The following is a 123,043-nucleotide window of genomic DNA, read 5'->3' as shown; positions in this document are numbered from 1 at the left end:
CTAATTTTTTAAGTGTGAAACAAATACAAATAAAGAAATTGAAATAAATACCAGGAATTTGTTGTTCTATATTACTGGGGTCGACCTCAACATCATAGTTAGCCAACTAAACTTGTTCTTGTATATTACTGGGACCTACTTGTTGCATAGTTAAAAGAAAAATTACAAATTAGATTTTTTTTATTTGTTTGCATTAGTATGGGTTAAAGAAAAAGGAATATGAAATAAATACCAGGAATTTCTTGTTGTATGTTACTGGGGGATGTCAGAGTATGATCATCATATAGAGTTGGAATTTGTTGTCTTTTTTCTTGTGCTATTAGACGTCGTCGAGCTAGATATCCTTGATGTTCTTCAGGACTCAATGATTGACGCCATTGTCTTGCACGACTTTGACCACGCTCCATGGAAAAATTTATCTATAAAATTTAAAAAAATAAATGAATCTAAATTGAATACAAATTCTGTGACATTCCATAAATACGAAAAAGTCTACATATATGTCTATGAGCAGAAGAAGAAAAAACATTTATCTACACATCACTATAATACAAAAGAACAAAATAAAATGATCACAAAATACTTTTGAAGCGTAATAATTATCAGTGCAAGGAAATGACGGGCCTATATACCCTTCTCGGTTGGTGTTAGGACTTGGATATGATTTAGCTTTCATGTTTTTTTTTTTTTTTTATAAATTAGCATCGTTTATAGAGTTTTAAATTTTATGTCAGCTGGATGAGTAGAATTTTCAACTTTTTTAATACCCCTAAACCCTATCATAAATGACGGATGTGGGCTGGACATAATATAAAAAGTTTTTAGAAATGTGTAACCCGTAATAAGAGGCTAAAAAGACTACCACATGACAAAGAAGAATTTGTATTCAATGTAGGTTCATTATATTTATTAGTTTGCTATAATAACTCAACAATGCACATATAAGCTCTAAAATGTTATGATATCCTTAAAATTTTAGTAATTTTGGTCTCTTAGTTATTATGTTTATTAGTAATTTTGGTTCATTAGTTTAAGGATATGATCTTCAATAATTTGTGATCAACACATGTTAAGAAAGTTTGGGGTCCTTTGTTGGTCGTTGGGGTGCAGGATGGGGATGGGATGATTCGGTTCAAATGGATAAAAAAAAAAAACAATGTATGTACACAAGGTTCCTTAACAAAATCATAATTATGAATAACTGTTATGATATTCAAAATTCTTCTCGAACCCCGCTGGTGTTTAGAGATGATTTTGGACTACATGGATATTTGAGATTATGAAGAAGATTATGAATAAATAAACATGGGTCAAAATTTTATTTGTTAGAGGACAGCAATTGTTCATAATTGGTTTGATCTTGGACATAATAACAGTTACGAATTTTTGTTTTCTTCATAACTGAAATGTTGATCACATTATCTTCTCGAATTAGGGTTGAACATTAGAAGTTCTTTTGTCAAGTCTCAACATTCAGCAAAATGAAGAAAACAAAAGGCCAAAAGCAAAAAGCCACTTCTTCCACTGTTATCACCTTGCCTTTTCTTCAATGCTCATTGCCAACAAAAAATCTATGGCAAGAATACACTTTCCCCCCCTTTCTTTTTCTTCGAGCCTCAACAAATGGGTCTGCAACCAAAACAAAGTAAAGGGAGAGAGCTCCGATTCCAAAACAGAATTTTTCAGGGCTTCCACATTGTAGTCCCAATCTTGTTCATGAATCTGCAAGGAACAAAGAAAATGAAAAAGTGAACAATCAGAACTGCAATTGGGGATTTTCCCTACCTAAATATCATAAACCATATTCTACAACCAAAGGAATGGAGTCCAAAATTTTATACTTTGGGTCACAAATGAGTGTCATAAAGAAATCCAGTAAAAGACCACGAAAATCAAAGGGCAGCATTCTTTTTTCTTCACTAAAGCACAAAACTACCATACACTTTAATACATTAGATAAACCGAAATCCGGCAAAACTTTCCTATGTACATATAGAGTGAGATTAAGAAGGAATAAAATGCTATCCTTAAATAATTTATTTTCCAAAAGAATTACCACTGTGTTTTGGTTTGCTTCTAAATTCCAAGCATGTAGCACCCAATTAGAGCAGTAAACAATCTCCAATTTTCTTAGCACCAAAATGTAATTGACTTACACGTTCAACCTATCGAAACTAATTTCCGAAATCATAACCAAGTACAATATCGCTTTCCGTCATTTTTACTACGAGATTACCAAAACTTAAACAAATTTGAGCTTCATATAATCAGTGTAAATGCGCACAAATACAAAATTTGATTACCTGAGTGAGTGTTGTCAGTTTGCAACCAGTGCCGAAAGCCTCAATATTTGATAATTCAATGAGCATCGAGATTTTAGATGATGAACAACAGTACCACACCAAGTATGGACATGTAGAAACACCAAAAAAGAAAATCATTGTTAATGCAATACAAACAATGTTGACATAGTTTTAAGTATTTAACACAACAAAAAGATATCAACTTCCAAAAATTTCAGTAGACACAATGTAATTAAATTTACTTCCTGCATCTACTCCAAAACCACAGATGAAAGGCACATTTCTGTCAATGTGGGTGGGACCCAATAAGTACAAAACAATCAAATTTATTTGCCACCCAGTAACCCAATTTTCCCAGCAACCAAACAATAATTATAAAATATCAACAAATTGCTTTTTGGGAAAAGAGAATAATAAAAAATAATTCACGTTTTTTACCTTTTACTTTTGCTTGCCTTTCCGATCTCCTCCTCTACTTCTTAGTCTTTGATTTTCCGATCTCCTCCTCTAAAATAAACTCAAAACCCATTAAAAATTGGAACAAACCAAAAAAACCAAGGAAAGCACATAAAATATGAGAGTGAGTATTAGAGAAAATGCTTACCAGATCATCCTTGAAAGTTAGAATTTATGGGTTTTTAGTCTAAAAGAATGTGTGTATTCTTCATCAGTGCAATGTTTGTGAGAGAGAGAGAGAGAGAGAGAGAAAGAGAGAGTGATGGAAGGTACCTAAGGCCGCAGAACGAAAAATTGAAAAAATAGTGTGCAAATGATTGGACAACAACAAAACGGAAATTGAATAAAGAGGGGGAAATACTCACCAATTTGTGTGAATCCTAGCGTTTATTTTCTAGATTGCCAGTTTCAGATGAAGAAATCATACAGAAAAGACGTGGAGAAGGGGGTTTTGTAGGGAAGGCAAAAGTGAGTTTGAGAAAATCATCCAATTTTCCCTTTTGTATGCTCTGTGGGGATCGAGAACGTGCGATAAATGGCAATTCCATGTCCGGTCTGTCAACCGTTGCAACTACTGCTCTGAACGTGCGATAGATGGTTTCCCTCTTTCTATTTGGAGTGTTTCTTCAGATAGGATGTGATGTAGCAGTTGCGGAATAATTGATCTAAAGGGTGGAAATGAATTTTAAGTGTGAGTATGATGTGAAATATTTTAACACTCAAATTAAAACCCTATGATTGTAGTATATGAAAGTAGGGATCGTTTTAGGCCGGGGATTAGAAGGGATGCTAATCAACACAATTAAGACTCAAAAACACTAAACTAGACTCTATAGACTCTAAACTAACTTAAAACACTCAAAACAACGACAAACACTCAAAAAGACTCAATTTTAGACCTAACAAGTGTTTTGGACGAAAATAGGACTTGACTTGACTCAAAAGACTCAAGGAAAACAAGTTTTAACTCAAATATGAAGACTAAATAACATGGGGATTGTTTTTTACGAATTTTAGACTCAAAACCAAAACTTTGTAGAAAACACTTTTGAAAAACGAATTTAAGTAAAATAAATGGGTGGAAGGCTAGTTAGAGGGTCCTTCTCCACACATGATATATGCATACGAACCAATTTCCAGTTATTATTCCTTTAGACTATGAATGACAACGCCCCAAGTTAGTTGCATCGCACAACTAACCACCAGATTTGCGTCCCTAAACTCTTCTCTTTGTTAAGTTACATTCTGCCATGTTTAGTATGTTTAGTTGCTTTTTGTGTGTTTACTTATGTTTTGTGTGAATCTATGCTTGAAACATTGGGGACAATGTTTGATTTAAGTGTGGGGGGGTAACTAAGTATATTTAATGCAAATTCGTGGGATTTTATCACCCATTACTTAAAATGTTGTTCCTTGCTGTTTTAAGGTGTTTTTAAGTTGTTTTAGAGTGTTTTAGTATGTTTTGTTTTTATAACTCCGAAAATCACATAAAAATTTGAAAAACATGTTTTGAAAAGCCTAAAAAGAGTGTTTTGAGTCGTTTTTGTGTGTTTGTGTCTTAGGGTACCTTCCAACACAATGATAAGGATTTGGTTTGTAATTGCATGACGGTTAAAAAGAGTTATAAACATAGAGAAAAAATTTGATTTACTCTTGGTATATGCTTGGATATGGTTATAATGTATGACTTCACATGCAATCATAAAAGAAAAATTCATTTTTGTAACATACTTGAAGGAAGGAACTCAAACAAACACTACACCCTGTGAGACTCGAGCCATTACCTTCTTTGGAGAGTTATAATCTGTGATTCTTTGTTTTCTAAAGTTGTTGCATGATCTCATTATTCCTTGCTTGGTTGCTACTTAGAATGCAAATGTATCATGATAGAACTAAATGCTAGAACTTATATCCGTTTCATTCAAAGCATGACATTGAATTGCATAACATATATCAAGATGAAGTTGTGTAGTTACCACCATAGCCAAATAGCCTTACTTCCCATATTTCGTATATGTTGTAAGTTTTAACCCCGTTGAGCCTTGTTTAGCCCATGTTCTTTGTTAACCCATATCATCCTCACCTAGCCTAGATTAGGACCATCCGTACCCTTGTTCTTGAAGCATAGTAAGCATGACGGATAATGAATTCCTTTTGATTAATATGTTGCAGAAAATAAGTGTGGGGGAAGGGATTTTTGTGTGTATGTATGTGCCTAAGTCTTAAAGGAGGCACGGGAAAAAGAAAAAAAAAATGTGAGAAAAAGAAGAAGAAAAGAAAGAAAAAGAGTGAAAATAAGTGAGAATGGACTCACAAGTATGATTGTTGAAGAAAGGGCCCAAAAAGTTTGAATATGGCCCTAAGTTTTGTGTGACTTTCCCTTGGGTGTTCAAAGTTGACTTCTGCGTTCTTAAGGGAATTCTAAGTGCCTAATTCAATACTTTGCTCACTATTGCTTTAAGAATGTTTGTTTATCCCTTCTTTGTTAGCCAAACACCTTTAGCCCCGTTTCAACCCTTATGCTTCTATCTTGATCGTTATGTGTTCAATAATGTGGAGTTTGGAATTGATATGAGCTTATGGAATCACTGGTTCTCATTCTAAGTAGTAGCATTCCATTCATGAGATCATATTCATGTCATTATCGTAAATCCAGAAAATGCTTTCCTTGTTATAACATATGTGAGTGTTCGTCTACATGTTTACATCAATCTCTCACATATAACTAGTGTAGGGTGTGTAGTCAGAAAATCTGTGTGAAAATAGAGTGCATTCTAATAAGGAATTGAGGAAATTCTCTAAGGCATGTTACAACATTCAAATCATGGTTTTAAAATGCTTAATTGTGAACTAGTATGTGGTGACTATGAGTAAGAATGTACTTAAGTGTAAAGATGGCTAAAATCTGTGGGAATAATGATTTTTAACTTGTCATGTGCATTGGAAATCCCTGAGACGATTGTTGGAAGGTTTAGGTTGTGTTTTACTTGTTTAGTGTCGTTTTGTTTGTTTTGTTTTTCTGTTTTGCTCGAGGACGAGCAAAAGATAAGTGTGGGGGAATTTGATAGGAGCATATTTAGGCGACTTACTTAGCTTGTTTTCGTGCATTCATATTGTTAATTCATAGTTGTTTTAGTAGTTTAAGCCATTTTCGTGTGTTTTTAGGTTCATATGGCTAAGGAAGCAAAAAGATGCATTTTGGAGCATTTTGGAGCAAAATTGGACTTGGAATGGATAGCTTATGTTTGGAGCAAAAGGAATGGACGAAATTGAAGGATTCCTAATCCATTGCAGCCATATGCACCCATAATCATTCACACCTTGCAGCCACATGCATTCACTCTTCATAAATCAGCCACATGCACATTCAATCATTCACACCAAAACCTTGCACATGCAATCCCTTTAATTAATTCAACCTAGCTGTCATTGCACATGCATTCACTCTTTAACCCACATGCATTTCCACCCACATGCACTCTCATTCTTGAATCCATTCAGCCACAAGACATTATCATTGCACCACATTCAGCCATTCCATCTCCCATTTCAGATTGCATTCCAATCATTCCAACCAAATCACATGCACTCCCACCCTTTAAATCACATGCATTCCCTTCATAAATCAGCCACAAGCACTCATAATCATTCAACCAACCTAGCTGTCATGTTTCCCCTTTCATCATTCCCTCACATTCTTTAATTCAGCCAACACATGCTTACACATGCATTTCCAACCCACATGCATCCTTTAATCATTCAAACATGCAGCCACATTCCCTCCTAGCTGTCATGTTCCCCCCATTTCACCTATAAATAAGCATGCATTACACCTCAATTCATTCAATTCGTCCATATTCAGAAAATCATCCAAAACACCACCAGAAATCATCCCCTTGTGCCGTGAGTATCCCTACTAATCCAAACACCACTCCAACCACTCCCCATCCCTCCAAAACACTTCACACTATCCCAAAACACACCTTAGACCTTGTGATACAACAACGAGGAAGAGAAGAGTGCCTAAACGTTCATACAATTCAAGTTTGAGTTGTTGGAATGTTTAGGTGTTTCTTTGATCTCAATGTTTAAATTCAATTATCTTTGTTTTGTACGTATGAGGAATGGAAGAGAAGAGTGCCTAAACGTTCATACAATTCAAGTTTGAGTTGTTGGAATGTTTAGGTGTTTCTTTGATTTCAAAGTTATGAGGAACTAAACCCCCCCCTGGCTAGGGGGGGATTCGAAATATATGTTTATGCTTGCATTTTGATTTGATTACTTCTAATTGCGTTTCATAAGTTGTGGATTCAATTTGTTTAACCGTTTGATTGATAACTTATTTATGTATGTTTATTGAGAATGCGCGCTTAATTTTCATGCATGAATATGACGCTAGAATATAAGTGAGTTTCACCTAATAGTTACGAACTTATATTCACAAGTAGTGGAGGTTGCTTATAAATGATAGGAGCATATTCATGCGACTTAAATGGCTTGTTCTCGTGCATTTACGTTATGTTTCTTTAGTTATTTTAGTACTTTAAGCTATTTTCGTGTGTTTGTAGGCCGAAAGGGCTAAAGGAGCAAAAAGATGCATTTTGGAGACTTTTGGAGCACTTTTGGGCTAAGGATGGATAGCTTATGCTTGGAGCCAAAGTGTTGGACGAAATTGAAAACCTAATTGAAGACCAAAGTGTTGGAACCTTGTTCCCTTTAGTTTTAGGATATTTAAACCTTTCCTATATCCTTAGTCGTGCATAACATTCCAACATTCCACTCCTTCATTCACCACTTATCATATCATACACTTATCTTATCATCACCACATATCATTCATTTATTACTTATCATATCATTCATTCATCTACATATCAATAACCACTTATCATTCATTTATTACTTATCATATCATTCATTCATCTACATATCAATAACCACTTATCTTATCACTCAACATATCATTCATTTGTCACTCAACATATCATTCACTTATCACTTATCTTATTATTCACTTACCACTCAACATATCATACACTTATCATTTATCATACTCATAATTATCTACACATTACAACCTAAAACACATGCACATTCACCCACATGCACAAACACACATTATTGCCGTGCACATTCCATTGCACTCCTCCTTTCATTTTCAGCCACATTCCACATGCATTTGCACATGCATTCCCTCACCAAGAAATCATTCAACACATGCATTCACTCTTTAATCCACATGCATTCACACACACTTCACACAAACAACATTCACATGCAAACACAAGCTTTAACCAACAAACAAAACAGCCAACACATGCACCATTACACTATTGCCGTGAGTTTCATTCCATTTCCAACATCTTCACATGCATTTCCAGCTTTCACATGCCTTCACATTCATTTCCAAACAATAATCACTTCAAATCACATGCACAAACATGCATTTTCAGCACCATTACACTATTGCCGTGAGTTTCATTCCATTTCCAACATCTTCACATGCATTTCCAGCTTTGCACATGCATTTCCCTTTCATTTCAACCCACATGCATCCTTTAATCATTCAAACATGCAGCCACATTCCCTCCTAGCTGCCATGTTCCCCCATTTCACCTATAAATAAGCATCCATTCTTCCACAATTCATACACAACACACCACAAACACATCCCTTTCTCTCTTAGCCGTGAGTCTCCCTTAGAATCCAAAAACCATCTTTCCATTTCCATCACTCCTCACTCCATTCCACACTTCCATTCCCCCAAACCAACTATCCTTAGACCTTATGCTACAATAAAGAGGAAGAGAAGAGGGCCTAAACGTTCATACAATTCAAGTTTGAGTTGTTGGAATGTTTAGGTGTTTCTTTGATTTCAATGTTTAAATTCAATTCTCTTTGTTTGTACGTATGAGGAATGGAAGAGAAGAGTGCCTAAACGTTCATACAATTCAAGTTTGAGTTGTTGGAATGTTTAGGTGTTTCTTTGATTTCAATGTTATAATAAACTAAACCCCCTTTAGCTAGGGGGTGATTCAAAATATATGTTTATGCTTGCATTTTGATTTGATTACTTCTAATTGCGTTTCATAAGTTGTGGTTCAATTTGTTTAACCGTTTGATTGATAACTTATTTATGAATGTTTATTAAGAATGCGCGCTTAATTTTCATGCATGAATATGACGCTAGAATATAAGTGAATTTCACCTAATCGTTATGAACTTATATTCACAAGTAGTGGAGGTTGCTTATAAACAATCGCGTTAAATGAATTCTTGGCACGAGTTTCATGCGTATTCCATAGTAACGAATGCCTCGTCAACACTTATAGTTTTCATGATGCTTAATGATCTTTGATTGTATCTTTATTGTGCTTTTCACGTAAAGGACTTTTGGAGAATGTTGTGAATTGCGTTGCGCTAACCCATCCAATTCATTAACTTAAGGAAAACTTGACGGTTAATTTAAGCGGACCTAATTGACCCGGGGCGTTGAGAATTAATGATTTGTTGAAATGCAATTGGAAATCGTTTTATTATGCAAGTATAACATATGTGGAGATGAACCCCGTAGCTAACTTTCCATCCATTCAATTCCATCCATTTGTGCTTTCTTTTCTTGTTTCTGTTTTCATGTTTAATTTAACTTGTTATTCAATTATGTTAAACATGTGAAACTAATTTCTTTTTAGTTAGAGGCGAATTTGAAGCCATGGACATATGTTGGTTATGATTTGATTTACTCCGGTTATGAATTCATGAACTTTAGATGTGGTTTACTTTTCTGTTTTGATTAAGAACTTGTTTATGTATGTGGGTTGAGGGTCGACACTTAATTTGCATGCCTAAACTTGATGCTAGGATACAAGGGAAAACTTATATTCATGAGTAGTAAAGATCGCTAGTCACGATTGTGTTTAGTAAACCCTAGGCTGGATTAACATGCGTATTCCATAGTTATGAATGCCTAGTCGATGTTTATGATTTCCGTTGAACTTAATGATCTTTGTTGAATGTCTCTATCATGCGTATTCCATGGTTAGGGACTTTGATTAGGAATAATTTGGTTGTAATGCGTATCCCATTCAATCCAATGAATCTAGGGAAATCTGAAAGTTAGTTTAAGCGAACCTAATTAACTTGGAGCATTGTCATTCATCGTTTGTTGAAGTCATAACTGGGAGTCAATTTATATGCTTATGTTCATGTGTGGATAAGGAACCCTCTAACTAGTTTTTCATCATTCTATTTTATCAATTTCGTTTTTATAATTTGTTTTAATTAGAATCTGTGCATTTAGTTTAAATTCATCCAAAACCAATCCCCCTTTTGCTTTAATGTTCATTTTAGTTAGAATTCAATTTAGTTTGTGTTTTTAAAGCATTTTGAGTTTTTGGTTTGTCTTAGTGTTTTAAACTTTAATTTTGCATTCTTTGAGTCTAGTTTAGTGTTTTAAACTTTATTTTACGTTTTTGAGTCAGTTTCCAAGAGATTTGCAATCCCTCCTAATCCCCGGTCCAGAACGATCCCTACTTATACTTATACTACAAATTTGACGAAAAGAGGGTTTAATTTGTGTGCGTATAAATATCGCATCAATAAACAATCGCGTTAAATGAATTCTTGGCATAAGTTTCATGCGTATTCCATAGTAACGAATGCCTCGTCGATGTTTATGATTTCCGTTGAACTTAATGATCTTTGTTGAATGTCTCTATCATGCGTATTCCATAGTTAGGGACTTTGATTAGGAATAATTTGGTTGTAATGCGTATTCCATTCAATCCAATGAATCTAGGGAAATCTGAAAATTAATTTAAGCGGACCTAACTAACTTGGAGCGTTGAGAAGTCATGGTTTATTGAAATGCAATTGGAAATCATTTTATTATGCAAGTGTAACATATATGGAGATGAACCCCTTAGATATTCTATCATCCATTCATTCCATTTCATCAATTTCATATTTACAATCTGTTTTAATTAGAATCTGTGCATTTAGTTTAAATTCGTCCAAAACTCAATCCCCCTTTACTTTATTGTCCAATTTAGTTAGAAAGTGTCTTAGTTTATGTTTCTAAGTGTTTTCATTCAATTTATTACACAAATTCGTCCAAATTCACCAAAGTGCTCAAAACTGCCCAGAAAGTGTTTTTAAGGCAGTTTTGAGTGTTTTGGGTGATGTTTGATTTGTGTGCGTATAAATCACGCATCAAAGGCATCGGGGCGGAAGGCATCGGAGCGGGAGGCATCGAAGATAGAGCATTCGAGGCCTCAATACTTGGCCAAACGCTGGAAGACCCAGGAAAAAGGTGCATCTGGAGGAAAGACGAAAGCCTTTGACGGTCACTTTGAATCCGACCTTCAGACTCTTGCAGCTCATCAAGCTTCCTCTTTATGCCTGTCGAATAGTTGTTTGCAAGCACGTGCAAACTTCTATTCTCATACTTCAGCTGCTTGATCTCTTGCTTGAGACTTTCCACCTCTGCCATCAACGATTCAACCTAACGGGAGCGAGCAAGTAGGCCTTGGCCCATGTTGGACACAGAGTCTGCACACTGAACGCTGAGAGCGAGGGACTCTTGAACGGCCAACTCATCGGACCGTCCTGAAAGCAGCCTATTATCCTTAGGAGTGAGGAGGTTTCTAGCTACTATCGTAGCTGTTGTTGCATCCGTCATCATGGAGTCTTCACCTATAAGAGGACCGTTAGAAGATAAAAAAGAAGGGCGCCATACATTACCTTGACGGGGCGCAACCGGATTGCTGCTGAGACTCAAATCTAAGGTAAGGTTCGATGAGTTAGTCATTTTTCAAAGGTGTTCAGATAAAAGGGGTGGATGGAGTTAATTCTCAAAGGGCCGGAGTCGATTTTCAAGAATGGGAAATCTTTAAAGTGTGTATGTTGGAGGTGATCGATACCTCTATAAAAAGCCAAGGCGCCGCGACCACCGATTCAAAAATCCAGATTTTCCTGCGTGAAGTTCAGCCACGCGTTCGCGGCTTTTCAGAAAACGCATTCAACTTTGTCAAAAGATATCTGACAAAGTCGAAAACACGTGGAGGCCATCATCGCAACTACACATCTTTAGCCGACAAGCGCAAAGTTCGGCGACGCTTTCTCTGCTTTTCAGAAAACGCGTGCAACTTTGTCAAAAGTGGCGCTCGTTCAGAAATCGAAGAGGCGTCGTTCAGAAATCGAAGAGGCGTCGTTCAGATATCGAAGAGACGTTTGTCGACAAGGGTAAAAGAACAGTACCACCACTTGCTATTGAGAAATCCCTATATATGTCGACCTTCATCTCTTATGGCAAGGCAGACCTGAAGAAAATGCCCAACTTTTCCTCACCTCTGAGGGCGCACTCCCAGCAAAGCCTTTCGAAATACCCAATTTTTTCTTCTTCCCCAAAGATGATACCAGATGCCTGGAGTATAGATGACCCAGGAGGAAACGGTAGATTGAAGCATGTGCTGATTCATTCACCGCTTCTTCAAAGCAAAGGTATCTCATATCATCAAGGTCAAAAGCAAAAGTATCTCATATCATGCTCTTTCCCTGTCCTTTTCTTTGTCCTTGTTCTTACTCGCATGGCAAAGTGAAAGAAGCAATCAGCCGGCACTTGGAGTCAGTCTTCCGATCTGGTTCCGACTGCCTGGAATCTATTCCTGGTTGCTTACCTAGCGTTGCTCTCGAGTAGTCATCTTCAACGGTTGATACACTTCCAGAGAAGGGACCACTTCTGCAAAGATTGAACAAAGAAACAGATAAAAGGGGTAAGCTCAGACCTTCGGGGGAGACCAAAAGAATCCTGCTGCCCAGTTCAAGAGTAGCACAAAGGAAAATCAACGATGGGAGGAAACCAGTTCAAGATTAAGCCTGTGGAATCACCAAGATCAACCCATGCAATCACCAAGGAGAAGATGGAATTTACACTCCATAACCAGATTTGTGTCCCTAAACTCTTCTCTTTGTTATTTACATTCTGCCATGTTTAGTTTGTTTAGTTGCTGTTTATGTGTTTACTTATGTTTTGTGTGAATCTATGCTTAAAACATTGAGGACAATGTTTGATTTAAGTGTGGGGGGTAACTAAGTATATTTGATGCAAATTCGTTGGATTTTATCACCCATAACTTCAAATGTTGTTCCTTGCTGTTTTAAGTTGTTTTTAAGTTGTTTTAGAGTGTTTTAGTATGTTTTGTTTTTATAACTCCGAAAATCACATAAAAATTTGAAAAACATGTTTTGAAAAGCCTAAAAAGAGTGTTTTGAGTCGTTTTTGTGTGTTTGTGTCTTAGGGTACCTTCCAACACAATGATAAGGATTTGGTTTGTAATTGCATGACTGTTAAAAAAAGTTATAAACATAGAGAAAAGTTTGATTTACTCTTGGTATATGCTTGGTTATGGTTATAATGTATGACTTCACATGCAATCATAAAAGAAAAATTCGTTTTTGTAACATGCTTGAAGGAAGGAACTCAAACAAACGCTACAACCCTGTGAGACTCGAGCCATTACCTTCTTTGGAGAGTTATAATCTGTGATTCTTTGTTTTCTAAAGTTGTTGCATGATCTCATTATTCCTTGCTTGGTTGCTACTTAGAATGCAATTGTATCATGATAGAACTAAATGTTAGAACTTATATCCGTTTCATTCAAAGCATGACATTGAATTGCATAACATATATCAAGATGAAGTTGTGTAGTTGCCACCATAGCCAAATAGCCTTACTTCCCATATTTCGTATTTGTTGTAAGTTTTAACCCCGTTGAGCCTTGTTTAGCCTTTATTCATTGTTAACCCACATTATCCTAACCTAGCCTAGTTTAGGACTGTCCACACCCTTGTTCTTAAAAGATAGTGAGCATGACTTAAATGAATTCCTTTTGAGTACATTATGAAAGAAAATGAGTGTGGGGGAGAGAATGTTTTGTTCTTAAGTGTTTATGTATGTTTTGAGAGTCAAAAGAAAAGAAAAAAATTGTGAAAAACATATGAAAAAAAAAAAGAAAAACAGAAAAGAAAAGAAAAGAAAGAAAGAAAAAAAAAAAAAAAAAAAAAAGAGCTTGTTCTCCCTTTTTGTTCAAAAGTTGAGTTTTCATTCAAAAGGGAATTCTAAGTGCCTAATTCAATACTTTGCTCACTATTGCTTTAAGAATGTTTGTTTATCCTTCACCTTTCATTGTTAGCCAATACCCTAGCCCCGTTACACCCCTTTGACTTCTATCTTGATCGTTATGTGTTCAATAATGTGGAGTTTGGAATTGATATGAGCTTATGGAATCACTGGTTCTCATTCTAAGTAGTAGCATTCCATTCATGAGATCATATTCATGTCATTATCGTAAATCCAGAAAATGCTTTCTTTGTTATAACATATGTGAGATACTAATCTTTCATGTTTACATCAATCTCTCACATATAACTAGTGTAGGGTGTGTAGTCAGAAAATCTGTGTGAAAATAGAGTGCATTCTAGTAAGGAATTGAGGAAATTCTCTAAAGCATGTTACTACATTCAAATCATGGTTTTAAATGCTTAATTGTGAACTAGTATGTGGTGACTATGATTAAGAATGTACTTAAGTGTAAAGATGGCTAAAATCTGTGGGAATAATGATTTTTAACTTGTTATGTGCATTGGAAATCCGTGAGACGATTGTTGGAAGGTGTAGGTGGTGTTTTGTTCGTTTTGTCTAGTTTCGTGTTCTTTTGTTGTTTTGTTTTGCTCGAGGACTAGCAAAAGATAAGTGTGGGGGTATTTGATAGGAGCATATTCATGCGACTTAAATGGCTTGTTCTCATGCATTTACGTTATGTTTCTTTAGTTATTTTAGTACTTTAAGCTATTTTCGTGTGTTTGTAGGTCCAAAGGGCTAAAGGAGCAAAAAGATGCATTTTGGAGACTTTTGGAGCACTTTTGGGCTAAGGATGGATAGCTTATGCTTGGAGCCAAAGTGTTGGACGAAATTGAAGACCTAATTGAAGACCAAAGTGTTGGAACCTTGTTCCCTTTAGTTTTAGGACATTTAAACCTTTCCTATATCCTTAGCCGTGCATAACATTCCAACATTCCACTCCTTCATTTCAGCCACACTCCCACATATCATTACTTATCATCACCACTTATCACTTATCATAATCACATATCATACACTTATCATCACCACTTATCACTTATCACTTAACATGCACCCATCACCTAACACAAAACCTTGCAGCCACATTGATAGGAGCATATTCATGCGACTTAAATGGCTTGTTCTCGTACATTTACGTTATGTTTCTTTAGTTATTTTAGTTCTTTATGCTTCTTTTGTGTGTTTTCAGGTTCTAAGGGCTTAGGGAGCAAGAAAGTGCATTTTGAGGCCATTTGGAGCATTTTTGGGCATGGATTGGATAGCTTATCCATGGAGCCAAAGTTTGGACGAATTTGAAGGCCTTATTTTCACTTTGGACATAAAACAAAGGGCCTAGCCCATTCTCTCTTATTCTATCCCTTATAGCCATGCAAAGAACCATCCATTCCATCAAAAACAATCCATCAATTCACATGCAAAACCACCATTAACATACATGCACCCAAACAAAGCCAACCTAGCTAACCCTACATGCATTATTTATTAGCATCTTTACAAGACATTATCATTGCATAACATTCCACTTCCACCTCTTTCCAACCTAATTCACATGCATATCAACCCTACATACATTAATTAGTCATTCTTTTCATATTACACTCAAATGCATTCACATGCATTTCAAGAAGCAAAACAACATTGTGCCGTGAGCTTCCCTTGCATTTTCAGCTTTCCTCCTTGCATTCACATGCATAACCAACCTAGTGTCACTCCCATTCATTCCCTTTAATTATTTAGCCATTATCATACATTTATTCTCCCATAAACAACCCAACAATGCCGTGAGTTCCCACTCCCATTTCCAACTTTCCATAACTTTTCCTAGTTGTTTTATTACATACATTCCCCCTTCATTATTCCAAACACATGCACCCATAATCATTCATCCCCTCCTAGCTGCAATATTCCCTCTTTTGTTCCCCCATTTCACCTATAAATAAGCATCCAACACTCCTCAAAATTCATTCACTCTTCCATACACATTTTCAGTTACAAACACTTCCATTTTCTGTGCAGTTTTTCTCCTTCATTGCAGCCACTATCCAACCACTTCCCATCCCTCCAAAACACTTCACATAATCCCCAAAGCTCACCTTAGACCTTGTGCTACAACAACGAGGAAGAAAAGAGTGCTTAAACGTTCATACAATTCAAGTTTGAGTTGTTGGAATGTTTAGGTGTTTCTTTGATTTCAAAGTTTAAATTTAATTCTCTTTGTTTTGTACGTATGAGAAGGGAAGAGAAGAGTGCCTAAACGTTCATACAATTCACGTTTGAGTTGTTGGAATGTTTAGGTGTTTCTTTGATTTCAAAGTTATGAGGAACTAAACCCCCTTTAGCTAGGGGGTGATTCGAAACTATGTTTATATTTGCAATATGAATTGATTACTTTTGGTTGGTATTTCATAAGTTGTGGATTCAATTCGTTTAACTGTTTGATTGATAAATTATTTATGTATGTTCATTAAGATTGCAAGCTTAATTTTCATGCATGAATATGACGCTAGAATATAAGTGAGTTTCACCTAATCGTTATGAACTTATATTCACAAGTAGTGGAGGTTGCTTATAAACAATCGCGTTAAACGAATTCTTGGCATAAGTTTCATGCGTATTCCATAGTAACGAGTGCCTCGTCAACACTTATAATTTTCATTGAACTTAATGATCTTTGTTGAATGTCTCTATCATGCGTATTCCATAGTTAGGGACTTTGATTAAGAATAATTTGGTTGTAATGCGTATTCCATTCAATCCAATGAATTTAGGGAAATTTGAAAGTTAATTTAAGCGGACCTAATTAACTTGGAGCATTGAGTTTCATAATTTATCGAAAGACCAACCGAAAATCAATCTTGTATTGCAAGTGTAACATGTGTGGAGAAGAACCCCTTAGCTATTCCATCATCCATATTTTTATCACATTCATATTTACATTTTGCCTTCAATTATATTCTGTCTTTTTAATTTAATATCGTCCAACCACAATTCCCCCCCCTATTTTGTTAAAGTCTTAATCATTCGTATTTGTTTTATTTGTGTATCTTTAAAGCTTTTGGAGTGATAAACAATTGCAAATTCGTCTAAATCAAGTTCTAGCTTCTATTTGAGTCAATTTGATTGTTTTAGACAATTTGAGTTTTTCAAAGCCATTCTGAGTCATAGTAGTCTTGTTAAGAGTATTTTAATTTAGTTTTTATGTTTTTAAGTCAATTTAGAAGGTTTTAGCAAGCCCTCCTAATCCCCGGTCTAGAACGATCCCTCACTTATCCATTCTACTACAATTGTCAAACGAGGGTTTAATTTGAGTGTCAAGTAATTCTTGCATCAAATTTTGGCGCCGTTGCCGGGGATTAGCAACTTTGCTAATCCTTTGTCTTTATTTTTATATTTTGTTTTTCGTGCATTCTTATTTCAAATTCTTAGTTTGTTTGTTTCCTTGTTTTTTTTTAGGTACTGTGTATGACTCGTAGCTCTCGGCCTATTATAGAGAACATCTCCGACTTTGACGGTGATTTTGAACGCACTTTGAGGAGAACGAGGAGTCAACAAGAGCCACCACAACCTCCACCACAACCTGGGCTTGAAGAAGACGAAGTAGGTGTAGAAGAAAAGCCCACGGATCAGATTTTTGAAGAAGAACAAGCCATGGCAGCAGATAATAGAACCATCAAGGAGCTTTCGGCCTCGGGTCTGGATAATGCATTGCCTCTTTGTATCCAATACCCCACGGCTGCCCAAGGCAAGACCGATGAATTTGAACTCAAATCCAGTTTGTTACACCATATTCCGAAGTTCCATGGCTTGTCTATGGAAGACCCCAACAAACACTTGAAGGAGTTCGAGGTGGTTTGTTCGAGCATGACCCCCGTCAATGTGGATGGGAGTATATTGAAGATGAAGGCCTTTCCATTTTCACTTATGGACAAGGCCAAAGATTGGCTCTACGAACTAGCCCCGGGAACTGTGACTTCGTGGGAGAGTATGAAGCGTGCTTTCTTGGAGAAATTCTTCCCTACTTCGAGAGTGATTCTCCTACGGAAGAAAATTAGTGGTATTCAACAGAATCATGGTGAGACATTTCCGGCTTATTATGAGCGCTTCAAGGGCCTTGTAGCTTCATGTCCTCAACATCAAATGAAGGAGGAACTTCTCCTTCAATATTTCTATGAGGGCCTCCTTCCTATCGAACGTCAAATGCTTGATGCATCAGCGGGAGGAGCATTGGTGGACAAAACACCAAGGGATGCCAAGGTTCTCATAGCCAACCGAGCGCTCAACGCTCAACAATATGAAGGAGTGGGCCAAAGGGAAGCCCCACGGCAACAAAGTGTAAATGAGGTGAGTGCTATTTCTGAAATTCAATCACAACTTGCTAATCTTACTTCTCTTGTTTCTCAGGTTGTGATTGGTCCAAAAGCACAAGAACACCAAGTCTGTGGCGTGTGCTCAATTCAAGGGCATCCATCCGACAAGTGCCCTCAACTAATCGAGAATGGTGGGTGGGAATCTGCCAATGCAATTGGTTTCCAAGGACAAAATCAAAACAACCCATACTCGAACACTTACAATGCCGGATGGAGGGACCATCCAAACTTCAAATGGAGGGAGCCACAACAAGCTGCCCAACAAGGAGGATTTAGGCCAAACCCCCCTGGTTTTTATTCCAAGCCGTATGCACCCCAACAATCCCAACAACCTTCGGCATCATCTCATTCAGGTACGTCTTTGGAAAGTAATCAAGCTATGCAATTACTAACCTCTATTTCGCAGGGGTTGCAAAATCAAAACAACCGGATAGAAAATAACGAGAAGGAGATGATGGATATGAAGAAACAAATAGGGCAGATTTCTGAGTTCCTTGGACAGATTAGAGAGCAAGGAAAACTTCCTAGCTCAACCACAGTCAATCCAAAGGGAGGATTCGAATCCGCCAAGGCCATCACCCTAAGGGGTGGAAAAGAAGTTGGGACCGAGCCAAACAATCCCACATCTGCCCAGAAAGTAGATGAAGAGAAGACACAACCTGAGGCAGATCACCCTAACTCGGCCAAATCAGGTAATTTAAGTTCAAATTCATGTACTTCACGTCCTAATCTGCCCAATGTACCTTTTCCTCGTAGGTTCATGCAAGAAAAAAAGGAAGAAAGCGAGAAGGACATTCTTGAAACGTTCCGGAAGGTGCAAGTGAACATACCACTTCTCGATGCAATCAAACAGGTTCCAAAGTATGCTAAATTCCTCAAGGACCTATGCAATACAAAGAGAAGAAGGGCAAACAAAGAGGTAGTGAAGGTAAGCGAGAATGTGTCCGCTGTTTTGCAACGTAAACTGCCTACCAAGTGCAAAGACCCCGGTAGTTTCACGATTCCTTGTGTGATTGGACATAATCGTTTTGAACATGCCATGCTTGATTTAGGTGCATCCATAAATGTCATGCCTTATTCGATTTATGCATCTATGAATTTGGGTGAATTAAAACAAGATGGTGTAATTATACAATTGGCCGATCGTTCTAACGCGTATCCAAAAGGAGTTTTGGAAGATGTGCTTGTGCAGGTGAACCATTTAATTTTTCCGGCTGATTTCTACGTCCTAGACATGGAGGATTCAGCCCATTCTACATCTTTGCCGATTCTCCTTGGTAGGCCATTCATGAAGACGGCCCGAACGAAGATTGATGTATACAAAGGCACCTTGACAATGGAATTCGATGGGGAAGTGATTGATTTTAATATTTCTGAAACTATGAGATATCCCGTTGATGACCATTCTTGTTTTTCCATTGATGTTATCGATTCTTTGGCGCAGGTATACCTTGAAGAATTGAATGAGGACGCCCTGGAAACAACCATCACTAAGGCCATAGAGCGCAAAAATGAAGGATTTGGGCCAATGCAAGGCCACGGCAAGGAGGAGGAATTCTTTGCAATGGGTTCTAGTGAAGAAATAATTGAGGTTGTGGCAGCCCTTGAGTCATTACCACAACAATATGGTAAGGTTCCACTCTCACTTTCAAATTCAGTTTCCACTAAGATGCTACCTTCTGTTGTTCAGGCACCATCGCTTGAACTTAAGCCGTTGCCGGACCATTTGAAGTATGTGTTTTTGGGAAAAGGCGAAACATTGCCCGTCATCATTTCATCAAGTCTCACGGCAATGGAGGAGGAGAAGCTTGAGAGGGTGCTGCGAGAGCACAAAACGGCCATAGGGTGGACTTTGGCCGACATTAAAGGAATAAGCCCTACCACATGCATGCACCGTATACTTCTTGAGGAGGGGACTAAGCCATCCCGAGAGGCTCAACGCCGTCTCAACCCTCCGATGATGGAAGTGGTGAAGAAGGAAATAATCAAGCTTTTGGATTGCGGAGTGATCTACCCTATCTCCGATAGCCGTTGGGTCTCTCCAGTTCAAGTCGTTCCCAAGAAGTCCGGAGTAACTGTTATCAAGAATGATGAGAATGAGCTCGTGCCTACACGCATTCAGACTGGATGGCGAGTATGTATCGATTACCGGAAGCTAAATGCCATGACTAGGAAAGATCACTTTCCTTTGCCATTCATCGACCAGATGCTCGAAAGGTTAGCCGGTCATGCCTTTTACTGTTTTCTTGATGGATACTCTGGATATAACCAAATTGTGATAGCCCCGGATGATCAAGAGAAGACCACATTCACATGTCCCTTTGGAACATTTGCTTATCGTCGCATGCCATTTGGCTTATGCAACGCACCGGCCACTTTCCAAAGGTGTATGGTAAGTATATTTTCCGATTTTGTTGAAAAGATCATTGAGGTTTTCATGGATGATTTCAGTGTATTTGGGAGTTCATTTGATAATTGCTTGGATAATCTGACCTTAATTTTGAAACGATGTGTTGAAACTAACCTTGTCTTGAATTGGGAGAAATGTCACTTTATGGTGAAACAAGGTATAGTTTTAGGACATATTGTTTCAGAAAAAGGAATTGAAGTAGATAAATCAAAAATAGACCTTGTACGTCACTTACCCTCTCCTACTTCGGTTAGAGAGGTACGTTCGTTTCTTGGCCATGCAGGGTTCTATAGGCGTTTTATCAAGGACTTCTCCAAGATGTCCAACCCTCTTTGCCGATTGCTTCAAAAAGATGTGCCATTCAAGTTTGATGGAGAGTGTAATTCGGCATTTAACCAACTCAAGGAGAAGCTAGTCTCGGCCCCCATTATTGTACCTCCAGATTGGAGCCTTCCGTTCGAGCTCATGTGCGATGCATCCGACTATGCATTAGGAGCTGTTCTAGGACAAAGAAGAGACAAGCGGCCGCATGTCATATACTATGCCTCTCGGACTCTCAATGATGCCCAATTGAACTACTCCACGACGGAAAAAGAACTTCTAGCTGTGGTTTTTGCTTTAGATAAATTTCGTTCATATTTAATTGGTACTAAAGTAATCGTTTATTCTGATCATGCAGCTTTGAGGTACTTGCTCACGAAAAAGGAAGCAAAGCCGAGGCTTATCCGTTGGATTCTTCTTCTTCAAGAATTTGATATTGAAATCCGGGATAAGAAAGGAAGCGAGAATGTAGTGGCTGACCATTTAAGCCGAATGATCCACGAGGAGCATGAACATGCCGTACCTATCCCTGAAACTTTTCCCGATGAGCAGCTGCTTTCCATTGAGGTAAGTGAACCATGGTATGCAGATTTAGTGAATTACTTGGTGGCTAAACAAATTCCAAATGAACTAAACAAGCACCAACGTGATAAGCTTAAAAATGATGCACGTTTCTATGTTTGGGATAACCCTTATTTGTGGAAGTATTGCTCAGATCAAATTGTACGTAGATGTGTGCATGATTCTGAATTTCACTCAATTCTAAGCTTTTGTCACACATATGCATGTGGTGGTCATTTTGGCACACAACGCACTGCCCTCAAGGTTTTAGAGTGTGGTTTTTATTGGCCGACTATATTTAGGGATGCTAGAACCTTTTGTATGTCTTGTGATCGTTGCCAACGAATGGGTAACATAGGTACCAAGGACCAAATGCCGCAAACCCCTGTCTTTAATGTTGAAATTTTTGATGTTTGGGGCATTGATTTCATGGGCCCTTTCCCTCCATCTTATGGTTTCACTTATATCTTGCTAGCCGTTGATTATGTTTCTAAATGGGTGGAAGCAAAAGCCACCCGTACTAACGATTCTAAGGTGGTTGCAGATTTCGTGAAAACTAACATTTTTGCTAGGTTTGGAATGCCGAGAGTAATCATAAGTGATGGAGGGTCTCACTTTTGCAATCGGACCATTGAGGCGTTGCTAAGAAAGTACCATGTCAACCATAAGGTCTCCACACCTTACCATCCTCAAACAAATGGCCAAGCCGAGGTGTCTAACCGAGAAATCAAACAAATTTTGGAGAAGACCGTTGGACCAACAAGGAGGGATTGGAGCTTACGTTTAGATGATGCACTGTGGGCATATCGTACGGCATACAAAACACCCATTGGGATGTCACCTTTTCGGCTCGTCTATGGTAAGCCATGTCATTTGCCCGTAGAGTTAGAGCACAAGGCACATTGGGCCGTGAAGATTTTCAACATGGACATAGATGCAGCGGGAGTTCATAGGAAGCTCCAATTGAATGAACTTGAGGAGATTCGGAATGAAGCCTATGAGAATGCCCGGATGTACAAAACCAAGACCAAAGCATTCCATGATAAAATGATTCGAACCAAGACCTTCACAGTTGGGCAGAAAGTGTTACTTTTCAACTCTCGCCTACGGTTGTTTCCTGGTAAGTTGCGTTCTAAATGGATTGGCCCGTTTGTTGTTACTAATGTTTTCCCTCATGGTGCAGTGCAAATCAAAAGTTCAAGGACGCAGCAAGAATTCAAAGTGAATGGGCATCGATTGAAGCCCTATTACGAGATGTTTGAGGAGCATGTCGTGGAGGAGGTACCCCTCCATGCCGTGGAACCTAGTCAAGCTTAAACGGAGGTACCGTCCGGCTGCAAGACGTAAAAGAAAGCGCTACTTGGGAGGCAACCCATGCATCCGAATAGAGAAGAACTTGGAAAACCCCTTTAAGAGACTTATTTTTATTCCTTTCTTTTTCTTTACTGCCTTACTTTGCTTTCTTTCTCGTATTTGTTTATTTGCTTGCTCTGTTGTGACTTTCTGCTTAAAACATTGAGGACAAGGTTTGATTTAAGTGTGGGGGGGTAAACAATTTGTATTTGCATGAATTTCGTGGGATTTATTCACCTATCACTTAGAATGTTGTTTCTTGCTGTTTTAAGCGTTTTTAGAGTGTTTTATAGTGTCTTGGTATAAAACTTCGAAAATTTGATAAAAAAAAAATAAAAAAATAAAAAAAAAAAAAAAAAAAGATCTTTTGAAAAACCCAAAAATATGTGTTTTTAGAGTCATTTGAGTCATTTTGGTGTTTGTTTGTGTCTTAGCGCTACTTAGGTTGTTTAGTTGTTATTGTTTGTTTGTTTATTAATTATGTGAGTCTATGATTGTAACATTGAGAAAATGTTTGATTTATTGATAGGCACTGCTAAACAAAGAAAGATGGTGCTTCACAAAGGGTGTTTGCTTGAGGCCCCACTACGTGGCTTTACTCTTGAAGCGGAAGGCGTAGGAGCAGAAGGCATCGGAGCGGAAGGCGTAGGAACAGAAGGCGTTGGAACAGAAGGCATAGAAGCAGAAGGCATCGAAGATAGAGCATTCCAGGCCTCAATACTTGGCCAAGCGCTGGATGAGCCAGGAAAAAGTTGCCTCTGGAGGAAAGACGAGAACCTTTGACGGTCACTGTGAATCCGACCTTCAGACTCTTGCAGCTCATCAAGCTTCCTCTTCATGCCCGTCGAATAGTTGTTTGCAAGCACATGCAAACTTCTATTCTCATACTTCAGCTGCTGGATCTCCTGCTTGGGACTTTCCACTTCTGCCATCAATGATTCCACCTGACGGGAGCGGGCAAGCAGGCGTTGGCCCATGTTGGACACAGAACTCGCACACTGAACACTAAGTGCGAGGGACTCTTGAACGGCCAGCTCATCGGACCGTCCTGACAGCAGCCTACTATCTTTCGGAGTGAGGAGGTTCCTAGCTACTATTGTAGCTGTTGTGGCGTCCTGCATCACGGAGTCTTCACCTGTGAGAGGACCGTTAGAAGAAAAGAAAGAAGGGCGCCATACGTTACCTTGACGCGGCGCGCCCGTATCACTGCTAAGGCTCAATTCCAAGCTAAGGTTCGATGAGTTTGCCATTTTTCAAAAGTGTTCAGAAAGAAGGGGTGGTTGGAGTTAATTCTCAAAGGGCCGGAGTCGATTTTTCAAGAATGGGATTTCTTCAGAGTGTATTTGTTGGGGTGATCGATAGCTCCATAAAAAGCCATGGCGACGCGTCCACCGATTCAGAGATCCGGATTTTCCTCCGCAAATTTCGACGACGCTTTCGCGGTTTTTCAGAAAACGCGTTCAGCTTTGTCAAAAGATATCTGACAAAGCTGATAACACGTGGAGGCCATCATCTCAATTACACGTCTTTAGCCGACAAGCGCAAAGTTCGGCGACACTTTCTCAGCTTTTCAGAAGACGCGTGCAGCTTTGTCAAAAGGAGCCGCATCTGCACTACCACGTGTCGTTCAGCACTCGAAGGGGCGCCTGCTCAGAAATCGAAGAGGCGTGTTCAGAGATCGAAGAGGCGCCATTATTTCAAAAAGCCGGATTTGCGGGATCAAAACGTTTGTCGACGAAGGTAAAAAGTACCACCACTTGATATTATCTCTATATATGTCGACCTTCGTCTTTTATGGCAGGGTAAACCTGAAGAAAAATGCCCAACTCTCTCTCACCTCTGAGGGCGCACTCCCAGCAAAGCCTTTTGAATTACTCAAAATTTTCTTCTTCCCCAAAGATGATACCAGATACCTGGAGTACATATGACCCAGGAGGAAATACATGCGCTGATTCCTTCACCGCTTCTTCAAAAGCAAAGGTATCTCATATCATCAAGGTCAAAAGCAAAAGTATCTCATATCATGCTCTCTCCCTGTCTTTTTCTTTGTCCTTGTTCTTACTCGCATGGCAAAGTGAAAGAAGCAATCAGCCGGCACTTGGAGTCAGTCTTCCGATCTGGAGCCAACTGCCTGGAACCTATTCCTGATTGCTTACCTAGCGTTGCTCTCGAGTAGTCATCTTCAACGGTTGATACACTTCCAGAGAAGGGACCACTCCTGCACAGATTGAACAAAGAAACAGACAAAAGGGATAAGCTCAGACCTTCGGGGAAGACCAAAAGAATCCTCCAGCCCAGTAGCACAAAGGAAAATCAATGATGGGCGGAAACCAGTTCGAGAGTAAGCCTGTGGATCATCAAGATCAAGCCTCATTGCAATCAACAAAGAGAAGATGGAATTTACACTCCATAACCAGATTTGCGTCCCTAAACTCTTCTCTTTGTTAATTACATTTTGCCATGTTTAGTATGTTTAAGTGCTTTTTGTGTATTTACTTATGCTTTGTGTGAATCTATGCTTAAAACATTGAGGACAATGTTTGATTTAAGTGTGGGGGGGTAACTAAGTATATTTGATGCAAATTCGTTGGATTTTATCACCTATCACTTCACATGTTGTTTCTCACTGTTTTAAAACTATTTTAGTGTGTGTTGTTTTATAACTCCGAAAAGCACATAAAAATTTGAAAAATTGTTTTGAAAAGCCTAAAAAGAGTGTTTTGAGTCGTTTTTGTGAGTTTGTGTCTTAGGATACCTTCCAACACAATGTTAAGGATTTGGTTTATAATTGCATGACGGTTAGAAAGAGTTATAAACATAGAGAAAAGTTTGATTTACTCTTGGTTTATGCTTAGTTATGGTTATAATATATGACTTCACATGCAATCATAAAAGAAAAATTCGTTTTTGTAACATGCTTGAAGGAAGGAACTCAAACAAACGCTACAACCCTGTGAGACTCGAGCCATTACCTTCTTTGGAGAGTTATTTTCTGTGATTCTTTGTTTTCTAAAGTTGTTGCATGATCTCATTATTCCTTGCTTGGTTACTACTTAGAATGCAATTGTATCATGATAGAACTAAATGCTAGAACTTATATCCGTTTCATTCAAAGCATGACATTGAATTGCATAACATATATCAAGATGAAGTTGTGTAGTTGCCACCATAACCAAATAGCCTTACTTCCCATATTTCGTATTTATTGTAAGTTTTAACCCCGTTGAGCCTCGTTTAGCCTTTATTCTTTGTTAACCCACATCACCCCTTACCTAGCCTAGAGTAGGACTTTCCTATACCCTTGTTCTTAAAGGATAGTGAGCATGACTTAATTGAATTCCTTTTTATTAATATGTTGCAGAAAATAAGTGTGGGGGAAGGGATTTTTGTGTGTATGTATGTGCCTAAGTCTTAAAGGAGGCACGGGAAAAAGAAAAAAAAAAAAAAAAAAAAAAAAAAAAAGAAAAGAAAAGAAAAGAAAAAGAGTGAAAATAAGTGAGAATGGACTCACAAGTGTGATTGTTGATGAAAGGGCCCAAAAAGTTTGAATATGGCCCTAAGTGTTGTGACTTCCCCTTGGGTGTTCAAAGTTAACTTCTGCGTTCTAAAGGGAATTCTAAGTGCCTAATTCAATACTTTGCTCACTATTGCTTTAAGAACGTTTGTGTACTCTACCTTTCTTTGTTAAACCATTACCCTTAGCCCCGTTACCTCCCTCAACTTCTATCTTGAGTGTTATGTGTTTCAATTTGCGGAGTTTGAAATTGATATGAGCTTATGGAATCACTGGTTCTCATTCTAAGTAGTAGCATTCCATTCATGAGATCATACCTAAACATGCTTATTAACTCCAAAAATTGCTCTCTTTATGATACATATATGTGAGTGTTCGTTTTCATGTTTACATCAATCTTCTCACATATGACTAGATTAGGGTGTGTAGTTAGAAATTCTGAGTGAAAATCGAGTACATATCTTGTAAGGAATTGAGCAAATTCTCTAAGGCATGTTACTACATTCAAAACATGGTTTTAAATGCTTAATTGTGAACTAGTATATGGTGACTATGATTAAGAATGTACTTAAGTGTGAAGATGACTAAAAATCTGTGAGAATGATGATTTTTAACATGTCATGTGCATTGGAAATCCCTAAGACGGTTGTTGGAAGGTTTAGGATGTGTTTTACGTGTTTAGTGTCGTTTTGTTTATTTGTTTTTATTCTGTTTTGCTCGAGGACTAGCAAAAGCTAAGTGTGGGGGTATTTGATAGGAGCATATTCATGCGACTTAAATGGCTTGTTCTCGTACATTTACGTTATGTTTCTTTAGTTATTTTAGTTCTTTATGCTTCTTTTGTGTGTTTTCAGGTTCTAAGGGCTTAGGGAGCAAGAAAGTGCATTTTGAGGCCATTTGGAGCATTTTTGGGCATGGATTGGATAGCTTATCCATGGAGCCAAAGTTTGGACGAATTTGAAGGCCTTATTTTCACTTTGGACATAAAACAAAGGGCCTAGCCCATTCTCTCTTATTCTATCCCTTATAGCCATGCAAAGAACCATCCATTCCATCAAAAACAATCCATCAATTCACATGCAAAACCACCATTAACATACATGCACCCAAACAAAGCCAACCTAGCTAACCCTACATGCATTATTTATTAGCATCTTTACAAGACATTATCATTGCATAACATTCCACTTCCACCTCTTTCCAACCTAATTCACATGCATATCAACCCTACATACATTAATTAGTCATTCTTTTCATATTACACTCAAATGCATTCACATGCATTTCAAGAAGCAAAACAACATTGTGCCGTGAGCTTCCCTTGCATTTTCAGCTTTCCTCCTTGCATTCACATGCATAACCAACCTAGTGTCACTCCCATTCATTCCCTTTAATTATTTAGCCATTATCATACATTTATTCTCCCATAAACAACCCAACAATGTCGTGAGTTCCCACTCCCATTTCCAACTTTCCATAACTTTTCCTAGTTGTTTTATTACATACATTCCCCCTTCATTATTCCAAACACATGCACCCATAATCATTCATCCCCTCCTAGCTGCAATATTCCCTCTTTTGTTCCCCCATTTCACCTATAAATAAGCATCCAACACTCCTCAAAATTCATTCACTCTTCCATACACATTTTCAGTTACAAACACTTCCATTTTCTGTGCAGTTTTTCTCCTTCATTGCAGCCACTATCCAACCACTTCCCATCCCTCCAAAACACTTCACATAATCCCCAAAGCTCACCTTAGACCTTGTGCTACAACAACGAGGAAGAAAAGAGTGCTTAAACGTTCATACAATTCAAGTTTGAGTTGTTGGAATGTTTAGGTGTTTCTTTGATTTCAAAGTTTAAATTTAATTCTCTTTGTTTTGTACGTATGAGAAGGGAAGAGAAGAGTGCCTAAACGTTCATACAATTCACGTTTGAGTTGTTGGAATGTTTAGGTGTTTCTTTGATTTCAAAGTTATGAGGAACTAAACCCCCTTTAGCTAGGGGGTGATTCGAAACTATGTTTATATTTGCAATATGAATTGATTACTTTTGGTTGGTATTTCATAAGTTGTGGATTCAATTCGTTTAACTGTTTGATTGATAAATTATTTATGTATGTTCATTAAGATTGCAAGCTTAATTTTCATGCATGAATATGACGCTAGAATATAAGTGAGTTTCACCTAATCGTTATGAACTTATATTCACAAGTAGTGGAGGTTGCTTATAAACAATCGCGTTAAACGAATTCTTGGCATAAGTTTCATGCGTATTCCATAGTAACGAGTGCCTCGTCAACACTTATAATTTTCATTGAACTTAATGATCTTTGTTGAATGTCTCTATCATGCGTATTCCATAGTTAGGGACTTTGATTAAGAATAATTTGGTTGTAATGCGTATTCCATTCAATCCAATGAATTTAGGGAAATTTGAAAGTTAATTTAAGCGGACCTAATTAACTTGGAGCATTGAGTTTCATAATTTATCGAAAGACCAACCGAAAATCAATCTTGTATTGCAAGTGTAACATGTGTGGAGAAGAACCCCTTAGCTATTCCATCATCCATATTTTTATCACATTCATATTTACATTTTGCCTTCAATTATATTCTGTCTTTTTAATTTAATATCGTCCAACCACAATTCCCCCCCCTATTTTGTTAAAGTCTTAATCATTCGTATTTGTTTTATTTGTGTATCTTTAAAGCTTTTGGAGTGATAAACAATTGCAAATTCGTCTAAATCAAGTTCTAGCTTCTATTTGAGTCAATTTGATTGTTTTAGACAATTTGAGTTTTTCAAAGCCATTCTGAGTCATAGTAGTCTTGTTAAGAGTATTTTAATTTAGTTTTTATGTTTTTAAGTCAATTTAGAAGGTTTTAGCAAGCCCTCCTAATCCCCGGTCTAGAACGATCCCTCACTTATCCATTCTACTACAATTGTCAAACGAGGGTTTAATTTGAGTGTCAAGTAATTCTTGCATCACACATCCATTCCACTTCATTGCACATGCATCTTCATAAATCAGCCACATGCATTCACTCTTCATAATTCAACCATTATGTCGTGCATACCCTCACTCTTTAATCATTTCCAACCCACATGCACCCATAATCATTCACATAAATCAGCCACATGCATTCACCCTTTAATCTATTGCAGCCACCATCAACAAAGAACCATTCATTAACCATTTACTCTTTAATCATTCAAACACATGCACCCATCACCCAACACTCTCCTTTGCCGTGCACATCACTTCATTCCAGCAATCAAAACAATCTTTGTCGTGCTTCCCCATTCATTCCAGCCAAATACACACCTTTCCAACCTAGCATTCATCATCATTCCACACCTCCATGGCAGCCACCAACCAACCTAGCTGTCATGTTTCCCCTTTCATCATTCCCTCACATTTTTTAATTCAGCCAACACATGCTTACACATGCATTTTCAGCACCAAAGAATCCTTGTCGTGCACATTCACATTCATTTCCAGGTTGTCCCCTTACATTGCAGCCACATATTCATTGCACATGCATTTCCAACCCACATGCATCGTTTAATCATTCAAACATGCAGCCACATTCCCTCCTAGTTGTCATGTTCCCCCCATTTCACCTATAAATAAGCATCCATTACACCTCAATTCATATACACTCTTCCATACACATTTCAGTCACAAACACCAACCATTTCCTTATTGCCGTGCCTTCCCTATTAATCCAAACACCACCATCCTTCCATTTTCACCACTCACCAAAACATTCACACCATCAAACTATCCTTAGACCTTGTGCTACAACGAAGAGGAAGAGAAGAGTGTCTAAACGTTCATACAATTCAAGTTTGAGTTGTTGGAATGTTTAGGTGTTTCTTTGATTTCAATGTTTAATTTCAATACTCTTTGTTTTGTACGAATGAGGAATGGAAGAGAAGAGGGCCTAAACGTTCATACAATTCAAGTTTGAGTTGTTGGAATGTTTAGGTGTTTCTTTGATTCTCTTTGTTTTGTACGCATGAGGAACTAAACCCCCTTTAGCTAGGGGGTGATTCGAAATATATGTTTATGCTTGCATTTTGATTTGATTACTTCTAATTGCGTTTCATAAGTTGTGGATTCAATTTGTTTAACTGTTTGATTGATAACTTATTTATGTATGTTTATTGAGAGTGCACACTTAATTTTCATGCATGAATATGACGCTAGAATATAAGTAAGTTTCACCTAATAGTTACGAACTTATATTCACAAGTAGTGGAGGTTGCTTATAAACAATCGCGTTAAACGAATTCTTGGCATAAGTTTCATGCGTATTCCATAGTAACGAATGCCTCGTCAATACTTATAATTTTCATGATGCTTAATGATCTTTGATTGTATCTTTATTGTGCTGTTCACGTAAAGGACTTTTGGAGAATGTTGTGGATTGCGTTGCGCTAACCCGTCCAATTCATTAACTTAAGGAGAACTTGACGGTTAATTTAAGCGGACCTAATTAACCCGGGGTGTTGAGTTTCATCGTTTATTGAAATGCAATTGGAAATCATTTTATTATGTAAGTATAACATGTGTGGAGATGAACCCCTTAGCTAGCATTCATTCCATTTCATCAATTTCATATTTACATTCTGTTTTAATATTAATTTGTTTCGTTATTTCAATTTTCGTCAAATCTAAACCCCCCTTTTCTTTCTTGTCAAATTAGTTAGAAATCAATTTAGTTTGTGTTTCTAAGTGTTTTGAATCAATTTATTTCCCAAAATTCGTCCAAAGTACTCAAAGTGCTCAAAACTGCCCAGAAAGTGTTTTTAAGGCAGTTTTGAGTGTTTTGGGTCTTGTTTAAGTCTTTCGGTTTGTTTTAGTGTTTTAAAGTTTAGTTTTGCATTCTTTGAGTCTAGTATAGTGTTTTATATTGTGTTTTTACGTTTTTGAGTCAATTCCAAGTGATTAACAATCCCTCCTAATCCCCAGTCCAGAACGATCCCTACTTACATACTTACTACAATTGACAAAAAGAGGGTTTAATTTGTGTGCGTATAAATCTCGCATTAAAACACTCCAGGTGGCTCCTCCTTCCTTCCTTGCTACCAACAATGGGGATTTGTGTGAATTTAGGCTCTTGAGGTGTGGTGGATGGTGTGGTGTGAATTTGTGGTAGAGGGTGGTGGTTTTTGAGTGTTGTGGCATCAAGTATTTATAGGGTGAAGGGGAGGCACGAATTTGGGCTGAAAATGAGAGGAATTAGGACTCCAAATCACCAAAGAACAAGGATACTTTCAATTAGATTCCAAGGAGGACAAGGAATGGTCCTTGTGGCAGATTCTAGAACTTCTAGAAGGGTTACATGTGGCATAAACTTAATGCACGAAAATAGGGCTTCTAGAACTTGATATTTAGGTGATTTAATGTGAAAAGGAGTCCTCTTTGAAGTTGGAATTAAGGTAGGAAAAGATTAGGATAGGATAAGATAAGATAAGGTTGGATAAGGTTTGGATAAGATAAGGAAATTTGGATAAGGTTCCTCATTTCTTGCTATTTCCTTATCTTCTTTGCATTTGGACTTCTTTCTTCATATTTGTAGCCTTTCCTAGCCCTCCTTGACTTCAATTTCGTCCATCCACATTGCTCCATAGTTAAGCTATCCAATCCATGCCCAAAACTGCTCCAAATAGCCTCAAAATGCATTTTCTTGCTCCTTTTGCCATTAGGACCTAAAAACATACGAAAATAGCTTAAAAGACTAAAATAGATAGTAATTAAGTAACTAAATGCAAGGAAACAACATAACTAAGTAGCAGAAATATGCTCCTATCAGAGTATCTTATCCAACGGTTGTGAATTAATGTCATTGAGAATTCGGGATTATTACGTTTTTAACCCTATTTTTTTGACAGTTTTTTTTTTTGTTTTTTGTGTACGAAGTGAGGGCTTTGTTGGCATTTCTGAATGCTTCACCAAACTGGGACTCTCACTTTATATATATATATATATATATATTACTATTTCTTTGTTATTTAAAGTAGAGACATGACAAAAAATGAAAAAAACAAAAAAACAAAAATTACCATCTTTGTGGTGAGAGAAGGAATTGAACCTGGGTGGGAAAGGAAACAAAAATCAAACAAAACCATGCTGGCAACTCATATACACTATTATGAATTATGAACATTTATTATGTATCTAAGCAAAACAAAACCATATGTATGTATGTATGTATGTATGTATGAACCAACGCAATTTTTTTGGGTACCCCTCATTTTTTTGGGCCCCGAGCAGTTGCAGCGGGTTAGGGCCGGCCCTGGTTGAAGTCACATTAAGCATGCACCAAACCCTCTTGATAGGTGCGTAGCAAACCACAATTGCTTCTCATATAAAAAACAATATCGTGAATAAATATACAACATAGAGACAATATACTCACATTATAGTACATATCGTATCAACAATACCTACATCATCTCAATACAATATATGCAGTATTTCAACATTATTGATATTGTAACAAATTTATCTCAATACAATATGGTTAAAGAATCCTATCAATACGTTATAATTGGCATCTATATTTCTAATTTTGCTAAACACCTTTGAAATCAGTGTATGATGACTAATTTCCCTATATTATATACATAGGTGCAGTTGAATGAATGAAGGGTAGGTGCAAGCGCAAAAGTAATGTTGGTTTTGGGCGCGAAAAAAGCGGTAGGGTTGGGAAGCCAGCAAGTTTGTTGGAGAGGGGTTGTAAGACAGGTGCGGGTGAGAAAATTGTGAATACGGGGGAGCACCGGCACAGGCAGCTGTGCTTTGACCCAAAACAGGTAATAAAATCATAAACTTTCAAATTAAAACAAATAAATAAATAAATAAAAAAGAAACAGAGAGAGAGAGAGAGAGAGAGAGGGAGGAAGCCACAAGCCTAACCCAGATGATAATGTAAAGAGAGCATCCTCCTCCTGCAACCCCAGCTGTGTTTTTAATCTCATTTCATTCGCTTATTACCCAGCAGATCAAAAAATGGTTCTATCGATATCATTTTGATGCGGGTATATATGCGAATAAAGGGAGATTATTTGTTGAAGAAACCATAAAAAATCAAAACTAAAATTAAAAGAAAAAAACAAGAAATGAGCAGGAGAAAGAACCAAGTCTGGGATGCTCCCTCCGACGACACAGCCGCGGCGGCCCCTCCTCCCCCTGAAAGAGAAAGGCTATACCTTGTGTGGCAGGGTAACAATGTACGTATGGTTTATTTTTAATTTACCTCTCACATGATTATGATTATTATCTCTTATCTTGTGCTTGTTTTAATTAATCTGTTGCTCTCATAGGATAGAACCTTGTAGTTAGCTAGAGAGAGATCTTGTTTATGCAGACCGAATCATTCGTTTGGTTTTTGTAACAAACTGATCCCCTTTTGATGCCTCTTCTTATGATTAATTTCATCAACTATTTACCCATTTGGATGTATGATTTTACGAATTTATATATGATCGAGGTCATAAACTGGAATTAATTAATAATTTTGTCTTCCTAATGACCTGCAAAAAGCAGTACTAATCAAGGATGAACATAAATATGTTATTCTGAGGCACGTACAATGATTATCAATCATTTCTTTTTCATGCAATATTGTTCTTTCAAACTACTCTAAAGGCAACTAAAGCTAACTTCAAAATTAAATTTACAATTTAGTTCATGGATATCGATGTCAAAAGTTTGTACATACCTAGCTGCGTACAAGTACGTACGTAGAATAAACAAATGAAGTCATTAATAAATTTCACACTTGATTGTCATATATCTACATATATAATTATATATATATATATGGACTAACACTAGTGGAAAACTTGAACGTGTTGTCAGAAATTTTTGTGCGGTGGAAGAATTGTGTTTGGTCATGACGCTGCATCGCTGTTTCTAACAAGCTTTTTGATTGGATGTCCTGCACTAGCATTCTGCATAAGAATGCTTGTAATGATGAGACGACAAGATGGACATTATGACTATCCCGTACTAATTGGGGGAATAATCCTCACTGTTTTGGTTGGTAAATTGTAATTTAATTTATTTAGTTAATTCCTCCTAGATTATTTTATAAATAAAGGAAATTAATCTAGCAAATTAACCCAATCTGAATTGGTTCAAGGAAGGTTTTATATTATATATTCTTATGCATGCAGGATTTCATTTTTCTATACTTGACATCCGGTAGAGATCCTGGTATTATTCCGCGGAACGCACGAACACCAGAATCAAGCGAGGCATATGACGGTCCTACCCCTTCAATGGAGTGGGTGAGTAGCAAATCCTCCAGTTTGAGAATACCTCGAATAAGGGATGTAACGGTCAATGGCCATACAGTGAAGGTCAAATTTTGTGACACTTGTTTGCTGTATCGTCCACCACGTGCCTCTCATTGTTCCATCTGCAACAACTGTGTTCAGAAATTTGATCACCATTGTCCATGGGTGGGCCAGTGTATTGGATTAGTAAGTCTACTACTTGTGTCTAGCACCACTACTAGTTACTATACTCTCGTCTGCATGCATGCATATGTGCGTGTACATACTAATCAAATGTTAATTTTTTTAGAAAAAACATTATTTTTACTCTAAACTATACTAAGTGATATCACCTAATTTTGTTGTAACTCGACTTGTTTGGGTTGTTTGCAGCGTAACTATCCGTTTTTCATTTGTTTTATTTCGTCCTCAACGTTGCTGTGCATATATGTGTTTGTGTTTTCGTGGATCAACCTTGTTCGACAAGGAGGCAATCTATGGAGGGCCATGGCGCGTGACATCGTATCAGTTATTCTAATAGTGTACTGCTTTGTAGCAGTCTGGTTTGTTGGTGGCCTTACAGTTTTCCATATCTATCTGATTTGCACAAACCAGGTATTTCTTGTTCTTTGTGTTCTTGGATCCCAAGTTCTTAATCTGTGTGTATATATTCTAACCACTAGCTAGCTGCTTGGTTTAATTTCCTATTTATACAGACAACATATGAGAATTTCCGATACCGCTACGATAAGAACGAAAACCCCTACACAAAGGGACTACCGGGAAACCTGAAAGAAGTGTTCTGCTCAAGGATTCCTCCCTCGATGGTTAACTTCAGAGAATGGGTTTCGGTTAAGGACATCAACGACGTCGACATAGGAATGGCATCCATCGCTTCAGAGAGCAATAGAGGCTTCATCGCCTCCAAAGAGAAATTTGACATAGAAAAGGGAAATAAGTTTGGAAAGGATCCTGGCGGCAATATCATTGTTCCAAATATTCTGCAGAAATTGGACTACAGTGGCATTGATGATGGTAACATGAAGAAGAAAAGGAACAATAATAATTTGAGTGGCGGTGGCTTTAACGATAATAATCTAAAGAAAGAGACGGCAGCAGAAGACGGTGATGTTGGACCTGCTGCTGCTGGATTCAAACCTTTTTTGTTTCCTAATAACAATACCGGTCAAGAAGAAAAAACAAATTTAGATGATCATCGGGGGATGAAGAGTAGTTCCGACCTAGGATCAGTTAATTCATCTACTAATGGTAATGAAAAGAGGACTACTCATCAGTAGTAGTTCCAATGCAATTGGACTCCATCCATCCATCAATCACTAGCATGCTTGTTTTCCAGACAAATTAAGGTAGTGTTTCTCGATCTTTTTCTCTGTATAATTTTCCATCAAGAATTCAAGGTTGATCAAGATATATGTTTAACTGATATCAAAATTCCTCATCGGACTACTATATATATATATATATATATATATATATGTATGTATGTATGTATATGTATATACATACATATACACACGCATTTAGTGTTATCTTGTGGCTAGCTAGGATACTTAATTTATTCATAGTAATTAAAAGTTGGATCAGTGACCTTTAGTTTAATCTAATGTGAGTTTGTTTGTTTCATAGGAAACTTAATGTAATTTACCACAATGATTCAATGCTAGCAACTTCTCGTTCTATCTTCTCAACTCTCCTTCTTATCCTGCTATGTGGCTTGATGACCAGAACCAACTACTTTCTAAACCAACTCACAAAAAATCAACCAAATAAAAAACTGTTTAATTATCTGATTAACGTTGTCAAACTTTTAGTGTTTAAAAGAGAAACTTGGTTCATCTAGTTATTGGATACCTATTAGATGACTAAACAATTCTGAAATTGGTTAATCTTTTGCATAGTTGATTTTAAAGAGATCTAGAAAATAAACGATTCCAGTCATTAAGCAACAATATGGAAGAAGGAGAGCTGAGAAGGTTCAAATGAAAAAGTTGCTAATATTCATTGTAGTTACGAATTGGGAATTGCTGTTTCGCCCTTTGCACGTCCAGATAAATCCACCTTATTGAATGTCTGAAATTAATGTTATACATGCATGCATACTAATACATAAATGAGTTTACCATGTCTTACTGCTTTTATTCAGGTTTTGCTGGAGAAAATTTTTCTCGGTGCATGTGTGCCAAAAAACATATTGACTCAACTTGATGGGGGGCTTAAAATGCTAAATTACTTAGACTCGAAGTCAAATTTGAAGATCAATGATGTAATTATATGATTGATGGAATGTAGAAAATGAAATTGATTCATTCTTAAGCACATTCTTGTGTGTTTAAACTGGCCCAAACACCTACTTTATCCTACTTAATTCAGTACATACTCCTACTGCAAAACTACTGTGATCTGGCACAAACAAGTCCAGTAAATGATTAAAATAATGAAGCTGCTACATAAATATTAAAATTAAAAAGAAATTTGTTTCACAGAGTTAAGTTATTTTATTTTTAGCTTTTAGGAACCATGTAATTTATCGTTTTTTTTTTTTCCTTTTGGGATTAAAAATGGTGCACGCAATAAACACGCTTTACATGTTTACTGGATTAGTGGACTTCACTAATGAAAATGATCATGTTACCTTACAAAGAATCCAATCTCGATTGTTACAAGGCTACATGCTAAGTTACAAAGAACATTGGCATATGGTTTCACAACTTTAATGGTCCTTAAAATTGAGACCCTTTGTCATTTTGATGATTGAAATTGAAGACGATTAATATATGTCATCTTTAAAGTTAATTACCACACATCAATGTCGCCTTTACATTTGGTTTATGTTCAAACCTCCGTTAGTTACAAAATGTGTGCTCTAAAAGTCAATTACTAATTTTAGAAATTAATAACTCTTAGAAAAAATACAAATGATTAATCTATAATCTAATAATGGGGCAAGACCACTAGCCAAGGATAACAACTAACAAACATAAGAAGAACTGAAGAAGTAATCTGAAGATGTTAGGTTAGAGCTTTTCTTCTTATATCCTAAACTTTTTCCTGGTTGAGGGATTATTAGGTGGATATCAATAATTCAGTAAGATTGGTACATACTATTTTTAATCAATTGGCAAAATGGTAATTAAGTAAGATTGGTACATACTATTTTTAATCAATTGGCAAAATGGTTTGCCTCAGGCCATTTATGTAGAGGACACTAAGAGAAGTATGTAGATGCTCAATAGAGGGCGAGTAAAATAAATACGATAAGAAAAATAATTCTTACATGAAATTCTTATTGGAAATGTGCCCTAAATCCAATCATATGATGATACTTTACGGACATTTCACATGTTAAACTAAAATAGTTTAATATAAGGGCAAAAATTATTGTTTAAAGCCGTCTCATATAAATGTTATATGCTTACACGATACGTCCAAGGAATATTTAATTAGGAGAATGTGATCTAAAGAAGTTAGATTCATGAGACCATTCTCTTCTGTATACATATCCTATATGTTCTTGATCATAGGATTGCCAATTGGGCATTGACGATCAATTAAGATCAATACATACTATGTCTTCTCTTTGGGTGAGTGACTGTTCTTGAGTCATTGATGCGATTGACATCAAGACAAGAATGTAGGTGCTCAATAGAGAATGAATCCACTGAACGCGATCAACAAGGAGTTCTCATACTCATGTCACATGAGAACTCATGGTTGGGATAATGCAAAGTAGTCCTTTGACTTGAGGCATCATAGTTGTCTTATGGTTAGGTCATTGATCTTTGACTATGTCAAAGGCACTCCGTCGGTGTCCACGACATAGTTGGGTTAAGCCACTTAGCCATGGAGGCAAGTGCAGACGTAACAAGGGATCTCTAACCTTCAAAGTATTGAGGGAGAATACTTTATGATATGATTAAGAATCTCTGGTTAGAGTATGAATGAAATTTAGGAAGTCGTTCCAAATCACATTCAAGGTAATCATATAAGTAAGAGATCACGTTGGATGGTAGACATGAATAAACTATCTAACCAAATAATGTGGTCAAAAGTATTGTATTAGAGAAAAACCGTATTGCATTTGTAATCCCAAATTGAATACGTTCTCCAACCTCTTATGATTAGCTTGGGTAGTCATGACATACTGCTAGGTGTCACTCATGGTTTATGGAAGCCCTGAAGATGTATAATCACTAAAGGGAGAATTGAAAGTAAGTCTCAATTCACACTTGATTAGAAAGAGTTTTTAATTGCCCACTGCCTCGCTAAAAGAAACCTAATGGACCACACACCGTGTAAGGTAATAATTGAAGAAAATAACGAAGATTAGTAAGGACAATTAAATAGTTTAATTGTACATGACAATGATTAATTAAAATTTAATTAATCATAGGAAAGGTGCATATCAGGCCTTAAGTAAGTTTCGAGTTTCGGGACCTAAAATGAGTTTTGGTCCACAAGACCCATTGAGTTTAAGCTGTAAGATAACTAAAACAAAATGGGAATTAACTCAAATCCAACTAGACAAAACTGGCCAAATGGAGAGGGAGTGGTGGTTCACTTATTACAAGTTTGCCACACACTTATGTGGAGTAAAAAGGCAACTTAATAAGGTTTCTTTGAGGAAGGATGAGAGAACACAAGCTCTCTCTATCTCTCTAGGAGGCTAGCCTTGTGGGAGGAAGATACTAGCATCTTCTTCCTCCCACATCACTCATCATCTTCCTTCCACTCATCCTTGGTGTTGAACTTAGGGATCTCAAACTTTGGAGACTTTTTGAGAATCCATTCCTCCATCCAAATCCAAGAAGATACGGAGCCAAGAAGCAAAGTTCTTCTATCCACATCCATGGACCCAAGGAGTAAGGAGACAAAGGAAAGAAGGCCCTCACATGGGTAAATACCATTTGCTAAGCAAAGAGATGCTTCAAACGTATAAAAGTTTCTCAACTCACTTTGTTTTTTAGTTGCGTCTTGGTTCACCACAACTACTAGGCTTAGAATTTCATGGTTTAAGTTTTGTTTTAAAGTGCATAGAAACATGCTTCTGCCATTTATTTGTTAAATGCATGTATTATGTTGCTTAATGAACTTAGTTTTTCAAATATTTTCCTTCAACTGGTATTAGAGCCTAGGTCTTGTAGTTTGTGAACCTTTTTGGGTTTTGTTGTTCAATCTTTTGATTTGAATGTTGTAATGGTTACAAGCATGTTCTTACTTCTTTGAATGTAAATTTGGTTTGAAAATTTTTCATCTCAAATATTGTAGATGTAGTTTATATGAGCATGAAATTTTGGATCTAAAATTTGGTGCCCTTAGTTTGGGGAACTTCAGCCAAATCCATGGGTGGGTTTTTTTTTTTGTTCTTGCTTGTCTTGTTAAAAGTTTTTTAAAGTGACATTAGGAATCCCTAAGTACCCTAGTATGTTAATATGTTATATATTTCCTTTAAGTTTGAGAGATTTAGGGGTGCCTTTGGGTGAAAAATGTTGATGGAGCTCTTATGGGTTTCATGGATGTTCTTCAATGTTCTTCTTATGTTCTTCATGTTTATAACAAGAACATAAAGATTTGGATTTTTGATTCAAAATTGTTTTTTAATTTTATTTAAAATTTGTTTGTAATAGTTGATGTAAATTGATTGACATTATTCACTTCACTATTCACATCATCACCTTACCTATCACCTTACCAATCACTTTTGTTTATTTTATGAAACTTACAAAAAAAATTTTAGACACCATCCCTCTCACCAAAACCAGCCATCCTACAAGTAGGATACTTTTGGGGTTTTTATGCAATTACATAAAGTTTTGATACTTTTGTGTATTTGTACTTTGACCTAAAAGTTTACGTTTTTTCGTAAAGGCCCAAAATCACTAAAGGACAAATGGTTTTGCTCCTTTAATGAAGTTTTTGTAATTGTTGAAATTTTCTTATTCTAGTTTTAATTACATGAAATAGTGGACTTTTGTAATTTTACTAAGTGACCCCAAAAGGTAGTATTTTGTAATTATAACCCAAAAGTTGAGGTTATTGCATTTTGGCCCAAATTGGGTTGGGAACAAAATAATTTTGCCTCTTTAAATGAGAATTGAATTTTCATTTCATTTAACTCTATTTAAATCAATTTTATGGATACAAAAACCAAATGACATTGTTGCATTCTAGTTTAATTTGTTAAAATGTTAATTCATTAAAGAAATGGTGATTATGAACCTAAGTCTACGATAATTAAGCTATGTGATAGGCCGTCTTTTAAACTTGTTTGAACCATGGGAATGTGTAGATTAGATTTTGGTTGTAATTTGATTTGATCAAATGTTGTAAAAGAGTATAAGCTCTTCTTTACTTTATAAGTACTCTTCTAATGTTTTATTTGATATGCATGAAGTTGGAGTAGTTAGGTCCAACGCCCACTAGGAAAACACACCTTAATATGATTAAACACGTAAGTAAAATCAATCACCATCCCTAGACCAAGATCCAACACTATACTTATGTTGGATCAAATTAAAGGTTCATAGTCATCCTAAGACCCTAAGGTAACTATATAGTCCATTGATGAATGCAAAGCTTATGTTAGTAGTATCATATACTCTTACTTTAAAAACGTTTTATAAGCATAGTGGGAGTATCATATGCTACTAAATCAATCACATGGACAAAAGTTCAATAGGACCAAATTGTTTTAATGTGATTAAAATGCATGCTTATTTGTGATGAGACCTAAAACCCTCAACCAAAGCGATATTAAGTTGACAAGTGTGAGAGTGCTTTGAACACTTTTTCATGGTCTTCCACCGTGGTAGGCTCTGATCATCTGTGATTGATACATCGACTTCACCTTATCATGGGGGACTACAAAGTATGTGCTAATACTCAGGAGAAGTTCTATATGCATACATGATGTTGTGAAAGTAGGCAACAAGAATGACTAATATCATATCATTGTGAGGTTGTTCTTACACAAATTTTCATGGTGCGAATGACTTAACTAAGTGTAATGGAGACAATATCATATCATTGTGAGGCAACATTCTCTAGATGCTAAATAAGATAGGTACTTACATGAGGTGTATGCTGGAAGTATGCCGATAAAGCCACTCATTTGATGTAATAGCTTTTGGAATACTCATTATGTTAAACTTTTATTTGTTAAATAAAGGGCAAAGCTTATTGTTAATCACTGTTTATTGTATCATGTGTTTAAGCAATAGGGAAATCCAAGGAATGTATTCGATCTAAGAGAGAAGTAATCAAAGTAAGTTAGATTAACAAGACCTCTCTCTTATGTTCATTTATAAAACGCTCCTCATCATAGGATTGACAATTGGGCATTGACAATCTATTAAGGTTAGTATATGTTATGTTGACTCAAGTGTGAGTATGACTAGTCTCAAATCATTTAGTGTTGGACACTAAGATAAACACATAGGTGCTCAAAAGGGTAATCGAGTACACTGAACAATAATCAAATGCGAGTTCGAACATACATGTCATGTAAGAACTCATCAGTTGCAATTGCCAAGTAGTCATTTGACCTGAGGCATCATAGTTGTCTGATGGTTACGTTGTTGATCTTTGACTATGTCAAAGGCATTCCATTGAGAGTGTCCACTGCATTGTTAGGGTTAAGCTATCTAGTCATCTAGGCATGTGAATGCATAACAAGGGATCTCTAAGATATGATTCAGGAGTCTTGGTCAAAGCATATGAATATGACTTAATGTTCCAAACCATATTCAATTGAATCATATAGAGAAGTATCAAATTGGATAGTAGACATGGAAACCAACGATCACTTGAACAATGTGATCAAGAGTATTGTATTAGAGAAGGATTGTATTGCATTGTCGTTGTAACTGGATAAGTTCTCCAACCACTTCTGCTTAGTTTGGGTAGCCATGACATACTGTTAGGTGTCACTCATGTTTGTGGAAGCCTTGAAGATTAGTAAACATTAATTTTCATCAAAGGGAAAATTGAAATGTGGTTTCAATTCACAATTGATAGTTAAGAGTAACAATCGCCCACTGCCTCGCTAAATGGAACCATGGATCGTACACCGAGTAATGATGAACATGAAGAAATATAAATGAGATGGATAATCAATTAAATAGTTTAATTGAGAATGATTAAGATTAATTAATTAGTTAACTAATTATGCAAAAGGTTTGTATTGGGCCTTTAAGTTAGTTTCAAGTTTCGAGGTCCATAGTACCAGGATTGACTTTTTAGTGTAAAAATATGATTTTTCATTAAAGTGAACAATACTGGAAGCTTTTCATTAAAGTTCCCTATTATAATCAATATGCACTAGCACTGGATGTTATAAGCATCATCACTGGAATAAATAAGCACCAGCATTGGAAAGTGAGTGTTGTGATTTAGCTTAGGTTTTTATTTTTTGTTTTTTTTTTAATTTTATATATATTAAAATAAATAGGTAAATGGGTACCAGTTTATAACCGCACTGTTCATTTAAATTTCATGTGTAAATAGTTACACCCATAACTATTTAATTATCTAAACGGTTACCCATAACTGTAATCGTGAAATTTAAATGGGTGGGTAACCGCGGTTACCCATAACTAATGGGTATTTGCCCATCCCTGCTTCCTCCTTATCTTCATTTTGTTTCAATTGTCTAGCTTGAAATCCAGACATCACTTTTGAAAAGAAAAGAATAAGAAAAGTTAATTGCTTATTGTAAATAGGCAAACAACCCAATAATAGATTTGCTCAAAACTTGTATTAAAGCCGACATCTTTCCACCAAATTGAAAACCAAATAACATACTTACAATAACTACAATATACGCTAGTTACAATAATTTTCAACATACTTACAATAGCCAATTACAATATTATCATTCAAAATGAGATCCCTATGATTCACAAAAAGCTAGTCAACAAACCAAAATATTCACAGTGTAAGGCTAAGAAGCCACAACCTAAGGTTATACGATTAGCAAAATAGAATCCACACCAAAAGGTACCCCATAATATTATCATGCACTTACTTTGTCACTTAGAAGCTTTTGGACGAACATTTTTTTGTGTTCGGAATCAATTGACCTAAACACTCCCACATTTTGTGCTTTTTCCAAAATAAAAGTCAGTCCATCAATTTGATCGATAGGAGAAAAACCCATTTCTTTAAGTTCGTTAGCTATATAACTATGATCTGCAATACCTCAAACTATAACTTTAGTTACCATTTATGTCATTTTCTTACATTCAACATAATATTCTTTTAGTCCATTGATAATTACCTTGGTTCCATCATTTGAACTTCCCGTGCCTCTTTTCCTCTTTCTTTGACTATTGCAGATTGGTTGCTTTGTTGGTTTAGCTGGTTCACTGGAGAAACATCATTTTCAGCTCCAATATCACATGTATCAACCCTAATATGGCTTTGCTCCTCCATCACTTTAGTAGGGGTTCTGCCAACATTACTTGTAGCACGATCATTTCCAAATATATACGCAAATGTATCATATAATGGAAAAAGTTTGCTTCTCCATCCTTCGACATCTTTATTTTTCTAAGATTATATTAACATAGCAATATTAAAAAATATAGCTACAGGAATATAACTAATCAATTAATAATATAGGATATGAACATGCACATAAGTTTGCCATGCTTCATCACTATCAACTTCAATGCACTTTTTGACATCATTCCATGCAAATACACTTGTGTTTATCATGTCAAGGACTAAACTATATGTTTTTTTTTATACATCTCTTCAACTTTGACTTAATATATGGACTTGCCTTTATATTCACATTAAGACATAAAACATTGACAGCTTTTGCAACTTTAATCAAAGGACTTTGTTTGGAAGCATCTGTGTCACCTTGGAACTTCCTAGTAATAAAATCCTCAAGAACGGATAGAATGATTCTTCTTCAAATGCTTCCCATTTATGCCTCTTTCCTTTTGGCTTTTGAACAATATTCAGATTATTGTAACTATCCATACATAAACAATAAACATTTGAAAGTACTAAAGCATACAAATCAATTTGCATACAATCCGATCAATAAAACGAATTACATTCAATGGTTTGCAATCCACTTATTTTGCATAATATTCAATCAAACGAATTACATTCAATGGTTTGCAATCCACTTATTTTGCATAATACTCAATCACTAAAACGAATTACATTCAATAATTTGCAATCCAATCATTTTGCATAATATCAAGCATATGCATAAAAAAATAAAAAATAAAAAATAAAAAGGATAACTAAAACAAATTTTTATCATTAATACATATATTTGGTTCAGTTGTTGGTTCCTAATTACTCTCCACCCAATATACATTTCCTAAGCCATGACATTCTTCTTTGCAGTCTACTGGTCAGATGCTCCAATAGTACTGATATATTCACCTTCTTTCGTATTTTGTCCATCTTCTATTACTGGCAAATTCTCCATTGGATCTATAAACATCTCTTGCCTAATAAGATTGTGTAGTAGACAACAAGCAGTAATTACTCGACTCTGTGTCCTTATCGAATAGAAAGATAGACTCTTTAGTATCGCCCACCTTCTCTTTAGCAAGCCAAAATAGTGCTCAATTACATTCCTCGCCTTGAGATGCTTCATGTTAAAATACTCTTTCTTATTTGAAGGTGTTTGTTCCTCCCATTTGGATAAATGATAAAGTATTCCTTTATATGGTGCAAGGAATCCTTCACTATTTGTGTAACCAACAACTACAATGTAATAATAACCTAAGAACCAAAACAAATAGACCCTATTAGTGTTTTACAGTTCAACTAGACCTAACTTTACAAATTTGAGACTAACTAATGGTCTTACCCGTTGGTACCAATAATCCATTGGGCCTAGTAATTTCATCATGTAGCATTTTAGAGTTTGATGCGGAGCCTTCCTATCCTGAAAACACATATATGAACTGCATATTACCTGAACATAATGAGTTGCAACTCAACCCTTTTCTTGTCTGGTATCTTGATTGTCAATTTCAAGTACATGCATATCAATGTGCGTTCCATCTAATGCTCCCAAGCAATTCTAAACAAAAAAAATAAGCTTTTGTCAGTTTATACAAAGGGAATATCTAGTTAGAGTTTAGGGAAAACGAAAATAGTACTAATATGCCTTAGAACATCGCCACCAATGATCCATAGAATCACTAGGCACAGGCTGATAGGCTTTTATTAGGATACCTTGTAATTGCAAAATTCCTTGCAACACACTATTGATCTACTTATATAGTCTCTTCCAACCTATAAAATCTACACCAATAGTACGATTCTTAGTATGATGTAATAATATGTGTAAGGTCATACACACCTACTCCTCTAGAGACACCAAACCATCCTTTTTAACTCTCTTATCTTGACGAAGTAAGTCACATAATATACCAAAAGTCCTTCTATCCATTCTCAATCCGTTGACGCATTCAGTGTCACTATTCCCTATTATACCATCCAGATAACACAAACTAATCTCTTGTCTACCAAGTGAACGATTAGTCAATGCGTGTCTTTCAGCATGTCTCTGTTTGGCCTTTAGCATCATCAACACAAGAATCGTACAAACGCAAATTGCCTCTAAATGAGACTTCTCTAACAATAAAATCAATAAAAGCTTCTTTCGATCCATATCTATTCAAACTAAATATATATATATATATATATATATATATAATCACTGTTATTAAGGGCATTGACAAAAGAAGTAATTATGTTATAAAATGAACTTGATCAAACGAATTCATGATATAAAGAGAACCAAAACAACAAATAGCAACAACAAAAATAAAACATCAAACAACAGAAAAGAAAATAAAACAGAGTAGAGTTGAGTATCTTTATTTGTCTCTTTGTCAAGAACTCAGAGTCATGGCCCTAAATGCTAACTTACATACGGCATGCAACACTATTTTTATAAATCTCGTATGAAACTTTTTATAGGAATTTTGTGATTGGATTCTCAATACTTGGTTAAGAATCTGGTGATCAGACTTGACATAATTTGTATGTAACTTTTCATTTATCAGGTTTTTTTTTTTTTTTCAATAATTGGTATGTAACTTTTCATTTATCAGATTTTTTTTGCCAAGTTCTACAACTAACTTGTAGGTTCTTCATTGACTTTGATGGAGACTAAACATACAAAACTGACTAATAAAATGAAGAAAGTTAGATCTAACTAATAAAGGAAAAAAAACTAAAAATACGAAACTGAAACCATCATTTGCCTACACCAAGACAATTGCAAAATACATCCATGAGAACACCAAAACAATTAACAAACAATAGCAATTCCAATTTCAAAAAAAAACAAAAAAACAAAAAACAAAAAACAACCACTATAGACTTAAGCTTTTAGAAAATAAAATGAGCTAGATGCATAGGCAGCAACAACAGAGAACCAATTAGAACATGCTCCATCAGAGCCAAGGGAAGGAAGAGAACAAAGCACAACTATAAGCGAAGCTAAAGTCGAATCTGAAACTCAACCCCACCTTAGCCGATCAGGGAAAGTTAAGAGGGCAGGGGATCCTATCTTTTGAAATTTATATCAAATCCAATTCATGACAAATATTAGAGATCAGGAGGTGTTAGTCATGACAAAAAAAAAAAAAAACTTGATAAAAGTTAGATGGAGTCCTCAAATAGAGATAGGTGTCGATCATTTGTCAAGTATCTCCTTGAAAAAATTCAGAAATGTTGGAATTTGAAAACTTCAAATTCTAATCTCAATTTTAACCTAAAAATCAAAACCCTACCTTTTTTTTTTTTTGTCAGTGCACAGGTCTATTATTGAAAATTTCTCAAACCCAAAACAACAAAATCAAACAAAGCCAGTAAATTCACGATATGCAAAACAAAATCATAGAAAAAAAATCTCAGATTCGAAATTTACCAGACAAGGAGCAGATGAGGGCGAGCAGGATATAGATGAGGGTGAGGAAGACGAGGATGAGGGAGCTAGGCAAGGAGCAAGTAGGGCGAGAAGCAAACAAGACATGCGACGGCTCTGTCTCACAAGATGAGCGACGATTCTCTCTTTCTCACACGAGGGTCTTACGAGTCCGGTGAAATTTAAGGATTTTGGCTAAGAACTCCCAGCTAAGGAGATAATCCAAGCAAGACGTATGTAATCTCATTATGCCTAATCCTTGTGCATACCAAATATGGAACTACACTAGTAATTAGTTTAATCTAATCCAGTCCCATCTAAGAAAGTGAAACAAACACACCCTAACTTTTTTTCACGTAACCGTTCCTAAGGTAACTCTTTGATAAATTTGGAAATAAGATCCGAATCATGTGTGTAGGTTTTCAATTTACAATTTTAATTTAATATATTTAATCTAAATGCCGTGTCACCACATAATTTAAAGGACCATAACTGTATTTAGATTAAAGTGAAGGGCATTACAACAATTTTCTCAAATAGGAACTACGTGAGAAAGTTACAGCTCAATCCAAAAGAGTTGTGCGACTTCTGACAGCAAAACAAGATCTCGAAGTAGTTCTCGGAAAAAAAGAAAAAAAGAAAGAAGGAAAAAAAACCAGGTATGTCGATGTCGATGCCAGGATTTTCATTGAAGCAGTTTCTTGTTTTAGATCTTTTAGACAGATAGCATCTTCTGCATTTCGTTCCAATAAATAATCAATTTTCCCTTGCTGGTTCTCTCCGATTTCATTCCAGGACTTTTCATTTTTGAATTAGAGGTAACTTTTCTCACTTAGTTTCACGTTATACCCCATATCCTGTGTTTGGTTGCTGAGAAAATTTTTGAAAAGTAAGAGTCTTAAACTTGAATTTCTTGTTGCATGAGGTCTTAGCTTTGATTTCATTTTCTCATTTTACAACTTAATTGAAGGTAATTTTTCACTTCTGGGAAATTAAAGTGAAAACTGGGAAATGACAAGAAGTTTAGTTGAGTGATGTGTTGCATGTGGTTTCTGGGTTCGGATGAGCAAAATCCTTGTGTCAACATAGCTTAAACTTCAAGCGAGTTACTATTTCGATTTACTATATTTTCCACCAACAAAATAGTGTAGTAGTTGGATTTACCTCTTTCATTTTGCCCTATGAAAATATAATAATTTTGGGTAGATTTTAGCTTTCATTGTCTCTCTAATTTGTTTAAAACCTTGCATGTTGCAGGAGATTGGTCAACGTTGTACTTTCAAGAACTCTGCAAAGATTACTACTTATTTTGCAATGAGCTCTGGTTGAAATGGTTGCAATTTGATTCTGTGACCGGATTATGTTGCAGCTGCTTTCGTAGCGGAGGCAGTCTCTCTTTCTGACCAGATTTATCGTAGCTGAAAAGTGTGCTTCTTGCCTGAAACAATTTAATGGAACAAAGTTTAGGTCAAGAGTCCGTTCCTGGTTTTGGATCATTTGACAAGTCTAAGGTTTTAGATGTAAGGCCTTTGAGGCGTCTTGTTCCGTTGTTCCCGTCAGCTTCTAATAATTCTTCATTTTCAACTCCACAAGGTGCTGCTCCTTTTGTTTGTGTTTCTCCTGCTGGCCCTTTCCCACCCGAGGTTGCCCCGTTTTTTCCGTTCTTCATTTCTCCAGAGTCGCAAAGGCCACTAGAACAAAATCTGCAAACACCAATATCAAATGCAGTCCCAATTAATTCATATAGGACGCCTCCATCCGCAGAAGCTAATGGAGATACTAGGGCAGCAAGAAGGCTTAATCGAAGTCGTGGTCAGCCACAAAGTGGGAATGCAGAGGAAGATGGTTTGGATGGAGACAATACAAGGAAGGTGGGGAGGCCAAGGAGTAAGTTCCGGTCTCAGAAGAGGACAAGGGCTGGCCAGGACATTAATGTTGCTTTGCCTGATGTTGACATTGATGCAATAATTGATAATGTTCTTACAACATTTACCAATACATTCCAACAAACTGATAGTGACAGGGAATCGGTTGGATATGCACTCACGTCTTATGACTTGGTGCGAAGAAGGATTACACAAGTTGAAGAGATGAAGGAAAGAATACCAGGAGCCCCAAGAACAGGACGCCCCGATCTAAGGACAGGAACACTCTTCATGAATAAGGGAATTAGGACAAATGCCAAGAGGAGGATTGGTGCAGTGCCCGGTGTTGAAGTCGGGGATATCTACTTTTTCCGAATGGAATTGTGCTTGATTGGGTTACATGCTCCAACGATGGGTGGAATTGATTACCTGGGAGTCAAGAACAGTACAGAGGAAGAGCCCTTAGCATTGAGCATCGTTTCTTCTGGAGGATATGAGGATTCTGTGGAGGATTCGAATGTGTTGATATACAGTGGCCAAGGTGGTAATGCTAGCAATGATTTCAGGAGAGGTAAGGAACTGAAGGATCAGAAGCTTGAAAGGGGTAATCTCGCTTTGGAGAAAAGCTTGCACCGGGGTAATGATGTCAGAGTAATTCGAGGTTTAAAGGATGTATCTAATCCAACTGGGAAGGTATATGTCTATGATGGTCTATATAAAATTCACGAATCATGGGTGGACAAAGGGAACAGTGGTTGCAATGTATTTAAGTATAAATTGGTAAGGTTACCAGGCCAGCCTGAAGCATTTACCATTTGGAAATCAATTGAACAGTGGAAAGAAGAAACTACTACTACGAGAGTTGGACTTATATTGCCTGACCTTACTTCAGGAGCTGAAAATTTACCTGTTTCTCTGGTAAATGATGTTGATGGCGAGAAAGGCCCTGCACACTTCACATATATTTCTAGCCTGCAGTATTCTAAACTGGTGAATCTTACAGAACCTGCTGATGGATGTCTCTGTATTGGTGGGTGTCTCCCTGGTAACTCCAATTGCTCATGCATTAAGATAAATGGAGATTTTCTCCCGTATACTGCAAGTGGGCTTCTTGTGAACCAAAAATCCTTACTTCATGAATGTGGTCCATCCTGTCAGTGCCCTCCTAATTGTCGGAATCGAGTGTCTCAAAGTGGCCTGAAAGTTCGTCTGGAGGTGTTTAAAACTAAGGATAAAGGTTGGGGTCTGCGGTCACTGGATCCCATCCGCGCTGGTTCTTTCTTATGTGAATATGCAGGACAAGTTCTTAATATTTCTGGGGTAGAAGAAATGGGGAGTGATTATGAAGACGATTACATTTTTGATGCTACTCGTACCTGTCAGCCACTCGGAGTTTTGCCTGGTGATTCTAAGGAGACTTCAAAGGCCCCATTTCCTCTAATTATAAGTGGAAATACTGCTGGAAATGTTGCTCGTTTTATGAATCATAGCTGTTCTCCAAATATACTTTGGCAGCCAGTTTTACGAGAAACTAAAAATGAGGCTGACCTCCATATTGCGTTTTATGCGGTTGGACACATTCCTCCTATGACGGAGTTGACATATGATTATGGGGTGGTCCCTCAAGAGAAAGAATACCATAGGAAGAAAGTGTGCCTTTGCGGGTCAATAAAGTGCAGAAGCTTCTTTTACTAATGGGTGTATCAGATGAGAATGAACTTTGATGAATTATGCATCTAGAAGAAGGTTAGAGGCTTTCAGTTTCCTGACTGAGTTTATTTCTTACTATGATACGTTTTCTGTTTGTCTTGTTTTTTGTTTCATCATATAAATGCTTCTTAAATTAACTGGACTTTAAAAAATGATTAAATCTTGAACAAAGCATGTATGATAATGAAAAAGTTTATGTTTGGTAATTAGTAGCTTTATTACGGTTCATGTGTTATCAATATGAAACATGTGATATGTTATCATGAAATATGTTGATTTTGCGTGAATATCTCACCCGTTTGAAGTCAAATATGTGGAAGGGACATTCTTTTCATAAAATGTTGGTTCAGAAAATGTGTAAAGAATTCTATTGTGCATGTTGTGTGTTTGTTGAATCAATTTTTGTCTCAAATTCCAAAGGAAGAGTTTGTCATAAACGCCAGTCAAGCTTTTGGCATTCCTTTGGGTCCTGTTTATCCCATGATCCGTCTCTATTGTATATCTACATACATGCCACTTTCAGGGCAGCAATCCTTATTGTTATTGTTAAATCCTGTATTTTAATAGTTCAATGCCATAGTCACCCATGCATCAAATTTTCATTGAGCTGTTTTCACTTAGTTCGCATCGCATGGTGAGAAGTGAGAATATCAAAAACCAGACGCAGAAAAATAACACTAGGTACAGCCCATGTGGGATTGATTTATTTGCGATAACAAGTTTTAGAGACAAAGGGTTTGAGTGGAACTAACTAATGAGTGCAGGTATCCATCCTTATGATTAGTGAAATGCCATTTGGATCATTAATCATGTCCATAAATATGAACGGTGTATCATAATTTAATGTTAGCATGATTACTGAATTTTTCCTTAAACTTAAGCTAAGTCATGAATGCCTTCTCGATTAACTCTCGACTACTTTTTGTGAGGATCTTGTATCAAATTATGTGGGCCTTGTGAACTTATATAATGTAACTCTGTTGCTCTATTTCTGTACTGATCCTTTTCAGTGTCCAAATATTTATACGTGACTTCATATTTTTTCTATTTAAGTGAAGTTCTTACCCTTTCATATTGCCCTGTCCCTTGTGCAGGTTTGTATTACTTGGCGGAAAGAAGAGGGTGATGCAGTATGTGTGTCCCGTTTTCTGTTTTCTTTATCTTGGAAGGCATCTGGTTTCACAGGTATTGAGGAACATCATACTTCACCCTTGTGACTTTAGTTAATGGGCACATGCAAGATCCGTTCTCAGCATTGTCAATGTACTATTAATGTATGAAGTTGTAACATTAAAATCCTAGGAGATTTCCTGTGAATTAGTTTATTTTCTTCTGTGTGGTATCGGTTTTAGTGGAAAAGTAGGTTTCTTTGTTGTTTATTAACGACTTGCTTTGTAGGGTTATAAGTGCATTTTCTCTAGGGCATGCACTGGCATCCATCTGTGCATTTTCCTTGAGGCCCCAGGCTTGTTGGAAAAAATGGTTTTTGAGTGTTGTAGACCGGAGACTGGGGACTGTTTTGAAGTTATTTTATTGTACAAAATCATATTGTCCATTAGTCCATCTTTGAGAGTGCATAATTTAGGTTCGTAGTTGTGGTTTGTAGAGCTTCTTGTGGAGGAGGTAGTGACTTGTACCCTAGGAGGAGGAGGACTAGTTAGGCATTTGTCCAACTTGGTCTGCCTTAGGCGGCTGGTTTCGTACACTCCGGTACGTTTTAATGTTAGTGGACTGATAGAATGATTTTTGTGTTTTGCTTGGCCTTAAATCTCTCTCTAGTTATACGGTATGCCCCCAGTTTCAGTAAGTTTCGCTGATTGGGGGAAACTAGAGTAGCAGAAATTTTGTATGAGTTATTTTCCTTGGAAATGATGCATCTACATGTTGCATTCTCATTTATCGAACGAAGGTTATGCCTCGCCAAATTCCAATGGGAGAGCAACGTATTGAAATCCCAAAACCCACGTCTTCTTTCGGGTGCTTCTCTCATAGGAACCGTTAGTTTATTTGCACTACGAATGGAGAATGATTGACACGACACGAGTATACTTGCGTGTCAATAAGGTGAAGAAAAAATATTAGGACTCTCTCCTAATTTCTCTTCCCTTCCCTCTTATATTTGAATGGTTATATTTAAATCATGTTAATATTTTATATTGATTTTTTAATAGAGACAAAATGATAAAAAGTAAAGTGGGAGAGGAGGGGAGAGAAGGAGAAGGGAAAATAAGGGGAGAGAATTCGAGTGCTTGTTTCATTGGTTTGGGACAACACCATACTGTGGTGGTCGTCCAACTAATGGCTATGAAAATTGTCTTTGCATTGAATCGAATGGGTCCCTTAAATTCGACAAAAAGGAGAAAAGAATGGGTCCCGTAAAACCAAATTTCAAAAGAACGTGACACCTCTTATCATATAGTGAACGAACAACCCCTGAAAAAGGGTGCTTCACGAGATAAACTCTCCGATCCGATCCGATCCGATCAGGTTATTTTGTTACGTAAAAAAGCAAACCAAAGAGGAAAAGGACAAAAAAGACAGCGTCTTCTTTTTTATGTTTTTGAACAACCGATAATATACATGTTAAGGGATGAGCTTAACCTTATAATAGGTAGCAATAATGTGGTTCAAATTCGAACAAACAATACTACCTACACCAATGGAGTGAGTTCAAATTCACTTTTGATAAAAAATAAACTTAAAATTCTTCACTTACAAGTAAAAAAGAATAATACTAAATGGTAGTACTAAGCGGCAAACAAACACTGATTTTATTTACTTTGGTTGGAAAGGACTAGAGACAAATTAATTGTATCCCAAATCCATAAACGATGAGGATGAGGGGGAATGTTCCATCTACGGCAGGTGCCTGCGCGCCTACCTTCATACGTCAGGCGGATGAATGTTTGTTGGGGAAGTTAGGTGGGGCAGCAGATTTTTCTATGTATGTGTTGGAAACACGAGTCGATACATTATCAATATTTATTTGACTTGCACTTCTACATGCCTTTCACACTATGACAGAAAAAATGAATTATGTCCAACATATTAACTTCATAAGTATAATATCAATATATGAATCACATTACTATAGCAATAGTGTTATAAGTATTAAAAATAAATTGTCTTTTGAAAGAATACATTTTTCAATGGCTATTTTCAGAGTAACATTGGATATATTATTTGGGAGCATTTTTGCGCACCGACATTATTATGATGTATGTTCATCATACATCTAATCATTTGTCATGTGTCATTCACCTAACTCTAGTTAATTTTTACATTAAATGTTATTTTTTTAATTTTGAAAAAATTAACAAAAATTAATTAAAAAGACACTTGATAGATGATTAGATGCATAGTGAATACACACCAAAATTTAGAATGATAAGCAAAAATGCATCCATATTATTTTCTCTCGGGTGGGACCGTGCTAGTGAGACACACAAGATTTCGAACAAGACTTGGCTGCTGAATTTTCAGCAGCCACTCCTCCTTACACTCAACATGTGTTCAAGTTTTGATTTTTTTAAAGGAAAAATTAATAAAAAAAAGTTTGAAAACTTTGAGTTTTAATGATAAGGATAAAATAAGGGGTAAAGTGAATAGTACCAAGATTGACTTTTTAGTGTAAAAATATGGTTTTTCATTAACGTGAACAGTACCGTGGACTTTTCGTTAAAATTCCTGTCTTTTAATCAAACCTTGGACAGTCTGGATTGGATGTAAGCAGAGTGGCTGCTCTTTGGTTTTGGTTTTGCTTGTAATCCACTTCCACTGCCACTTCCGCTTCCGCACATGGGCAGGGCAGCCACTGAGCCTGGCTAGCTTCATTGCTTGCTTGCTTTTGCTTGATGGCCTCTGCTTACGTGAAAGCAAGGCAAACCCCCTGATACTCCTCTCTCTCTCTCTCTCTCTCTCTCTATATATATATAGATATATATATATGTATAGCACCAGATAAGAAAACACAGACCAAGTCACCGAGTGAACACACTCTTCTTGGCACTTTTCTGCATGCCTCTTGGAAATATCGATTTTATAAACCAATCTTTCTTACTTTGATTGGAGCTTGGAGTCTTGGAGACCAACAGCAAGAAAAAAAGCGACAAGAGATTATTCAGGTAATTTGTTTGCAGAGTTTTTGAAATGAAATCCACCATCCTTGTGGGTATTCTGTTGGGTTTTTTTATTTTAATTTAAACAAAAATATATTTATATATAGACTAGTTTGAGTTGAATAAATCAATGGTTGTTGGAAGAAATTGTCCTTGATCAGTTCAGTTGGTCAACACTGCATTGCTGTTGCTTAATTCCTGTTAATTGTATTAGTTTGATTGGGCTTCTGTGTATAGTATAGCTGCATTGCCTTAATTATATCTAATTACCTGAATGCGAGCGCAGTGGCGTTCTAGGATTCATGTATCCGACCTCACTTAGTGGGATAAGGCTTTATTGTTGTTGTAAACGTGAAACACCATTTTGCACTTTCTGATTCTTGTTTCTTTCTGTTTAATTAATTGATCAGATGTAACTGAATTCTCTCGGTTATCGATACTTTATTAGGCTCTAGTCAGTATTGGGTGTGGAAAGTGAGCAATGGACTCTTGCAAATCCCCTCACATTGTTCTTCTGCTATATCTCTTGCTTTGCTTCTTCTATCATTGTTTTGCCATTGGAGTTGATACGGACCAGACAGCAAACCTGCTTGTCGATGCTTCCCAAGCATCCGCACGCCCAATATCTGACACGCTGTTTGGAATTTTCTTTGAGGTTCCATTGCTCATCTTTGGTTTCAGTTCCAACAATTTTAATTTAAAAATTGTGCAGAATTATCAGATTTCTAAAAATTGTTCACTGCAGGAGATTAATCACGCTGGTGCTGGCGGGGTGTGGGCTGAGCTTGTAAGCAACAGAGGTTACTTCCAAATTCTCTGAATTCCAGCTTAATATAAAAGTGAAATTATAGCAAATATAGGAAACTGTTCGCTCGTCAAACTGTCTAGCAACATAAGATGCTTATTATTCTGTTGCTAGGTTGTAAATGTAGACCATGATTAGGTTATTGCGGCATGAATGTGTGGTTCAAAATCAGTCTGGTGACATGAGCATCTTTTTGACTAGCAAGAGAGCATTGCCAAATTATATAGTCAGCTTCTTAGAAAGGATCCCCTCCTTGCAAGATGTCTCACAGCATTTGAACAGTCAAGCTCTGAGATATCTAGCGAGGACGAGATCCAGTCTGAAAATACAAGATTTTATGTGTCTGTCAGCTCACACTTCAATGTGCAATTAGAGATGGACTAGACTGTACTTCACGGAAGTCAATTTTCTTGTGTGAGTGTGGTTGGGGCACAATCGAGAATTTTTCTCCTTTTTTGTACGACACTGATTTCCACCTTTATCTATTTCACTGTCTGCATTGAATACGTACTACCAGATCCCTCTTTTTTTCAACCCTTCAATTTTTCACCATGTTGTCAGTTTTAAGTTTGTCGAAGTTTATGAATGGCTTTGAATTATTCAGTATGAGGTTACAAGTTTTTCGTTAGAATTATATCAAATGCAGAGTGTACTGTAGCTAAATATCAAATACTACATGAGCTATACCAGTTCGTTATGTTAACAGGCTGTTTTAAAGCTGGGTTTCTCAATAACTTTTTTCCCACAGGTTTTGAAGCTGGGGGACCTAACACTCCTTCTAACATTGATCCTTGGGCTATAATTGGGAATGAGTCCTCTTTGATTGTGTCAACAGACCGTTCATCATGCTTTGACCGCAATAAGGTTGCACTCCGAATGGAGGTGCTATGTGACAGCGAAGGCGCCAATAGCTGCCCTGCTGGGGGTGTTGGAATTTATAACCCTGGGTTCTGGGGCATGGTATGAACTTTTACACCTTGTCTGAATGGGTTCAGTTTTCCATATTTCTTTTTCCTTCCTTCCTATGCGTTGCAGTTCTCCCATTTAAAAGTTGTGAAAGTTTTCCCCTCTGTCCATTTGAGTGGGATTTTTTTGTTTTGCACACTAAAGTTATTCGCTGTAATGCCGAACTTTTGCAACCTACACACACACGTATGGAAATGTTGTCATGGCAGACTGGCTGGCAACATAAGCTGTGAATATGACCATACATAAAGCCGATTTTTGCCAGAATTTGTGGTCCATGTTCATCGTTTAGCAACATGGCCATTTTTATGGCAAGATAACTTTACTCCACACACAAGAATAATCACAGCCCCACAGACCCATATTTATATATTTTCTGTATTTGTTCCTTCTGGCTCTTTGGTACGGTCCTTTTATTTATGATTTTTTGTTCAGAATATAGAAAAGGGGAAGACCTACAGTGTTGCGCTTTATGTTCGTTCATCTGGATCAATCAATGTATCCCTATCACTGACGGGCTTAGATGGGTTGCAGAAACTTGCTGCTGCTAACATTATGTGCGCATCCTCTGTTCTGTTGATATTTTGCAATCAAATGTTCCTTACTAAAACAATTTTATTCTGAATTCAAGATTTAACTTTTGTATTTTCATTCCATATGCAGCGCTTCTGGTTCAGAAGTTTCAAACTGGACAAAATTCCAGATTCAAATGGAAGCCCAAGGAACAAATCCTAATTCAAGACTGCAATTGACAACAAATAGTAAAGGGGTGATATGGTTTGATCAAGTGTCGGCCATTCCCTTGGATACACATAAGGTACCTTTTTTCTCCCCGAATTCATGCATGCTTGTGGCTTGAGATTGTGTCATCTCACTTTTTAGATGTGTTTAATCACCTGATCCTTGTTTTTCGAGGTTAGTACAATTATGTGTACACACACACACACACACACACACACACACATATATTCTTGGGAATTGATTTTTGCACACCGCTTATTTTTAAGCCATTGGATTGAACAAGGGGAGAATATAGGACCCAAATTAAGAGGTGGATTCTGGTCAGGATTATGGGAAAATACATGAAGTTGTAGCCAAGACAAATGAAAATGAAATTTCTTGAGGCAATTAGCGAAAAAAATCCACATCAAATAAGTCATGAAAAGCTAATCTTGTCCACAATTCACCTCTTTATTCGTTGTCTGGTGGCTTGGGAGTCATGGAAAAAGTTGTGTGAGGAAGGAAATGTTAGTTAGGTGCGCCAGGTATCTGTGGTACTTTACTTGGAGAGAAAGAAATCCATTCTCTCTTGAGGTACTTTTAGTAATAAAATTATGTTCTTATAACTAAAGTAAGAAGCAGAATATTCTGGATTCTGGAATGTTATAAAAACATTTTATTGAAAAACAATCGAACTTAGATTTTACATTTTTCCTTTTTTCGGAAATTTGGTCATGTAATCTGGTGTTGCTCAAAGTTTATGCCCATGTATATTGATTTGCCAACTTTCGACATGCTTACTTGTAAAGAACTTATTGATATTCTGGTACATGCATTACTTATGTGTTGTTACTCATTAAGAATCAATTGATTTGGCTCAGGGACATGGATTTCGGAAGGACCTTGTCCAAATGTTGGCTGATTTAAAACCTCGGTTTTTCAGATTTCCAGGTAAATCAGGAATTACAACTTAATACTTGACTGCTGCTAAACTTGAGCTTTTCATATATAATTCTCCCTTGAAATATATGGAAGCTGAAATATGCAAGCTGTGGTGAGGCCATCTTGCCCTCACAGTTTTTAAAAAGAAACTTTTGTATATGTACTTATTTTGTGTTTCTATGTGGTTAATATTCCTAATTTTAGTTGATAAACAATTCATAATTTATACTATTGATATATGATTTAGTAGTGAATTTTCAAGGTTGGAAAGGATTAACAATCTGACAGAAATATATCGTTGATGAAGAAATAAACATGATGTATTTATTAGCTTATTACCTTGGAAATTAGTTACAATCATACTAAAAGGATGTATTTTCCATGAATAGCATGAAGTGAATGTCTATGCTATGGCAGGCGAATAGATGAACTTAGCTATGTACATTGAACATGTACATATGTATCTTTGTGTGTGTGTGTGTGTGTGTGTGTGTGTGATCGAAAAGTTACTATGCAACACTTCTCAAATTTAAAAACTTGTACTTATCAAATAGATTATTTTAAATGCTGATGTTTCTGTATGTATTTGGACATGAAATTTGTTTTCCTTATTCCGGAACCTTTGTGCTTGCTGTCCTGACCTCTTGGACAAAAAAAAAAATCTAGGGACACTTTTAAATTCCAATCAGTGCTAAAATCCTTGATTTTTAGGTTAATAGATAATTATGTAAGCCTTATATGTCCACTGTTTCCTCAGAATTCAACCTAATACACTTAGGTTTCATTTTTGTGTTCGGTTAGGTGGCTGTTTCGTCGAAGGTGAATGGTTACGAAATGCATTTCGTTGGAAAGAAACAATTGGACCCTGGGAAGAGAGACCTGGACACTTTGGTGATGTTTGGATGTACTGGACTGACGATGGACTTGGTTATTTTGAGTTTCTCCAAGTAGGTATCTTGTTGTTGTTGAGGAGTGATTGGGGATCCCAGTATAATGCTGGTACTGTATGTAAACCATTATTAAAAAAACTTTTGTTTCTGCAGCTATCAGAGGACCTTGGCGCATTGCCAATATGGGTGTTCAATAATGGTACACTTTTTCTCAACGCTTTGCCTGTACTTTCTATAATCATGTTTTTATGTTAATTTATATATGTCATTGTTAACTTTCTCAATTTGTAGGAATCAGTCACAATGATCAAGTTGATACTTCCAATGTCTTACCATTTGTACAGGTATGCCTGATAGCTGACCATTTCTCCGTAGATAATGGGTAACTGGCTTACTGTTACTAAAATTGATGTATCATTGAAGCAAATACATGTCGATGACACTTAAGTTTTTCAAAAAAATATGCTTAACCCGTGAAATCTATGACTTAGCTTTGTGTGCTTTGGTGTACAACACAAAAGATTTACCAAATATGGGTGTCAAGTGACTTCAGTGTTCTCAAAGCAAAACTTCATTATTCTCATTAGAGGATATGCACCGCTTAAAATGTAGTGTCTCTTCTGTAGCCAAGTTGGGTTGCTTTGGTGAGGGTAGGGTAGAGCTTCCAGCGGCAAATTGCCACTCGAGGAATACATCAAACATTGTGACAAACTGCAGTACGGTGCATTGGTCACTACTAGGAATCTCTGCATTAGGCTCTAACTTCTCAAACATAAAATAAATGGTTTTGGTGTCGATATCAAATTTATTGGATAACTTTTTTATAGAATTCTTAATCTTGTTATTATGCACGGTAGCTGATAAATCTCAAATTGATTGATTACCTTTCACATTTCTTGTTTATAGGAAGCTCTTGATGGTATTGAATTTGCTAGAGGCAGTCCTAATTCTACATGGGGTTCTCTTCGTGCTAAAATGGGACACCCAGAACCTTTTGACTTGAGATATGTTGCTATTGGGAATGAGGATTGCCAAAAAACGAACTACCTAGGTTTGTATATTTTGTAGTTCATGTTTCTTATTTAGAATATATACCTGATGTGGAATTTTGCTCTCGCAACACACGTTAACACCTGCTTGCATGTGACTGAGCCAATCATTTTTAACCCGTTGGACACGGGAAGAGGGACCTTGGATTTTCAATATTGTGATTCGATGTATCTAACATTCTTCTTTTTAAAATTTATTTTAACTCTCACCAAGACTTATGCTTTCCCTCTTTCTCTTGACCAGGAAATTACCTTAAGTTCTATAGTGCTATAAGAAAAGCCTATCCTGACATCAAGATGATTTCAAACTGTGACGGTTCTTCTCAAAAGTTGAATCATCCAGCTGATATGTATGATTTTCATGTAAGTATCATAACACCGCTACTTGTATTCCACTTGACAATAATCATCTTTACCATACAACGTATGGGGCCATTGAAGATTTGGCGACATGGATGACATTTGCGATAATACTCTTACCCTCTGTTTTTTGTTTAGATCTATACATCTTCCAGCGACTTGTTTTCTATGGCTAATCATTTTGATCACACATCACGTGATGGTCCCAAGGTAGTTCACAAGCCCTTGTATGATTTAACCTGCTCGAGTTCCTACCTATTTTTCTTTCTTATATTTCAATATGATCCAGGCTTTTGTGAGCGAGTATGCCGTGACTGGAAAAGATGCCGGAACAGGAAGTCTTCTAGCAGCATTAGCTGAAGCCGGATTTCTTATTGGACTGGAGAAAAACAGGTGTGTTGTACATCTACGCATAATTTTATATTCTACTACTTTATAATATGATATATTTGCAAATACAGTATTTCTTCTCAAAGAAGTTAATTTCGTTCCTGCATTTCTGCATGTCACAACCATGTAGTGTGTTACAACATCTGTGTGTGTAAGACCAGCTGCACATCTGTTTATTGTCAATCGAAGAGTTCTGTTATTCCCAATCCCATAGAAATATTACTAGACTAAAGATGGCCTGTGCTTGAAGGTGGTCCAGGAATCTGATAAAGAAAGATGGTATTCATTAAATAGTTCCTCTCAGCGGCATGGATTATTGAGTAAAGTTAAAGTTGGAGGTCTCCCGATATACTTGTAGCATAGGAATGCTTTGGCAATTAGAAATTCTAATGTTTTTTCGTTGTTCAGATTAGAAATTCGAGTGTGTAAACAAGAGTTCATCAGGATATTGGGGAGCTTTTATTATTTTAATGGATTGTAGCGATGAAGGCATCCAGATAATATCCATTTGTTACAGGTTGTCTTGATATTAACTCTAGCAGTAAATTGCATAATGAACTACTAAAATATGTAGAAATCGCAGTTTGTCATCATAATTTCACCTAATGCTATAGGCAAAGAGATAGGGGTGAGGATTGGAGTTTAGGAAGTACCAAAAAGTGAATGCTTTTGTTACCTTGGATCTATCTTGCAAAAGAACGGAGAATTGGATGGAGATCTCAACCATAGAATACAAGCTGGATGGATGAAGTGCAACGGGTGTGCTGTGCAACCATCGTATGCCAATAAAGCTTAAGGGAAAATTTTATAGGACGGCAATAAGGCCAACAATGCTTTATGGCATAGAATGTTGGGCAGTCAAGCATCAACATGGGCAAAAAATGAGTGTAGTGGAGATGAGAATGCTTCGTTGGATGTGTGGGCAGACAAGAAAGGACAAGATTAAGAATAAGGATATACAAGGTAAAGTAGGGGTGGCCGCAATTGAAGATAAGATGAGAGAAAATCAGTTAAGGTGGTTTGGACAAGTGAACTGAAAACCTACAGGTGCTCTAGTTAGAAAATGCAAATACGAGCTAGGGCCTCGGGGCAAAAGGGGTATTGGAAGACCTAGGAAAAGTTGGAAAGAGACTTTAAGAAAAGAAATGGAGTACTTGGAGCTAACAGGAAATTTGGCTCTCTGGGATTCATACAGCCAACCCCATTTAGCGGGATAGGCTTTGTTGTTGTTGTTGTTGTTGTGGTTTTTCAATACAGTGCCCTACCCTAAGTGTTTTCTTATGTACATGGGGATTCCGGGGTTGTCACCTTTACATCTAATTTTAGCAAAAATATTTCTATAATTGTTAAAATGGGCAGCTACTGAGTATTTTTTTTGTCTACGAATGCAGTGATGTTGTTGAGATGGCAAGTTATGCACCGCTCTTTGTCAATACCCATGACAGACGGTATACTTCTCTGCTCGTTCCTTTTGTCTAATTTCAATTTTATATATTAAGGTGGTTTTCAATGCTGTTTTCAAAAGAGGATCGATGCTGTTTAGTTATTACTAAATTGAAACTTGTCCGTCATCAAGGTGGAATCCGGATGCAATTGTCTTTGACTCCGCACAGCTTTACGGGACTCCTAGCTACTGGGTGCAAAGTCTTTTCAACGAATCTAGCGGAGCAACTATTTACAACACAACACTCCAAACAAATTCTTCTACTTCACTTCTTGCATCTGCAATTTCGTGGAAAAACTCAGAAAACGAGAATACTTACCTAAGAATAAAGGTATTATTTTCTTTTATGCTTAGTTGAGATCGGTCATCCAACCTTTTCTTTTTTCTATGAACAACTTATAACAGGTATTACTTATAACATGTCAATACCCTTAAAGTGTTTATAGCCATCTAATACGTAGTTGGATGGCCTAGAATGGAAACAAGCTCATTGATCACATTGTTCTTAAACTAGTATGTCGTTTGTTGCTTCAGAATAACGTATATTATACTTTATCTGGAGCAGTATACTCTTTATTTTCGTTATAAATACTGTCCATTCTCTTTGAATTTGATCCTTAATAATTTAGCCCGTAAGTGTTGTTCATTCCTAAACCCTAAACCCTCAATATTCTTCATTTTCTGCTCAATTTTGGAATTCCATACGTATCTTGTCTGAAGCAACTACATGTTTAAACTGTAGCTATAATAGGAATCTTTAAAAAATTATGAGTACGTCGAACATCCTCCAAGGAAAAGAAAATAAATTATGAAAAACCATATTGCTCAGGGCACGTCACTAATCCATCAACTTTTTCTTAGAGATGTTATATTTCTATAGCACAGTAGTGTCCTCATGCAAATGCATTAACATTTCTTGGAGAAGTGTCAATAGAGTGAATGGTCGTTTACGCAGTCATCCATTGTTTCTGTTTCGGCTTCTTTTTATCACCGAGTTGAAAAACGGTTTCTACCAATATGGTGCACGTCGTATTCTGTGACGTTTCATTAATTTGTGATGATTATTGCCTTGTGCAGGTTGTGAACTTGGGAACCAACACAGTGAATCTGAAGGTTTCTGTGAACGGTTTGGAGCCAAATTCTATTAGTCCATCTGGATCAACAAAAACAGTGCTTACATCAAACAACTTGATGGATGAGAATTCCTTCAATGAACCAAAGAAGGTAACTGAATCAACTTCGTATCGTTAATATTTTTCTTTCGTGTCCTAAACGGTTAAATTCGTGGGAACCAGTGTTGCCTGCATATTAGGATCAGAAATCAAGAAAGATGACAGTTCTGTGGGCAATGTAACTGAATGCAGGTGATACCGAAACGGAGCTTGCTGGAGTCGGCTGGTGAGGAAATGGAAGTTGTAATCTCTCCGCAGTCTTTCACCTCAATTGATTTGTTACTGGAATCAAGCCTTAACGTCGGGACGGATGGAGCGGATTCTCTCTTTGTTTCTTCTATGTAAAAGTTAGGGATGAACATTGTATCGTGTCAATTAAGTCAAGTAAAATAACCAGTTGCCAGTCCCAGTGTAATCGTAGGCAATAATCCAGTGTAATTATATGAAATAACCTCCCTAAAACAGCGTTTCTCAGTTGCGGCGGGCACGTATATTAATTTGTAAATGTTCTGCGCAGTTTGAATTGACAAAACCGGTTTCTGTAATTCATTGTTGGAACCCTTAAATAACCTAATCATACCTTACAATAAACTTCCCTTTCAACATTGAAAAAAAAAAGTGAACTGAAATGCTTCGTCGAACGGTATTCAACTTCACAATATAAGCTACAAAGTCTCGTCACTGGAAACTCGGGCGGTAACAAACTAGGGAAGAACATGGGAACGAAATATGAGAGGGTAGGTACAGCATAATCCACTACTCCAACACTGCAAAAGTAAAAGCACTCGTTAGTCTAAAATTTCTTCATTTATTTTCGAGAAATCGATACAGAGATACTTAAATGGATTATAGGCAAGGGTTCCAAGTACATGGGGGTAAAGCATACAACATTTGAGTACTAGGACTCAGACTTACCACAAAAAGCAATGGTCCCTGTTTAAACTTGTCATGAAATGAAAACGCCACTGGTTTTGGATTGTCTCCGGGACCTCTAATAAACCCACTGAATTCACATCATGGTAAATCGTTAGTAACACAAGGATTGATATCCCGTTTTTCAGCAAAATTAATTCAATGAACGTGTATGGACAGAAAAAATTCATCATTCAGCCAATGTTTTAGAGAAAGAAAAAAAGTATGGTAACTACAATACAAACAATAAGAATAATCAACTCACATCAATGATGCAGATATTAGAGGGGTCCTCCTAACATCGTAAATGGCAATAAGACCCCAGTATAAGTCACCGCCATCTTTAAAAGATATAGCCAGTCGCTCTCCTGAAGCATCCCAAGCTATCTTCTCAATGCCTTGACTGAAGGAGATAACAACAAATCAGAACTGTTTTGGACAAACATTACAATGTGCAAGGGTTAATAAATTGAGAATATCTACCCCGATGTTTATTGCAATGCAACTATAATGTGAAATAATAAACCGTAAAGCTTTTCTGAAATTATTAGTTTGAGGACTGTTTAGTCCAATCAAATATTCAATCCTCATAAAGAATGTTTAATCTCTTGTCCAAACTGAAACAGAAAGTCCAGGCAGGAACATAATACGAAGGAAAGAAGAGCGGAAGGATGACCTTAAATCTATTCATTTACATATCAGGCAATATGAATAGCATAACCATGTCTACTTTAGTAACTACTTCTTTTCTTTCCTTTTCATTTTTTTGACCTTTTCATTTGTTTTCAGACGGCAATAGTAGCAAATGCATTGTCTTTGCGTACAGGAGTACATGGCAGCACAAAGCACCGTGACCACATGGTGAGGGACGGTAAACATGATGGGTGAATGACAAAGTAAGATTTAATGCAGTAAGCATTATAAGCACTCCGAAACAGAAATGTTGAAAACCTGACTTCACCTCTGACTACCTAATTAAGGCAGCTGGCCCTCTTACTAGACATTTCAGGAATTAAGAAAATTAATGGGTACCATAAAATATTAAAAAAAAGAAAAAAAAAAAAAAAAAAAAAGTCTCAAATTAACTCGATTACAACATCCAGCTTATCAAGAAATAATGCGAATAAAATTGTCTTTTCCAATCAACTCATGAAGACAGCCCATTAAATGATATGTCGTTGATCAAACACTCATAAAGCAATCCAAATAGTGAAAAATAAACAATAAAAATGAATTAATGTATACCTATTTGTTAAGGACATCATCTCTGGTAGTTCAACAGGTAATAAGTGCGCATCTGCAAAATTCAAACATCACTTTACCAGTGAGATTCAGAAATAAAATTCAAGCATCACTTCAACAGGTAATAAGTGCGCATGTCAAAAACTGTTATTTGTCATGACACTGTTGACATTTGTTTCAAAATCGAATTTCACAAGTTCTTTTTCCTCATGACAACCATCACATTACCAATCTGTCAAAAGGAACACAGTCTACATGAAAATGCTTCTTTAACAAAATAAGTCAATATTAGCTCCCAAGGTTACACTGCTCCCACTAAGCAAGGAAATGTATTCAGAGAATTTTTATTCTTTTGAAATAAAGAAATCCTCATATTGAGGGATATCACGGTGCAGATTGGGCAGGTTCTCCAACAAAGAGAAAATCACGAGCCTACACACTAAAGTGGCATCAGAAAAGGTTTTGACTCATTTATCCCACTGAAAAGTATTTTGTTGACATCTTCACTAGGCATATCACAAGATTCATTCTACTTGCACCAAGCTGAGAGTCAGGTTCTATGCTCAAACTTCAGGAGTGTTGTTAACGTAGGAAATTATAACTAAATTGCTTGATTTACGCTCCTGATTTCTTAAGTTAAAAGTCATTGTAATTGCTTGTTAGCTTAATTTACGGGTTGAAATTCTACAGCAGATTTTCAGAGAGATTTGATCCTATATTTTTTTTAATAGCTCGTGAATTCCATTCATTGCAATACAATAAATAGATTGTTCTCCCTTTCTGAAGTTTTCTTTTTCAAGAGAGAATCTGAGATCATAAAGACAAATGCAATTTTCAATCTTTGGATGTCTTAATAACACTAGACAATACCCAAGTACTACCTCAAGTACTATAGATATCAGTTTAAGATTAAAAACTTCCTCCAAAGCACTAAACTATTGTTGCTAAGCTTTTTTCTCAAATTTCATATTCTATATCCACAGTTTTGCCTGCTTTCCGAGATTTCTCGAACTGTTTTCCACTAGAAAGAGGACAACCTTAATTATGATTCAAAACATCTTATATGTTAACTTATTATTCAAAATATCTTATATGCCTGTTGTTAGGTTTCCAACAATGTTTTCATGTCGATAAGTTGAAGAATAAAAAAAAAAAAAAAAAAAGACAATAAATAGGGATAAAAAGGCAATAGATGTTCAATGCACTCAAACATAACTTTCATCTAAGCTCACATACCAAGTGATGGAGGCTTTGAAGCAAAGTGAATTGAACCCATGGTTGAAGATTTAGAGAAAGCGAGAAGTATCATACGCCCATCAGGATCCCATGATGCTCCCTAGTATAACAAGACACAATGAGTATAAGTATAAATAAAAAAGCAAAAACTTCAACCAATAAAGTACTTTCGGTTATGGAAATGTGCCATTAAATGCGATTCAAGAGTAAGTAATTAGTTATACGGAAGAGAGAGAGAGAGAGGTGCAAAAGGTGGGGGTAGCCTAAACTTAAAAAATCTTGCAAGGAATTTGAACTGAACACTACAGAATTTCTATGCAGCACAAAATGGACGAAAAATAAAATAAAATAAAACAGGAGAAAAGAAAAGAAAATACAGAATAATGGCCCATAGGCTGAGACCTCAATCATCAAAATGTTTTTATAGCAGTATGTAAGGGTCATCAATTTAGAAAAAAGAAAATCAAGACAAAAAATTGTGTGCAACAACAAATTAGTTAGATGTCAATTTTGTTTACCTTGACGAAGCCACTAGTTGAAGACCATGGTTCAGATGTCCATGTGTTTGTCTCCCAAAGATAAAATGTTCCATCACTGAAAAAGAATAGAATGATCATCTTGTTCATCCAAAACTGCCCATTTTCAACTAAGATTAAGAAATATAAAAGTGCAACTGGTCAAATGATGAAAGTACAATTTTGCCGAAAAAAAGTAATCCCCAGTTGGCGACCACTTCAGCATTGAAATGCCACCTAGTCCTCGTCTAATAGGTGTCCCAAGCCCTGAGAAACCAGGTAAGGAAATGAAATCATAAGTTTCAAAATAAGAGTGTACTTTTTCTGCTTCAAGAAATAAAACCATCTTATCACTAATCAGAAAAAATTTAAAATTTAAAATAATAGATCCTGGCTAGAGTGGTTGGGGGCAGAGAAAGATCCATAAATATTCACTAAGTAATGCCAGTCCGCTCGACCATAAGCCGCTTTTAGAAGGCACTTCCTATAATGTTTTGTAAAAGCACCAAAAACACAGCATAAGCACAAGAAAAAGAACCTAGGCAATATACCAAATAATTCATTCCTTTTTTAAAAGAAAAGCAAATGCCAGCTTTTAAAAGCAGTATCAAATGAAGTCTTTGCCTTTTGTTGTTTTTGCCCAATCTTCTGAGTATCTACCAAATCATTCATTGAAAAGGATTCATTAGTAGTTTACTAACCAGTCTTCCTTTTGTCAGTTCTCCATCAGTATATGCAACTTTTTTACGATTAAGTCGCAAATACTTGAGGTTTAAGTTGAGTAAAAGTAAACCAGATCAAGTTATTTTGACAGAAAAACAAAATCAATAAATTAGCTACAATCTGTCCCTTTACAGCATGGATGTTTTAACTTGAGTGTGTGTGTGTGTGTGTGTTGTTAAGAAAGAGACAATTTAAAGCTAACAAACAAGAAAAAACTACAAAGAGTGTGTTGTCAAGAAGACGACAACAACAACAAAGCCTAATCCCAACATTCAATGAAGCATTCTCATCTTCACTACACTCATTTTTTGCATGTGTTGATGCTTGACCGCCCAACATTCCTGCCATAAAGCACTGATGGCCTTATTTCCATCCTATAAAATTTTCCCTTGAGCTTTAGTGGCATAAAATGGTCGCACAACACACTAGATGCACTCTTCCACTCATCCATCCAGCTTGAATTCTGTTGTCAAGAAGACCACTACAGAAAAACAAAAAGAAAAGCCAGCAAAGAAACAACAGAACAAAAAGACTCTCCCAGGGCAGAACAAAAACAGATAGCTGAGATAGATCAACCACCGAACTCATTGGATAGACAGCCCATAGCATGGACCAAAACTGAATTTTTTCTTAAGGCTCCTTACCCAACTTATTTTCATATCACTGAACAGCTTATGCCAACATAACGTCAAAGGGAAATGATGGAAAGTATAAACAACCAATTCCATATTCTTCTTACATATTAGCACACCAATTGGGGACAAAATAGAATTTGGCCTTCTTCTTTGGACCATGTCACAAGTATTCACCTTATTGTGAGCCACAAGCCAAGACAGAATATTAACCCTAGAAAGAGCTCTAGACTTCCTGATCAAACCATAGGAATGAAACGAGGCGCTGAGCCTGAATTACAAAATTCGGAGAAATAAGACGTGCTGGGAATCTAGTGAATCAATCCTTGAGAGTGAATGGCAACATTTTCGGGAACATCCAATACAGAAGATGACTCTTCCACCCAAGCCTCATTCAAGTTTCTCCTCAAACCAAAAGTCCAGTTCCTCAAACTACTAGAATAGTCGACGATGCTAAAAATGTCTTTATTAGGAAACCTGGGCATATTTTCAAGCCTGAGAAACAGAACATTCAGAACATTTCCCCAACCACACGTCTTCCCAAAACTTATTTCTTCCTCCGTTTCCTGAAACAAACTGGGAGCAGCGTGAGAAAGGAGCATGCCTGTGGGAAATATCTTTCCATGGGTTATGACTCGAGCCATGTACCATAATCGCACCACTTTAACATGAATCCTTTATTGAAGTTTCAATACAATGAAAGAATAAAGATGGTGGAAGGGTCAAAGGAGTATCTATCACTTATCACTAATAATTCTAGAATGGTTGTTGTAATGTAGTAACTAACGTGCTAAAGATGATTAATGAAACAATAAATAACACAGAAAACACACAACAATTTCATGTAATAGCCAACAAAGTCATTCAGAAAACTTGAGAACACTTTTGACGGTGAGCATCCAAAAGAGAACACATAGAATGTTAGTAGCAATCAAAGCGGGTGATATATGATGAATACCTTGAGAAACATCCCATATGGTAAATGATGAGCTCTCATAAGAACCAGATGCCAAATATGTAGGTACACATCAAGGAAATCTCATATAGCACAACTGAACGAAGTAAGTGTGAAATTAATCTGAAAATAAAGGCTCTTTTCCTGCTTGAGAATATCCCTATGTATAAAATGAAAATTGATGCCACAACATAATACCGTAGAAAAAGTAATTTTTTTTTTTTGTGGAAAATGGCAATACAATGCAAAAGGAAAACAAAAATATAAAGTTTTGTCAAAACATTTGATAAAGTTTGCAGATATGGATGACAGTGATAAATTGCATGAAAGCCTCCATATTCATGTAATGTAGTGTAGAGTCTCCAAAGTTTAACCACAATTGAAAATCAGAACAGAGATTGTTTGGATATCTTCCATCAGGACTCCATGACAACGCACTAATCTGTTCCTCATTATGAGTTCGAAGAAAATCCACCAAAGTATATCGAATTCCAGAACCTCTGGAGAGAGTGCCCAGGAAGGAAGAAGACCCAGATCTGATAGATGCTGCACTTCCCGGGAAAGAAGCAGCCCAAATGCAAATTCCACCTCTGAAATCAAACACATGCAACGAGAGAAATTCAGTCTTACAACTTACAGCCTGTCTAAATATATAAAATGTAGATATAGATCTTGAGCAGCAAAATTGAGGTACTTGCTTGCATGCTACAGCAAGTTGTCTCCCACTGTTTGGCCTCCACTCAAGTACTTTGACCTCTCTCTGGGATTCATTGGCCAAAATGCATGGCTCCTTCCCTTCTGTTAAAGTATAAATTGCATTGGCAAGCCAACAAAATTACCAGACAAAAAACTTAAATAATTGAAAGCAGTAAATAGTTAAGCATCTAACCTAAATCCTCGAAATCACGAATTATAACTTGATTGGGGCCAGATATAAGTGCTACGACATGTTTATGTTGGTGCCAGCTCACACCTTGAAGATCAACTTCTGGTAATAAATTTACCTGCAAGTTAAGTAAGGATGTTTAAGAAGCCTTTATCACTTCCTCAATAACAAGTCTTTTTTAAATTGCTTCACAAATGTTGTCTCTCATATTATGCTTATTGCTATCCAAGGGTTAAAGTCATGTCTTTGGCCCATCCTACAAGCCTTCTAATGTACCGATAACACAATGTATTCGTAGTTGTAGCACCAACTCTATGAATTTATGATACGGTTAAGGCAAGGAATTTCAACATTTACTTATCAGGTGTCTGGATAATTAGGGTCAACTTGTAATTCAATGGTCACATCAACATTCAATGAATTTTTACGAGGACATGTCTTAACACCAACGGAAACCTGGACAGTGGCACTAAATGAAATCCCAATTTAAAATATACTGGATACCACACTTGGATTATTTGCAAGTCTTGCCCAATAATTCTCATGCTCAAGATGATACATGCAGTGTTATTGAGATAACCCCTAACTCGATTCCCACAGTAATCACTCAGCCCAAAGGAACATACACTAATTCAACAACCATTCATGCAATGTAGCTGCAATTCTGTTATATCATTGAAAAAACAGTTTAAAATTAATTGGGTAATTAGTAAATGTAGAAAAGAAAATGTATCATACATGATTAGGGCGGAAGAGAGGAGTGAGGTTAATAATCCCCTGCAAATTTTTTAGAAATCCCCTTGTTGGAGATGCGGTTACAACCTGCTCGGCATCATAGTCGGGACTAGGGGGCTGCACCAGCTGATCCGATTGAAACGGAAGTGGGCTGAATACCATTCCCTGCACACCGAGAAACTCCAATGTCACATCAACGGCCAATGTATACGACCCACCCAACATAAATTAAATAGATACATATGTGTATATAGAGAGAGAGAGAGAGAGAGAGAGAATTTGTAGGTTTACTAACAAGAATCTTTCCATAAGTGTCCTTGGCTACATCGTCCGAGAGGCTCTCAGCAGTGACTGCAGATAGTTATGCAGCAATATCAGTATGTGTGTGTGTGTGTGTGTGTGTGTGTGTGTGTGTGTGTGTAGAGAGGTGTAGAGAGAGAGATGGTACTGACTGAGGTCGCGATTGATTTCGCAAATGGTGACAGAACCGGGATGAGGAAAGGAAGGCATTCGTGGTCCTCTTGGAGGAGATGAGCAGTAGAGTAGGGTTTTGCCCTCTTTCGATTCCTCTGAAATGCTTAACCCCTAAATTGCAATGGCCACTATCTTTTTCTGCCCTCCCGCTCAATCCACCTCGTCATGGTTTGGTTTTGATTCCATTTTACCCTAAGGTCAAATTCAACCGAAAACTGGCCAAATAGCTCGTTTAAACCTTCTGTCTCTTTGGTTGCGTTTGATACGCGGGACGGAACGGAACAGAGTGGGACGAGGCGTTCCGTCCCACGTTTGGTGCGCCTAAAATGAGTGGAACGCGCTGTTCCACGGAACAAGTTTTGGATGATTTTTTGTTCCACACCCCCACCCTGGAACGGGTTGTTCCATGTATGTGGTACAGAAATTTCCAAAATTTTAAGACAAAAATGCCCCTTGTCATTTTCAAAATTTACATCAAAAATCATATAACAAACCCTAAAAACTATCCCTCTTCTTCTCAGCCGTTGTGTTCCTCCCTCTGCATCTTCCCTTTCCTCCTCATCTTCTTCCCTGTAGCCTCTTCACCTCTGCATCTTCCGTGTAGCAGCTCTGCGAACCTTCCTCCTCATCCTCTTCCATAGCATCTTCAGCTCTGCATCTCCGTTCTAGGTTCGATCTGTTTTCGTGTAGCTCTCGGTCTCTCTTTCTTCGATTGTTCAAATGTTTTTTATTTGTTCTCTGTTTATGTATTTGTTCTCTGTTTATTTGTTCTCTTTTTATTTGTTCTCTGTTTGTGTTTGTATTTTGTATCAACTAGAGTGCAGCTAAATACTAACTGATCTTTCGAAAAAATAAAATAAAAAATAGCGATTTCTCATCTGGGGCCAGCGAATACTAACTGATCTTTCGGGCACTTGGCCACAAGGAACCAGGCCTAGTTTTTTTTGGCGATTTCACATCTGGGTCTGGTACATTTTTTTCTTTGGTTTCTGTTTCCGCTTTCAATCTGTCTTTCTGGACAGTCAGTTTGGTCAATTTGGTGTTTCTTGGATGCCTTCGTGTTCTTGATTGTTGAGTTGTATGGTTCTGATTTTGTTTCTTGAGTAAATACATATCAATCTGTAATTTGTATTTTGTGAAATGGGAAAAAAAAGGGGATTTCTGGGCATCAGGGTTTTGGTACTTTGATCTGATTTAGGTTTTCTCCTTTGAGGTGCTTTTCTTGCTTTCTGGGCAACAGGGTTGTTGTTCCTGTGGGTGTTTGCTTGAAAGATAAAGCTTTCTCCTTTCTATCTCATAGGAAAGGTAAGCAATTTGGGTTTTGTTGACTTTATCATATTTGTATGGATATTGATTTGAAGTGAGTGAGCTGGTTTTGTTAATGGCTTTAGGTCTTAGTGGATTTCAGGATTTAGTTGTTCATCGCTCGTGTTTTAGAGGTTTCAAAAGTTATAATAGGCTAGCTTTTGCACTTCTCTTGACTTTTTGTCGTCTTCGTTCGTTGAACGCGCTGTCGTGTTTGTCTTAAGTTTTAGCTTGAAGTAATCATGCCTGTAATTGGATTGTAATGACTAATGATTTTTATCTTTGTGAACATTTCTTTCAAACATATCTTGTTTCCAGACCTGTATTGATTTATATTTTTGTAAATATAGCAATTGGAGAAAAACAGGCCCAATCTCGTTTGCAGCTTTCCAAACCATTGATCCCCTAACTGACACTCAGACAACCCTTAGAAAGCCAAAACAGTTTCGTGATGTCATGCTCAAATCATCTGAACTATGCCTTTATCAGGAAACTAAGTGGTCTGCTTTAGTTTTGCAAAGGAAAGTTAGGAAATGAGAATGTAGAAAAAATAGGGTACACGAAAAAATGAGGGGAGAGGACTTAATTGTTGCAGGCTATAAGTAACGGCATTCCCCGTTAAGATAACAGGATTCAAGCCTGCTTGTGTGTACGTGCTTGTTATAGGTAGATGTAGATGTGAAGGTGCCTAAGGAACCGCCCTAATGTTTGAAATCAAGTCAAACTTGATCTGTGAAGTTAGGGGAGAAGACTTTAGTTGTAATTGTAAGGGACATATACAGGATTGGATTGATAGTTATGAGGAATTTATGCTGCACAATGCTTTATGGAGGTAATGTCATATCCAATATAATCATATTACTTTGGAACCTTCATAATCAATCAAACTATATTGTTTGATTGATTGGCTCTTGGTATCCAGACTCTTGCACGGGCCAAACAGTTTTTGCAAAATATGTTCATATGTTAGTCACGTATGTGGTCTCAGTTATTCTTAATCTCTACCAACCTACTTGCCCGCTGTCTGCATTACAGTTTCTATGTTATTGTTGGCAATCAAATGCTAATAATACTCTGTTTAACTTTTGAGAGGCAAGGGTTTGTGCCTCGTGGTTGTTTATTAGTCTTCTATTTTTCATTATGAGACATGACTGATCTTACTTCTACTTTCCTAATTTTTCATATTAAATGTTAGTTTGTTATTGCAGGTATATCCGCTTACAACTTGCCATATTCTAGCACTCTAATCAGTGCAGTTGGGAATTTTGTGGCACATAAACATTATATATTATTACTTCCTTTTAATTTCAATGACTTACTTCATTAGTCTAAACCAAACCCTCCAAGTGAACTATTTTGCGTTGTATAGTTTGTTGGGCCTTGCTTTTTATTATACATTATATTATCATTATTACCAAGTCCAAGTATCTAAAATGAATTTAGCGTATGTTGATACTCCACTCATTAATGTGTTGTTTTTTTGCATGTGAAGGTATGGATGAATATGAGACTCAATTCTTTGTTCTTTTGAACGTTTGGATTATAATGGCACAAGTCTTTACTATGAATGCACAATTGTTGAGGTATAGACAACAACAAAGGAGACAACAGGAAATAGCTAGTTTAGAGCAGAGGACATTTGTTAGACTTCATGTTAGGAGAGAGGAAATAAATCGTATCACGCGATTGAGTGATACTAACTATTTGTGGGAGCTACGAATGGATAGGAATGCATTTGCAGTTTTATGTGATTTACTACAAACTCGTGGTGGATTGGTAGATGATGGTCATGTTACAATAGAGGAGCAAGTAGCTACTTTTGTTAACATATTAGCCCACCACAATAAAAATATGTCAATGCAAGTTAGATTTTTTAGGTCTGGTGAAACTATTAGTCGATATGTCCGTAGAGTATTGCGTGCATTACTCAGTTTGCAAGATGTGTTGTTTGCAAAACCAACCCCTATCCCAGAGGATTGCACGGAATCGAGATGGAAATGCTTTAAGGTAATAATCATAGTAAAATCATTAATAACATAATTATTTGTAATTGCTAATTAATATAAGTTTTTCTTTTGTCTAGGGTTGCTTAGGAGCGCTAGATGGAACATACATAGGGGTCACTGTGCCTGATGTTGATAGACCAAGATATAGAACAAGGAATGGTCATATAGCAACTAATGTGTTAGGCGTATGCACACACGACCTCAAATTCTTATATGTGTTATCCGGTTGGGAGGGATCAGCTACTGATTCGAGAGTTCTTGGTGACGCTGTTACTAGAGCTAATGGCCTCAAGGTCCCAACTGGTAAGATAAACAAGCACCTAGTATTTTTCCTTACCTTTGTTGGCCAACAACTAAAATTTATTATCAACTAATATAGGTACATATTATTTGGTTGATTCCGGATATACGAATGGTGAGGGTTTTCTGGCACCGTATAGAGGCACTAGATACCATTTGCAAGAGTGGGAAAACAATTCACGTGCACCTAGGAATCATGAAGAATATTTTAATATGAAACACTCACGTGCTAGGAATGTCATTGAGAGATGTTTTGGCCTCCTCAAACGACGTTGGGCTATCTTACGAAGTCCTTCCCACTATCCAATCAAGATTCAGGGACGAATGATCACCGCATATAGTTTACTTCATAATTTTATCAGAATGTATATGGCAGTTGATCCTTAAGAAAATGCAAGGCTTGCATTTGATGAATTACCTATAGGGGAAGATTTACCAGAAGTATTAGCCTACATTGAAACCGTTGAGTCAAGCCAAATATGGACTCAATGGAGGGATGATCTTGCAAGAGAAATATATGATGAGTGGATAGGAATGAGGGCTTGAAAATTGGTTAACATGGTAGTTGTTGTAATTGTCTTTTAGATGTGGACTCAATTTAGTTGTTGTAATTGGCTTGAAAATTCGTAACTTCAAGACTATTGAGATGTTTGTTATTGTAATATGGTAATTGGGAGTTATCTAGATGTTATGGCTTATTTGATATGTTTATTTGTGGTACTAAATTTTAATAAATTTTAAAATTAGGGTGTAGTCATTGTCATTTGATTTGGCTTATTTGATTTGGTAATTGATTAGTACAACTAATATAAATTTAGTCATTGTCATTTGATTTGGCTTATTTGATTTGGTAATTGATTAGTACAACTAATATAAATTTATTTGTGTTACTTGTGTAATATATGGCTTATTTGATAGATTATATGGCCACCTCACGTAATTTGATTGATCATGAGGAGGATGTACTACTTACCATCCTCAAGGAGATGGTTGTTGATGGTGTTAGGTGTGAGACCGGCAATTTTAAGGCTGGTACTTTTGTAACAGTTGCCTCCAAGATGAGGGAACAGATTCCTGGCATTAATATAGAGCCGAAGCATATACAAAACAAATTGAAGCGTCTGAAAAAAAAGTATTCGTCTGCATATGACATGATGAATACATCTGGATTTGGTTGGGATGATGAGAAAAAATGTGTTGCTGTGGATAGTGACGAAATACTACAGGAGTGGGTGAAGGTAAATTTTTTTTTTTCTTATTCTTTATCAATTAGTTGCTTTGAAAGTCTTAACCTTGATTTCTTTGGGTTCTTATTGTAGAAACATCCCAATGCATCTTGCAAACCAAATAAGCCATTCCCGTTGTTTCCACGGCTATGTACGGTGTTTGGGAGAGACCGAGTCACGAGTAGCATTGCTGAATCAGCAGCAGATGCAATTGAAAATATGGGTTTGGAAAGTGAGTGAGACTTCTGAGATACCTCCGCTTTCACCTACCCCATCTCCTTCTGTTGCTACATCTAGTGCTTCTCAACCTGTTAGGAAGAGGAAGAGGAGCAGGAATGATGGTGATGCAAATATTGTATCTGTTATCAGTGAAGGTTGGAATAAAGCTGTTACTGAAATGAAGAAATTAGGTGAAAGTTTTACTTTTAGAGAAGCAAAAGCTAGACTACCTTCTAAGCTTCAGGCCATGGGTCTCCCATACGATCAGGTGTTAAGAATTTCAATGAAGTTAGTGAAAGATACCGATCTGATGGGTATTTGGACCACCTTGGATGACTCACAGAAGCCAGATTTCATTAAAGTGTTTATGGAGAGCCTTTGAGGTTTTAGTATTTGTGGTTTTAGCATGGGGAACTTTATCAACTTCTAAGTGTTTTCATTATTACTTTAGCAAGACATTATTTGTTTTTTAAGTCAGGACGAATGTTTGATTTCGGATATTTCATGTTTAAGTTATGCATATTTCATTTTCTTTGTTTAAGTTCTAAATGTTTAAACCCTAAAATGTTTACGATATGCATGATCATTAAACTTATATATTTTTCAACATTTGTCATGTGCTCTTATGTGGTTTGCCTTGTTCCTGCAATGGGGAATATTTAGAGGGGTGTCCTTCTAAACAAGGCCAATTCTAATGTTTGTAGAACCTAAACTCCCTGAACAACAACCCACAATTGAAAGGACCAAAATTAGGGACTAAAAATTGAATTGGGGTGTGGGTTTTGCAATTTGCACAATAAAATTTGATGGGTTTGTGGTGAAAATTCGAATGGAGGTGTAGAAAACGGGAAAAATTACAAATTTTAAAGGGGTTTGCATGTGAAACACAACATATACCTATTAAAATTTGGACCAAGAAAAACAAATAATGGATAATAGTGTTCAAATTTGAACAACTTATTAAAAAAAAATAATAATAAAAAAAAAGAGTCATGTCCCGTTCCGCCCATAAATGGGTATTTTAGTCATTTTAATCTTTTGGTTCCGTTCCGTCCATGTGCTACCAAACGCAGGACGGAACAACCGTCTTGTTCCGTCCTGCGCGTACCAAACATAACACAGAACATCTGTTCTGTCCCGTCCCGTCCCGTCTGCGTACCAAACGCTACCTTTAAGAAATTAAAATTTTAATGAACAATACATGACAATATTTGTCTCTAACTCCAATCGAGTGCCAAAGGGTCCATCCGAGAGCCAAATGATCATAGGGCTCATTTTATCCCTGTCACAAAAAACCGTCTCTAACCGAAAATAAAAAAGCCATAGAATCAAACATAATTTATTATTTAAATTTAATGTTAATTAATTATGTTTCACGTTACTTAATTTAATTTAATATTATATAATGGCTTAGGAAGTTATAGGAAAAAAAATAGAATTTAAAAAAAATATGAAACAAATTTTGTAAAATAGAAGCCATAGGAAAAAAATAAAATTTAAAAAAAATATGAAACACATATAAGTTATAGGAAAATAAAAATAAAACTGTAAAAAAAAAAAAGAATTGTTATTGGCACTCCAAAAATCTCATTCTACACTCTAAAATTTCTATATTTGGAAAAAAAAAATACACTTTTGAGGAGTGTATAATGAAATTTTTAGAGTACCAATAACACTTCCCAAAAAAAATTCAAAAATAACGGCTAGTTAACGTCAGCTAGCGTTGCATTTGAAATTTTGGCCTAGCATTCTTGTCGGATATAACCGACAGGAATATACATATTCCTATCAGTCATATCCGACAAGAATGCTCACATTTCTGGGCAGCTCGGGGCTGGCTGGTTGGTTGGATTGGGCCAGCCCTTTGGCCCTTTCAGATTTCGTCGGGCCCATGAGCCCTCTGGCCAACTCTCGGTTGGAGACGGTTTTCAAGCTTTTTTCGAACCTCTGAACCCTTCGATTGGAGATGGCCTTACTATTTTAGACGGATAGGATAAATAGTGTTGGATAGTACTGACTAAATTAATCGAGCGTTTGGTACAGCATCGGACTAATGATTGTATTAAGAGGTCGGCCTATACACACACACACACACACATATACATATTAGCATTTGTTTACACACTTTATGTGTATAAACACATTTTTTTAGAAAATGAGAAGGAGAGAGAATGTGGGGGGAGTGGGAGGGTTTTTTTTTTTTTTTATTTATTTATTTTTTAATATTGGAGGTATTTTAACATCATCTATAGGTGAAGCTACAATAAAAAAATAGTAAAATTTGAATATGTGAAATTACATTATTGCCCATCATTTTTTTTTGTGTTATAGAAAACTAATTTGTCTTTTCATCCTCTTTTATTTGACAAGGATGGTTTTATTAATTAGTAGATGTTGATTGGCAATGTTGAAACCGTTGGCAACTTAATGAATACCCACATAGTTTTTTCAATACCCACACAAAGTGATGTAGACTTTGGAAATAAAGGTGATCGTATTTTCAAAGTTACATGCTGTAAATTTCAAAATGTAAGAATATGTTTGTATGGAGTTGCTCTATAAATAGAGCACTCCGACTACTATAAAAAAAAATAAAAAATAAAAAAAGAACAAATAGAGCAAGAAAGATCAATAACATTATCTATCCCGCCATCTTTTATTTGTCATCCCTTGAATTATAGTTACAGTATGATATTTTACCACTATTTCGCTCTTATTATTAGTAAAGGTTATCTCTCTAACTTTTACCTATTTATAACACGTTATCAACACGACTCTCTAAAATCTAACCATTTTCTCATTTCTCTTTGCCGAACGTAAAGAAAAAAAAAAGTTTCCTCTAAAGATTTTACTGTTCATATTCTTCCTTTGCCTCAACTGCTGGATATAGCCTTGCGAAGAACTATTTGCATCATGCTTGCTTTTAGTTCTCAACCTAACAATTACATATATCTTTGATTTCTTGTTAGGTGTAGATCTTGATTACTAACCCATATTTTATTTATGTTAATTTTTCTGTAATCCAAAATGGTGCGGTACAATTGCCCATCTTGAACTACAAATTTAATCTTACTGCAATCCAAGATGGTGCAGTATCATCACCTATCTTGGACTGCAGATCTAATTTTACTGCAAATTTTAGGTGGAGTGGTATAATCGCCTACCCTACCCTACGTATTTAAATTTGCCCGCTGTTTAATTTCATTGCAATTTTAGATGGTGCGGTATAATCGCCCACTCTGCTCTGCGTATTTAAATTTTCCTATTACTTGAGTGGTGCGGAATAATTGCCCATCTTATGTTATGAGAATGGTACGATACAATCGCCCTCCTCATTCATTATGTAAATCTCGAGCCTAAAGTTTCGAGTGTTTATCATTTTGGCCTGAAGATCAAAATGAAAAATTTGTAAAAACCAAAAGTTCTAACACTACATACCTTCAGAATACATATTATTTCAAGTTCTGAAACATCTCATTTTTCTTTCAAAAAAATGGTAAACTTGACAAAACTTAATTTTGTTGCCCTGGACATTACTGGGAATAACTATCTTACCAGGGTAGTGGATACCAAGATCCATTTGGAGGCAGGGAATCTTGGAGAAACAATCAAGGTGGAGAACAGTGCATCTTCTAGAGATCGGGCGAAGACCATGATCTTTATCCATCGCCAGCTTGATGAAGCACTAAAAAACAAGTACCTAATGGTTGAAGATCTGCTAGCTCTCTAGAAGATATTGAGAAACAGATACAATCATCAAAAAATGATGATTTTCCAAGAGCTCATTATGAGTGGACTCACCTAAGGATCTAGGATTTCAAGTCAGTGGTTGAGTACAATTATGCGATGTTCAGAATTAGCTCCCAAATAAAACTCTGTGAGGAAACCATCATTGAGGAAGATACGCTAGAAAAGACTTTCAGCACCTTTCATGCCTCAAACGTGCTCCTGCAGCAGTAGTATAGAGAATGAGGTTTCACTGAATAGAACTAGCTGATATCTGTGCTCCTGGTAGCTAAACAAAACAATGAGCTCCTAATAAAAAATATCAGTCCTGACCTATTGGATCTGCACCATTTCTAGAAGTGAATGTTGCTTCCCTAAAATGAACGCCACATCCTCTGGTGGCAATAATCATAAACGAGGTTGTAGCCACAGGTAAAGACAGTGGAATGGGAAAGGCGAGCATCATGGTGTCTAGTTTCACAACTAGGTTCCATGGTATAATTCAAGCCTGAGCTTTAAAAATGTGAATCGCCACAAAGGCAAAGCTCATATGAACAATGCTCCCAGAAACTCTGAAAGATTCTGCCATAGGTATGGTGGCAATGGGCACTGAGAGCGGACTTGTCGTACCCCAAAACATCTGGTGGATCTATATCAAGCCTCCATCAAGGAGAAAGGTGTGGAGACCAATTTTCTCAACCAGGCTAAACCAATGGATATACTTGATCCAGTGTGTGACTTATCAGGGCAGTTGAACACAACCCACCTAGATGTCTTAGATTTTATTGTGGAAAGGGGGAATGAAGCAGACCAGTTTAACTAAATCGTTTATGTTTGATGTACTAAACTTGTAGTTCAAAACTAGCATTTCAAATTAAATAAAAGTTGTGTTTAAATTTCCTGTTATAACTTGCTTTTAACTATGATTCCCTTACTCAAAAGCATGGATAAAAACTATGGTCATTCTCAAAACATGAGAAATGGCAGAGATATTTGTCTTGCAGACTGTACAACTACACATACAATACTTCGAGATCGAAAGTATTTCTCAAGATTGATGCTTATAAAAGTAAGGGTAACAACAATATCAGGCCCTTCAGATGTAATTGAAGGCTCAGGGAAAGCCCAGATTATGTTACCAAATGGAACAATATTGTCCATACAAAATGCATTGTACGCTACTCAATCTACTCGAAATTTGTTGAGTTTCAGATACATACGTTTAAATGGATACCACATTGAAACGAATAGTGCAGAAAATGTGGAGTATCTATGCATTATCTCCAATGATACCCAGAAGCGTATATTGGAAAAGTTGCATGGTTTGACGAGTGGATTGTATTATACATACATAAAGACAGTTGAATCACATACTGTCATGCACCATAAGTTCATTGATTCAAAAGTTTACATGTTTTGGCATGACCGTCTGGGTCACCCAGGATCTACCATAATGCTTAGAATCATTATTAACTCTAATGAACATCCATTATTAAGTGGACACATTTCTATCTCAAATGATAACCCTTGCAAGGCTTGTTCTCAAGGGACGTTGGTAATTAGACCATCACAACTAAAGATTGATGCTGAATCCCCATCATTTCTGCAAAGAATTCAAGGGGATATTTGTGGTCCTATTCAACTATCATGTGGACCATTCCAATATTTTATTGTTTTGGTTGATGCATCTACCCGATGGTCACATGTTTGTCTCTTATCTACTCAGAATGTAGCTTTTGCGAGACTGAGGCGTTACGAATGTGACACACAAATTAAACCCTATTTGTGACAATTGTAGTAATGATGTAAGTACAGATCGTTCTAACCGGGGATTAACTAGGGGTGCTAATCTAATATAAATTGACTTAAAAACACAAAAACTAAACTTAAAGACTCTAACTAGACTACTATGACTCAAAACAGATTTGAAACACTCAAAACTGCCTAAAACAATCAAATTGACTCAAACAAAAACTAAAACTTGATTTGGACGAATTAAAAAAGTGTTTGTGACTCCAAATACTTAAAAACACAAAATAAGACAGATTATAATGACTATGACTTAACAAAATATGGGGGATTGTGTTTGGACGTAATTAAATTAAATGGACAGATTGTAAAGAAAACAAATATGTAGAATGGATTTTGGGGTGTTTAGAGGCACGGCAAGGGGTGTAGGTTGAGTGTGGATGAGTGTTTGATGGTTGGAAGGTGGTGGGGAACTCGGCAAAGAGGGTGGAAAAAGGTGGAGCGGCTGGTTGTATTTCTGGGCTGCAGAATGGTGTTTTGGGATGAATGGATGTGTGTGGGAGTGAATGGACGAATTTTTGTGGTCAATCATACTCTAGGTTTCGGCCAAGGGTTGATTATATGTGTTTTGGGAAGTTAAAAACATACATAATTAAGTTATGATTCAGATTTCCTAGTCTAAATAGAAAAGGTAAGTGAATAAAGTCCAAATAAAATCAGAAAAAGGGGATGCACGAATTTAAACAAATAAGGAATGTCCTTGCCTTGCAAGGAATCAGAAATTAAACCCCTTGCACAACAAGGAAAGGGAATTTAAGGTAAGAAACGAAATTGGTGCAAAAGAAGGAAGGAAAAGTCAATTCCTTGCAAGAAATCAGAAATTAGGACTTTAGGGAAAGTTTTAGAACTAGGAAAGTGAATTAAACTAGGAAATAAGAAATTGAAATCTGGAAACACAAGGGGAGGTGCGGCATAAAGTTTAGGGAAAGGTAAGGCACAAAGCAAGAGGTGTTAGAATAAGGGAAAGGTCCTAACACATATGGAAAATAGGGAAGTTTACACAAAGAAAGGGAAACAACCTTCCTTGCACGGCAAGGAAGGGAAAGTTGCAAAGAACCTTTGTTTGTTGTCCAAGGGTGCTCGGGATCCATCTTAGTTGCTAAAACTTAGAGCGTTCTTGATTTAGGAAAGGTCAACCAAAATAAGAAACTTTGGCTTAACTTTCCTACTTCAAGTAGGAATCCTTGTGTGATTAGGAATCCTCGTCCAACTAGGAATCCTCATGTGAGTGGGAAACCTCCTTCAATTTGGAAACCTTCTCGTAATTGGAATCCTCGTCGTAGTAGGAATCCTTGCGACATTAACTCTTCAATTTCGTCCATTCCTTTTGCTACAAGCATAAGCTATCCAATTTGTGCCCAAAAGTGCTCCAAAAGGCTCCAAAATGCATCCTTTCGCCAAATACGTCTTATGAACCTGAAAATACACAAAAGAAGCTTAAAGAACTAAAATAACTAAGAACTAATAACATAAATGCACGAAAACAAGCAAACTAAGTTGCATAAATATGCTCCTATCAAATTCCCTCACACTTAGTTTTTGCTACTGCTCGAGCAAAATGGAAAAACAAAACAAAACCTAAACCTTCCAACAATGGTCTCAGGGATTCTTAATGCACATGACATGTTCAAGATCATTACTCACATAGATTTTAGTCCATATGCTTAAGCACATACGTAATCATAATCACTACTTACTAGTTCCCATTTAATCAATTTAAAACAACATTTGAATGTAGTAACATGCCTTAGAGAATTCACTTAATTCCTTACAAGATACTCTCTTATTTTCACACAGAATTTCTGATTACACACCCTACACTAAGTATATGTGGGAAGATTGATGTAAATATGAAACTAAACACTCACATATGTTTATAACAAGGAAAGCACTTTTCTGGAATGTATATGAATATGATCTCATGAAAGGAATGCAACTAATTAGATGCGAGAACCAGGGACACCATATGCTTACATCAATTCCAAACTCCACATTATTGAAAACATAATGATCAAGATTGAAGCATAAGGGTTGTAACGGTTTAAGGAAGATTGGCTAACAATGAAAGGTAAGGATAACAAACGTTCCTTAAGCAATAACAAGCAAAGTAATGAAATTTGACACTTAGAATCACTTATGATTGCAGAAACTCACTTAGACACACAAGGGGAAAATTCACATAACTCTTAGGGCCATATTCAACGTTTTGGACCTTTTCTTTAACTACCACAAACATGTGAGCTTATTTTCACTTATTTTTATTTTCTTTTTCTTTTTCCACGATTTTTTTTTTCTTTTTATTTTCACTCATGCCTTATTTCTTTTTGTGGCATATCAACACACACACACACAAATTCCCCCACACTTTTTGTTTTGCATAATCGAAAGGATTCCCTCTAAGTCATGCTTACTATGCTTCAAGAACAAGGGTATGGGCGGTCCTAATCTAGGCTAGGTAGGGATGATATGGGTAAACAAAGAACAAAGGCTAACAATGGCTCAATGGGGGTTATGACCTACAATATATAGTGCATGGGTTGGCTGTTTGGTTGATGGCTTCACTACACACTTCATCTTGATATATATTATGCAATCAATATCATGCTTTGAATGGAATGGATGCAAGTTCTAGCATTTGGAACTAAGTGATGAAACGCCTTCTAATTAGCAACCAAGCAAGAATAATGAGATCATGCAACGAGTTTGAAAACAAGAATCACAGAATAATACTCTCCAAAGAATGTTTAAAGCTCAAGTCTCTCAGGGTTGTAATGTTATTCTAAGTTCCTTCCTTCAAGCATATTACAAAAACTTATTTTTTTTCTTTGGGATTAAACATGAATTCATAAACAACAACTATAACCAAGTATAAACCAAGAATATATCAAACTTCCATCCATGTTTATAACTCTCTTTTACAGCCATGCACATAAAAATCAAATCCTCATCATTGTGTTGGAAGGTATCCTAAGACACAAACACACAAAAACAAACACAAAACTGACTCAAACTGACTCTTCTTAGTTGTTTCAAACTGTTTTTCTGATTTTTTCAAAGTAACACATAAAAAGACTTCAAAACATGTTAAAAACACTTAAAACAGTGGGAAACAAGTTTAGACATGTTAGATGGTAATACCCTACGAATTTCATGCAAAAATAGCTCAAAACAGAATGTTACCCCCCCACACTTAAACTAAACATTGTCCTCAATGTTTTAGACTAAACTAACAACAAAGGAACACACAAATAAACACATCACACATAACATAAAGTAAGCAACAAAGGACAAGTTTTAGGGACGCAAATCTGAGTTTGGAGCAATTCCTAAGTTCTTCCTTTGTTGATTGCATGGGTTGCCTCCCAAGTAGCGCTTTCTTTTACGTCTTGCAGCCAGACAATGCCACATTGATCAACCTTCATGGGAACCCACGGCATAGTGGGTTGTCTCCTCCACATCATGTTCTACAAAGCTCTCGTAGTAAGGCTTCAATCGATGCCCATTCACCTTGAACTCTTGACTTGTTTTGAAACTACGAACTTGGACTGCACCATGAGGAAAAACATTAGTAATAACAAAGGGTCCAATCCAACGTGAACGTAACTTACCCGGAAATAGACGAAGACGAGAATTAAACAACAACACTTTCTGTCCAACAGAGAAGGACTTGGTGCGAATCATCTTGTCATGAAAGGCCTTTGTCTTTTCCTTGTAAATGCGAGCATTCACGTAAGCTTCATTCCGTATCTCCTCAAGTTCATTCAATTGAAGCTTACGATGAATTCCTGCCTCATCTACATCCATGTTGAACTTCCTCACGGCCCAATGAGCCTTGTGCTCCAACTCCACAGGTAAGTGACATGGTTTTCCATAAACAAGCCGAAGGGGGGACATTCCTACGGGTGTTTTGTAGGCGGTCCTATAAGCCCATAACGCATCCTCTAACCTCAAGCTCCAATCTTTTCTGGTTGGCCCAACCGTCTTCTCAAGAATCTGTTTTATCTCCCAATTCGACACCTCGGCTTGCCCGCTTGTTTAAGGATGATAGGGTGTTGAAACCCTATGTGTAACGTTGTACTTCTTGAGCAGTGCCTCGATTATGCGATTACAAAAATGTGAACCTCCATCACTTATAAGGACTCGAGGCATTTCGAACCTAGCAAAAATGTTAGACTTCACAAAATCTGCAACCACTTTGGAATCGTTAGTCCAGGTGGCTTTTGCTTCCACCCATTTGGAAACATAATCCACCGCCAACAAGATATAGAGAAAACCATGTGATGAAGGAAAAAGACCCATAAAATCAATTCCCCACACATCAAATATTTCAACAGAAAGTATAGGGTTTTGTGGCATTTGATCCTTAACACTTATATTACCCATTCGTTGACAACAATCACATGTAAGGCAAAATGTCCTAGCATCCCTAAAAATGGTTGGCCAATAAAACCCACATTCTAAGACTTTAAGGGCAGTGCGTTGGGTGCCAAAATGTCCCCCACATGCATATGAATGACAGAATGTTAAAATAGATTGAAACTCAGATTCATTCACACAACGTCGTACAATCTGATTGGGACAAAATTTCCAGAGGTATGGGTCATCCCAAACATAAAACCTAGCATCCTTTTTAAGCTTATCACGTTGATTCCTATTAAGTGTGCTAGGTATGTTTAGACACCAAAAAGTTCACCAAATCTGCATACCAAGGCTCACTTACCTGGATAGACGTTAATTGTTCATCGGGGAAGGTTTCAGAAATTAGCAAGGTTTCCTCATGCACCATTCGACTTAGGTGGTCAAGCACCACATTCTCCACGCCCTTCTTATCCCGAATCTCAATGTCAAACTCTTGTAGAAGCAACATCCATCTAATTAGTCTAGGCTTGGCCTCCTTTTTCGTGAGCAAATACTTGAGAGCTGCATGATCAGTAAAAATAATAACTTTAGTACCAAGTAAGTATGATCGGAACTTATCTAATGCAAATACCACAGCAAGTAATTCTTTTTCAATGGTTGAGTAATTTAATTGAGCATCATTTAGTGTCCTAGATGCATAATAAATAACATGAGGTTGTTTGTTCTTTCGCTGCCCCAAAACAGCACCAATCGCATAGTCCAAAGCATCACACATCAACTTGAATGGAAGGCTCCAATCCGGAGGTGTGATAATGGGAGCCGAAGTGAGAACCTCCTTTAAGTGCTTGAATGTCGTGGAGCATGCATCATCAAACTCGAAAGTCACCTCATTTTGAAGCAATCGGCATAGTGGCTGTGCAATCTTGGAGAAATCCTTTATGAAACGCCTATAAAAACCTGCGTGACCAAGAAACGAACGAACCTCTCTAACCGAAGTTGGAGATGGTAAGTAACGAACAAGGTCTACCTTAGATTTATCCACTTCAATGCCTTTTTCAGAATAATATGTCCTATAACAATACCTTGCTTAACCATGAAGTGACATTTTTCCCGATTAAGCACAAGATTCGTTTCAACACAACGTTTCAAAATTAAGGTCAGATTATTCAAGCAATGATCGAATGAATTACCAAACACGCTAAAGTCATCCATGAATATCTCAATAATCTTCTCCACATAATCAGAAAATATATTCACCATGCATCGTTGAAATGTCGCAGGGGCATTGCACAAACCAAATGGCATGCGCCTATATGCAAAGGTACCAAAGGGGCACGTGAAGGTTGTCTTCTCTTGGTCCTCCGGAGCTATCACAATTTGGTTATATCCGGAATATCCATCAAGAACGCAATAAAATTTATAACCGGCTAACCTTTCTAACATTTGGTCAAGGAATCGCAATGGAAAGTGATCCTTCCTTGTCATGGCATTTAACTTCCGGTAATCAATACAAACATACCAACCGGTCACAACACGAGTGGGTACAAGCTCTTGTTCTTCATTCTTCACCACCATGACTCCGGACTTCTTTGGAACAACCTGCACAGGTGACACCCAACGACTATCAGAAATAGGATATATAACACCACAATCAAGCAATTTTATAACCTCATTTTTCACTACTTCCAACATGGGTGGATTAAGGCGACGTTAAGCTTCACGAGATGGCTTGGCTCCCTCCTCCAAAAGGATACGATGCATGCACGTGGTGGGACTAATGCCTGTGATATCTGCCAAGGTCCATCCAATGGCAGATTTGTGCTCCTTTAATACCCTTATCAACTTGTCTTCTTCTTGGGCTGTGAGTGAGCTAGATATGATGACGGGTAGTGTCTGATCTTCTCCCAAGAAAACATACTTCAAGTGACTAGGTAATGGCTTTAACTCAAATGTAGGTGGCTGCACAATTGATGGAAGTAACTTGTTAGTCAAAACCGAATCTAAAATTGAGAGTGGAGACTTACCAGAGTGTGAGGGCAAGGATTCGAGGGCAGCGACCATTTCAATCACTTCACCACAAGGGGGCACGGCAATATGGTCAGATTGCATGCCGTGGGTTGCAAGGATTCCCCCACACTCATTTCTTGCTCCTATGCCGTGCACTAAGGCTACCTCAAGTGCATCTTCATTCATTTGATCCAAATGTACCTGTGCCAAAGAATCAACAATGTCAATAGCAAAACAAGAATGGTCCTCAATTGGATATTTAATGGTTTCAGAAAGATTAAAATTAATAATGTCCCCATCAAATTCCATGGTTAATGTTCCCGTAAACACGTCTATCTTTGTTCTTGCTGTTTTCATGAATGGACGGCCTAGCAAGATTGGCAATGATGGAGCATGGCTCGAATCCTCCATTTCTAGGACATAAAAATCTGCAAGAAAGATAAGATGATTGACCTGCACTAAAACATCCTCAAGGACTCCCTTGGGATAAGCGTTAGAATGATCGGCCAATTGAATTATAACGCCATCTTGTTTTAACTCACCAAGCTTCATAGATGCATAAATGGAATATGGCATGACATTAATAGAAGCACCTAAATCTAACATGCATTGTTCAAATCTAGTGTTTCCGATTATGCATGGGATAGTAAAACTCTCTGGATCCTTACACTTTGGAGGTGACTTTCGTTGCAAAACCGCGGATACATTTTCACTTACTTTCACAACTTCTTTGTTTGAAATTCTTTTCCTAGTTGTTCATAACTCTTTTAAAAACTTTGCATACCTGGGCACTTGCTTAATTGTGACAACCCGTTCCGGAATTTTTTTTCAAACATAAGTGTGAAAGGACGATTTTGCCCCTAGTGTGATTTTTACGTTGTGTGGTTGTTTTTGGATTGTTGTTGGCTGATTGTGGACCACACCTTTCCACACACACACACCCTCACCTTTCCCATAACTTGCACCCTGTCCCGAGCCATTTCCCTTCCCCATTTCCTATTCCATTTGTACGGACATACCCCAAAATCCTCCAAAACTTCACAGATCGAAGAAACAAAGTATATATCAATGCTCGTGAGGTCCGTAGGAGTTTAACAATACCCATTTCAGGTAAGGGTACCTTCAATTTCACGTCGAACTCGGGATACCCGATTTTTGTCACTGTTCATGCACACGTTAATTCTTGTATTTTTTGGGAATTTCAAGCTTGTAGGAAGCTTGGTGAGGTCCTTAGGAGGCTCGGGGTGGTTCGTTTGAAGGTTTTGGACGTCGAAATCATGAGTTTCGAGGTTGGCCGGAGTTGGTGGTGTTTTCCCGGCGAGATTCTGTGTGTTTTAGCCCTTGAAAGTGATATGGATTTGTTCCTCTCGTTGTAAGCTTCATTTTGGTACCAATTTTGTGAAATTTAGTTGAAAAATGAAGAAGATATGAAGGTTTAAAGTTTTTATGATTTTCCGGCGTCGGCGACGGCGCCGGAGCCTCGCCGGAGAAGATGACGGAATATTCCGTCAGTTTGGACGGAATATTCCTAACAGCGTTAATAGAATCTGTTAAAGTTAACGGAATATTCCTGATGGCGTTAACTGACGCCGTCAGCATGCTAGGCACGTGCCTGCGCGTAGGCGTGCCTTGGCCGGCTCGTGGGGGCGCGTGCGACGGTGGAAAATTTTTCTAAAAATATGGGGATGTTCCTGAGGTTGAGTAGATCACGTTGGTGTATTCATACACCCTATTTGAGCATTGTATGAGAAGTTATTTCATAAGGTTGGTTATGTGCTTTAAAATTAACGTTTTTATAGTGGTTTCGCATATAGGTGATACCTATCCCGAGGACGAGCGTGGTCACTCGAGGCAAGGGGGTTATGACCTTTCTACATACCAGGTATATACCTATATACTTATGTTTTTCCCAGAAATTGATTTAAAACGTTTATGCGTTTATATGCCATGTTTATTATTTGCCATGTATTTACGCATTATGAGTCGCATATGTTTATATATGTTTGGTGTTGCGGACGCACAGGTAAGTGCCAAGTGAGTTATGATTTATGTTTACGTTCAGTAGTGATTTGAGATGCATAGAGAGCTCATAACCTGCACCCCCGGTGTTAGTGCAATCGCCCAGAGTCGGGCGCAGTCCTTCACGTGATGTTCACCTCCCGCACCACTCGCTTATCTTGGGTCCAAGTGAGGTGCACAGTCCTGTCGTACAGACCACTTTAGGTGGTTCCGACTCGTAGGTGACCCGCGATTATTCGCCCAGCCTTCACGTGATCGTAGCACTTGAGCGTACTTATATTACACCCAGGCTTGTCGTACAGACCACGTTAGGTGGTTTCGACTTGTGTGCAGGTATAGTTAGTGAGATTGAGATTTGAGCTCTAGATTCAGCCGTACAGGTCACATTAAGTGACTCCGGCTGACAGATTCATGGCATTGATTTTGACATTTTCCTGAGCACTTGCATTTTACTTCGAGGTTCTGGCATGGCATATTTCTGAGCATGATTTATATATTTGTATATTATATTTTCTGGGAAGTATATATGTTTTACGGCGAGGGGTTAGAACTTGTTTATGAAATGGTTTTTGAAAAGCTTTGTTTTTGCCCACTCACACTTTTTGTTTTGCGCCCCTCCAGGTTCTAGTTGGCTAGCACGTTTGGTGGCTTCCCTGAGGATTTCCTCGGCATATCTGACAGACTATTACTAGTGTAGGACCACCTTTGGGTGTGCCTTTGCAGTATCGTTTTCTCCCGGACTGCATTAGGTATTCGTGCTCTGAACTTTGTGTTCACACTTACGCTTGCACATATTTGTTATTACTTTGTGTAAAGCTGATTTTTATTTATTCGTACTATTTTTATTATTATTTTATTAGCTTCCGCACTGTGCACATGGTTACGTCACTTCCACGTGACGGCCAGCATGCCCTGATCTCGATCGGGGTGTGTCATTAATAGCATCAAGTAAAGGAATGTTTACTTAGACTTTTCGAAAGGTATCCAAAATGTCCTTTTCGCTTTCTTCCTTCTTTGATTGTGCAAATCTGCGAGGGAAAGGAATATTGGGTAGATTAGTGTTTGAAATCACAACATTTGGGACAACATTACCTGAGGTGGACGGATGGGAGTGCTTAGATGGTTGCGGCATAGGTGGTGCTACCCTTGCCGTGGGGTAGGATTGCTCATCTTCTTCAATTTGTATCTTCTCATCTTCCTTATTTTGGGCAGGTTCATGTGCTTTGCCTCCCACTTCTTTTCCACTTCTTAGTGTGATAGCTTTTGCAAATTCGAAACCACCCTTGGGATTGACCACCGTAGTGCTTGGTAACTTACCATTTTCACGAAATTGTCCTAAAAATTCTACCATTTGGCCCATTTGCTTCTTTAGTTCATTAACCTCCTTTGCTTGGTTTTGCCTTCCCTGTGCCATTGTGGTTAATAACTGATATGTTTTATCATCATTCATAGACGTACCTGAGTTGGTTTGGGATGATTGTGCTTGAGGAGGTGGTTGTGGTGCCATTGGCCTTGGAAAGAAACCCGGGGGTTGTCGGAATCCACTTTGTTGGGCAGGTTGTGGTGCATCTCTCCATCTGAAATTGGGATGGTCACACCATCCCTGATTGTATGTATTAGAGAAAGGATCACCCCTTGGTTGGTTTTGACTCCCATAACCCACGGCATTGGCAGATTCCCACCCTCCATTTTCAATTAATTGAGGGCATTGATCAGATTGGTGTCCTTGAATAGAGCATACACCACATATTGTAGTTCCTTGCGTTTTAGGGCCTTCAACAAACTGCGATAACATAGATGTAAGGTTAGCCATTTGGGATTGTAACTTAGAAATAGAACTTACCTCATTTACATGATGTGGTCGTGGGGTGTCTCTCTGCCCAACACCTTCATATTGTTGTGCATTGAGTGCTCGATTAGCAATGAGAGTTTTGGCATACATGGGTGTCTTGTCCAATAGAGCTCCTCCCGTGGATGCATCCAACATTTGACGTTCAATTGGTAAGAAACCTTCGTAGAAATATTGAAGAAGAAGCTCCTCCTTCATTTGGTGTTGTGGACATGAAGCAATAAGGGTTTTAAAACGTTCATAATAAGTTGGAAAAGATTCACCTTGGCTTTGCTGAATTCCACTAATCTTCTTGCGAAGAAGAATGACTCGTGATGTCGGAAAAAACTTCTCTAAGAAGGCTCGCTTCATACTCTCCCATGATGTGACAGTTCCGGGAGCCAACTCATACAACCAATCCTTGGCCTTCTCCAACAAAGAAAAAGGAAAAGTCTTCATCTTCAAGATGTTGCTGTCCACGTTCATTGGTGTCATACTTGAGCATACTACTTCGAACTCCTTTAAATGCTTATTGGGATCCTCCATTGATAATCCATGGAACTTGGGTATATGATGTAACAAACTGGACTTCAACTCAAATTCATCGGTCTTCTCAGGGGCTGCCCTAGGTTATTGGATGCAAAGAGGGGCTGCATTGTCCAAACCCGAGGCAGAAAGCTCCTTGATGGTTCGATTGTCCGCTGCCATGGTTGGTACTTCCTCTTCAAACCTTGTCGTGGCCTCCTCTTCAACCTCAACTTCTTGCTCTTCCAATTTAGGTTCGGGACTAGGAGGATTAGACTCTTGTAGTTTCCTTTTTCTTCTCAAAGTCCTCTCGAAATCCCCGTCAAAGTCGAAGATATGCTCACGAACAGGTTGTGAGCTTCGGGTCATAAACTAGTACCTGCACACAAGAGCAACAAGATAAGTAACCAACTTAATAGACTCGGTACAAGTAAGCAAATAAGGTGCCTATACACGGCACAAAAAACAAAACACACACACATGGTGCAAAATTAAAACAAAACAGAAACTAAACAATTTGAACAAGACTCAAGACAAGGGATTAGCAACTTTGCTAATACCCGGTAACGGCGCCAAAAATTTGATGCATTAGGAATGTGACACACAAATTAAACCCTATTTGTGACAATTGTAGTAATGATGTAAGTAGGGATCGTTCTCACCGGGGATTAACTAGGGGTGCTAATCTAATATAAATTGACTTAAAAACACAAAAACTAAACTTAAAGACTCTAACTAGACTACTATGACTCAAAACAGATTTGAAACACTCAAAACTGCCTAAAACAATCAAATTGACTCAAATAGAAACTAAAACTTGATTTGGACGAATTTGAAAGTGTTTGTGACTCCAAATACTTAAAAACACAAAATAAGACAGATTATAATGACTAAGACTTAACAAAATATGGTGGGATTGTGTTTGGACGAAATTAAATTAAATGGACAGATTGTAAAGAAAATAGATTGTAAGACAAATTTGTGACGAATCAATGGATGATGGAATAGCTAAGGGGTTCTTCTCCACACATGAAATATATGCAACGTAAATCAATTTCCAGTTATCAATTCAATAAGTTATGAACCTCGACACTCCAAGTTAATTAGGTCCGCTTAAATTAACCTTCAGATTTCCCTAGAATCATTGAATTGGATGAATATGCATCGCAACCAAATTATTCCTAACAAGTTCTCTATATGAAAAGCATGATAAAGACACAAGTTAGAATCATTACGTTCTTTGGAAATCATAAGCATCGACAAGGCATTTGTAACTATGAAAAGCATGATACACCTGCCAGGAATCTACTTAACACGATCGTGACTAGCGACCTTCACTACTTGCGAATATAAATTCATAACGATTAGGTGAAACAAACTTATACCCTAGCACCAGATTCAAGCATGCAAATTAAGCGTGCACTCACAATCAATATACAAGAATAAGTTCTAAATCAAACGGTGAAGCAAATTGTATTCACGACTTATGTAACGATAATTGGAAGTAATCGACTTATTTCACATATATAATCATGGTTTCGAATACACCCTTAGCCAAAACGAATTTAGCCAATCATACTAAAAACAAAACAAAGATTACATGAATTAGACATTGAAATATAAGATAGAATACACCTAAAATTGTTTAACAACTCAGAATGAAGAGCCAAACAATTGAGTGAATCTGTCTCCTTTCCCTTGCTTCGGGCAGATTGGGTGGTGATGGTTTCTGGGCTGTTTTGATAATGTAGAATGGATTTTGGGGTGTTTAGAGGCACGGCAATGGGTGTAGGTTGAGTGTGGATGAGTGTTTGATGGTTGGAAGGTGGTGGGGAACTCGACAAAGAGGGTGGAAAAAGGTGGAGCGGCTAGTTGTAGTTCTGGGCTGCAGAATGGTGTTTTGGGATGAATGGATGTGTGTGGGAGTGAATGGACGAATTTCTGTGGTCAATCATACTCTAGGGTTCGGCCAAGGGCTGATTATATATGTTTTGGGAAGTTAAAAACATACCTAATTAAGTTATGATTAAGATTTCCTAGTCTAAATAGAAAAGGTAAGTGAATAAAGTCCTAATAAAATCAGAAAAAGGGGATGCACGAATTTAAACAAATAAGGAATGTCCTTGCCTTGCAAGGAATCAGAAATTAAACCCCTTGCACAGCAAGGAAAGGGAATTTAAGGTAAGAAATGAAATTGGTGCAAAAGAAGGAAGGAAAAGTCAATTCCTTGCAAGAAATCAGAAATTAGGACTTTAGGGAAAGTTTTAGAACTAGGAAAGTGAATTAAACTAGGAAATAATAAATTGAAATCTGGAAACACAAGGGGAGGTGCGGCATATAGTTTAGGGAAAGGTAAGGCACATAGCAAGAGGTGTTAGAATAAGGTAAAGGTCCTAACATATATGGAAAATAGGGAAGTTTACACAAAGAAAGGGAAACAACCTTCCTTGCACGGCAAGGAAGGGAAAGTTGCAAAGAACCTTTGTTTGTTGTCCAAGGGTGCTCGGGAGCCATCTTAGTTGCTAAAACTTAGAGCGTTCTTGATTTAGGAAAGGTCAACCAAAATAAGAAACTTTGGCTTAACTTTCCTACTTCAAGTAGGAATCCTTGTGTGATTAGGAATCCTCGTCCAACTAGGAATCCTCATGTGAGTGGGAAACCTCCTTCAATTTGGAAACCTTCTCGTAATTGGAATCCTCGTCGTAGTAGTAATCCTTGCGACATTAACTCTTCAATTTCGTCCATTCCTTTTGCTCCAAGCATAAGCTATCCAATTTGTGCCCAAAAGTGCTCTAGAAGGCTCCAAAATGCATCCTTTCGCCAAATACGTCTTATGAACCTGAAAACACACAAAAGAAGCTTAAAGAACTAAAATAACTAAAAACTAATAACATAAATGCACGAAAACAAGCAAACTAAGTTGCATAAATATGCTCCTATCAGAGACTTCTTGCTCAGATAATTAAGTTGCAAGCACAGTTCCCAAATTACCCCATTAAGTCAATCTGAATTATTAACGCTGGTGAATTTACATCTCAAACGTTTGATGATTATTGCATGACATTGGGCATTGATGTTGAACACCCTGTTCCTCATGTCCATACTCAAAAATGGTTTAGCAGAAATATTGATCAAGCGGCTTCAGTTAATAGCCCGCACTCTGCTCATGAAAACAAAATTGTCAGTCTCTGCATGGGAACATGTCATCTTACATGTTGCATCATTAGTTCGATTAAGACCTATAGCCAACCACCAATACCCCTCAGTACAACTTGTGTTTGGACATTAGCCAACCATTTCACATTTACAAGTTTTTGGTTGTGTTGTTTATGTACTTATTGTACCACCACAATGCACTAAAATGGGACCTTAGCGACGACTGGGAATTTATGTGAGTTTTGATTCACCATCTATCATTAGATATGTGGAACCCTTGACAGGTGATATGTTTACAGCTCGTTTTGTTGATTGTCACATTGAAGAGACAGTCATCTCGTCATTAGGGGTAGAAAAGACCGTTCCAGAAGAACGGCAAGAACTGACATAAGTTGTTCCCACCTTATCTCATTTTGATCCTCGAAGCATTCAATTTGAAAATGAAGTAAAAATGATCGTTCATCTTTAAAGTATTGCCAATCAAATGCCAGATGCATTTAATATGCTCTGAAAGTGACAAAATCACATATACTAGCTGCAAATGCACTTGTAAGAATTGATGTCCCTGTTGGACAAAATAAAGTGGCAGCGAATGATTCATCTAATGCACGCCTAAATGGTAGATGATAGAAGCATATTTAGGCGACTTACTTAGCTTGTTTTCGTGCATTTATATTGTTAATTCATAGTTGTTTTAGTCGTTTAAGCCATTTTCGTGTGTTTTTAGGTTCATATGGCTAAGGAAGCAAAAAGATGCATTTTGGAGCATTTTGGAGCAAAATTGGACTTGGAATGGATAGCTTATGTTTGGAGCAAAAGGAATGGACGAAATTGAAGGATTCCTAATCCATTGCAGCCACATGCATTCACATGCATAAATCAGCCACATGCATCTCCCATCACCATATCAGATTTCCATCATATTCACATGCATTCCATCCTTTAAAACATTGCACATGCACTCCCTTTAATTAATTAAGCCACATGCACTCCCATCCATTTCATCATTGCAGCCAACACATGCTTTCACATGCATTTTCAGATTGTCCCCTTGCACATGCAGCCACATATTCATTGCACATGCAATTCCAACCCACATGCATCCTTTAATCATTCAAACATGCAGCCACATTCCCTCCTAGCTGTCATGTTCCCCTCATTTCACCTATAAATAAGCATTCATTCTCATACACTCTTCCATATTCCAGAAATTCGTCAAAACCTCTCCACACCCTTGCAACAGCCACCAAAACACTTTTCTCCTCCATTGCAGCCACTCCAACCACTCCCCAAACCATTCACACCATCAAACTATCCTTAGACCTTGTGCTACAACGAAGAGGAAGATAAGAGGGCCTAAACGTTCATACAATTCAAGTTTGAGTTGTTGGAATGTTTAGGTGTTTCTTTGATTTCAATGTTTAATTTCAATACTCTTTGTTTTGTACGAATGAGGAATGGAAGAGAAGAGGGCCTAAACGTTCATACAATTCAAGTTTGAGTTGTTGGAATGTTTAGGTGTTTCTTTGATTCCAATGTTTAAATTCAACTAAACCCCCCTTGGCTAGGGGGGAATTCGAAATATATGTTTATGCTTGCATTTTGATTTGATTACTTCTAATTGCGTTTCATAAGTTGTGAATTCAATTTGTTTAACTGTTTTATTGATAACCTATTTATGTATGTTTATTGAGAGTGCACGCTTAATTTTCATGCATGAATATGACGCTAGAATATAAGTGAGTTTCACCTAATCGTTATGAACTTATATTCACAAGTAGTGGAGGTTGCTTATAAACAATCGCGTTAAATGAATTCTTGGCATAAGTTTCATGCAATCCATAGTAACGAATGCCTCGTCAACACTTATAATTTTCATAGAGCGTAATGATTCTTGCTTGTATCTCTTCTATGCATTCATGTTGAGGACTTGTGGGGAATGTTTTGAATTGTTGTATGTGCTAACCCATCCAATTCAATAACGTTAGGAAGATTTGAAGGTTAATTAGTGCATCACGGTTAACCCGGGGTGTTGAGTTTCATGGTTTATTGAAATGCAATTGGAAATCATTTTATTATGCAAGTATAACATGTATGGAGATGAACCCCTTAGCCATTCTATCATCCATTCATTCCATTCCATCAAATTCGTTGTACAATCTGTTTCGTTTATTAACTTGTTTTGTTATTTCAATTTTCGTATAAATCTAAATCCCCCTTTACTTTAATGTCCAATTTAGTTAGAAATCAATTTAGTTTGTGCTTTTAAGTGTTTTGATTCATTTTATTTCCCAATTTCGTCCAAATTCACCAAAGTGCTCAAAACTGCCCAGAAAGTGATTTTAAGGCAGTTTTGAGTGTTTTGGGTGATGTTTGAGTCTTTTGGTTTGTTTTAATGTTTTAAGTGTTTAGTTTTACATTCTTTGAGTTAGTTTAGTGTTTTATATTGTGTTTTTACGTTCTTGAGTCAAGTTATTACTTAATTTCGTCCAAATTAGTGTTTGTGCTCAAATCTGCCCAGAAAGTGGTTTTTAGGCAGATTTGAGTGTGTTTGTGTTGTTTTGAGTCTTTTGGTTTGTCTTAGTGTTTTAAAGTTTAGTTTTGCATTCTTTGAGTCTAGTATAGTGTTTCATATTGTTATTTTACGTTTTTGAGTCAAATCCAAGTGGTTAACAATCCCTCCTAATCCCCGGTCCAGAACGATCCCTACTTATATCTATACTACAATTGTCAAAAAGAGGGTTTAATTTGTGTGCGTATAATTCACGCATCAAATTTTGGCGCCGTTGCCGGGGATTAGCAAATTTGCTAATCTCTTGGATTGTTCGTTTCTATTATGTATTTTAGTTTTAGTTTTTGAATTTTGTTTTGTTTGTTGAATTCAAGTACTAGAGAAGAACAACATGGCACTTGATAATGCTTCTCTTTTGTCACAGCTCATGGAAAGGTCTCAAATGCAAAGCATTGATATATTTGATCTTCAATCAAGGAATAACGTGTTTTCCAATACTTACAATTCGGATTGGAGTGATCATTCAAACTCTATGTGGTGGGAACCTCAACATGTTCAACAAGAAGGATATTGGCAGCCACCACAACCTCATATTCAATATGCCCAACCAAATTTAAGTTCGTCAATAGATTATAATCAAAAGCTTAATGAATTAATTTGTTTGGTGCAGGGCTCACAAAATCAAGACAATGAGGCTCAACAAGAAGGATATTGGCAGCCATATGAGGAGTTCTATTCAACGCCTATGCAGCCACCACAACCTGCCCAAAGTAATGTAGGTAATTCAAATGAAAATGATACGATTTATCAATTACTTACTACTCTGGAAAAGCAAATTGGGCAGATAGCGGAGTTCGAAGGACAATTTTGCGACCAAGGTGAACTCCCTAGTTCAACCATTGCAAATCAGAAGGGAGAATTTGAAACCACCAATGCTATCATGTTGAGAAGTGACAAGGAGGTTGGAACGGACCCTCAACCATCAAAATCAAATCACAAGGAAGAGGAATACACCCAACCCACGGAAAGGGTGGAAACACCTTTACCGGAGGCACCTATTGCTCCTATGCCATCTAATACAGGTATGGTTGTTCCAAATTTCATTATTTTTAACCCCGTTCCAACAAGTATCCCTATTCCTTGCAGATTCATGACTTCCAAGGAAGAAGAAGGTGAAAAAGACATCTTGGAAGCCATTCCAAAGGTGACAAGTAGGGAATGTCATGAATTCATCAAAGAGGACATTCTTGAAACCACAAAATCCAAAGAAGTTAAATTTGATGACATTGGACAAGTCATAACCATCACATGCAATCTGGCCAAGTCCAATATCCCTAAAACTTTCAAAGGAGTGGTGTTTGTCATTGAGTTCTTGTCAGACAAAACAAGTAAGTCATTTTTTCCAAATTCCATTACATTTTATACTAACTTGTTGTTTTTTTTTAATCAGGCACCTACATTAGAATTCAAACCAATGTCGGTTCACTTCAAGTATCACCTTCCATTCAAGGACCAATTCCATACCGTTTGATTTTATTTATGTTAAAAAAATAAAAAAAAATAAAAAAAAATAAAAAAAATAAAAAAAACTACATGGCAGAACGATGGAGGCTTCACAAAGGTTGTTTACTTAAAGACCCACTACGTGGCAAAACTCTTGAAGCGGAAGGCATCGAGACGGAAGGCATCGGGGCAGAAGACATAGGAGTGGAAGGCATCGGAGCTGGAGGCATCGAAGATAGAGCATTCGAGGCCTCAATACTTGGCCAAACGCTGGATGATCCAGGAAAAAGGTGCCTTTGGAGGAAAGACGAAAACCTTTGACGGTCACTTTGAATCCGACCTTCAGACTCTTGCAGTTCATCAAGCTTCCTCTTCATGCCCGTCGAATAGTTATTGGCAAGCACGTGCAAACTTCTATTCTCATGCTTAAGCAGTTTGATCTCCTGCTTAAGACTTTCCACCTCTGCCATCAATGATTCCACCTGACGGGAGTGGGCAAGCAGGCGTTGGCCCATGTTGGACACAGAACTCGCACACTGAACACTAAGTGCGAGGGACTCTTGAACGGTCAACTCATCGGACCGTCCTGACAGCAGCCTACTATCTTTTAGAGTGAGGAGGTTCCTGGCTACTATTGTAGCTGTTGTGGCGTCCTGCATCACGGAGTCTTCACCTGTGAGAGGACCGTTAGAAGATAAGAAAGAAGGGCGCCATACGTTACCTTGACGCGGCGCGCCCGTATCACTGCTGAGACTCAATTCTAAGCTAAGGTTCGATGGGTTAGCCATTTTTCAAAAGTGTTCAAAGAGATGGGGTGGATGGAGTTAATTCTCAAAGGGCCAGAGTCGATTTTCAAGAATGGGAATTCTTCAGAGTGTGTTTGTTGTGGTGATCGATAGCTCTATAAGAAGCCAAGGCGACGCGTCCACCAATTCAAAAAGCCGGAATTTCCGGCGTAAGTTCGGCGACGCTTTCTCGGCTTTTCAGAAGACGCGTTCAACTTTGTCAAAAGATTTCTTCTTTTCAGACAACACGTGGAGGCCATCATCGCAACTACACATCTTTAGCCGACAAGCGCAAAGTTCGGCGACGCTTTCTCTGCTTTTCAGAAAACGCGTGCAGCTTTGTCAAAAGGAGCCACATCCGCACTACTACGTGTCGTTCAGAAAGCAAAGGGGCGTCGTTCAGAGATCGAAGAGGCGTCTGCTCAGAAATCGAAGAGGCGTTTTCAAAGATCAAAGAGGCGCCACTATTTCAAAAAGCCGGATTTGCGGGATCAAAACGTTTGTCGACAAAGGTAAAAGAACAATACCACCATTTGATATTATCTCTATATATGTCGACCTTCGTCTTTTATGGCAAGGCAAACCTGAAGAAAAATGCCCAACTCTCCCTCACCTCTGAGGGCGCACTCCCAGCAAAGCCTTTCGAAATACTCAATTCTTTCTTCTTCCCCAAAGATGATACCAGATGCCTGGAGTACATATGACCCAGGAGGAAACGGCGGATTGAAGCATGTGCTGATTCATTCACCGCTTCTTCAAAGCAAAGGTATCTCATATCATCAAGGTCAAAAGCAAAAATATCTCATATCATGCTCTTTCCCTGTCTTTTTCTTTGTCCTTGTTCTTACTTGCATGGCAAAGTAAAAGAAGCAATCAACCGGCACTTGGAGTCAGTCTACCGATCTGGAGCCAACTGCCTGGAATCTATTCCTGATTGCTTACCTAGCGTTGCTCTCGAGTAGTCATCTTCAACGGATGATACACTTCCAGATAATGGACCACTCCTGTAAAGATTGAACAAAGAAACAGATAGTAGGAGGAAGCTCAGGCCTTCGGGGGAGACACTAAAGGGAATCCTGCTGCCCAGTTCAAGAGTAGCACAAAGGAAAATCAACGATGGGCGGAAACCAGTTCAAGAGTAAGCCTGTGGAATCACAAAGATCAAAGCCTCAATGCAATCACCAAGGAGAAGAGGGAATTTACACTCCATAACCAGATTTGCGTCCCTAAACTCTTCTCTTTGTTAATTACATTCTGCCATGTTTAATATGTTTAGTTGTTTTTTGTGTGTTTACTTATGTTTTGTGTGAATCTATGCTTAAAACATTGAGGACAATGTTTGATTTAAGTGTGGGGGGGTAACTAAAGTGTTTTGATGCAAATTCGTAGGGTTTTATCCACCATAACTTCTAATGTTGTTCCTTGCTGTTTTAAGGTGTTTTTAAGTTGTTTTAGAGTGTTTTAGTGTGTTTTGTTTTATAATTCGAAAATCCCATAAAAATTTGAAAAATTGTTTTGAAAAACCCAAAAAGAGTTGTTTTAACAGTCGTTTTTGTGTGTTTGTGTCTTAGGGTACCTTCCAACACAATGATAAGGATTTGGTTTATAATTGCATGACGGTTAGAAAGAGTTATAAACATAGAGAAAAGTTTGATTTACTCTTGGTATATGCTTGGTTATGGTTATAATGTATGACTTCACATGCAATCATAAAAGAAAAAAATTCGTTTTTGTAACATGCTTGAAGGAAGGAACTCAAACAAACGCTACAACCCTGAGAGACTTGAGCCTATAACGTTCTTTGGAGAGTATAATCTGTGATTTCTTGTTTTCTAAAGTCGTTGCATGATCTCATTATTCTTTGCTTGGTTACTACTTAGAAGGCGTTTCATCATATAGTTCCAAATGCTAGAACTCATGCCCATTTCATTCAAAGCATGTTATTGATTTGCATAACACATATTCAAGAAGAAGTTGTGTAGTGACCACCACCATAGCCAAATAGCCTTACTTCCCATACTTCGTATATGTTGTAAGTTTTAACCCCGTTGAGCCTCGTTTTGCCTTTATTCCTTGTTTACCCACATCACCCCTTACCTAGCTTAGAGTAGGACTTTCCTATACCCTTGTTCTTAAAGTATAGTGAGCATGACTTAAATGAATTCCTTTTGAGTTACATTATGCAAGAAAATGAGTGTGGGGGAGTAAAAGTTTGTTCTTACGTTTATATGTATGTTTTGAGATTCAAAAGAAAAAGAAGAAAAGAAAAAAAAAAGAAAAAGAAAAGGAGTAAAAATAAGTAAGAATGAACTCACGAGCGTTGATGGTTGAAGAAAGGGTCCAAAAAGTTGAATATGGCCCTAAGTTTTGTGTGACTTTCCCTTGGGTGTTCAAAGTTGACTTCTGCGTTCTTAAGGGAATTCTAAGTGCCTAATTCAATACTTTGCTCACTATTGCTTTAAGAATGTTTGTTTATCCTTCACCTTTCATTGTTAGCCAATACCCTAGCCCCGTTACCACCCTTTGACTTCTATCTTGAGTGTTATGTGTTTCAAAATGTGGAGTTTGGAATTGATATGAGCTTATGGTGTCACTGGTTCTCGCGTCTAAGTAGTAGCATTCCATTCATGAGATCATATCTAAACATGCTTATTAACTCCAGAAATTGCTTCCTTTGAAATACATATATGTGAGTGTTCGTTTTTATGTTTACATCAATCTTCTCACATATAACTAGTTTAGGGTGTGTAGTCAGAAAATCTGAGTGAAAATTGAGTACATATCTTGTAAGGAATTGAGCAAATTCTCTAAAGGCATGTTACTACATTCAAAATATAGTTTTAAATGCTTAATTGTGAATTAGTATGTGGTGACTATGATTAAGTATGTACTTAAGTGTAAAGATAACCAAAATCTGTGGGAATAATGATTTTTAACATGTCATGTGCATTGGAAATCCCTGAGGCCAGTTGGAAGGTATAGGTTGTGTTTTGTTCGTTTTGTTTTGTTTTTGGTTTCTTTTGTTTTGTTTTGCTCGAGGACTAGCAAAAGATAAGTGTGGGGGAATTTGATAGAAGCATATTTAGGCGACTTACTTAGCTTGTTTTCGTGCATTTATATTGTTAATTCATAGTTGTTTTAGTCGTTTAAGCCATTTTCGTGTGTTTTTAGGTTCATATGGCTAAGGAAGCAAAAAGATGCATTTTGGAGCATTTTGGAGCAAAATTGGACTTGGAATGGATAGCTTATGTTTGGAGCAAAAGGAATGGACGAAATTGAAGGATTCCTAATCCATTGCAGCCACATGCATTCACATGCATAAATCAGCCACATGCATCTCCCATCACCATATCAGATTTCCATCATATTCACATGCATTCCATCCTTTAAAACATTGCACATGCACTCCCTTTAATTAATTAAGCCACATGCACTCCCATCCATTTCATCATTGCAGCCAACACATGCTTTCACATGCATTTTCAGATTGTCCCCTTGCACATGCAGCCACATATTCATTGCACATGCAATTCCAACCCACATGCATCCTTTAATCATTCAAACATGCAGCCACATTCCCTCCTAGCTGTCATGTTCCCCTCATTTCACCTATAAATAAGCATTCATTCTCATACACTCTTCCATATTCCAGAAATTCGTCAAAACCTCTCCACACCCTTGCAACAGCCACCAAAACACTTTTCTCCTCCATTGCAGCCACTCCAACCACTCCCCAAACCATTCACACCATCAAACTATCCTTAGACCTTGTGCTACAACGAAGAGGAAGATAAGAGGGCCTAAACGTTCATACAATTCAAGTTTGAGTTGTTGGAATGTTTAGGTGTTTCTTTGATTTCAATGTTTAATTTCAATACTCTTTGTTTTGTACGAATGAGGAATGGAAGAGAAGAGGGCCTAAACGTTCATACAATTCAAGTTTGAGTTGTTGGAATGTTTAGGTGTTTCTTTGATTCCAATGTTTAAATTCAACTAAACCCCCCTTGGCTAGGGGGGAATTCGAAATATATGTTTATGCTTGCATTTTGATTTGATTACTTCTAATTGCGTTTCATAAGTTGTGAATTCAATTTGTTTAACTGTTTTATTGATAACCTATTTATGTATGTTTATTGAGAGTGCACGCTTAATTTTCATGCATGAATATGATGCTAGAATATAAGTGAGTTTCACCTAATCGTTATGAACTTATATTCACAAGTAGTGGAGGTTGCTTATAAACAATCGCGTTAAATGAATTCTTGGCATAAGTTTCATGCAATCCATAGTAACGAATGCCTCGTCAACACTTATAATTTTCATAGAGCGTAATGATTTTTGCTTGTATCTCTTCTATGCATTCATGTTGAGGACTTGTGGGGAATGTTTTGAATTGTTGTATGTGCTAACCCATCCAATTCAATAACGTTAGGAAGATTTGAAGGTTAATTAGTGCATCACGGTTAACCCGGGGTGTTGAGTTTCATGGTTTATTGAAATGCAATTGGAAATCATTTTATTATGCAAGTATAACATGTATGGAGATGAACCCCTTAACCATTCTATCATCCATTCATTCCATTCCATCAAATTCGTTGTACAATCTGTTTCGTTTATTAACTTGTTTTGTTATTTCAATTTTCGTATAAATCTAAATCCCCCTTTACTTTAATGTCCAATTTAGTTAGAAATCAATTTAGTTTGTGCTTTTAAGTGTTTTGATTCATTTTATTTCCCAATTTCGTCCAAATTCACCAAAGTGCTCAAAACTGCCCAGAAAGTGATTTTAAGGCAGTTTTGAGTGTTTTGGGTGATGTTTGAGTCTTTTGGTTTGTTTTAATGTTTTAAGTGTTTAGTTTTACATTCTTTGAGTTAGTTTAGTGTTTTATATTGTGTTTTTACGTTCTTGAGTCAAGTTATTACTTAATTTCGTCCAAATTAGTGTTTGTGCTCAAATCTGCCCAGAAAGTGGTTTTTAGGCAGATTTGAGTGTGTTTGTGTTGTTTTGAGTCTTTTGGTTTGTCTTAGTGTTTTAAAGTTTAGTTTTGCATTCTTTGAGTCTAGTATAGTGTTTCATATTGTTATTTTACGTTTTTGAGTCAAATCCAAGTGGTTAACAATCCCTCCTAATCCCCGGTCCAGAACGATCCCTACTTATATCTATACTACAATTGTCAAAAAGAGGGTTTAATTTGTGTGCGTATAATTCACGCATCAGTAGACCTCCAGATTCAAAAGATTCAGCCCCTCGAAAGACAAGGGCACAACTGAATCCAAATGAAATCATTCAAGAAGAGAAAATGAATGACAAATCCACAATTCATGATTTTGTACTTTCAGAAAAAGAAAATGTCCTTGATGAGACACATGTACCCGAAGAAACAGAGGTACTTGAAAGCAAAGAAATCTCCATAAATTATGCTTGTACTAATGAATTGTGGGATCAGAATGAAATAATCATCGACGACATGTTCGCATTCGCAATAGCCAATGAAATCATATTAAGTGATGATCTTGAGCCCCACTCTGTTGATGAATGCAAATAGAGACAAGATTAGCCTAAGTGGAAAGATACAATCCAAGCAGAATTAAATTCCTTGGAAAGGTGAAATGTTTTTAGACCAATAGTCAAAACTCTGCCTGGTGTAAATCCCATGGGTGACAAATGGGTATTCACAAGAAAACGTAATGAAAAAAAATGAGATTGTAAGATATAAAGCATGATTCGTTGCACAAGGTTTTTCGCAAAGACCTGGAATTGATCATGAGGAGACATACTCTCCTGTAATGGACGCAATTATGTTCCGTTACTTAATAAGTTTAGTGGTTTCAGAAAAACTTGACATGTGACTTATGGATGTCATCACCGCGTATCTATATGGAGAATTAGATACTGACATATACATGAAAGTCCCAGAAGGACTTAAGTTGCATGAAACAACTAATAAACCACGAGGTATGCTCTCAATCAAATTAAGGCGATCATTTTATGGGCTGAAACAATCTCGACGAATGTGGTATAATCGTCTGAGTGAGTATTTGATCAAAGAAGGTTATATCAACAATGTCATTTGCCCTTGTGTGTTCATTAAGAAATCCAACTCTGGATTTGCTATAGTGGTAGTATATGTTGATGATATGAACCTAGTTGGAACCCCTAAAGAGCTCAATAAAACTACTGAATATCTGAAAAGCAAATTTGAAATGAAAGACCTTGGAAAAACAAAATTTTGTCCCGACCTACAAATCGAGCATTATGTTAATGGAATTTTGGTCCACCAATCAGCTTGCATTGAAAAAATCCTGAAGTCATTTGGCATGGACAAGGCATATCCACTCAGCACACCAATGGTCATTCGTTCTCTGGACATTAAGAAATATCCATTCCGTCCAAAAGAAGATGATGAACTGGTCCTTGGTCTAGTGATAGGAACATATTTATGCAACTTTGTTAGCTTGTTTCTTTACATTTAGTGAGTTAGTTTCTATTTATTATAGTGATTTAAGCTATTTTTGTATGTTTGTAGGTCCAATTGGCAAAGGTGACAAGAAATGGCAATTTGGAGCATTTTAGAGCAGTTTTGGGCTTATATTGGATAACATGCGTATGGAGCAAGGTGGATGGACATTTTTGAAGTTCAAATGAGGCTAGGAATGTGTTGAAGAGATGGAGAAACTAATTCAAGACATAGAAGATAAGGAATCAGCTAAAAGGAAGGAACATTAGCCAAAACCTTATCAAAACCTTATCCAAACTAACCTTATCTTATCTTATCCTATCATAATCTTATCTTACCTTAATTCCAGCTGCAAGGGGGATCAATTTCACATTAAATCACCTAAATATCTGGTTCTAGAAGCCCTATCCTTTGCCTTAGATTTGTGCTGCACAAGCTAACCCTTTTCCCCTATGAATCTGCCGCAACACCCTAGTCCTTTTCCTTCTTGGTTTGTTTTGTGTAATCCTTCTCTTTGACAACCTTTGTCATGCCCCCTAGCCCTATAAATACACCACATATCTATCGCATAAAGGGAGGAGTTTTAGAGAAAAAACACATAGTGCCGCAACTTGTAAGGAAGGAGAGCTTGGAGCCATGCCTACCATCCAAGGCTTTTGGATTGCTGGAGCGTTTCTAGGTGTATTCTATCCTTAGTTTTAGTCTCAATGTTTAAATTAGATTGTTTTTATTTAGTGATGATAGACATGTGAAACTAATTTCGTTTTAGCTAGAGGTGAATTCAAAGCCATGAACATATGTGTGATATGAATTGATTACATCCAGTTATTGTTTCATAAATCGTGAATGCAATGTACTTATCTGTTTGATTGATAACTTATTCTTGTATGTTGATTAAAGAGGCCTACTTAGTTTGCATGCATGAATTTGATACTAAAATATAAGGGAATTTCACCTAATAGTTATGAACTTATATTTATAAGTAGTGGAAATCACTAGTCATGATTGTGTTAAGTAAATTCCTAGCAGGAGTATCATGATTTTCATAGTTACGAATGCCATGTCAATGCTTATGATTTTCATAGAACTTAATGATCTTTGATATGTATCTCTATCATGCAATTCATATAGGGAACTTGATAAGAATAATTTGATTGCATCGCTGAGTCCAATTCAATGAATTTAGGAAAATCTGATGGTTAATTTGTGCAGTTCACGGTTAACTTGGGGCATTGCAATTCATCGTTTATAGGAATAATAACTGGAAATTTATTTATGTTGCATATGTGTCATGTGTGGAAAATGACCCTCTAGCTAGCCTTTCACCCCTTCATTCACCCCAATTTAGTATCAATTAGTTTGTTTTCTGCAAGTTACTTAGTTTTAGTTTTAAATTTCGTTCAAACATGTCCCCCGTTAGTGTTTTGAGTCAAGTTAAATCTAGAATTCATCCAAATCACCCTTTAGTTCCTGTTTTGAGTCAGTCTGGTCAATTTTGAGTCATTAGAATCTAGTTTTGTGTTTTTAAGTCTAATTTGTGTTGATTAACATCCCTTCTAATCCCCGACCTAAAATGATCCCTACTTACGTATACTACAATTGTCTAAAAATGGTTTAATTTGTGTGTTAGTTTTTACCACATCATCTAGAAGTACCATATCTGAGCGCAATATGTGCTTTATTGTATTTAACACAATGTACTAGACTAGATATAGCTTTTTCAATCAACTTGTTAACAAGGTATATCTCTGCTCCAACAATTCGTCATTGGAAGGGAGTCAAAGATATATTACGATACTTTCGTGGGACAACAGACATGGGCCTCTTATACTCAGAGAAATCCACAAATGACCAGGCCATTGTTGAACATGCAACCAGGCCATTGTTGGACATGCAAATGCTGGTTTTCTCTCTGATCCACATAAAGCCTGCTCATAAACTGGATATGTATTCAAGAATGGAGATACAGCAATCTCCTGGCGCTCAACGAAGCAAACATTAGTTGCTACATCTTCAAATCACTCAAAAATACTCGCTTTACATAAAGCAAGTCGTGAATGTTCTTGGTTAAGATCAATGATCCATCATATCCGAAATTCATGTGATCTACCTTCAAAGACAAACACTCCAACTGTCATTCATGAAGATAATGCAGCCTGTGTTGCCCAAATGAAAAAAGGATTCATTAAGGGCGATAAGACTAAACACATATCTCCAAAGTTTTTCAGTGCAAATGAGCTTTAGAAGGCTAAAATTATTGAAGTCAGACAAATCCGTTCCAATGAAAATCTGGCAGATTTGTTCACCAAATCTCTACCAAAGTGCACGTTTCAAAAGTTAGTGCAAAGTATTGGATTACATCGACTTACCAATCAGCTAAATTTGGAAAATACAGAATCAGGAGGAGATCTATATCAAAGGGAGCATCCATGTTACATGCATATTGTACTCTTTTTCATTCGATTAGGATTTTTCCCGCTGGGTTTTTCCTATCAAGGTTTTAACGAGGCAACATTAGCATACTTAACTCTATATCAACAATCCAGATAAAGTTGTACTCTTTTTCCTTCGCTATGGTTTTTTCCCACTGGATTTTTCCAAGCAAGGTTTTAATGAGGCAACTAATGTTGATATGTGGGCATCCAAGGGAGAGTGTTGAAAACATTGGCAATGTTGAAATCATTGGCAGCTTAATGAATGCCCACATTGTTTTTTCAATACCCACACAAAGTGATGTAGACTTTGGAAATAAAGGTGATCGTATTTTCAAAGTCATGTCCTGTAAATTTTAAAATGTAATAATATGTTAGTATGGAGTTGCTCTATAAATAGAGCACTCCGACTACTATAAAAAAAAAATAGATAGAACAAGAAAGATCAATAACATTATCTATCCCTCCCTCTTGTATTTGTCATCCCCTTGAATTATAGTTACAGTGTGATATTTTACCCTTGCTTCGCTCTTGTTACTAGTAAAAGTTATCTCTCTAACTTTTACCTATTTATAACAGTAGAGATATTTAATTACTTGTTAATAGTATTTTTTGAATAAGTCAAATTAAAAAAAAATTAACAAATGTGTTTCTAAAATAAAAAATCACAAAAATAAAAAACCAAAAGCAAAAGAAATCAGAGAAAGGCGAACGGGAAGAAGAAATGCTCAGAGATTTGGTATCCTTGAAACCCATACTAACACGGAGTGCTCAGAGATTTGGAAACTAAAATAGAAGAGAAATATTCTTGCAAATTATTGAGAATAATAGATCTATCAAATAGAAAAATCACGGACTGAAGGATACAAGACATGGAGAGAAAAAGAGAAAAATAAAAGAAAAAATCGAAAATTTCAGGAGCAGGAAGACGATGAAGATGAAACGCATCAAATCCCACCCTCTTCCCACTTATTGCAAATGCGTGTTATGCAATCCAACAATGGTTTTGAACTTCCAAAAAAATTGAAAGAAAACCAAAAAAGAGAACTCGACAGGGCATAGGGAAGATCTGAACAGAAGAGAGAGAGATAGGAGAGCAGGGTCGGCGACGATTGGCTTTGGAATGCCTACTGGAATTTGCTCTGATTGCTGACATGGTTGGTCGGGTCGAAGGAAAGATTTTGGGTTGATGGAAGAAGAACAACGACGAAAGGGGAGAAGCCAACTAATTATCCTTGCCTTTTGGGTGTATTAGTTAGCAGGCGTGTACTGGATAAAACAAATGGGCCTGGATTATTAGTCATGTGGTTATTTAATACAAGGGTGCACCAAACAACTGATTTCGTACTATTTATTCTATCCGATACTTTATACAGTGTGCCAAATGATTATTTGGTTTGGTTCAATTTGATTCAGTCCGTTTAAGTCATTTTAGCATATTACTATTAAGTATTACAGTCTAGTGGTATTTCTTTTTGTTGGTAAGTGAGATGTTTTAAATTCAATTCTCGCCAAAAGCGAATTTGAACTACATTATTGCGAGCCTATTTTGAGACTCATTCCACTCTTCCCTCTTAGTGTAAATAATAGGAAAGTGTTATTGACACTCCAAAAATCTCATTCTACACTCCTCACAAGTGTATTTTTCTTTCCTAATATAGAAAGTTTGGAGTGTAGAATGAGATTTTTGGAGTGCTAATAACAATTCCTAAATAATATGGTTTGTTAAAATAAAAAAAAAAATTATTGTAACACATTAATAATAAAAAAGAGTGTAAACATTCTAAGAATTTAAATTTTCTAAACATCCACGTTTCAGTTCACTTAAAAAGTTTAAGTTTTTGGACTTCACAATTCATCAAGTTGACTAGAATTAAGTTTTAATTGAATAAAGTCTCATGTTACTAAACGATTTATTAGTTACAAATTACAATCACACGTAAAGAGAATTTTAAATTAAATACCAACTTGAAGTAGTTTTAAGAAAAAAATACTTAAGAATAAAATACCAAATTAACTAATTAAATAAATGTATAATAGGCCACATTTGGATCTTAATTGCGGGTCCAACCCATTAGGCTTGGGGAAGGATTACAGGTAATTTTTGGTCGAATCAGATTGGAAACAAGCATTCCAATGCTAAATCAAAAGAGTTTTCAAATCAAATATTAGTTTTAATCTTAAAATTTTAGACTATAAAAAATTTAAGAATCGATTCTATCTCAAAATTTTTAGAACATAATTCGGATCTTCTATATTTTGTAAGAAATTTTAAACTTTTAAACTTTTATGTATCTGCCTTTAATATCTTTTTTTGAATTTTTTTAATATTTGTATACCGTTACATGTGTGTGTATAACATAAAATCAAATGACATAAGGTAAAATAGTATGTATAATTATACTCTTTATGTTTAATCAGTATAAAAAGAGAATTCAAAAGGTGAATAGTGATTTTTTTGTCACCAAGTTTCAACAAAAATATTCGGACAAAAATGCCCACAAGACAAAAAACTTCATAGTCATTAGGGGTATTTTCGTCATTTTAATAGTATTTTTTTAATAGTTAATTTTTTTGTACTTTTTTTTAAAATTAGTACCTCAAAATAGGTTAACAATAATATGATTCAATTTCTCTATTTTTAAACACGTTCAAAACATCTTAAGAGGCATGTAATGCCGGTTATAAAAAATATATATTTTGCATGCTGATAATAATGTGATTAAATTAGTTGTCAAATGATTGTGTCTTTTTTTTTTTTAACAAATGATAGTATCTACACTAAGGGGGGTGGGCTTAGCCCCACAATGGGCTAGCAATAATGTGATTCAATCATTTGTTCATTCAATATTATTTTCTCTATTTTTAAACACGTTCAAAACATCTTAAGAGGTGTGTAATGCCGGTTATAAAAAAAAAGTATTTCGCATGTGGATAATAATGTGATTAAATTAGTTGTCAAATGATTTTTTTTTTTTTTTAACAAACGATATTATCTACACTAAGGTGGAGGGGGTGGACTTAGCCTCACAATGGGCTAGCAATAATATGATTGAATCAACTGTTCATTAAATATTATTTTCTCTGTTCTTATTGAATTCTACAGAGATCGATTTTATTATGTGAATTCAACTGCTTCAATTGGTTTATGAGGGGTTTCTTCTAGCATGATCTAAGATTATTCATTTACTTCAAATAGTTTACTTTCCTTTTTTTCAATTTACGCATCTAAATACATTTAAAACATGTAAGTCATGTGTAGCACGCCGTGATTCAAAAAATGTCTTCTGCACGCACATAAATGCGTGCATGTAGCTAGTAAATAATAAAATGATTAAATATACATTATAGAGCCCCTCCTGGGGGTTGAAAGACAGACATCTATTTTCTCTTTATTTGGCTTTTCATTCAAAAACAAAACTCTAGTTCCCTTACGTTGCCACCAAAGAAACTAGTAGCTACGTTATACTTGAAGAAGTTCCTACTTCAAGAGGTTTCTTCTTTGAATTTAATTTCACTCATGTTGTGTTATATATATATATTTTTTTTTTTTTTTTTTCAACAATCATTATGCATAATTAAGTTTCATAGCTAGGAAATTTGACGTAGCCTTGCAAAACTGATCCATGTTCTTAAGTTAAAGTATTCAATTCATCAATTTGTTTTCTTGTTTCATTCACTGATTCTATTGTTTAGTTTGTTTGTAAATCTTAATGATTGATCATCATTAGGGTTGCTTATGAATTGGTTGATCAAGTTTATATTACACATCATGCTTAACATTGATAGACATATGAATAAATGAAGAAACTATCATGCATACATCTTGCCATGTGATTTCTTCGGTTTTTTATTTATTTATGTTTTCTTGTGTTTAATGACTCTTAATTGGTAATCTAAATTAAACATCACAATTAGGTTGTAGATTAGGAGTACTTGATCATAATCACACATTAGATGGGCGATCATAAATAAGTAAAATTAATCCTTGATGCATATTGCTTATTTGGCTATGTTTTGACTTAATATTCATGGAATCAACTTGTAATGGTGAAATCGAAACCCTTGATCCCTTCCCCATCATTTTTAATCAATCTATCTTTCATATTTATATTCTCTTGCATTTGAAGTTACTTTATTTTTTAGATTTTATTGTCATTGCTTATTTAGGGTTTACATAAAGCTAGTGATTTGTAGAGGTATACTCAATTCCTTTGGTCCGACACCCTTACTTGTGTCATTATATTATCTATATATTTGCACTTGAAAGGAACTCAACAAGTTCCCCAACTACTAAGCTTTAAATTTCATGGTTAAAGATTAGTTTTCTAGTGCATAAGAATAAAGTTGCTCCATTTAATTGTTCATTGCTTTATCTATGTTGCTCAAATGATATTAGTTTTGCCAAATTTTTACTTCAAGTGGTATCAAGAGCCTAGGTCTAGTAGTTGGTGAGCCCCTTTGGATTTTGGATGTTCATGTGTTTGATTTGAATGATTAAAAGTGTCTCAAGAGTTGTAGATGTATGAAGAAAATGACATAAGTTTTGGAACTATTTGTTAGAGATTTTTCATATGGGGTTTTTGGCCAAACTAGGAAGTCGGCTCTACAAAATGGATGTCAAAATGTGTATCAAAAGTGTATGTCTTTGGATTATATACATAAATACAGATCATTTAACAAGAGGGATACCCACTATTTTTTAAAAATAGGAACACCCTCTTGACCATTAGATTTGGTTTTAATGAAATTGTGTGGCTTGTGATTTAATCTCAACTACACAATTTCATTAAAATCAATCCAACAGTTAAGAGGATGTCCCCATTTTTTATTTTTTATTTTTAAAATGAGGCTCCCTCTTGTTATATATATATATATTCGATTTAGTTTAGCATTACTGAATATATGGCAAGGAGATCCATATCCCTGTACCAAATAATCGGTACTTTTTCGATATCGGTTACCTAACATTTCAAGGGTTTTCGATTTTGGTATTTAGTCCGGGATTTTTTTTAGTCAGATTCGATATTTTGTTACAAAAATTCTAGCTCTAGATTTTTTTTACTGTTTGAATGATTTTAAAATTTATTTTAATTTTACAATTGTCAAAATATTTCCTCTCCAAACAAAAATGATCAAATTTTAAAGAGGCTATCTGAGCTAGTCCACCATTAACATTTCAAGAGAAGAGCTACTTAGTTTGGTATTGAAGTGCTTTTAAAAAAAGTAGGTATAAAAAAAAATTGGGGAGTTTTTGGTGTTTGGTAGACACTCTAAATTAGCTTTATTTCAAAGTTTTAGATGAAAAAAAAAACTAAAAAACCAGTTTATTTTGAGAAACATAGGTGAACAGTAAACTCATTAATGAATTTTTTCAATTTACCAACATTGCCCTCCTTTCTGTTGAGATGTAAGCTGCATACAAGCTTAATGTCGAACTGCAGATGACAATCCTGCATAAAGAAATGAAGAAAACTCTGAAATGGAAGAGTTGAAGAACTTGCTATTTTTAGCAAGTAGCCGTTTGGTTCAAAATGTACAACGGCTAAGTTTCTGTTTTTAGAATTCTTACAGTTGGGTTCTTATTTGTTCTTTTTAATTGTACTGTGTTTCCCATCTTCTTCCAAGTGGATGGATGATATCCTCCAATGTCCATTAATGGCTGGAGAAGAGTTCCTAGATCGCTAGTGTGTAGGTTCTGTTTTGTGATCAGAAAAAATCTGATATAGTCCTTGAAAAGTTTATGCTTTCTGAAAGAAAAAAAAAGATATACAGACTCTTCACTTCTCAACTCTCTCTCTCGAAGAACTTTAGTTTTTCTTTAAGTCCTGTTGTTCAAGATTCAATCTTTAACGAAGATTATTAATAAAAAATACTAATGCCTGGTACCATTTCAAACATGGTATCAGAGCTTCTGTTTTGATTCCGAAGAAGGGAGTAAAGCTGTGAGAGATGGTCTTCCTAGAAAAAGTCCCAGAAGGGATAAAGGTGGTTCCTTTATTGGTTGATTCACTGATACTCACTAAGAAAATGGTGGGATCAGGTTCTTCCGGTGGAGACTTACGAACTCCACAGTTCGATGGTGCAAAGTACGATTTTTGGGCTGTCAAGATGAAAACTATCCTCATAGTGCATGATCTATGGGATGTAGTGGAACTCGGTGTACAAGTGCAGCAGATTCCTGAAGAGGAAGAAGGTTCTGGAGAGGAGGGTAGCGAGGTTGAGCAAATTCCAGTGGAACCACCAACCATCTTCAGAGAAGATAGAATCAAAAACGCCAAGGCGTTGAGTCTTATACAAGGAGCTATAACAGATGAGCTTTTTCCTCGTATCAGAAATGAGAAGACTACAAAAAGGGCTTGGGACATCCTGAGAAGAGAGTTCAGAGGAGATAAGAAGGTAAGAGCTGTGAAACTTCAAGCTGTTAGGGCTGATTTTGAATATATGAGAATGACAGATAGTGAAAACCTAGATGACTATTTGGGTAGGTTTTTTGGAATAGTGAATAATCTGAAGTCTCTTGGTGAAGATGTGACTGAACAAAAAATTGTGCAGAAATTATTGATGAGTCTAAGTAGGAGGTATAAATCCATTGTGTCTATTATTGAGGAAACTCGAGATCTAGATGCTATTAGAGTGGAAGAAGTCATTGCATCTGTCAAAGTATATGATAAAAGGGAAGACTTACATGATGAAAGGGATAGAATGACAGGAACTGAGAGGGCTTTTAGTAGTCTCAGAGTTGGAAACAATCAGGTCATTGTCACCTACAAAGGTTCTTAGAATAGGCCAAATCAAAAGTGGCAGGGACAAAACAAGAAGGGATCAAACTGGTCTCCGAGTGGAAGCTGGAGCAACAATCTATGAGGAAATTGGAACAACAGATTCAATTCACAGAACAAGCAAGGGAGCAGTAGTCAAAGTTCTGTGAAACCACAATGTCAAGTGTGCCAGAAATATCATTTTGGTGTGTGCAGATACAAAGGAAAACCAAAATGTGGAAAGTGCAATCGTTTTGGTCATATTGCAAAGGACTGTGATGGTCACAAGCAAGTTGCTCACTGTGCAAAGGAAGAAGAAGTAACTACAGGAACCATGTTTTATGCCTGTCACTCATCAACTTTGCAAGATAGAAGTGTGTGGTTTGTGGACAGTGCTTGCAGCAACCACATGACATCACAAGAGTCTACCTTAATAAATCTTGACAGATCTGTGACTTGTAAAGTTCTTTCTTTTTCCTTTTCTTGCTGGGTTTCAGCGAGCAGCCGCGATCCCTTCCTGAGCGGCCCTTGGCACTGGTGATCTTGTTCAAGCAACTGGAAAAGGCACTTTAGTGGTTGAAACTCAGCATGGAAAAAGATATATCAATGAAGTATTGCTGGTTCCTGGCTTGGATGAAAACTTACTAAGTGTAGGTCAAATGATGGAGCACGGCTACTATGTCCTGTTTGGGGGTAATATGGCAGTGATCTTTGATGATAACAGTCTTAAAAATGTTGTGGCAAAGGTGATCATGGCAGGAAATCAATGTTTTCCTCTCTCATTGGAATCCATAACTCCTGCAGCAAGGAAAGCCTCTATGGTTGAAGATTCATGGATATGGCACAGAAGACTTGGACATTTAAACTTTAACAGTATGAAAAAGATGCAGCAGAAGGAAATGGTGATTGCACTACTTGTTTTGACAGAAATGGAAGATGTGTGTGAAGGTTGTGTATCAGGCAAGCATCACAGAGAATCCTTTGACAAAGGAAAAGCATGGAGAGCAAGCTGCCCACTTGAATTGGTGCATACAGATTTGTGTGGACCTATGCAAAATGAGTCCATTGGAGGAAATAGGTACTTCATCACATTCATTGATGATTTCTCAAGAATGTGTTGGGTATACTTTCTCAGAAAAATCTGATACCTTCAATGTGTTCAAAAAATTCAAAGTTTTTGTTGAACTGCAAAGTGGATTTAATTTAAAGAAGCTAAGGAGTGATAGAGGTGGTGAATACACCTCAAATGAGTTTCAAGATTACTGTGCAAGCATGGGAATGGAGAGGCAACTGACTATTGCCTACTCTCCTCAGCAAAATGGAGTTGCTGAGAGGAAGAATAGATCGATTGGTGAGATGGCAAGGTCTATGATGGTTGAAAAAGGAATGCCTGTAGAATTCTGGGCAGAAGCTGTAAGCACAGCAGTGTACCTTCAAAATAGATGTCTTACAACATCTGTTCTAGACAAAACCCCTTTTGAAGCATTCACAGGTAGAAAGCCTGGAATCAAGCATCTGAAAGTTTTTGGTTGTGTATGCTATACTCATGTCTCGTCACATTTAAGGCAAAAGTTTGATGAGAAGTCCAGGAAAAGAGTTTTCATGGGATATGGGAGTTGTGAAAAAGGATATAGGGTATATGATCTGCAATCTAAAAAGATAGTACTCTCAAGAAGTGTAATTTTCAGTGAAAAACGGTCATGGAATTGGAAATATGATCAAGTGGAGCCTACTTCATCTCATTTCAATCTTGAAGGATTTGATTATGAAGAAGAAGTTAGAGAGGAACAAATTGATGAATTCCAGTATAACAGTGCTGGAAGTTCTCATTCAAACACTGTTGCTCATGAGTCAGTTGAGGACAATGGTGGAAATCACAGTCAAGGCTCCACACCAAGCTCCACTCTAGTGAAGTTGAAAACACTAGAAGATATATATGCAAGGTGTCACATGTGCATTATAGAACCTGAGACTTATCAAGAAGCAGCAAGTGATTTAGCTTGGCAAGAAGCTATGAATGCAGAATTGGAAATGATTGTGAAGAACAATACTTGGGAACTTGTTGAGAGACCTGTTGATAAACCTGTTATAGGTGTGAAATGGGTGTTTAAAACAAAATTGAATCTGGATGGAACAGTTCAAAAACACAAAGCCAGACTTGTGGCAAATGGGTATGCACAGAAACCAGGGATTGACTACAATGAAACTTTTGCACCAGTGGCAAGATTAGACACAATTCGAACTCTTATTGCCTTCGCAGCACAAAAGGGATGGAAGTTGTTTCAACTGGATGTTAAATCTGCGTTTCTGAATGGTGTGCTTGATGAAGAAGTGTATGTTGAGCAGCCTGAAGGTTTTGAGTTGGAAAATGCATCTCAAAAGGTCTATAAGTTAAGGAAGACTTTATATGGACTTAAACAGGCACCTAGAGCCTGGTACAGTGAAATTGATGCTTATCTCTCTCTGTGTAAATTCAAAAGAAGTACAAGTGAAGCCACCCTATACATAAGATCTGATGATGAAGGAGGGTTGATAATTGTCTCAATATATGTTGATGACATTATCTATACTGGAAGCAGTGACAAGATGATTTGTGAGTTCAAAAAGAAGATGATGCAGAAATATGAAATGTCAGATCTTGGTCTCCTGCATCACTTCCTTGGTATGGGGATATTACAAACTGATCAAGGTGTATTTATTCATCAAAGTAAGTATGCCAAATCTCTACTTGAGAAATTTGGGCTGGAAGATTGCAAACCTGTGTCCATTCCCTTATCTACTGGTGAAAAACTTAAAAAGGTGGATGGGAGTGAGTTGGCAGATGAAGGGCTTTACAGAAAAATAGTTGGAAGCTTGCTGTATTTAACAGCAACTAGACCTGACCTTATGTATGCTGCAAGTCTGTTATCAAGGTTTATGAATGGTCCAACTAAGAAGCATCTGGGAGTTGCAAGAAGGGTACTGAGATATGTGCAAGGGACCCTAAACTATGGCATTGAATATGTGAAAGACAAGTCTGCAATCCTCATTGGTTTCTGTGATGCAAATTGGGCAGGCAGTGAAGATGACAGCAGAAGTACCTCTGGCTATGTTTTTCAGTTTTGGCAGTGGGGTATTTTCTTGGGCCTCTGTGAAACAAAACACAGTTGCACTGTCAACAGCTGAAGCTGAATATGTTTCAGCAGCTGAGGCAACTGCACAGTCAATTTGGTTGAGATTTGTTCTGGATGACTTTGGGGAAATGCAAACTGAGGCAACACCTTTATTTTGTGACAATATGTCAGCAATTTCTATGGTTAAAAACCCTGTATTTCATCAGAGAACTAGACACATAAACAGACGATATCATTTCATAAGGGAAGCTCTGCAAGAAGGGATGATCAATGTGCAGTTCTGCAGAAGTGAAGAACAACTTGCAGACATATTTACAAAAGCTTTGCCAAAAGATAGATTTAATCAGTTGAGATTGAGACTCGGAGTGAAGCCAGTAAGCAGCTTAGGAGAGGCTGTTGAGATGTAAGATGCATACAAGCTTAATGTCGAATTGCAGATGACAATCCTGCAGAAAGAAGTGAAGAGAACTCTGAAATCGAAGAGTTGAAGAACTTGCTATTTTTAGCAAGTAGCCGTTTGGTTCAAAATGTACAACGGCTAAGTTTCTGTTTTTAGAATTCTTACAGCTGGGTTCTTATTTGTTCTTTTTAATTGTACTGTGTTTCCCATCTTCTTCCAAGTGGATGGATGATATCCTCCAATGTCCATTAATGGCTGGAGAAGAGTTCCTAGATCGCTAGTGTGTAGGTTCTGTTTTGTGATCAGAAAAAGTCTGATATAGTCCTTGAAAAGTTTATGCTTTCTGAAAGAAAAAAAAAGATATACAGACTCTTCACTTCTCAACTCTCTCTCTCGAAGAACTTTAGTTTTTCTTTAAGTCCTGTTGTTCAAGATTCAATCTTTAACGAAGATTATTAATCAAAAATACTAATGCCTGGTACCATTTCAAACACTTTCTCCTGCCCACCTTTCTCACACTATCAAACCCTCGCATGCTCTGTCGTAGAACCGTTGCAAAACCCTATCTGAAAAGGGCGTCTCCTCCCACCAATCTATCTCGTTCTCCAAGTTGTGTTAACTCAGCTCGGCGTCTTTCCTCTGTTAAACTTCTATTCTCATAAATTTCATTATTTTATTTTATTTGTTTGGTTTTTTAATTTGGGGATGTTAGAGTCTGTGTGAAAGAAGGGAATGAGATCTGGGATGGTGTTGGCAAAAGAAATTGGGGAGGGAGGTCTAGGATGATGTTAGAAAAAGAACTTGGGGAAGGAGGTTTGGAGGGATGGCGTCGGCAAGCAGGGAAAAGCTTTTAGACTAATAAAAAAAAAAAAAAAGTTTAACTTTTCTTAGGACAATTGATGTGATGTTATTGCTCTATAAATTGATTATTTTTTCAGATTAATTTTGTTGGTTGTCATTATTTTCTCTGTGAATTTAGGGTTTGTTTATAAAGGGGAAAAAGTTGTTGCAGAGGGACCATGCATGTCTTGTGGCTGGAAAGATGAGATAAGCATGTCTAAGGTCCTATATATTTTTAATTCCTTTATATTTCCATGTCTTGTGGCTGGAAAGATGAGATTATGCATATATAAGGTCCTATATATTTCCATTCTTAATTCCATTTTAGTTAGTATCTAAGGTCCTATATATTTTCATGTCTTGTGGCTAGAAAGATGAGTGACACACCTCGACTCGAAATGTCCACCTAGACTCTTAATCAACTTGTGTTGGCCGACACTATAAGGGTGACAAGCCATAAAGTGTAGTGATGTAGAAAATGTGAATGAATTTAAACCTAAAAGTGCCTAAATATAAGAGTGCACTAGTAAGCGGGAATGAACCCATTTCACACGTAATGTTAGAGCATAAGTAAAGTACAGTAGAAGTAGGATGAGAATTATACCATCGAAGGTAATCTCCCAAACCAAGATTTGCCAGGAATCCTTGTCGACCGGCAAACACTATGACTAAAACATGGAGGGGTGAAAAACAAGGGTGAATGGGCCTAAAAATAAAGCTTTGTAAAAACCTTTTTGAAAACATAATAACCTTTCGCCGTAAAACAAGTATAGTGTAGTATGAAAATACTTACTGTGGAGAATGCAATACTTCACAATATTTCGAAATAAACACCTAACATTTGGTAATCACAAAATCTCTCAAAAACAAACATATCATATCAAGTGCTCATTGACATATGCTGACACACGAGTTCATGCAGAGGTAATCTGACATGAACATGACTGAGTGTAATAATGATTTATGCTCTAGTACTACAATCACGTGAAAACTAGCGCTATGCGCATCACATACGAGTCCTAATTGCCTATAGCAATCCAGGACATGATTGGCACCTACAATGGATCCAAAGTGAGCGTACAGTGCGATGTGAATATACACACGAAAAATTGTCTCTGGCCCGGGTGAGTACTAACTCCAGTGCAGCTACGATGAGTGGATAATGTAAATAAAATCATACAGCGGTAAATCAATAATTTACGTCGACATAATACTATTCACTACCATAAATATAAATAAGGCATCCCATAATAATATGCATACCTGTGCATCCCATAGGATTCATAAAAATCTCACAATTTTCCTTATCGTAACAATTCTTATAACGTCAATTTAATTATGGCATCGCTTAAAAA

The 123,043-nt window shown here is 36.8% G+C and overlaps 5 protein-coding genes and 1 pseudogene across 7 annotated transcripts; 4 read left to right on the top strand and 2 right to left on the bottom strand.

Moving 5' to 3' along the window:
* The first annotated feature begins 33,334 nt into the window (after positions 1–33,334).
* LOC137746177 (probable protein S-acyltransferase 1) lies at positions 33,335–37,081 on the top strand. Its single transcript, XM_068486256.1, has 6 exons — positions 33,335–33,677; positions 34,309–34,488; positions 34,626–34,934; positions 35,121–35,342; positions 35,444–36,094; positions 36,892–37,081. Exons 1-5 carry the CDS (start codon positions 33,567–33,569, stop codon positions 36,023–36,025), a joined length of 1,404 nt encoding a protein of 467 aa, XP_068342357.1. The 5' UTR covers positions 33,335–33,566; the 3' UTR covers positions 36,026–36,094; positions 36,892–37,081.
* Positions 37,082–43,758: 6,677 nt separating this feature from the next.
* LOC137744423 (uncharacterized) lies at positions 43,759–44,735 on the bottom strand (annotated as a pseudogene).
* Positions 44,736–48,287: 3,552 nt separating this feature from the next.
* Positions 48,288–52,610, top strand: LOC137745917 (histone-lysine N-methyltransferase, H3 lysine-9 specific SUVH1-like). Of its 2 annotated transcripts, none has more exons than XM_068485950.1 (3): positions 48,288–48,317; positions 48,916–51,269; positions 52,328–52,610. In XM_068485950.1, the coding sequence occupies exon 2, from the start codon at positions 49,110–49,112 to the stop codon at positions 51,216–51,218; it is 2,109 nt and encodes a 702-aa protein (XP_068342051.1). In that variant the 5' UTR covers positions 48,288–48,317; positions 48,916–49,109; the 3' UTR covers positions 51,219–51,269; positions 52,328–52,610. The 2 variants fall into 2 exon arrangements, with proteins under 2 accessions (XP_068342051.1, XP_068342050.1); XM_068485949.1 differs by having other exon boundaries at positions 48,303–48,476.
* Positions 52,611–54,965: 2,355 nt separating this feature from the next.
* On the top strand, positions 54,966–64,857 carry LOC137744708 (alpha-L-arabinofuranosidase 1-like). Of its 2 annotated transcripts, none has more exons than XM_068484493.1 (18): positions 54,966–55,357; positions 55,800–56,006; positions 56,097–56,151; positions 56,905–57,116; positions 57,558–57,679; positions 57,786–57,939; positions 58,724–58,793; positions 59,586–59,731; positions 59,828–59,873; positions 59,966–60,018; positions 60,581–60,725; positions 60,968–61,086; positions 61,222–61,293; positions 61,373–61,476; positions 62,865–62,921; positions 63,050–63,248; positions 63,995–64,141; positions 64,282–64,857. In XM_068484493.1, exons 2-18 carry the CDS (start codon positions 55,833–55,835, stop codon positions 64,432–64,434), a joined length of 2,028 nt encoding a protein of 675 aa, XP_068340594.1. In that variant the 5' UTR covers positions 54,966–55,357; positions 55,800–55,832; the 3' UTR covers positions 64,435–64,857. The 2 variants fall into 2 exon arrangements, with proteins under 2 accessions (XP_068340594.1, XP_068340593.1); XM_068484492.1 differs by having other exon boundaries at positions 55,762–56,006.
* Positions 64,717–72,554, bottom strand: LOC137744709 (aladin). The gene is made up of 14 exons (XM_068484494.1): positions 72,378–72,554; positions 72,221–72,276; positions 71,929–72,090; positions 71,194–71,308; positions 71,003–71,102; positions 70,715–70,894; positions 70,308–70,366; positions 68,174–68,261; positions 67,998–68,073; positions 67,480–67,579; positions 66,247–66,298; positions 65,267–65,404; positions 65,005–65,092; positions 64,717–64,856 (listed from the first exon to the last, which is right to left on the bottom strand). Exons 1-14 carry the CDS (start codon positions 72,433–72,435, stop codon positions 64,794–64,796), a joined length of 1,335 nt encoding a protein of 444 aa, XP_068340595.1. The 5' UTR covers positions 72,436–72,554; the 3' UTR covers positions 64,717–64,793.
* Positions 72,555–116,526: 43,972 nt separating this feature from the next.
* On the top strand, positions 116,527–117,357 carry LOC137744422 (uncharacterized). Its single transcript, XM_068484239.1, has one exon. It carries the CDS (start codon positions 116,527–116,529, stop codon positions 117,355–117,357), a length of 831 nt encoding a protein of 276 aa, XP_068340340.1.
* Positions 117,358–123,043: the final 5,686 nt, after the last annotated feature.

This window comes from Pyrus communis, chromosome 9, assembly GCF_963583255.1.
Source record: "Pyrus communis chromosome 9, drPyrComm1.1, whole genome shotgun sequence".
Taxonomy (NCBI): domain Eukaryota; kingdom Viridiplantae; phylum Streptophyta; class Magnoliopsida; order Rosales; family Rosaceae; genus Pyrus; species Pyrus communis.
This window is presented reverse-complemented; position numbering and strand designations above follow the sequence as displayed.

Coding starts and splice junctions, on each gene's coding strand:
- LOC137746177 (XM_068486256.1), top strand. CDS start 33,567: ATGAGCAGGAGAAAGAACCAAGTCTGGGATGCTCCCTCCGACGACACA. Junction 34,935..35,120: donor TGGGCCAGTGTATTGGATTA/GTAAGTCTACTA, acceptor GGTTGTTTGCAG/CGTAACTATCCGTTTTTCAT. Junction 35,343..35,443: donor ATCTGATTTGCACAAACCAG/GTATTTCTTGTT, acceptor CTATTTATACAG/ACAACATATGAGAATTTCCG.
- LOC137744708 (XM_068484493.1), top strand. CDS start 55,833: ATGGACTCTTGCAAATCCCCTCACATTGTTCTTCTGCTATATCTCTTG. Junction 61,294..61,372: donor CATCACGTGATGGTCCCAAG/GTAGTTCACAAG, acceptor AATATGATCCAG/GCTTTTGTGAGCGAGTATGC. Junction 61,477..62,864: donor ATTGGACTGGAGAAAAACAG/GTGTGTTGTACA, acceptor CTACGAATGCAG/TGATGTTGTTGAGATGGCAA.
- LOC137744709 (XM_068484494.1), bottom strand. CDS start 72,435: ATGCCTTCCTTTCCTCATCCCGGTTCTGTCACCATTTGCGAAATCAAT. Junction 70,367..70,714: donor TCATGGAGTCCTGATGGAAG/ATATCCAAACAA, acceptor ATGTGTACCTAC/ATATTTGGCATCTGGTTCTT. Junction 68,074..68,173: donor TACTTTTTTTCGGCAAAATT/GTACTTTCATCA, acceptor ATTCTTTTTCAG/TGATGGAACATTTTATCTTT.
- LOC137745917 (XM_068485950.1), top strand. CDS start 49,110: ATGGAACAAAGTTTAGGTCAAGAGTCCGTTCCTGGTTTTGGATCATTT.
- LOC137744422 (XM_068484239.1), top strand. CDS start 116,527: ATGGTCTTCCTAGAAAAAGTCCCAGAAGGGATAAAGGTGGTTCCTTTA.